At 60.3% G+C, this 137204-nt stretch overlaps 1 protein-coding gene across 1 annotated transcript; it reads right to left on the reverse strand.

Annotated features, from left to right (window-relative positions):
- Positions 1–22195: 22195 nt before the first annotated feature.
- LOC140906229 (microtubule-actin cross-linking factor 1, isoforms 6/7) lies at positions 22196–76944 on the reverse strand. The gene is made up of 23 exons (XM_073329790.2): positions 76852–76944; positions 75782–75937; positions 73273–73470; positions 72708–72836; positions 71703–71873; positions 71141–71296; positions 69833–70039; positions 69609–69728; positions 64984–65153; positions 59121–59280; positions 57856–58053; positions 56548–56673; positions 55778–55921; positions 54547–54735; positions 53449–53563; positions 50556–50725; positions 49141–49303; positions 48636–48790; positions 42333–42407; positions 39923–40040; positions 32810–32994; positions 23851–23971; positions 22196–23693 (listed from the first exon to the last, which is right to left on the reverse strand). The coding sequence occupies exons 1-23, from the start codon at positions 76942–76944 to the stop codon at positions 23668–23670; spliced, it is 3345 nt and encodes a 1114-aa protein (XP_073185891.2). The 3' UTR covers positions 22196–23667.
- Positions 76945–137204: the final 60260 nt, after the last annotated feature.

The following is a 137204-nucleotide window of genomic DNA, read 5'->3' on the forward strand; positions in this document are numbered from 1 at the left end:
CCTGACAGACACAGGCATGTTTTCTTCACTGTCACACTTCTCCCCCCAGCTAACAGGTAAGGTCCAGGGACACTCATCTTCCACTCTCCTCGCCTTCCCACCCTGCTGACTAGACACAGCCATCAGCTCACAAGGCTGCCTAGGCTCATCCAGACTTTCCTTACCCAGCACTCCCCACTTTCACGGAGTCCCTGGGCGATGCTCTGGAACTGCTCCCCATAAAGCCAGGCAGGACTCTGGGGAAGTCTCCTCTCTGTGAGCAGCCTGTCTGCAGGACACACAGCTCACCCGGCTTCCCCCTTCCTGGGTCTGATCTCGGAGCATTCAGCATCCTCTGCCCCTCCGTGCGCTTCCCACAGCGAGTCCGCCCAGGCGGGGTCCTGGGGAAGCCAGAGGGTCCTGCCCCCCAACTCTGCAGTCAGACGTGACTCTCAGCCAGCCAGTAAAACAGAAGGTTTATTAGATGACAGGACATGGATAACACAGAGCTTGTAGGTGCAAAGAATGGGACCCCTCAGCTGGATCCATTTTGGGGGGCAGTGAGCCAGACAATCCCGTCTGCCCTTCACTCCATGTCTCCAGCCAGCCCCAGACTGAAACTCTCTTCACCCCCTCCTCCCCTGGGCTTTGTCCCTTTCCTGGGCCAGGAGGTCACAGGATTCCTTTGTTCTCCAACCCTTTAGCTCTCACCTTGCAGGGGGGGAAGGGCCCAGGCCATCAGTTGCCAGGAAACAGGGTGTCGGCCATTCTCTGTGTCCAGACCCCTGCACACACCTGCCCTCTAGGGCTCTGCAATGATCATACACCCTTACCCCACCCCCTAGAGACTTAAGAACTGCCTAGGGGAAACTGAGGCACCCCCACACTATTCAGAGGAAACATTAAGAACAGTCCCACTTTGTCACACCAGGTGGGGGCCTGCAGAGGGGGACTTTTCAGGCCCTCTGCCAGTGCTGCTGTCTCTATCCTTGGCCCCACATGCAGGGAGCAGAGCTGCGAGCTCATCCCCTGCAACGGTGCAGGCGGAATGCACATCATGTGGGCTGCAAGCGATGCCGGGGGAGAGGCAGAGATGGACGGTCACTGACAGACGGGGGAACAAACCCACTGTCACCCCCCGGCTCCAAGAGACGATTCCAGAGCCAATCTGCTCCCCCAGCCCCTGCCCCGCATTCCCAGGCAGTGGCAGCCTAGGCCAGCTGGCTGATGGTCCAGGCTGTGCCAGTCTGAACACAACACCTCCAAGGTGGGGTTCCCCTCCCGCAGGGCCAGCACCTGCCCTTCGGAGGCTCTCTGGGGGCAGCTGGGGACTGAGCTAGGGCAGTGAGTTCTTCGGTTCACTATGGAGAGGCGCATGGTGCCTCCCAGTGAGCGGTGCCCATCCACAGCCAAGGTGTGCCCCGTCAGGCACCCAGCGTGAGCGCACCGCTGGGACGAGAATAATCAGGTGATGGAAAATGTGGAGGCTGTCAGGTGGGAGGTGCCCCACGCCCGCCCCCCCGGTAGACTCTGCCGTGTTCATGCCATGCTCCCCAGCCAAGGAGCTGCCCAGCCAGCTTGGCCTGGACGGAGGGGTCTTGCAGGGAAAGACAGAAAGACCCAAACGTGGGTAACTCGGCCGGGCAGTGACTTGGGCATGGCGGGTGTTACTTAGCTGTGGTTGTGACAGGCTCAGTAGGGAGAACAGGGTGTGACCAGCAAGGCAATGGCTCTGGCTGGGGGATCATCCCCCGGGGAAGGTGTGGGAGCCGCATTGCTGGGGATGTTTAACGCTAGCCTGTCAGCACCCTGGGCCAGAGTCTGTAGGGAAGGATCCGGCCCAGGCCTGCGGGGTGGGGGCAGTGCAGGTTCTCTGATGACTCTAGACACCCCGCCCTGCCCTGGGGGTCACACTGGTTGCTCCACTTCACCCTTTCCAGGGCACTTTGGAAAATATTGGGAACTTGCTCCCGTCAGCAGAGATTCCCCGGTGGCTCCCGTCTTTTCATCAAGGACACAAAGCCGCCTCCCTGGGGAGAAACCGCTCAGTGCCAACATTTAACCAGGGTAAATGGGATGAAACGGACAGCTACAGGCCAGTTAGCTGGGCATCAATCCTGGACACTGTGAGGCTGAGACGGGTGCAATCAGGGAATATAATGAAAGCAGGTTCTAGATTCCAGGGCCAGAACTGACCTCTGTGATCACCTGCTCTGACCTCCCCTACGACACAGGCAGATGACCCTGGAGCAGACCCTGGGGAAAACCAGCCCTTCTGGATTTGGCAAGGAAGGATTACTCTCACTGTTAAAAATTCACGCCTTATTTCCAGTCTGAACGTGTCTAGCTTCAATAGCTGTTTTTAAAGAAGGCTTATTGAGGGTGCAGGAACAAACCATCCCGCTGTGTAGAAAGAATAGCAAATATGGCAGGCGACCAGCTTGGCTTCACAGTGAAATCCTTACAAGAAGTGGAAACTTGGACAGATAACTAGGGAGGAGTCTAAAGATATTGCTCAAGCATGCAGGGGTGTAATCAGGAAGGCCGAGGCACAATTGGAGTTGCAGCTAGCAAAGGATGTGAAGGGGAACAAGAAGGGTTTCTACAGGTATGTTAGCAACAAGAAATAGATCAGGGAAAGTGTGGGACCCTTATTGAATGGGGAAGGCAACTTAGTGACAGAGGATGTGGAAAAAGCTGAAGTACTCAATGCTTTCTTTGCCTCAGTCTTCACAGACAAGGTCAGCTCCCAGACTGCTGCACTGGGCAGCACAGCATGGGGAGGAGGTTGTCATGGAGTCCCTGGGCGATGCTCTGGAACTGCTCCCCATGAAGCCAGTCAGGACTCTGGGGAAGTCTCCTTTCTGGGAGCAGCCTGTCTGCAGGGCTCACACGGCTTCCACCTTCCTGGGTCTGACCTCGGAGCATTCAGCCTCCTCAACCCCTACGTGCACTTCCCACAGAGAGTCCACTCAGGCGGGGTCCTGGGGAAGCCAAAGGGTCCTGCCCCCCAACTTCACAGTCAGATGTGACTCTCAGCCAGCCAGGAAAACAGAAGGTTTATTAGACGTCAGGAACATGGCCTAAAACAGAGCTTGTAGGTGCAGAGAACTGGATCCCTCAGCTGGGTCCATTTTGGGGGGCAGTGAGCCAGACAACCACGTCTGCCCTTCACTCCATGTCTCCAGCCAGCCCCAAACTGAAACTCCCTCCAGCCCCTCCTCCTCTGGGCTTTGTCCCTTTCCCGGGCCAGGAGGTCACCGGATCCCTTTGTTCTCCAACCCTTTAGCTCTCACCTTGCAGGGGGGAAGGGCCCAGGCCATCAGTTGCCAGGAAACAGGGTGTCGGCCATTCTCTGTGTCCAGACCCCTGCCCACACCTGCCCTCTAGGGCTCTGCAACGATCATACCCCCTTATCCCACCACCTAGATACTTAAGAACTGCATAGGGAAAACTGAGGCACCCCCACACTATTCAGAGGAAACATTAAGAACAGTCCCGCTTCGTCACATCTCTCCCCGCTTCAATACCGAACTGAGCGGGGTCACTTTAGCCGGTGACCTGGGGAAGTTCGAAGCCACCAATGTTCCCATAGATGCCCCAGCATCTCTCCCATTCCTTGGTGGGCGTTACACCAGACCCTTCCAGTTTCACGCCCTCCCTTAGGTTGGGGGTGGTCGATAGCACTCACAGGCTGCATGTGGGAAGGTTTATGCGGCCTGTGCCCTTTGGCCACCCCAAAACCCCAGGGGGTCAAACTGGGATCGAGTCTTCTCCCAGCGCTCCAGTCTGGAGGGCTGCAATTCGGGCTCTCTTGGTTAAGAGCCCCCATCTTGACCTGGGCCACATACTGGTCACTTACAGAACTAGCATGGAGACATCCCTTTCTCCACAACCTTGTCTCCCCAACAAGCTGGCCAAACACAGCCACTTGGTTATAGGACTGTTTAACTTTCTTAACAGCTTCCACTTCATCTGAGACCTTCTCAAAGCTCTCCTCACTGGATCCTTCAACAGGAAAGTCCGTGGATCCATTCACAACAGCAAATGTCTGGCTGTTAGGAACTGAAACTTTCTTGATTAAATCACTTTCCCACTCTTCAGTTGCAATAAACTGCTTGCAAAGACTCCATGAGGATTCCTTTCCCTGGGGCTTTTCTATGCAACAATTCACCCCTCACAGAAATTCTGCTCTTACCCTCTTCACCTAGGGGTTTGCTCTAGAGGAACACTTGTCCTGAGCAACAACAGACTCTTTCTGGGTCTCCCTTACATCCAGAATTACCTCTGGCCCATCCAGCGGATTCCTACACAATCCCCTTTCAGGCAAACTGACAGACTTCCGAGATAAAAGGTTAGAAGCATTCTCCTCCCCTTTGCCACGCACAAGTTCAGGAATCTTTTCCTTCTTGCTACCAGTTTCCACACCCTCAGTAGGTAACACAATCACACACCTTCATGCTCTCCTTGTGCCCTGGCTAGGATCTCACCCTGATTAGACAGAGTTGCTGCACCCTTTCCCAGCCACACACTAGCAACAGGCAAAATACAAGCACCAGAATTGTCTGGTCTCGGGGATTTTACATAGACCCTAACTGGATGCGACCTAGTTACAGGGCCATTCTCCCGAGCAGACACAAGCTTAGGACCCTTCCCTTCCTGGGCTTTAGCTGAATCCAGAACCAACTCTTGAGACAACTGCATGACCCTCAACCATCACAGGCTGAAAGACCCCTTCTGTCGCTCCACAGACAAAGAAGAGCCGGATCCTGTCCCAAAGAGACACAGTCACCCCCCCAGCAGGGTCTCTCAGCTGGTATCCTGGAGAACCCCAACAACCAGCTAGCCCCACCCCTCCTGGGTCTGCACAGGGATCTGGGCCATAGGGAGGGCGAGGGGCTTCATCCCTGGGACCTTCACCCAGCTCACCCAGCCCCTCAGTATCTGAGGCTGCACCACCCAGAGCCTGACAACAGTTCTCTCTGTCCCAGGGTCCCGCCACCCCAGGAATGTCTCCCCATTGACCGTCACCTTCCGCTCCCACTGGGGGTCCGAGGGGCCTGGCCCCAGGAAACTCCACACAGATATATAGGTTGGGACCAGGAGTGGGAGCCCATCCACCTCCCCACCCATCTGGCTGACGGAGTCTATGGCTTTGGAACCCAGCAAGGGAGCTAGACACCTGGGCTTTTCCGCAGGGTCTCCCTGGTTCAAATCTCCAGCCTGCTCAAAGGCAGTGGGGTGGAATCCACATCCCCCCCCTAGAATCATAGAATCATAGAATATCAGGGTTGGAAGGGACCCCAGAAGGTCATCTAGTCCAACCCCCTGCTCGAAGCAGGACCAATTCCCAGTTAAATCATCCCAGCCAGGGCTTTGTCAAGCCTGACCTTAAAAACCTCTAAGGAAGGAGATTCTACCACCTCCCTAGGTAACGCATTCCAGTGTTTCACCACCCTCCTGGTGAAAAAGTTTTTCCTAATATCCAATCTAAACCTCCCCCACTGCAACTTGAGACCATTACTCCTCATTCTGTCATCTGCTACCATTGAGAACAGTCTAGAGCCATCCTCTTTGGAACCCCCTTTCAGGTAGTTGAAAGCAGCTATCAAATCCCCCCTCATTCTTCTCTTCTGCACACTAAACAATCCCAGTTCCCTCAGCCTCTCCTCATAACTCATGTGTTCCAGACCCCTAATCATTTTTGTTGCCCTTCGCTGGACTCTCTCCAATTTATCCACATCCTTCTTGAAGTGTGGGGCCCAAAACTGGACACAGTACTCCAGATGAGGCCTCACCAATGTCGAATAGAGGGGAACGATCACGTCCCTCGATCTGCTCGCTATGCCCCTACTTATACATCCCAAAATGCCATTGGCCTTCTTGGCAACAAGGGCACACTGCTGACTCCTATCCAGCTTCTTGTCCACTGTCACCCCTAGGTCCTTTTCCGCAGAACTTCTGCCTAGCCATTCGGTCCCTAGTCTGTAGCTGTGCATTGGGTTCTTCCGTCCTAAGTGCAGGACCCTGCACTTATCCTTATTGAACCTCATCAGATTTCTTTTGGCCCAATCTTCCAATTGGTCTAGGTCCCTCTGTATCCTATCCCTGCCCTCCAGCGTATCTACCACTCCTCCCAGTTTAGTATCATCCGCAAATTTGCTGAGAGTGCAATCCACACCATCCTCCAGATCATTTATGCCCCTTAACCAGGGGCAGCAATTTAGTCTTGAGGTTCCCTGTGGAACTGGCCCCCCGGGGTCTATCCCCACTCACCCCGGGGAGGTCCCCTGGGCCTCTCCGCTCCCCCACCGCCAGTTCATGCTGCTGCTGCTTCTGCAGCTCTTTCTCGGGCTCTCGCTGTCTCTCACAGTCCTCTTGCTCCCTCGGACTCAGCTCCAATCCCGTCCGTCTCCGATCCCCCGATGGGGAACCCGATCGTGAAGACCCCCGTCTGGTCGGGGACAGGAGTCTTGGGGATGCCTGGCTCCCACTCCAGCTGCTCCCAGATCCTGCTATAGCCCCATTTGGGGTCAGGAATCTGTTCCTTCGAGCGGTCATCCTCCTCCAGCTGCACGATGAACTCTGCTTTGGTGAACTTTCCAACGCTCAACCCTCTCTTCCTGCACAGGGTTACAATGTCCTTCTTAAGGAGACGGTGACAGGCCATCACTCCACTCTTCCCAAGTTGTTGAGGACTCACAGGCCTGTGTGCTCTCAGCTCCCCACAGTTTCCAGGGAGAACCCCTAGTGTGCCAGCCCTTCTCGAGGTCACCACCTCTCTGCCAGGGTCGAGCTGCAGACTCCTTCACCCCTGGGACCGCTCGCTGCAATCCCCAGGGGAACCCTGTTACTGCAAAAGTCCTTCTCTCTCCCAGGGCCAAGCTGCAGGCTCCTCCGCCCCTGAGACTGCTCATCGCAGTCCCCAGGGGGACCCCATTACTGCACAGTCCTTCTCGCTGGTCACACACTCCCAGGGGTTAACCGCCCCCCGAAACCGCTCCTCTCTGAGCCTTCAGCACGCCTGTTCCTCATCAATCCCCCTTCGTTTTACTGCTCTCCAGTCACTTACTGCAGGAAGTGCCATCCACGGGGTGCAGTACATCCCACCGCTGCCACCAGTTGCAACGGAGTCCCCGGGCGATGCTCTGGACCTGCTCCCTACGAAGCCAGGCAGGACTCTGGGGAAGTCTCCTCTCTGGGGGCAGCCTGTCTGCAGGACACACAGCTCACACAGCTTCCACCTTCCTGGGTCTGCCCTCGGAGCATTCAGCATCCTCTGCCCCTCCGTGCACTTCCCCCAGCGAGTCCGCCCAGGCGGGGTCCTGGGGAAGCCAGAGGGTCCTGCCCCACAACTTCGCAGTCAGATGGGACTCTCAGCCAGCCAGTAAAACAGAAGGTTTACGAGATGACACGAACATGGTCTAAAACAGAGCTTGCAGGTGCAGAGAACAGGACCCCTCAGCTGGGTCCATTTTGTGGGGCAGTGAGTCAGACAACCATGCCTGCACTTCACTCCATGTCCCAGCCAGCCCCAAACTGAAACTCCCTCCAGCCCCTCCTCCTCTGGGCTTTGTCCGTTTCCCGGGCCAGGAGGTCACGGGATTCCTTTGTTCTCCAACCCTTTAGCTCTCACCTTGCAGGGGGGAAGGACCCAGGCCACCAGTTGCCAGGAGACAAAATGTCGGCCATTTATGTATCCTGGGCTCTTTGCTCTGCAACAATTACACTCCCTTGTCCCACCACCTAGAGACTTAAGAAATGCATAGGGGAAACTGAGGCACCCTACAGTATTCAGAGGAAAGATTAAGAACAGTCCTGCTTCATCACAGAGGTGAGCAGCCCTCAGTGGTGAACAAACAGGTTAAGGGCTATTTAGAAAAGCTAGGCATGCACAAATCCATGGGGCCGGATTCATTGCATCCAAGGGTGCTGAGGGAGTTGGTGGATGTGATTGCAGAGCTATTGGACATTATCTTTGAAAACTCATGGGGATCGGGGGAGGTCCCGTACGACTGGAAAAAGGCAACTGTAGTGCCCATCTTTAAAAAAGGGAAGAAGGAGGATCCGGGGAACTACAGGCCAGTCAGCCTCACCTCAGTCCCTGGAAAAATCATCAAGCAGGTCTGGAAGGAATCCATTTCAAAGCATTTGGAGGAGAGGAAGGGGATCAGGAACAGTCAACATGGATTCACCAAGGGCAAGTCATGCCTGACCAACCTGATTGCCTTCTATGACGAGATAACTGGCTCTGTGGATGAGGGGAAAGCAGTGGACCTGATATATCTGGACATTAGCAAAGCTTTTGACACGGTCTCCCACAGTATTCTTGCCAGCAAGTTAAAAAAGTGTGGATTGGATGAATGGACTATAAGGTGGATAGAAAGCTGACTAGATTGTCGGGCTCAACGGGTAGTGATCAATGGGCTCCATGTCTAGTTGGCAGCCGATATCAAGTGGAGTGCCCCAAGGGTCGGTCCTGGGGCTGGTTTTGCTCAATATCTTCATTAATTATCTGGAGAATGGCGTGGATTGCACCCTCAGCAAGTTCGTGGATGACACTAAACTGGGAGGAGAGGTAGATATGCTGGAGGGTAGGGATAGGATACAGAGGGACCTAGACAAATTGGAGGATTGGGCCAAAAGAAATCTGATGAGGTTCAACAAGGACAAGAGCAGAGTCCTGCACTTAGGATGGAAGAATCCCATGCACCGCTACAGACTAGGGACCGAATGGCTCGGCAGCAGTTCTGCTGAAAAGGACCTAGGGGTGACAGTGGACGAGAAGCTGGATAGGAGTCAACAGTGTGCCCTTGTTGCCAAGAAGGCCAATGGCATTTTGGGATGTATAAGTAGGGGCATTGCCAGCAGATCGAGGGACGTGATCGTTCCCCTCTATTAGACATTGGTGAGGCCTCATCTGGAGTATTGTGTCCAGTTTTGGGCCCCACACTACAAGAAGGTTGTGGAAAAATTGGAAAACATCCAGCGGAGGGCAACAAAAATGAGGAGGGGACTGGAACACATGACTCATGAGGAGAGGCTGAGGGAACGGGGATTGTTTAGTCTACGGAAGAGAAGAATGAGGGGGGATTTGATAGCTGCTTTCAACTACCTGAAAGGGGGGTCCAAAGAGAATGGCTCTAGACTGTTCTCAGTGGTAGCAGATGACAGGACGAGGAGTAATGGTCTCAAGTTGCAGTGGGGGAGGTTTAGGTTGGATATCAGGAAAAACTTTTTCACTAGGAAGGTGGTGAAGCACTGAAATGTGTTACCTAGGGAGGTGGTGGAATCTCCTTCCTTAGAGGTTTTTAGGGACCAGCTTGACAAAGCCCTGGCTGGGATGGTTTAGTTGGGGATTGGTCCTGCTTTGAGCAGGGGGTTGGACTAGATGACCTCCTGAGGTCCCTTCCGACCCTGATATTCTATGATTCTATGAAAGTCTGGATGAAGGAAATGTGCCTGTGTCTGTCAGGGGTATTGACTTGCCTATGGAGGGAGCTACCCTGATCTCCAAGCAGTTGTCTGTGACCAGCCTTGTGTGCTGGGACCAGGGGAATGAGATCCCAAGCTGTGTGTCTGGGAAAGGAGAAAGTGTGTCTGGCTCTTCTTTGTCTGTGGAGCGACAGAAGGGGCCTTTCAGCCTGTGATGGTTGAGGGTCGTGCAGTTGTCTCAGAGCTGGTTCTGGATTCAGCTAAAGCCCAGGAAGGGAACGGTCCTAAATTTGCATCTGCTCGGGAGAATGGCCCTGTAACGAAGTCACATCCAGTTAGTGTCTATGCAAAATCCCAGAGCCAGACAATTCTGGTGCTTGTATTTTGCCTGTTGCTAGTGTGTTGTTGGAAAGGGTGGAGCAACTCTGTCTAATCAGGGTGAGATCCTAGCCAGGGCACAAGGAGAGCATGAAGGTGTGTGATTGTGTTACCTACGGAGGGTGTGGAAACCTGTCGCAAGAAGGAAAAGATTCCTGAACTTGTGTGTGGCACAGGGAAGGAGAATGCTTCTGTTGCCGGCACCCAGTGCCGAGAGGCTGAACAACAGCTTGAGTGGTTCGTTACCCGGTGTGCTACACCCAATAATCACAACGGGGTGGAGAAGCAGAAAAGTTTATTTGCAGCTGCAAAAAGGTACAGGGAGAATAAAATCTCAAATCCTGCACAACAGAGCAGGAAGTTACACAGGCTTTTATACATCCTTTTTCCCAGCATACTTATCCAATAGCAAGCTGCTCCAAGTATCCATATAGCCAGCCAATCCAGTTCCCAGCATTGTTCTTCCATATCTCCCCTGTTTGGCCTTGCTTAGTTTCAGGCAGTCTGACTCTGCAGCATATTGTTGCAGATTCTCAGCATAACTGCTGTGTGTGCCTCCAGGCGGGGGGGCCAAGGACACTTGGGCCTAGCACACAGAGCTGCTGCGAGTGCCTCCAGGCAGGAGGGGGGGGCCAAGGACACAGGGGCCTAGTGCGAGGGGGCTTCATCGACACTCGTGGTCTTCCATCCCCTCGAGTTACCTAGTGGCCATGCCCCAGTGTTCCCAACACTTCTAACCTTTTATCTAGGAAGTCTGTAAGTTTGCCTGAAAGGGGATTGTGTAGGAATCCACCGGATGGGCCAGAGGTAATTCTGGATGTAAGGGAGACCCAGAAAGAGTCTGTTGTTGCTTAGGAAAGTGTTCCTCTAGAGCAACCCTAGGTAAAGAGGGTAAGGGCAGAATTTCTGTGGGGTTGAATTGTTGCATAAAGCAGCCCTAGGGAAAGGAATCCTCATGGAGTCTTTGCAAGCAGTTTACTGCAACTGAAGGGTGTGAAAGTGATTTAATCAAGAAAGTTTCAGTTCCTAACAGCCAGACATTTGCTGTTGTGAATGGATCCACTGACTTCCCTGTTGAAAGATCCAGTGAGGATAGCTTTGAGAAGGACTCAGATGGAGATAAAGCTGTTAAGAATGTTAAACAGTCCTCTAACCAAGTGGCTGTGTTTGGCCAGCTTGTTGGGGAGAAGACCCAATCCCAGTTTGACCCCCTGGGGTTTTGGGTTGGCAAAAGGCACAGGCTGCATAAACCTTGCCACATGCGGCCTGCGAGTGCTGTTGACCACCCCTAACCTAAGGGAGGGCGTGAAACTGGAAGGGCCTGGTGTAACTCCCACCAAGGAATGGGAGAGATGCTGGGGCATCCACGGGAACGTTGGTGGCTTCGAACCTCCCCAGGTCACTGGCTAAAGTGGCCCTGCTCAGTTTGATCTCGAAGAGGAGAGAAATGTGACGAAGTGGGACTGTTCTTAATGTTTCCTCTGAATAGTGTGGGGGTGCCCCAGTTTCCCCTAGGCAGATCTTAAGTATCTAGGTGGTGGGATAAGGGTGTATGATCGTTGCAGAGCCCTAGAGGGCAGGTGTGTGCAGGGGTCAGGACACAGAGAATGGCCGACACCCTGTTTTCTGGCAACTGATGGCCTGGGCCCTTCCTCCCTGCAAGGTGAGAGTTAAAGGGCTGGAGAACAAAGGACCATGTGCCTGGAGAACGGCTGATGTCGTGCAGGTATTTAAGAAAGGGACGCAAAGCGACCCGGGCAAACACAGACCCGTTAGTCTGCCCTTGGGAGCACACAAGGCTTTAGAATCAACGGGGGAGGAAAGCAGAATGAAATTCCTGCAGGTCCGTGGGAAAGAGGCCGTAATGCAGCTGGGCTTACCAAGGCAGCCCAGGCCGGACTCAGCTGTTCCCCTCGGAACAACTCCGTTCTTTGCTCAGGGAAGGAATACGGCAGACCGGATACACTGGGATTTCAGGGCAGCCTTTGGCACAGGAAAGCGAGTTACATTCGGGAAGATGGGGCTCAGTGGCAGCCCGGTACGGTGGGGAGGACCTGGCCGAAGGCTTGTGCTGCAAGATGAACTATCGCCCCGCAGGGAGGTGACCTGGGGAGCGTCTCCAGGATCGGCCTGGGGCCCAGTCTCCTTCAGCAGCAGGAGCGTGCGAATGAAATGGGCCGATGGGAAGCCGGGAGGCCTGGTCAATCCAGGGGAGGCTCGGAAGTTTCCAGGAAGCTCTGGCTGACCTGGCAGACTGGAGCGAGCAATGGGATGTAATTCAATAACCCAGAGCTACTCGGACTCGGCGTCCCTCCAAAGAGCCCTGGCCGTGGGAATTCAGGGTTTCATTTCCCAGAGTGCGAGCGATTCCTGCGTAAACAGCACGTTTCGATAGCCGTCGATTATTCGCACCGTAAAATGACTGGCCAAATATGATTATTTGATCCGCTACGATTGGCTAATAACATCCTTCAAAGCCTCGTGAGCGGCTAATCGCGGAGGTTGGCTAATATCTAAACGCTGGTTTACTACCACGTGCTGCCATGTTACAGAGCCGCTTGAGGCCCGGAGCCTCCGGCCAATCCCCAGGGCAGCGTTAGATCGCGGTACAGCCGCTCGCCTCGCCCTGGCGCTCTCGGTGTCTCCACGGCAGCGGGGCCCTCGGCCCTGTCAGTCGCCCGCTGCATCAGCCCAATAATGCCGCCCCGCGAGCGGCCCCGCGCCCGGGGACGTAGTCAGGGCAACACAGCGTCCGCCGTGCGTCGGCTGGCAGCCCCGCGCGGGGCTCACGGGGCAACCCCTCTCCTCTGCCCTGGGGCTGAGCCCTTGGCTGCCAGGGTGGGGAGCAGGGGGCCCCAGCTGTGGACCCCGCGCCAGGCTCACAGCCCCCAGGGCGGGGCCTCCAGCTGGCAGATCCCGGCACCTTCAGTCGGGGGAGACACTCCTGGTGCCATGAGCAGAAGGTGCCCAGGGCGGCCATGAGCCGCTGGCTGCTGTGATGGCTGCGGGGGCTGGTTGACCTAATTCTGTGGCGTAGCCAAGACCTGGGTGTGGCCGCGGAGCCGGGGGGTGGGGCCCATGCTCGGTGCAGCCGGGGGGGGGAGGGGGACCAGGGGGGGCCGTGCTGGGTGCAGCTGGGGGGGAGGGGGACTGGGGGGTCAGTGCTCAGTGCGGCTGTGGGAGTGGGGGGGGGACAGTGCTCAGTGCGGCTGTGGGAGTGGGGGGGGTGAGTGCTCGGTGCGGCTGTGGGAGTGGGGGGGCAGTGCTCAGTGCGGCTGGGGGGGAGGAGGACTGGGGGGACAGTGCTCGGTGCGGCTGTGGGAGTGTGGGGGGGACAGTGCTCAGTGCGGCTGTGGGAGTGGGGGGGGTCAGTGCTCGGTGTGGCTGTGGGAGTGGGGGGGGCCGTGCTCAGTGCGGCTGTGGGAGGGGGGGGCGTGCTCGGTGTGGCTGTGGGAGTGGGGGGGGCCGTGCTCGGTGCGGCTGTGGGAGTGGGGGGGGGCGTGCTCGGTGCGGCTGTGGGTGTGTGTGGGGGGTCAGTGCTCGGTGCGGCTGTGGGAGTGGGGGGGGTCAGTGCTCGGTGCGGCTGTGGGAGTGGGGGGGGTCAGTGCTCGGTGTGGCTGTGGGAGTGGGGGGGGCCGTGCTCGGTGCGGCTGTGGGAGTGGGGGGGTCAGTGCTCGGTGCGGCTGTGGGAGTGGGGGGGGGTCAGTGCTCGGTGCGGCTGTGGGAGTGGGGGGGGCCGTGCTCGGTGCGGCTGTGGGAGTGGGGGGGGGACAGTGCTCAGTGCGGCTGTGGGAGTGGGGGGGGTGAGTGCTCGGTGCGGCTGTGGGAGTGGGGGGGGGGTGAGTGCTCGGTGCGGCTGTGGGAGTGGGGGGGGGGTCAGTGCTCAGTGCGGCTGTGGGAGTGGGGGGGGTCAGTGCTCAGTGCGGCTGGGGGGGAGGAGGACTGGGGGGACAGTGCTCGGTGCGGCTGTGGGAGTGTGGGGGGGACAGTGCTCAGTGCGGCTGGGGGGGAGGAGGACTGGGGGGACAGTGCTCGGTGTGGCTGTGGGAGTGGGGGGGGCCGTGCTCAGTGCGGCTGTGGGAGTGGGGGGGGGGCGTGCTCAGTGCGGCTGTGGGAGGGGGGGGCGTGCTCGGTGCGGCTGTGGGAGTGGGGGGGTCAGTGCTCGGTGTGGCTGTGGGAGTGGGGGGGGCCGTGCTCGGTGCGGCTGTGGGAGTGGGGGGGGCCGTGCTCGGTGCGGCTGTGGGAGTGGGGGGGGGTGTGCTCGGTGCGGCTGTGGGAGTGGGGGGGGCCGTGCTCGGTGCGGCTGTGGGAGTGGGGGGGGTCAGTGCTCGGTGCGGCTGTGGGTGTGGGGGGGGTCAGTGCTCGGTGCGGCTGTGGGAGTGGGGGGGGTCAGTGCTCGGTGCGGCTGTGGGTGTGGGGGGGGTCAGTGCTCGGTGCGGCTGTGGGATTGGGGGGGGGTCAGTGCTCGGTGCGGCTGTGGGAGTGGGGGGGCGTGCTCGGTGCGGCTGTGGGAGTGGGGGGGGCGTGCTCGGTGCGGCTGTGGGAGTGGGGGGGGCCGTGCTCGGTGCGGCTGTGGGAGTGGGGGGGCGTGCTCGGTGCGGCTGTGGGAGTGGGGGGGTCAGTGCTCGTTGCGGCTGTGGGAGTGGGGGGGGCCGTGCTCGGTGCGGCTGTGGGAGTGGGGGGGGGACATGCTCGGTGCGGCTGTGGGAGTGGGGGGGGACGTGCTCGGTGCGGCTGTGGGAGTGGGGGGGGCTGTGCTCGGTGCGGCTGTGGGAGTGGGGGGGGACATGCTCGGTGCGGCTGTGGGAGTGGGGGGGGGTCAGTGCTCGGTGCGGCTGTGGGAGTGGGGGGGGCCGTGCTCGGTGCGGCTGTGGGTGTGGGGGGGTCAGTGCTCAGTGCGGCTGTGGGATTGGGGGGGGGTCAGTGCTCGGTGCGGCTGTGGGAGTGGGGGGGCGTGCTCGGTGCGGCTGTGGGATTGGGGGGGTCAGTGCTCGTTGCGGCTGTGGGAGTGGGGGGGGTCAGTGCTCGGTGCGGCTGTGGGAGTGGGGGGGGTCAGTGCTCGGTGCGGCTGTGGGAGTGGGGGGGGCGTGCTCGGTGCGGCTGTGGGAGTGGGGGGGGGCGTGCTCGGTGCGGCTGTGGGAGTGGGGGGGGCCGTGCTCGGTGCGGCTGTGGGAGTGGGGGGGGCTGTGCTCGGTGCGGCTGTGGGAGTGGGGGGGGACATGCTCGGTGCGGCTGTGGGAGTGGGGGGGGGGTCAGTGCTCGGTGCGGCTGTGGGAGTGGGGGGGGCCGTGCTCGGTGCGGCTGTGGGAGTGGGGGGGGTCAGTGCTCAGTGCGGCTGTGGGAGTGGGGGGGGTCAGTGCTCGGTGCGGCTGTGGGAGTGGGGGGGGCCGTGCTCGGTGCGGCTGTGGGAGTGGGGGGGGTCAGTGCTCGGTGCGGCTGTGGGATTGGGGGGGGTCAGTGCTCGGTGCGGCTGTGGGAGTGGGGGGGGGTCAGTGCTCGGTGCGGCTGTGGGAGTGGGGGGGGTCAGTGCTCGGTGCGGCTGTGGGAGTGGGGGGGGGACATGCTCGGTGCAGCCACTGGCTCTTGCTCCCCCACTCTGGGACTGGCAGAACCCCCCCGCCCCCATGCCGCTGTGACCTTCCCTGCCGCCGGGGGGTTTTCACCGGCCCCTGCAGCCCGGGGAGCGGGTCCAGCTCAGGGACCCCCCCGGCCCCGGCGCATCAGCCACCCGCGGGCCTGTCTGTACGTGCCGCCGCGGCCCAAGACCTGGCTCCTGAGCCCGCCAAGCCGGCCAGGCTGTGGCATGTCAGCGGCTGTGGACGGTTCTCACTCGCCCGCTCCACCCTGGGCAGGGGCCGGGGCCAGGCCCGGGCGGCAGACGGCACACGGGAGCTGCTCTGCAGGGTTTGCCGGGCTCGGCTTCCAGCTCGCTGGCCAAGGCCCCCCAGGGCTGCCGCCTGGCCCTGCCAGCTCTGCCGGGCCCTGGGCTGCAGACATTCACACCGCTCCTTAGCGGGCGCTTCGCAGGGCTCACAGCGAAGCCAGGCGACAAACATGCTTAGCAATGAAGCCGTCTCTGTGGGCATCGCACGGCCGGCCGGCACGGGGCTGCATCGCCGCTGGCCCAGGGAAGGGGGCAGGGGCTGGCACAGAGAAGGGGCTGGGGGTGTGTCACGGAGTGTGGGGGAGTCCAGGCCCTGCACCCCTCTTCCTGGGATCCACTGAGACTCTCAGCCAGCCAGTAAAACAGAAGGTTTATTGGACAACAGGAACACAGTCCACAACAGAGCTTGTGGGTACAACCAGGACCCCTCAATCACGTCCTTCTGGGGGAACAGGGAGCTTAGACCCCAGCCCTGGGGTTCCCTGCGTTCCTCCACCCAGCCCCAAACTGAAACTAAACCCCCCCAGCAGGTTCCCTGCTGCAGCCTCTGTTCACATTCCTGGGCAGAGGTGTTACCTCCCCGTCCCCCTCCTGGCTCAGGTGACAGGTTCTCAGGTCTCCCATCCCCAGGGCACATTCCCAGGTCAACGCTCCCCCCTCCCTGCTGAGTCACATCCTCACATCTCTCCCCCCTTCGAGACTGAACGGAGCGGGGTCACGCTGACCAGTGACCTGGGGAAGTTCGGGGCCCCCTCTCCGGGACAGCGCATCCGCTATCAGGTTGGCACTTCCCTTCACGTGGACCACGTCCATGTCGTAATCCTGCAGGAGCAGGCTCCATCTCAGGAGCTTGGCGTTGGCTCCTTTCATCTGGTGCAGCCAGGTCACGTTGGTCCCCTCGAGCAGGTCGGAGGGGCCCGACGCCAGGCGTTCCCCTTGGGAGGGGGTTCTCCCTATTTCCCCGCTGGGAGGCCCCCTGGTGACTCTCTCTCTGCATCGGGGGGGGCCTGTTCTTTTGGGACTCCTCCCGGCTACCCCCTGACCGACTGTTCACAAACTCGTCGGCCAGCTGCCCTGCATGCTGGGGGTTCTCGAGCTTTTTGTCCACCAACCACAGCCTCAGGTCGGAAGGGCACTGATCATACAGTTGCTCCGGTACGATTAGGTCCAGCAGGTCCTCTTTAGCTCGGGCCCCAGCTGTCCACTTGCGGGCATACCCCTGCATCCGGTTGACCAGTTGTAGGTAGGTGACCTCAGGCGTTTTACGCTGACTCCGGAACCTTCTCCGGTACATCTCGGGGGTCAGCCCAAACTCACGGAGCAGGGCCTGCTTGAACAGTTCATAGTCCCCTGCCTCTGCCCCTGTCATTCGGCTGTACACCTCCACGGCTTTGGGGTCCAGTAAGGGGGTGAGAAACTGGAGCCTGTCTGCAGGGTCAACCCTGTGCAGCTCACAGGCATTCTCAAAGGCCGTCAGGAAGCTATCCATGTCCTCCCCCTCCTTCCGCTGGGCCAGGAAGCACTTATCAAAGTTCCTTGCAGTCTTGGGTCCCCTCGCACTCACCGCAGCCGCAGCCGGGGCCCCACTGCTCCTCAGCCTGGCCAGCTCCAGTTCATGCTGTCTTTGTTTCTCCTTCTCCTGACGCTCCCTCTCCTTCTCCTCCTGCTCATGTTGACGTTGTTTCTCCTCATGTTGACGTTGTTTTTCATGATCCTCCAGCTCCCTCATTTTCATCTCCCTCTCCCATTCCAGCCGCCTCCGCTCCAGGGATGGGGAGCTCCGCCGGGAGGATCCCCTGCTGGGTGCCGGGGTCAGGGGGCCCTCGGTATTCGCTGGGCTTCCCCCAACCCCTCCCCCGGACATAGGTAGGAAGGGTCTCGGGATGTCCTCGGCAGCAGTCTGACCCCTCCCAGCCCGGTCAGGCCCCAGGGCAGCTTCCCTCAGGGACAGGGATCGGGTCATCCAAGCGATCCCTCTCCTCCAGCTGGGCAATCAGCTGTTCCTTGGTGGACCTCCCGATGCGCAGCCCCCTCTGCCTGCACAGCTCCACCAGGTCGCTCTTCAGGCGTTTAGCGTACATCTCCCTGCTGGCCACTCGCAGGCCGGGCAGCTTCCCACGGTTTCCAGGAACAGCCCCTCGTGTGCCAGTCCTTCTTGAGGTCACCGACTCTTTGCCAGGGTCGAGCTGCAGACTCCTCCGCCCCTGGGACCGCTCGCTGCAATCCCCTGGGGGACCCTGTTACTGCAAAAGTCCTTCTCTCTGGTCACACACTCCCAGGTGTTAACCGTCCCCTGAAACCGTCTCTCTCTGAATCTTCAGCACGCCTGGTCCCCGTCAATTCCCCTTCGTTTTACTGCTCCCCAGTCACTTACTGCAGGAAGCGCCGTTCACGGGGTGCAGTAGATCCCACCGCTGCCACCAGTTGTCACGGAGTGTGGGGGAGTCCAGGCCCTGCACCCCTCTTCCTGGGATCCACTGAGACTCTCAGCCAGCCAGTAAAACAGAAGGTTTATTGGACAACAGGAACAGTCCCAAACAGAGCTTGTGGGTACAACCAGGACCCCTCAATCACGTCCTTCTGGGGGAGCAGGGAGCTTAGACCCCAGCCCTGGGGTTCCCTGTGTTCCTCTCCCCAGCCCCAAACTGAAACTAAACCCCCCCAGCAGGTTCCCTGCTGCAGCCTCTGTTCACATTCCTGGGCAGAGGTGTTACCTCCCTCTCCCCCTCCTGGCTCAGGTGACAGGCTCTCAGGTCTCCCATCCCCAGGGCACATTCCCAGGTCAACACTCCCCCCTCCCTTTTAGTCACATCGTCACAGGGTGGCACAGGGAAGCAGCAGGGGCTGGCCCAGTGAAGCAGGTGGGCCTGGCACAAAGGGGGCAGGGGCTGGCAGAGGGAAGCGGCAGGGGTGGCACAACGGGGCGGGTCTGGCACAGGGAAGCGGCAGGGCTGGCACAAAGGGGGCAGGGGCTGGCACAAGGAAGGGGGCAGGGGTGGCACAGGGCAGGGGCTGGCACAGAGAAGGGGGCAGGGGTGGCACAGGGCAGAGGCTGGCACAGGGAAGGGGGCAGGGGTGGCACAACGGGGGCGGGGGCTGGCACAGAGAAGGGGGTGGGGGCACAGAGAAGCGGCAGAGGCTGGCACAGGGAAGGGGGCAGGGGTGGCACAGGGAAGGGGCTGGCACAGAGAAGGGGCAGAGGGGGCACAGGAAAGGGGGCAGGGGTGGCACAGAGAAGCGGCAGGGGCTGGCACAGGGAAGGGGGCAGGGGTGGCACAGAGAAGGGGGCAGGGGTGGCACAACAGGGGCGGGGGCTGGCACAGAGAAGGGGGTGGGGGCACAGAGAAGCGGCAGAGGCTGGCACAGAGAAGAGGGCAGGGGTGGCACAGAAGGGGCTGGGGCTGGCACAGAGAAGGGGCAGGGGGCACAGGAAAGGGGGCAGGGGTGGCACAAAGAAGGGGCTGGGGGTGGCACAGAGAAGGGGGCAGGGGTGGCACAGAGAAGGGGGCAGGGGTGGCACAGAGCATACAGAGGGCAAGGCGGAGAGTAAGAGCAGGGGCTGCAGTCTGGGCCTGGCACTGGACTGAGCAGGGAGCGGCAGGGTTGGCAGCTGGCACCAGGTGATTTAGGCAAGTGGCGAGGGGGGACCTGACCACGCTGGGTGAATGGGCAGCCGGGGGGTGGCAGAGCAAAGTCCTGCCCATTGCAGGGTGCTCGGACAGCTCACCCCCATGCTGGGCCTGGTGCTCAGGGCACCGGCTCCGGCGAGGGGCCAGGGCAGGTCTCAGTGCACAGCTGGGCGGGGCTGGGGAACGCCCTCGTGCCCTTCTGTACGTGGGTGGGAGGCTGCGTCCCGGGTGGGCCCCGCGGCTCAGAGAGGGCCCAGGGGGAGCAGAGGGGCGCAGAGACGGGCGAGGGGCTGACAAGACCCTGGCTGGGCCAGCCAGCGCCTGGGGCTGCACGGCTGGGAGAGGGGCTGTGATGGAGAGACACAGAATAACGGCGGGGGCGGGGGCCGCTCGGCACTGCCCAGCAGCGCGTGGTGCAAGGCGGGCTCAGTGCCTGGGGGCTGTGAAACGTGTGTTTACGCACCTGCCGTTGTGATGATCCCAAAGCACTGGTCGCACGGGCGGGACGCCCATCCTCAGGCACCGCCCGCGTGGCTGCCGCCCGCTCACGATCCCTCGCTGCCAGGGGCACAATGGGGCTGTGCCCGGGAGAACAGGCCGTTGCCAGAGCCCTGTGTTCCCCGTGCGGGGCGCGGCGGGGCTGTGTCGCGAGGGCCGGGATCTGGCTGGGGGGCCTGGTCTCTTGGGGGCCTGCTGCAGCAGCCGCCGGGCAGTCTGATGGCAAGGCTCACCCCGCCCGGGCGGGGATGGCGCTGCACCCGCAGGAGTGGCAGGCCCAGCCGCTGGCTCTAGCCCTGCCTGACGGGCAGGGGCACAGCCCGGGGGGAGCTGGGGTCCTGCCCCTGAGAGCCGCAGGCCCCCGGCCCAGTGGGGCGCGGCGGGAAGGCAGCCGCCGTTGGCTTGCTGTCCCACCTCCTGGCACCTGCCCTGGGCAACCGAGGGGCCTGATCCTGCCCACCTCCCTCCCTGCTGCACCAGACCCACAGAAGCCCCAGTGTCAACCTGCTCTCCTAGCACCCCCAGGTGCCCCATCCCCGGCACCCCCGAGGTCCGCCTGCCCCACCGCAGCTGGGCGCAGGGTGTGCTGCCCATCAGATGACGTTAGCGGCTACATGCCAAGTGGGTAACTCAATCATCTGCATGAGGTTTCACCGGGGGCAGAGCTTTTAAGGACCCCTGAAGGCTCTTTGGAGCCTTGGCTCCAGGCTGCCCTGACGCTGGGGTGGGCTTGGCTGCAGGCCACGTTGCCTCCAGACCGGGCTGCCCACAGGCCCCATCGAGCCCTGGGCCCTTGTCCCTGCTCTGTGCTGCCATGAGCAGGGCCGGGGCACCGACTGGCGCGGGGGTCAGGACGCCGGGGTTCCATGCCGCGCCGGTGGCCGCCGGCTGATGCCTGCCCTGGGCGGGGAGCCGTCAGCTCTGGTGAGAGCCGGGCGGCCGCAGGTGCCGGCTGGGCGGAGGGCAGCGACGCCCCTTTCGCAGGGACCGTGGCGATGTTTGTGTTGGCAACAGGGCAAGTAGGAGCCGCTGAGCACGTCTGCGCCCGCCCCGGGCGTGTCAGCCCTGCCCAGGGGCAGCAGCCGTGCCTCCTCTGGTGGGAGTGGCAGGGGTGAGCGTGGCACGCTGGCCAGGGCACAGGGCCCTGCGTGGCGCTCTCCGTGCCGAGCCCAGGGCTCCGGGGGGTGCGGTGCCCAAGGCCAGAGCTATCGCCGAGGGCTTCCCCGCCCGCCGTCATGCCCTGCGGGCTGGGGAAAAGCAGGAGGTGCAGGCCAGTTGGGAGCTCGGCTTGGGCCTGCAGCCCTGAGCGACGCGCAGCCCCTGCCCTCCCCACTTCCCCACAGGGGCCCGGAGCAGAGCTGGCCTGACCCGAGGCTGTTCCAGGGGCGCGTGTGCCCCCAACGGCCACCGAGACCCGGCCTCGGCAGCCCGCAGCCAGGCCCGGTCACACGCCTCGCGGGCGCAGCTGGACAAACGCGCCGGGGGCCGATCGCAAAACCGACTCTTTATTGTCCCTGGCTGCGGCCGCGGTTACATTCAGCGCTGGCAGGTCAGCGGGCGACGGAGAGCAGGCTCCGGGCATGGCGGGGGCGGGGCCCTGCTGCCAGGGGTCAGTCCTGCGGCAGGGGCGGGGGCCCGGGGCTGCGGGCCGTGGGCAGGACCCGCTGCGGGTGCAGCAGGGGGATTGGAGGGCGGCTGGTCGCCCTCGCTCCCCGGGGGGGCCTGCTGCTCACACCCAAGGGGGCCAGAGAGGGGTTAGCACCAGAAATGGGCCAGGCAGCTGGGCTGGGACTCCAGGTTCTGTCTGCACCAGCCCTGCAGCGGGCTCGGGGTTAGCGTCTGACCGGGGCGCAGGCTGCAGGGCTGGGCCTGTCACTGCGACCCCACACGGGGCGGGTGGGGGTCAGGCAGCAGCTTCAGCGACAGTGGGGACGCAGAGCCCAGCCTGCCAGCAGGGGGAGTGGAGGGGAGCGGGGCAGGAACGCTGGCTGGGGGGCTCCCAGCAGGGGGCGCTGGGGGGGGGCAGGGCAGGAACGCTGGGTGGGGGGGCTCCCAGCAGGGGGCGCTGGGGGGGCAGGAACGCTGGGTGGGGGGGCTCCCAGCAGGGGGCGCTGGGGGGGGCAGGGCAGGAACGCTGGCTGGGGGGCTCCCAGCAGGGGGCGCTGGGGGGGGGGCAGGGCAGGAACGCTGGGTGGGGGGGCTCCCAGCAGGGGGCGCTGGGGGGGCAGGAACGCTGGGTGGGGGGGCTCCCAGCAGGGGCTGTGGGGGGGCAGGGCAGGAACGCTGGGTGGGGGGGCTCCCAGCAGGAACGCTGGGTGGGGGGGCTCCCAGCAGGGGGCGCTGGGGGGCAGGAACGCTGGGTGGGGGGGCTCCCAGCAGGGGGCGGTGGGGGGGGCAGGAACGCTGGGTGGGGGGGCTCCCAGCAGGGGCGCTGGGGGGGCAGGAACGCTGGGTGGGGGGCTCCCAGCAGGGGGCTCTGGAGGGGCAGGGCAGGAACGCTGGGTGGGGGGCTCCCAGCAGGGGGTGCTGGGGCGGCAGGGCAGGAACGCTGGGTGGGGGGCTCCCAGCAAGGGGCGCTAGGGGGGCAGGGCAGGAACGCTGGGTGGGGGGGCTCCCAGCAGGGGGCAGGAACGCTGGGTGGGGGGGCTCCCAGCAGGGGCTGTGGGGGGGCAGGGCAGGAACGCTGGGTGGGGGGGCTCCCAGCAGGGGGCGGTGGGGGGGGGCAGGAACGCTGGGTGGGGGGGCTCCCAGCAGGGGGCGCTGGGGGGCAGGAACGCTGGGTGGGGGGGCTCCCAGCAGGGGGCGCAGGAACGCTGGGTGGGGGGGCTCCCAGCAGGGGGCGCTGGGGGGGCAGGAACCCTGGGTGGGGGGCTCCCAGCAGGGGGCTCTGGAGGGGCAGGGCAGGAACGCTGGGTGGGGGGGCTCCCAGCAGGGGGCGCTGGGGGGGCAGGAACGCTGGGTGGGGGGCTCCCAGCAGGGGGCTCTGGAGGGGCAGGGCAGGAACGCTGGGTGGGGGGGCTCCCAGCAGGGGGCGCTGGGGGGGCAGGAACGCTGGGTGGGGGGCTCCCAGCGACTGCAGTGGCAGGTTTACGAGTGCAGCACCGGAGCGGAAGATGCCCACGGTGACGGGCTGGTCCCTGCGCATGGTTTTACAGCCCCAGGGATGCTGGGGGCAGAGTCTTCAGGGCCGGGTGAGATCCCAGGCTCTGTCTCCAGGTGTAGGGGCTGGGGGTGCCTCTGCCGTCACCCTGAGCCGTCTCCCTGCTGCACCGGGGGAGCTGGCGAGTGCCCGGAGGGGGCGCAGGCTGGTGTGTTTCACGGGCGTGTTTGCGTATGTCCTGGGCCAGGCCAGCGGCACGACAGATGGACACAGCAGAGCCCTGCCCGCGGGTCCCTCTGGCTTCCTGCCCTGTGAGCCAGGGACGGGCAGAGCCCTCAGCAGAGCACGTGTGCACACGCCCCCCCCCCGAGGTACACCCCCCCTCGAGGTACACGCCCCCCCGAGGTACACCCCCCCACCCTGATGTACACACACACACGTGTGCACACCGCCAAGGTACACCCACCTGAGCTACACCCCACGCCCCCGCGGTTCAACCCCCAGCGGTGTACACACATGCACCCTGAGGTACACCCGCAGGTACACACACCCTGCAAGGTACACACACACGCACACACACAGCTCTCTGCTGAAGGGTTGGGCCAGGGTCTTCCATCCTCTCCAGCCTTGGAGCCACATCCCTGGCGTGGAAACGGCTCGGCTGGTGCAGCCATTGGGAAGGGCAGAAAATCCTGAGTGGGGCTCGGCTGTGCCGGGGAGGGCGTCTGCCCTGGTGCAGGGGGGCTGCTCCGACGGGCTCGCTCTCATGTGGGGGAGCCTTCGGGGGGCTCTGGAAGCAAAGCAGAGAGAGGGCCTGGTCCAAGAGCAGCTTTGGCAGCAGGGACAGGCCCACGGGCCGGGGGTGGGAGCCCGCCCGGGCCCTCCCGGTGCCCTGCCCAGGCTGCCGGAGTCTGCTTAGCTGCTGGAGTCTGCTTATGGGCTCTCACCTGGGGGCGCTGCCTCTGTGCTGGTCTGGGGTGCGGAGAAGCTCAGCTCAGCCCTGTCAGCCAGGAGGGAACTGCAGGAACGGGGGCACCGGTCTCCAGAGCGTGTCCGGCGCTGGACAGCCTGGGGCAGAGGAGAGGCAGTTACTCGAGGACACGGCTGGGAAGGAGCTCAGAGCAGGGCTGTGGCCAGACAGAGCCAGAGTTGGGGAATCCAGCCCTCGTGTGACCATAGAATCATAGAATATCAGGATTGGAAGGTGTGACAAAGTGGGACTGTTCTTAATGTTTCCTCTGAATAGTGTGGAGGTGCCTCAGTTTCCCCTATGCAGTTCTTAAGTATCTAGGGGGGTGGGATAAGGGTGTATGATCATTGCAGAGCCCTAGAGGGCCGGTGTGTGCAGGGGTCTGGACACAGAGAATGGCCAACACCCTGTTTCCTGGCAACTGATGGCCTGGGCCCTTCCCCCCTGCAAGGTGAGAGATAAAGGGTTCGAGAACAAAGGAATCCCCTGACCTCCGGTCCTGGGAAAGGGGAAAGCGAGAGCAGGAGGGGATGGAGGGAGTTTCAGTTTGGGGCTGGCTGGAGACATGGAGTGAAGGGCAGATGTGGTTGTCTGGCTCACTGCCCCCCAAAATGGACCCAACTGAGGGGTCTGGTTCTCTGCACCTTCAAGCTCTGTGTTAGACCATGTTCCTGTCGTCTAATAAATCTCTGTTTTCCTGGCTGGCTGAGAGTCCCGTCTGACTGCGGAGTTGGGGGGCAGGACCCTCTGGCTTCCCCAGGAGCCCTGCCGGGGCGGACTCGCTGTGGGAAGCGCACGGAGGGGCAGAGGATGCTGAATGCTCCGAGGTCAGACCCAGGAAGGTGGAAGCTGTGTGAGCTGTGTGTCCTGAAGACAGGCTGCTCACAGAAAGGAGACTTCCCCAGAGTCCTGCCTGGGGAGCAGTTCCAGAGCATCGCCCGGGGACTCCGTTGCAACTGGTCGCAGCGGTGGGATGTACTGCACCCCATGGATGGCGCTTCCTGCAGTAAGTGACAGGGGAGCAGTAAAACGAAGGGGGATTGACGGGGACCAGGTGTGCTGAAGGCTCAGAGAGGAGCGGTTTCGGGGGGCGGTTAACCCCTGGGAGTGTGTGACCAGCGAGAAGGACTGTGCAGTAATGGGGTCCCCCTGGGGACTGCGATGAGCAGTCCCAGGGGCGGAGGAGCCTGAGGCTTGTTCCTGGGAGAGAGAAGGACTTTTGCAGTAACAGGGTTCCCCTGGGGATTGCAGCGAGCGGTCCCAGGGGTGGAGGAGTCTGCGGCTCGACCCTGGCAAAGAGGTGGTGATCTTGAGAAGGGCTGGCAGATGAGGGGATCTCCCTGGAAACCGTGGGGAGCTGAGAGCACACAGGCCTGTGAGTCCACAAAAACTTGGGAAGAGTGGAGTGATGGCCTGTCACCGTCTCCTGAAGAAGGACACTGTAACCTTGTGCAGGAAGAGAGGGTTGAGCGTTGGAAAGTTCACCAAAGCACAGTTCATCGCGCAGCTGGAGGAGGATGCTGGAGGAGGATGACCGCTCTAAGGAACAGATTCCTGACCCCAAATGGGGCTATAGCAGGATCTGGGAGCAGCTGGAGTGGTAGCCAGGCATCCCCAAGACTCCTGTCCCCGACCAGACGGGGGTCTTCACGATCGGGTTCCCCATCGGGGGATCGGAGACGGACGGGATTGGAGCTGAGTCCGAGAGAGCAAGAGGACTGTGGGAGACAGCGAGAGCCCGAGAAAGAGCTGCAGAAGCAGCAGCAGCATGAACTGGCGTTGGGGGAGCGGAGAGGCCTAGGGGACCTCCCCGGGGTGAGTGGGGATAGACCCCGGGGGGCCAGTTCCGCAGGGAACCTCGAGACTAAATTGCTGCCCCTGGTTAAGGAGAGGGGGATGTGGATGCCCACTTCACTGCCTTTGAGCAGGCTGGAGATTTGAACCAAGGGGACCCTGCGGAAAAGCCCCGGTGTCTAGCTCCCTTGCTGGGTCCCAAGGCCATAGACTCTGTCAGCCAGATGGGTGGGGAGGTGGACAGGCTCCCACTCCTGACCCCAACCTATATGTCTGTGTGGAGTTTCCTGGGGCCAGGCCCCTCGGACCCCCAGTGGGAGCGGAAGGTGATGGTGTGACGAAGTGGGACTCTTCTTAAAGTTTCCTCTGAATAGTATGGGGGTGCCTCAGTTTCCCCTAGGCAGTTCTTAGGTATCTAGGTGGTGGGGTAGGGGTGTATGATCGTTGCAGAGCCCTAGAGGGCATGTGTGTGCAGGGGTCTGGACACAGAGAATGGCCGACACCCTGTTTCCTGGCAACTGATGGCCTGGGCCCTTCCCCCCTGCGAGGTGAGAGCTAAAGGGTTGGAGAACAAAGGAATCAGGTGACCACCTGGCCCGGGAAAGGAACAAAGCCCAGAGGAGGAGGGGCTGGAGGGAGTTTCAGTTTGGGGCTGGCTGGGACATGGAGTGAAGGGCAGACGGGGTTGTCTGGCTCACTGCCCCCCAAAATGGACCCAGCTGAGGGGTCCCGTTCTCTGCACCTGCAAGCTCTGTTTTAGACCATGTTCCTGTCGTCTAATAAACCTTCTGTTTTGCTGGCTGGCTGAGAGTCACGTCTGACTGCGAAGTTGGGGTGCAGGACCCTCTGGCTTCCCCAGGAGCCCCGCCTGAGCGGACTCACTGTGGGGAAGCGCACGGAGGGGCAGAGGATGCTGAATGCTCCGAGGTCAGACCCAGGAAGGTGGAAGCTGTGTGAGCTGTGTGTCCTGCAGACAGGCTGCTTACAGAAAGGCGACTGCCCCAGAGTCCTGAGTGGCTTCATGGGGAGCAGTTCCAGAGCATCGCCCAGGGACTCCGTGACAGATTGTCAATGGGGAGACGTTCCTGGGGTGGTGAGATCCTGGGACAGAGAGAACTGTTGTCAGGCCCTGGGTGGTGCAGCCTCAGATGCTGAGGGGCTGGGTGAGCTGGGTGAGGGTCCCAGGGACGAAGCCCCTCGCCCTGCCTATGGCCCAGATCCCTGTGCAGACCCAGGAGGAGTGGGGCTGGCTGGTCGTTGGGGTACCCCAGGACACCAGCTGCGAGACCCTGTTGTGGGGTGACTGTGTCTCTTTGGGACAGGATCCAGGCCCTGCTCCTGTAACGGCCAAGGGTTTGAATTTGAATCCAGGGAACCATTCGGCGGAGAGGGAAATGGTCACTGAAAATGCAGATGACCTGGCTGGCAGCAGGGAGGAGCTGCTAGGCTCAGGCTGGCTCTGATGCAGTGAGGAAAGCAGTGAGCTCGCTGCCTACCCCCACTGGGACAGCAAGGGCAGCGCTGAGCACAGGGGGAGCTGAGACCCCAGCTGAGTGGGGGGAGACACAGGCAGGGCAGGGGATCTGTGGGGAGTGGCAAGGTGCTGGGTAAGGAAAGTCTGGATGAGCCTAGGCAGCCTTGTGAGCTGATGGCTGTGTCTAGTCAGCAGGGTGGGAAGGCGAGGAGAGCGGAAGATGAGTGTCCCTGGACCTTACCTGTTAGCTGGGTGGAGAATTGGGACAGTGAAGGAAACGTGTCTGTGTCTGTCAGGGGTATTGACTTGCCTATGGAGGGAGCTACCCTGGTCTCCAAGCAGTTGTCTGTGACCAGCCTTGTGTGCTGGGACCAGGGGAATGAGATCCCAAGCTGGGTGTCTGGGAAAGGAGAAAGTGTGTCCGGCTCTTCTTTGTCTGTGGAGCAGACAGAAGGGGCCTTTCAGCCTGTGATGGTTGAGGGTTGTGCAGTTGTCTCAGAGCTGGTTCTGGATTCAGCTAACGCCCAGGAAGGGAAGGGTCCTAAGTTTGTGTCTGCTCGGGAGAATGGCCCTGTAACCAGGTCGCATCCAGTTAGTGTCTATGTAAAATCCCAGAGCCCAGACAATTGTGGTGCTTGTATTTTGCCTGTTGCTAGTGTGTGGGTGGGAAAGGGTGGAGCAACTCTGTCTAAATAGGGTGGGATCCTAGCCAGGGCACAAGGAGAGCAAGAAGATGATGTGATTGTGTTACTTACTGAGGGTGTGGAAACAGGTAGCAAGAAGGAAAAGATTCCTGAACTTGTGTGTGGCAAAGGGGAGGAGAATGATTCTGGCGCAAGTGCTAGAGGAGCCAACTAGGGGGGGGCGCTTTTCTTGACCTGCTGCTCACAAACCGGGTAGAATTAGTGGGGGAAGCAAAAGTGGACGGGAATCTGGGAGGCAGTGACCATGAGTTGGTTGAGTTCAGGATCCTGACACAGGGAACAAAGGTAAGCAGCAGGATATGGACCCTGGACTTCAGGAAAGCAGACTTCGACTCCCTCAGGGAACGGATGGCCAGGATCCCCTGGGGGACTAACTTGAAGGGAAAAGGAGTCCAGGAGAGCTGGCTGTATTTCAAGGAATCCCTGTTGAGGTTACAGGGACAAACCATCCCGATGAGTCGAAAGAATAGTAAATATGGCAGGCGACCAGCTTGGCTTAATGGTGAAATCCTAGCGGATCTTAAACATAAAAAAGAAGCTTACAAGAAGTGGAAGGTTGGACATATGACCAGGGAAGAGTATAAAAATATTGCTCGGGCATGTAGGAATGATATCAGGAGGGCCAAATCGCACCTGGAGCTGCAGCTAGCCAGAGATGTCAAGAGTAACAAGAAGGGTTTCTTCAGGTATGTTGGCAACAAGAAGAAAGCCAAGGAATGTGTGGGCCCCTTACTGAATGAGGGAGGCAACCTAGTGACAGAGGATGTGGAAAAAGCTAATGTACTCAATGCTTTTTTTGCCTCTGTTTTCACTAACAAGGTCAGCTCCCAGACTGCTGTGCTGGGCATCACAAAATGCGGAAGAGATGGCCAGCCCTCTGTGGAGATAGAGGCGGTTAGGGACTATTTAGAAAAGCTGGACGTGCACAAGTCCATGGGGCCGGACGAGTTGCATCCGAGAGTGCTGAAGGAATTGGCGGCTGTGATTGCAGAGCCACTGGCCATTATCTTTGAAAACTCGTGGCGAACCGGGGAAGTCCCGGATGACTGGAAAAAGGCTAATGTAGTGCCAATCTTTAAAAAAGGGAAGAAGGAAGATCCTGGGAACTACAGGCCAGTCAGCCTCACCTCAGTCCCTGGAAAAATCATGGAGCAGGTCCTCAAAGAATCAATCCTGAAGCACTTGCATGAGAGGAAAGTGATCAGGAACAGCCAGCATGGATTCACCAAGGGAAGGTCATGCCTGACTAATCTAATCACCTTTTATGATGAGATTACTGGTTCTGTGGATGAAGGGAAAGCAGTGGATGTATTGTTTCTTGACTTTAGCAAAGCTTTTGACACGGTCTCCCATAGTATTCTTGTCAGCAAGTTAAGGAAGTATGGGCTGGATGAATGCACTATAAGGTGGGTAGAAAGCTGGCTAAATTGTCGGGCTCAACGGGTAGTGATCAATGGCTCCATGTCTAGTTGGCAGCCGGTATCAAGTGGAGTGCCCCAAGGGTCGGTCCTGGGGCCGGTTTTATTCAATATCTTCATAAATGATCTGGAGGATGGTGTGGATTGCACTCTCAGCAAATTTGGGGATGATACTAAACTGGGAGTAGTGGTAGATACGCTGGAGGGGAGGGATAGGATACAGAAGGACCTAGACCAATTGGAAGATTGGGCCAAAAGGAATCTGATGAGGTTCAATAAGGATAAGTGCAGGGTCCTGCACGTAGGACGGAAGAACCCAATGCACAGCTACAGACTAGGGACCGAATGGCTAGGCAGCAGTTCTGCGGAAAAGGACCTAGGAGTGACAGTGGACGAGAAGCTGGATATGAGCCAGCAGTGTGCCCTTGTTGCCAAGAAGGCCAATGGCATTTTGGGATGTATAAGTAGGGGCATAGCGAGCAGATCGAGGGACGTGATCGTTCCCCTCTATTTGACATTGGTGAGGCCTCATCTGGAGTACTGTGTCCAGTTTTGGGCCCCACACTTCAAGAAGGATGTGGATAAATTGGAGAGAGTCCAGCGAAGGGCAACAAAAATGATTAGGGGACTGGAACACATGAGTTATGAGGAGAGGCTGAGGGAGCTGGGATTGTTTAGCCTGCAGAAGAGAAGAATGAGGGGGGATTTGATAGCTGCTTTCAACTCCCTGAAAGGGGGTTCCAAAGAGGATGGCTCTAGACTGTTCTCAATGGTAGCAGATGACAGAACGAGGAGTAATGGTCTCAAGTTGCAGTGTGGGAGGTTTAGATTGGATATTAGGAAAAACTTTTTCACTAAGAGGGTGGTGAAACACTGGAATGCGTTACCTAGGGAGGTGGTAGAATCTCCTTCCTTAGAGGTTTTTAAGGTCAGGCTTGACAAAGCCCTGGCTGGGATGATTTAACTGGGAATTGGTCCTGCTTTGAGCAGGGGGTTGGACTAGATGACCTTCTGGGGTCCCTTCCAACCCTGATATTCTATGATTCTATGATTCTATGATTCTGACCTTTTATCTCGGAAGTCTGTCAGTTTGCCTGAAAGGGGATTGTGTAGGAATCCGCCGGATGGGCCAGAGGTGATTCTGAATGTAAGGGAGACCCAGAAAGAGTCTGTTGTTGCTCAGGCAAATGTTCCTCTAGAGCAAGCACTGGGTAAAGAGGGTAAGAGCAGAATTTCTGTGGGGGGTGAATTGTTGCATAGAAAAGCCCCTCAGGAAAGGAATCCTCAGGGAGTCTTTGCAAGCAGTTTACTGCAACTGAAGGGTGTGAAAGTGATTCAAGAAAGTTTCAGTTCCTAACAGCCAGAAATTTGAATGGATCCACTGACTTTCCCGTTGAAGGATCCAGTGTGGATAGCTCTGAGAACGTCTCAGATGGAGTGAGAGCTGTTAAGAATGTTAAACAGTCCTGTAACCAAGTGGCTGTGTTTGGCCAGTTTGATGGGGAGACAAGGTTGTGGAGAAAGGGATGTCTCCATGCTAGTTCTGTAAGTGACCAGTATGTGGCCCGGGTCAAGATGGAGGCTCTTAACGAATAGAGCCCGAATTGCAGGCCTCCAGACTGGAGCGCTGGGAGAAGACCCAATCCCAGTTTGACCCCTGGGGTTTTGGGTTGGCAAAAGGGCACGTGCCACATAAACCTTCCCACATGTAGCCTGCGAGTGCTATCGACCACCCCCAACCTAAGGGAGGGCGTGAAACTGGAAGGGCCTGGTGTAATGCCCACCAAGGAATGGGAGAGATGCTGGGGCATCCATGGGAACGTTGGTGGCTTCGAACTTCCCCAGGTCACTGGCTAAAGTGACCGCTCTCAGTTCGGTATCGAAGGGGGGAGAGATGTGACGAAGTGGGACTGTTCTTAATGTTTCCTCTGAATAGTGTGGGGGTGCCTCAGTTTCCCCTATGCAGTTCTTAAGTATCTAGGTGGGGGGAGAAGGGAGCATGATCATTGCAGAGCCCTAGAGGGCAGGTGTGGGCAGCGGTCAGGACACAGAGAATGGCCGACACCCTGTTTCCTGGCAACTGATGGCCTGGGCCCTTCCCCCCTGCAAGGTGAGAGCTAAAGGGTTGGAGAACAAAGGAATCAGGTGACCACCTGGCCCAGGAAAGGAACAAAGCTTAGAGGAGGAGGGGCTGGAGGGAGTTTCAGTTTGGGGCTGTCTGGGACATGGAGTGAAGGGCAGATGTGGTTGTGTGGCTCACTGCCCCCCAAAATGGACCCAGCTGAGGGGTCCTGTTCTCTGTACCTACAAGCTCTGTTTTAGACCATGTTCCTGTCGTCTAATAAACCTTCTGTTTTACTGGCGGGCTGAGAGTCACGTCTGACTGCGGAGTTGGGGTGCAGGACCCTCTGGCTTCCCCAGGAGCCCGCCTGGGCGGACTCGCTGTGGGAAGCACACGGAGGGGCAGAGGAGGCTGAATGCTCCGAGGTCAGACCCAGGAAGGTGGAAGCTGTGTGAGCTGCGTGTCCTGCAGACAGGCTGCTCCCAGAGAGGAGACCTCCCCAGAGTCCTGACTGGCTTCATGGGGAGCCGTTCCAGAGCATCGCCCGGGGAGTCCGTGACAGAAGGGACCCCAGAAGGTCATCTAGTCCAACCCCCTGCTCAAAGCAGGACCAATTCCCAGTTAAATCATCCCAGCCAGGGCTTTGTCAAGCCTGACCTTAAAAACCTCTAAGGAAGGAGATTCTACCACCTCCCTAGGTAACGCATTCCAGTGTTTCACCGCCCTCCTAGTGAAAAAGTTTTTCCTAATATCCAACCTAAACCTCCCCCACTGCAACTTGAGACCATTACTCCTCGTTCTGTCATCTGCTACCATTGAGAACAGTCTAGAGCCATCCTCTTTGGAACCCCCTTTCAGGTAGTTGAAAGCAGCTATCAAATCCCCCCTCAGTCTTCTCTTCTGCAGGCTAAACAATCCCAGCTCCCTCAGCCTCTCCTCATACGTCATGTGTTCCAGACCCCTAATCATTTTTGTTGCCCTTCACTGGACTCTTTCCAATTTATCCACATCCTTCTTGTAGTGTGGGGCCCAAAACTGGACACAATACTCCAGATGAGGCCTCACCAATGTCGAATAGAGGGGGACGATCACGTCCCTCGATCTGCTCGCTATGCCCCTACTTATACATCCCAAAATGCCATTGGCCTTCTTGGCAACAAGGGCACACTGCTGACTCATATCCAGCTTCTCGTCCCCTGTCACCCCTAGGTCCTTTTCTTCAGAACTGCTGCCTAGCCATTCGGTCCCTAGTCTGTAGCGGTGCATTGGGTTCTTCCGTCCTAAGTGCAGGACCCTGCACTTATCCTTATTGAACCTCATCCGATTTCTTTTGGCCCAATCCTCTAATCCCAGGCTCCAGGGCCCCCACCCTCCCACCTGGGGGAGAGTCCCTGTGGGGCCCTGCCATGCCTTGCAGGGGGCACACGCTGCCATGGGCCCCCCTTCCCATCACTCCCTGGGCTCCCAGGCCCGGCGGTTCTTACCTTCCTGGCCAGGGGGCTGCTGGGGGCTGAGGCGCTGCTGTAGAGGCTGAGGCTGGAGTTGGAGCGGCTGGGGGACAGCACTTTGGAGGCGGGGGCTGACTGGCTGCTGGCACAGGCGGCTGTGGCCCCGAAGGCGTCTGGGGACAGGTATTTCTCATTGATCTTCAGGTTGGTCCGTCCCTTCACTGCACAGGGGTGACAGACACGGTGAGCGAGAGGTGCGGGCACGGGCAGTGGCTGCCCGCCCGCAGGGCCATGCTGAGCACCAGGCGTGGGTGCAAAGGGCCTGGCCAAACTGCAGCGTGCCAGGGAACCGGGCAGAGGTGCCTGTCAGGGAGTCACCAGGGCTAACAGCTGCCCTGGACCCTGGCTGGGTCTCCCAGTGGGGCAATCACGGCTGGGATGAACTGCAGCCCAGCGGATTATGCCCAGGGGACCAGCTGGGTGCGGTTTGGGCTGCAGATTCTATGAGACGTGAATTCTAGCAAGGTCGAGTGGGTAAAGCGGGGTTCTCTCCCCGGCTCTGGGAGGCGCGGGGGTTACAGCTGAGGGCCGGCACTCCTGGGTTCTCTCCCCGGCTCTGGGAGGGGTGGGGGTTACAGCTGGGGGCCGGGACTCCTGGGTTCTCTCCCCGGCTCTGGGAGGGGTGGGGGTTACAGCTGGGGGCTGGCACTCCTGGGTTCTCTCCCCGGCTCTGGGAGGCGCGGGGGTTACAGCTGGGGGCCGGCACTCCTGGGTTCTCTCCCCGGCTCTGGGAGGGGTGGGGGTTACAGCTGGGGGCCGGGACTCCTGGGTTCTCTCCCCGGCTCTGGGAGGGGTGGGGGTTACAGCTGGGGGCTGGCACTCCTGGGTTCTCTCCCCGGCTCTGGGAGGCGCGGGGGTTACAGCTGGGGGCTGGTACTCCTGGGTTCTCTCCCCGGCTCTGGGAGGCGCAGGGGTTACAGCTGGGGGCTGGCACTCCTGGGTTCTCTCCCCGGCTCTGGGAGGCGCGGGGGTTACAGCTGGGGGCCGGGACTCCTGGGTTCTCTCCCCGGCTCTGGGAGGTGCGGGGTTAAGGTTGGGGGCCGACACTCCTGGGTTCTCTCCCCGGCTCTGGGAGGCGTGGGGGTTAGGGCTGGGGGCCAGCACTCCTGGGTTCTCTCCCCGGCTCTGGGAGGCGCGGGGGTTATGGCTGGGGGCCGGGACTCCTGGGTTCTCTCCCCGGCTCTGGGAGGCGCGGGGTGTGACGAAGTGGGCCTGTTCTTAATGTTTCCTCCGAATAGTGTGGGGGTGCCTCAGTTTCCCCTATGCAGTTCTTAAGTATCTAGGGGGTGGGGTAAGGGTGTATGATCATTGCAGAGCCCTAGAGGGCAGGTGTGTGCAGGAGTCTGGACACAGAGAATGGCCGACACCCTGTTTCCTGGCAACTGATGGCCTGGGCCCTTCCCCCCCTGCAAGGTGAGAGCTAAAGGGTTGGAGAACAAAGGAATCAGGTGACCTCCTGGCCCAGGAAAGGAACAAAGCCCAGAGGAGGAGGGGCTGGAGGGAGTTTCAGTTTGGGGCTGGCTGGGACATGGAGTGAAGTGCAGACGTGGTTGTCTGGCTCACGGCCCCCCAAAATGGACCCAGCTGAGGGGTCCCGTTCTCTGCACCTGCAAGCTCTGTTTTAGACCATGTTCCTGTCGTCTAATAAACCTTCTGTTTTACTGGCTGGCTGAGAGTCACGTCTGACTGCGGAGTTGGGGGGCAGGACCCTCTGGCTTCCCCAGGAGCCCCGTCTGAGCGGACTCGCTGGGGGGAAGCACACGGAGGGGCAGAGGATGCTGAATGCTCCGAGGTCAGACCCAGGAAGGTGGAAGCTGTGTGAGCTGTGTGTCCTGAAGACAGGCTGCTCACAGAAAGGCGACTACCCCAGAGTCCTGACTGGCTTCATGGGGAGCAGTTCCAGAGCATCGCCCAGGGACTCCGTGACAACTGGTGGCAGCGGTGGGATGTACTGCACCCCGTGGATGGCGCTTCCTGCAGTAAGTGACTGGGGAGCAGTAACACGAAGGGGGATTGCCGAGGACCAGGCCTGCTGAAGGCTCGGAGAGGAGCGGTTTCGGGGGGCGGTTAACCCCTGGGAGTGTGTGACCAGCGAGAAGGACTGTGCAGTAACAGGGTTCCCCTGGGGATTGCAGCGAGCAGTCCAAGGGGTGGAGGAGTCTGCGGCTCGACCCTGGCAAAGAGGTGGTGACCTCGAGAAGGGCTGGCACACTAGGGGTTCTCCCTGGAAACCGTGGGGAGCTGAGAACACACGGGCCTGTGAGTCCACAACACCTTGCGAGGAGCGGAGTGATGGTCTGTCCCCGTCTCCTTAAGAAGGACATTGTAACCCTGTGCAAAAAGAGAGGGTTGAGCGTTGGAAAGTTCACCAAAGCACAGTTAATCGCGCAGCTGGAGGAGGATGACCGCTCTAAGGAACAGATTCCTGACCCCAAATGGGGCTATAGCAGGATCTGGGAGCAGCTGGAGTGGGAGCCAGGCATCCCCAAGACTCCTGTCCCCGACCAGATGAGGGTCTTCACAATCGGGTTCCCCATCGGGGGATCGGAGACGGACGGGATTGGAGCTGAGTCCGAGGGAGCAAGAGGACTGTGGGAGACAGCGAGAGCCCGAGAAAGAGCTGCAGAAGCAGCAGCAGCATGAACTGGCAGTGGTGGGGTGGAGAGGCCTAGGGGACCTCCCCGGGGTGAGTGGGGATAGACCCCGGGGGGCCAGTTCCGCAGGGAACCTCGAGACTAAATTGCTGCCCCTAGTTAAGGAGGGGGGGGATGTGGATGCCCACCTCACTGCCTTTGAGCAGGCTGGCGATTTGAACCAAGGGGACCCTGCGGAAAAGCCCCAGTGTCTAGCTCCCTTGCTGGGTCCCAAGGCCACAGACTCCATCAGCCAGATGGGTGGGGAGGTGGACAGGCTCCCACTCCTGATCCCAACCTATATGTCTGTGTGGAGTTTCCTGGGGCCAGGCCCCTCGGACTCCCAGTGGGAGCGGAAGGTGATGGTCAATGGGGAGACATTCCTGGGGTGGCGAGATCCTGGGACAGAGAGAACTGGTGTCAGACCCTGGGTGGTGCAGCCTCAGATGCTGAGGGGCTGTGTGAGCTGTGTGAGGGTCCCAGGGATGAAGCCCCTCGCCTTCCCTATGGTCCAGATCCCTGTGCAGACCCAGGAGGAGTGGGGCTGGCTGGTCGTTGGGGTGACCCAGGACACCAGCTGCGAGACCCTGTTGTGGGGTGACTGTGTCTCTTTGGGACAGGATCCAGGCCCTGTTCCTGTAACTGCCAAGGGTTTGAATTTGAATCCAGGGAACCAATCGGCGGAGAGGGAAATGGTCAGTGAAAATGCAGATGTCCTGGCTGGCAGCAGGGAGGAGCAGCTAGGCTCAGGATACCTGCCTGCCTGTAACCAGACCCCTGGGGCAGGGTGGGACAGAGAGATGCTCCCTGCCCCCTTGCACACAAGAGTGGGGACTCTCCCTGGCTCTGATGCAGTGAGGAAAGCAGGGAGCTCGCTGCCTACCCCCACTGGGACAGCCAGGGCAGCGCTGAGCACAGTGGGAGCTGAGACCCCAGCAGAGTGGGGGGAGACACAGGCAGGGCAGGGGATCTGTGGGGAGTGGCAAGGTGCTTGGTAAGGAAAGTTTGGATGAGCCTAGGCAGCCTTGTGATCTGATGGCTGTGTCCAGTCAGCAGGGTGGGAAGGCGAGGAGAGTGGAAGATGAGAGTCCCTGGACCTTACCTGTTAGCTGGGTGGAGAATTGGGACAGTGAAGGAAATGGGTCTCTGTCTGTCAGGGGTATTGACTTGCTTATGGAGGGAGCTACCCTGATTTCCAAGCAGTTGTCTGTGACCAGCCTTGTGTGCTGGGACAAAGGGAAAGAGATCCCAACCTGGGTGTCTGGTAAAGGAGAAAGTGTGTCCGGCTCTTCTTGGTCTGTGGAGCAGACAGAACGGGCCTTTCAGCCTGTGATGGTTGAGGGTCGTGCAGTTGTCTCAGAGTTGGTTCTGGATTCAGCTAAAGCCCAGGAAGGGAAGGGTCCTAAGTTTCTGTCTGCTCGGGAGAATGGCCCTGTAACTAGGTCGCATCCAGTTAGGGTCTATGTAAAATCCCAGAGACCAGACAATTCTGGTGCTTGTATTTTGCCTGTTGCTAGTGTGTTGTTGGGAAGGGTGGAGCAACTCTGTCTAATCAGGGTGAGATCCTAGCCAGGGCACAAGGAGAGCATGAAGGTGTGTGATTGTGTCACCTACTGAGGGTGTGGAAACCTGTAGCAAGAAGGAAAAGATTCCTGAACTTGTGTGTGGCAAAGGGAAGGAGAATGCTTCTGACCTTTTATCTAGGAAGTCTGTAAGTTTGCCTCAAAGGGGATTATGTAGGAATCCGCCTGATGGGCCAGAGGTGATTCTGGATGTAAGGGAGACCCAGAAAGAGTCTGTTGTTGCTCAGGAAAGTGTTCCCCTAGAGCAAGCCCTAGGTGAAGAGGGTAAGAGCAGAATTTCTGGGAGCGGTGAATTGTTGCATAGAGAAGCCCTAGGGAAAGGAATCCTCATGGAGTCTTTGCAAGCAGTTTACTGCAACTGAAGGGTGTGAAAATGATTTAATCAAGAAAGTTTCAGTTCCTAACAGCCAGAAATTTTCTGTTGTGAATGGATCCACTGACTTTCCTGTTGAAAGATCCAGTGTGGATAGCTTTGAGAAGGTCTCAGATGGAGTGAAAGCTGTTAAGAAAGGTACACCGTCCTCTAACCAAGTGGCTGTGTTTGGCCAGCTTGTTGGGAGACAAGGTTGTGGAGAAAGGGATGTCTCCATGCTAGTTCTGTAAGTGAACAGTATGTGGCCCAGGTCAAGATGGGGGCCCTTAACCAAGAGAGCCCGAATTGCAGCCCTCCAGACTGGAGCACTCGGAGAAAACCCAATCCCAGTTTGACCCCCTGGGGTTTTGGGGTGGCCAAAGGGCATGGGCCGCAGAAACCTTCCCACATGCAGCCTGCTAGTGCTATCGACCACCCCCGACCTAAGGGAGGGCGTGAAACTGGAAGGGCCTGGTGTAACTCCTACCAAGGAATAGGAGAGATGCTGGGGCATCCATGGGAACATTGGTGGCTTCGAACTTCCCCAGGTCACCGGGTAAAGTGACCCCGCTCAGTTCGATCTCGAAGGGGGGAGAGATGTGACGAAGTGGGCCTGTTCTTAATGTTTCCTCCGAATAGTGTGGGGGTGCCTCAGTTTCCCCTATGCAGTTCTTAAGTATCTAGGGGGTGGGGTAAGGGTGTATGATCATTGCAGAGCCCTAGAGGGCCAGTGTGTGCAGGGGTCTGGACACAGAGAATGGCCGACACCCTGTTTCCTGGCAACTGATGGCCTGGGCCCTTCCCCACTGCAAGGTGAGAGCTGAAGGGTTGGAGAACAAAGGAATCAGGTGACCACCTGGCCCGGGAAAGGAACAAAGCCCAGAGGAGGAGGGGCTGGAGGGAGTTTCAGTTTGGGGCTGGCTGGGACATGGAGTGAAGGGCAGACGTGGTTGTCTGGCTCACGGCCCCCCAAAATGGACCCAGCTGAGGGGTCCTGTTCTCTGCACCTGCAAGCTCTGTTTTAGACCATGTTCCTGTCGTCTAATAAACCTTCTGTTTTACTGGCTGGCTGAGAGTCATGTCTGACTGCGGAGTTGGGGTGCAGGACCCTCTGGCTTCCCCAGGAGCCCCGCCTGAGCGGACTCACTGGGGGGAAGCGCATGGAGGGGCAGAGGATGCTGAATGCTCCGAGGTCAGACCCAGGAAGGTGGAAGCTGTGTGAGCTGTGTGTCCTGAAGACAGGCTGCTCACAGAAAGGCGACTACCCCAGAGTCCTGACTGGCTTCATGGGGAGCAGTTCCAGAGCATCGCCCAGGGACTCCATGACACGGGGGTTACGGCTGGAGCCGGGACTCCTGGGTTCTCTCCCTGGATCTGGAAGGCGCGGGGGTTACGGCTGAGGGCCGGGACTCCTGGGTTCTCTCCCCGGCTCTGGGAGGGGTGGGGGTTACGGCTGGGGGCTGGCACTCCTGGGTTCTCTTCCCAGCTCTGAGAGGCGCAGGGGTTATGGCTGGGGGCCGGGACTCCTGGGTTCTCTCCCCGGCTCTGGGAGACGTGGGGGTTACAGCTGGGGGCCGGCACTCCTGGGTTCTCTCCTCAGCTCTGGGAGGCGCGGGGGTTACAGCTGGGGGCTGGCACTCCTGGGTTCTCTCACCGGCTCTGGGAGGCGCGGGGGTTACGGCTGGGGGCCGGGACTCCTGGGTTCTCTCCCTGGCTCTGGGAGGTGCGGGGGTTACGGCTGGGGGCCGGGACTCCTGGGTTCTCTCCCCGGCTCTGGGAGGCGCGGGGGTTACGGCTGGGGGCCGGGACTCCTGGGTTCTCTCCCTGGATCTGGGAGGCGCGGGGGTTACGGCTGGGGGCCGGGACTCCTGGGTTCTCTCCCCGGCTCTGGGAGGCGTGGGGGTTACGGCTTGGGTCCGGCACTCCTGGGTTTGATTCATAGTTTGGCCACAGACGTGCCAATTAACCTTGCAGAGCGGCAGCCGTCTCTCTTTCTGAGGCCCCTGAGCACAAAACGAGCTTGCACCAAGCCCGCTGCGTTTCTTGCTGCTGTGGCAGCCTGTGGCTCCGGGCCAGCGGGAAGGAAAATCTGTCTGTCCGAGAGGCACGGGGACGCTCCCGGCTTTGGGACACTCGACTTCCAGGGCTGCTATTTTGCTGGGACTCAGCCCTCCCACCCCTCGGCCTGCGGCAACCCCTGCTGGCTGGCACAGGCCGAGCACAGACACCGAGCCCCACACTTGCCCTCGCTCCAGGCTCCCCAGCTCTGGCCATTCTGGGGGCAGCTCAGTCTCACCCCACGGGGCGTGCGGGAGCTCAGGCCCAGCTACCTCTGCCCTGCTCAGCCAGTCAGTGAAGCCCCCGGGGCAGGGGACAGCCTGAGCCGTTTCCAGGCCACCAGCTGGCTGGCAACCGCACCCCCAGGCACAGGGCGAAGGGGTATTCCCCTCGCTGAGCCCCCAGGCCCCCCCGCTCTGCCCCACGTGCTGCAGGGAGCCCAGGCCCCACCCGCGCCGCCTACCTCGGCAAGGGTCGTTCTTCACCAGGAACTCATCGAGCGCGATCCAGCCTCCCCCCACTCTCACCATCAGGGTGCTACGCAGGATCCGCACCATGCGCAGCTGCTGCGACTCCCCGAACTGCGGAGGCAAAGCAGGGGGACAGCGTGAGGCGCCCCAGGCAGGGCTCGCATCGTCGCGCCCGAGCCCCCTCCCAGCCTGGCGCCAAGGCCTGGCCCGAGGGGAGCAGTAGGGTGACCAGACAGCAGGGTGACCAATCGGGTCGGGGGGGGGGGGGGTGGTAATCAGCCCCTATATGAGACAAAGCCCCGAATACTGGGACTGTCCCTGGTCACCCTAGTCATAGGACCTACAGCCCCTTGTGCTCCAGAGGCAGCCAGCCGGCCAGGGCACGGGCTGCTGCCAGGGCAGGGGTCTGCAGGGGCTGTGCTGGGCACGGCTAGGGTAATCCAGCGCCCACACAGGTTGGGACACCGATGAGGAGACAAATTACCATGGACCCTCTCCAAACCCCCAGCCCCCGGTGCTGGCACAGACCCCGTCTCTGGCTGCTGCCAGGCCAGACGCCTTCTCCAGCCAGGTACAGACGCTGGAATGAGGCTTCACCGCAGGAGCTGGTTCCCCCAGTGAGGGGGAGCCACGGCCTGGCTGTGCTGATGTGGGCGTGGGGCACGGCCTCTCCATACTGACTGGGGGGGGAGCCACAGCCTCGCTGTACTGATGGGGGAGGGAGGCCCCTCTGTACTGACCTGGGGGAACCTTGGCCCCTCTGTACTGATGGGGTGTGACGTTATTGACTGAACTGGGACCGTATAGAACATGGTTGCAACCAAGGTCCTGTAGTGGCACCAAATCTTGTACAAAGGGGGTCAAATGAGGTGTCTCAGACAAGGTGATGGTTTGCTGGTTAGGATTATGCTGTCTGTGTGTGTGTGTATCATTTTTGTAGTTGAAGTTATGAATATTGGCTCTATACTGTCTGTATTTCAAACTTCTGCTCTGCTTCTGGGTGACACCCCAGACAAGTTGGTGTCAGCTCTGCCTAGCCTGCTTGATGGCCCATTAAGGACCATCCGCTATACAACTGACCCATTGAGAGAAGGCAGACACGCCTTGGGACTCAGCCAGGTGTGCAGGGACCTGCCTGTGGACAGAACTCTGAGGTGTTTCCAGGCCATGGGATGGGCAGCTTGTCTTTGGGACACAGAAAGCAGAGACCACATGGCAAGAGACTGTAAAACGCTGCTGCAGCTCCTCCATCTGGTCTTCAATCCTGCTTCCTATCTCTGGAGGGACTTGGCTGCACTGAAGCTTTGAACCAAGGACTGAAAGACCCATCCCAGCTGAGGATCATAGAATCATAGAATATCAGGGTTGGAAGGGACCTCAGGAGGTATCTAGTCCAACCCCCTGCTCAAAGCAGGACCAATCCCCAATTTTCACCCCAGATCCCTAAATGGCCCCCTCAAGGATTGAACTCACAACCCTGGGTTTAGCAGGCCAATGCTCAAACCACTGAGCTATCCCTCCCCCCCAAAAGACTTGATTTTCTTGATGTTCTCCAGAGACTTGATTTGAACCTGCCGTTTATTCCCTCACTGCTGCAAGTCTGAACCGAGAACTTGGCCGTTCCTGTCTGTCATTGATTCCATTGAACCCATTCTAGCTCTCATCTCTATCATTTTCCTTTTATGAATAAACCTTTAGATTTTAGATTCGAAAGGATTGGCAACAGCGTGATTTGTGGGTAAGAGCTGATTTGTACATTGACCTGGGTCTGGGGCTTGGTCCTTTGGAATCGAGGGAACCTTTCTTCTTTTACTGGGGTATTGGTTTTCATAACCATCTGTCCCCATAACAAGGGGCACTGGTGGGGATACTGGGAAACTGGAGTGTCTAAGGGAATTGCTTGTGTGACTTGTGGTTAGCCAGTGGGGTGAGACCAAAGTCTTCTCTGTCTGGGTGGTTTGGTTTGCCTTGGTGTGCACAGAAACCGCAGCTTGGGGCTGTGACTGCCCTGCTCTCTGCTATTGGTCCTGAATTGATACTCTCAGTTGGGTCCTGCCAGAACCAGGAAAGTTACATGGGGGGGGCAGTGGCCCCTCTGTACTGATGGTGGGGAGGAGCCACAGCATCTCCGTACTGGCCTGGGGGAGCTGTGGTCTCTCTGTACTGACTGGGCACCTCACCAGGCTGCTGTCTGGGGCCCAAAGGGCAGGGAGGACTCAGCCCCAAGTCTCAGCTCTGGCCAAGCGGGGAACCTCTCCCAGCTCCCCAGCAGAGAGGGATCAGGGCTGAGGGAGACTCAGGATAAGCGCGGTGTCTCTGCTCGTGGACCCAGGTGTCCAAACGGGCAGGGACATGCCAGGCTGCAGCAGTCCCATCTCGCCGAGGGCAGGGGGTGGTACTTACCCGGTACCGATTGGCACTGATTTGCTCCACCTGGAAGCGCTTGGCACAGTTGCACTGGGCCACCTGCCGGTTTACCTGGAACACAGCACAAGGTCCTGGGCAGTGTGAGGCCTGTGACCGCCCAGCGCGGCTTCCAAAGGCTGGGACTCCATGAGCTGGCTGACAGCCTGGAGAGACCCCTCCCGCCCCCAGCATCTGCCCTTCCTCCCTCCATCATCTGCCCCACCTGGTGTGAGCCCTGGGCCCTGCACCGGTCTGCAAGCTGCCCAGCCCTGGTGTGGCCCTCACAGATGTCAGGGTGAAAGGGCAGGAACAGCTCCAGCCTGTGAGCCAGCCCCGATTCAACCCATCAGCCAGATGGAGCAAGACGGCTGTGGCTGGCACCCTCCCGCCCATGTACCTTGTGTCAGGGTGGGCTGGGATGGTGATATCACAGGGAGTGACCATGGCAAAAGGCACCTGCAGCCCCCCCATCCCCCCATTTCGGATTTTTTCCTCCCCCAGGCTCTGAGGGAGCCACAATTCATAGCTCCAGGCAAGGGAGGCCGTTAGAGTATCTCGCTCCTATGTAGCGCAGGCCAGCGACCCCTGGGCTGAGCCCCGCGGCTTGTGCTTGGCTAAAGCATGTTCCAACCAGGCTGGACTGGAGGCCTCCAGAGCGGGAGAGCCCACCCCGACACTTGGCAAACTGTTCCATGGCTAACCACCCCCCTGTTAAAAACCTGCCCCTCTTTGCCTGGCTGAATTGGTCCAGCTTCAGCTTCCAGCCGGTGCCTCTTTCTCAGGCCTTTTTCTGGTAAAGAGCCAGCTGCTGTCAGCACTCTCCTCTCCCCTTGCAGGCGGCGAGCACGGCACCTCCCCGCCGGTCTCTCAAGCCAGCGGAGGGAGTGCTTTGAGGCTCTCGCTGGCAGCCCTGGAGTTCTGTCTGTGGCTCTCCAGCGTTACAGCCTCCTGTTTCCAGTGCGGAGCCCAGGGCAGGACGCAGAATCCCAGTAAGGGCTCGGCAGTGCTGCACCCAGAGGTCGTCACCTTCCTGCTCCCCCTCTCTATTCCCCTGCGCACACATCCTGGGATCATATCACCCGGCTGGCCCCAGGGCTGCACCAGGAGCTGTGCCACAAGCCCTCAGTCCTTTGCCGGGTCACTGCACTGGAATCCAGCCCCCATGCAGTGCCACCTATGGCTTTGTTGCTAGATGTCTGACCTTGCATTTCACTGTGTCCAAACACGCCCTGTCCAAGTGAGCCCCCGTCCCAGGCGATCCAGCTCACCCTGTGACCAGGTCCCGGCATTATTTGCCCTCCGCCAATATCTGTCTTCTTCAGCGCTCAGCCAAGCGGTTGGCTGGAGTGATCATTCACCATTTGGGCCGTTCCTGCATGGCCACAAGGGTTTGATGGCCCAGGAGTCAAAAACAGAACAGACTTGATGAACCCAGGTAATAGGGGGTCTGCCTCTGTGCCACCTGCAGCCCTCAGGTGGTGGAATTTTATCCGAGCCACCCGGAGAATGATGTTGCTGGAATCTCTTGTGGCATTCTCGTGACATGTCCGAAAAGCATAAGACGCTGTCTGCGGACAATGGCCCCGGGAGTCTGTAGACCAGAGCGAGCATAAACATCTGCATTACAGGTGACGTCATCTCACTTTATGCCCAATATATAACGCTGGCATGTTGTGTGGAAAACCTCCAGCTTTGCCCAGTCTGAGCAGCACTGCGTCCACATTTGGCAGCCGGACAATGGTACGGAGAGGATATAGATCCTGAACCTGATTGTTGTGCTGGGATGATGCTAATTCCATATTTGTTGTAAATGACACTGCGATGCCAATCCGATGGGGAACCTCCATGTGAGAGTTGGAGGAACTGGTGAGTATAGAACCCAAACAGCAAAAGCTGGAGACTGCTTCGACAGTTTTGTTATGCAGAGATTGGAGTCGCGGGTGGACCTGGTCCCAGATTTTGAAGCTTTGTCTTTGACCATGGACCATGTCTTTGACCAAAACATGGAGGCCAATCTTAGCCGACTCCCCCTGAGTCCAACCTGTACCACATCGTGGTGTGGGGAGTGTAACATCTGAAGTAGGGGATCGCTGCTTGGAGCTACGCCATCAACAAGGAAGGCTTGTCCGAAATATCACCCTGGGCATTGCACGAGGTGGACAGTCCCGCGTGAGCCCTGGACAGGACGGCTAACACCGGCACCGAAGATGCAGGGCAGCAGCTGCCCCTCGCTATCTGAGGTGAGGAACGTCACTGAGAAAGACTCAACGGCTTGGGTCGCACAGCGTGAAGCCAGCGCTCGTAGCCCAGGGAAAGGGCCATGTTACCGCGCCTCCGGCTCATCCCAGCGGGACAAGGTATTTCCCGGGATAATCGTTTGCTCTTGCTTTCCAAATATCCCTGAATGACACACATCAGCGAGTCAGTCTGTTCTTCCAGATCACTGGCAGAGATGCCAGCCTGATTCCACCGCTAGGTTTCACCCACTCCCAATATCGTTAAACAACGTGAGACGCTCCCCAGCCCAGGCACGTGTCCCAGACAGGGCTCAGCCCAATCTCTCTCCGCGAACTCCAGCCTTTTAAAGGATGCAGTGATGGCACCTAAACTTGCCCATCAAAAAGACCCAGGTCGTGGCCCCCCTACACCCTGCCAATGCCCTGGGAGGAGGGTCAGCTCGCTCTGCCCTGCCCCGTGACTAAGCCCGCAGGCCCTGCACACGGCCCCAGGGCACAGGCTCTGCTGGCTGAGATGTCACTGGAGTTCCCTTCCTGAAGCCCTGGGCGAGTTCAAGAAGATGGGGAGACATGCCGGGTAATTACAGACCTATCAGGCTGACTTCAATCCCAGGCAAGAATACAGAGTGGTTGACATGGGACTCAATTAATAATGAGGTAAAGGTGGGTAATGTAATTAATGCCAATCGATGTGGCTTTATGGAAACTAGATCCTGTCAAACTAATGGTGTCTTTTTCTGATGCGATTCCGTGCTTGGCTGATAAAGGTGATCGTGTTGACTGAGAGATTGAGACTTCTGAAGGCGTTTGACTTGGTGCCGCCTGGCACTGATTGCTAAACTAGAATGACATAAAATGACCGTGGCCTGAAAACTGGCTAACTGCTTGGTCTCAAACTGTCACTGTAAATGGGGTGTTGTCACTGAGTGGGTGGGTTTCCAGGGGGTCCCCCAGTGATTGGTGATTGGTCCTACGTTCTTTAACACCTTTATCAATAACCAGAAGGAAACATAAAATCATCAAAGTGATCATCATCAGAAACCCAGAAGCCTGATCACCTCTGCAAATGACACAAGAATTGGGGGCATGGTAAATTCAGATTGAAATTCTGATTCAGAGTGACCTGGTGTGACGAAGTGGGACTGTTCTTAATGTTTCCTCTGAATAGTGTGGGGGTGCCTCAGTTTCCCATATGCAGTTCTTAAGTATCTAGGGGGTGGGGTAAGGGTGTATGATCGTTGCAGAGCCCTAGAGGGCAGGTGTGTGCAGGGGTCTGGACACAGAGAATGGCCGACACCTGTTTCCTGGCAACTGATGGCCTGGGCCCTTCCCCCCTGCAAGGTGAGAGCTAAAGGGTTGGAGAACAAAGGGATCAGGTGACCTCCTGGCCCAGGAAAGGGGAAAGCCCAGAGGAGGAGGGGCTGGAGGGAGTTTCAGTTTGGGGCTGGCTGGGACATGGAGTGAAGGGCAGACGGGGTTGTCTGGCTCACTGCCCCCCAAAATGGACCCAGCTGAGGGGTCCTGTTCTCTGCACCTACTAGCTCTGTGTTAGACCATGTTCCTGTCATCTAATAAACCTTCTGTTTTCCTGGCTGGCTGAGAGTCCCGTCTGACTGCAGAGTTGGGGGGCAGGACCCTCTGGCTTCCCCAGGAGCCCCGCCTGGGCGGACTCGCTGGGGGAAGCGCATGGAGGGGCAGAGGAGGCTGAATGCTCCGAGGTCAGACCCAGGAAGGTGGAAGCTGTCTGAGCTGTGTGCCCTGCAGACAGGCTGTTCACAGAAAGGAGACTTCCCCAGAGTCCTGACTGGCTTCATGGGGAGCAGTTCCAGAACATCGCCCAGGGACCCTGTGACACCTGGATCACCTGGTCAACTGGGTGCAAGCAAACCAGAGGGCTAAATGCAAATGCATATATGCAGGAACAGAGAACACAGGAGGGGGAACTTTACCCTGGGAAGCAAGGACTCTGAAAAAAATCTGAGGGCTGTGGTGGATAATCAGGTGAACATGAGCCCCAGTGCGATGCGGTGGCCAAAGGGCTAATGGGATCCTTGGGTGCATAAACGGGGGATTCTCGAGTAGGAGCAGAGAGGTTCTTGTATCTTTGTATTTGGCCCTGGTGTGACCACTGCTGGAGGTACAGTTCTAGCATCCACAATTCAAGGGTGTTGATAAATTGGGGAGGCTTCAGAGAAGACCCACAAGAATGATTAAAAGGATTGGAAAACCTGCCTTATATTGAAAGACTCAAAAAGTTCAATCAAAAATAGGAACGGCCATGTTGGGTCCATCTAGCCCAGTAACTTGTCATCCAACAGTAGCTGGAACCAGGTGCTTCAGAGGGAATGAACAGAGCAGGGTAATTTTGAGTGACCCATCCCCTGTCATCCAGTCCCAGCTTCTGTCATTCAGAGGTTTAGGGAAACCCAAAGCATGGAGTTGAATCCCTGACCATCTTGGCTAATAGCCATTGATGGACCTATCCTCCAGGAACTCATCTAATTATTTTTTGAACCCTGTTATTGTCATGGTCTTCACTACATCCTCTGGCAAGGAGTTCCCCAGAGTGACCGTGCATTGTGGGAAGAAATACTTCCTTTTGTTTGCGCTAAACCTGCTGCCTGTTAATGTCATTGGGTGACCCCTGGTTCTTGTGTTACATGAAGGGGTAAATCACACTTCCTTCTTCACTTTCTCCACCCCAGTTATGATTTTATAGACCTCTAGCATATCCCCCCCTTAATGGACACGGAGGGTCTGATCCAGTCTGGCAATTCCTACATGATCAAACAATGAGCTCCAATAAGGCAAGCAACATGCCCACCAGCAATCACCCATAACCACCAGCCCTTTGCTATCTTTGTCCCCTTCTCGGTATGGGTCAGAACCTGAGCTCCTTTCTCAGGGTCAGCAGCTACTGCAGCCAATGGGAGCTTTGCCTAAGGAGTGCACAGGGCTGCCAGGGCGTGGCCATGTCTGTGGCTGTCTCCCTCCCTCTCCATTGTTCTCTGCTGTTCTCCCCTTGACACAGTTCCCAAGGCCTTGTGCTGCAGAAAGCGCAACGTGCCAGTTAAAGCCAGACCCAGATCATCCTCCATCCCTGCACAGGTCCCCAGTCCCCTGGTCCTGCTGCTAACTCCTCTCCAGCCTGCCTGGACTGTCTCGGGGACAGATACTGGAGCACAGGAGCTGTCTCCTCATCCAGACAGACCCCAGCTCTCCAGCCTCCCCTTCTCAGCCTTTCACCAGCACTCTGCCCAGCCTGTTGGAGGCCGGGTACCCGGCGTAAACCCTGCTAATCGCTGGCAGAGGGAAGCAGAGAGAGTGTAGTGGGGAAAACCCACCTGGTGACCAATGCCTGGCCTGCAGGCACCGGCATTGCAGCCCCGTCCCGTCCCCACGGCTGCACTCTACCCGGGGTGAAGCGGAGGCCTTAGGAACTATATGGAAAACCAAATGTTTCCAGTGGGGTTTGCCCAGCACACAGGTGGCCTGTCTATTTGCTCACAACGAGCAGGGCCAGGGCGAGTGGAGCACGATCGGTGAGCGCCTACACAAGGAACGAAGATTTGATAACGGGTGTCACGGACTCCCAGGTCATGCCCACTCTTTACCCCGTGTGGTCCGTGGGGGGAGCCCCCTTCAGTGAGACAGCCCTTCTCAGGGGTCCACTCTGTCTCGGAGGTTCAGCCCCTCCACCTCCTGGAGCCGCACCTCTCGGAGCCTTCGCACCAGGGCTGGAAGCTGAAGCCAGACGAATGCGGGCAGGAAATGATGTGACGTTTCTCACAGGGAGGGCAGTGAAGCGGTGGGACAATGTACCAGGGCGGTGGTGGAGTGTTTAAATCTGGGTTGGGTGTTCTGTCTACAAGCTCTGCTCTAGGAGTTATCTGGGAGCATCTCTGGCCTGCATGACACAGGAGGCCAGCGCAGATGATGCCAGTGGTCCCCTCAGACTCCCACTCACTGCCCACTGCCCCCGCAGTAGCTGCGAACGCTCCTCTCCTGCAGCTCCTGGTGCCCTCCCAGTGCCTGAGCTGCCCAGCTCCGCACCCTGCCATACCTCGTCCTGGATCTGCTCAGCGTCAGCGACCCTCCGCAGCGGGTCGCGGCTGGGGTGCAGAGCACTGACGAACTCGTAGTAATCAATGAAGCCATCACTGTTCATATCAAAGATGCTGGCCACAGCGCTCATCTCCAGGATGTTAGTGGGGAATTCTGGGTCGGGGGAAGCGCGCTGTCAGAGAACCCTTCGGTGCCCCTGCAGTGGTTCCCCTGCAAGCCTGGCGGCTCCCCGGCTCTGATCTGGGTGTCCCTGGCCCCAATCCTTCCCAGAGGGAGAAATTCCCCAGTGTCGGGGCCCTGTCTCTCCCCCACCACCCCCACCAGCATCAGCCCTCACAGCCCTATAAAAACATCACTCCCCAGTGATGCCTTCTAGTCACTATGGAAGCCAGGTGATGTGGGGAGCATGCAGCTTGCATCAGCCAGGTCAGCCAGACCCAGGCTCCCCAGATCCCCCGGAGGGACCCCACCCCCCCACTTCCAGGGCCCGGGCCCCTGCTCACTGGAGGAGAGGACGCTCTGGACGAACTCCTCCTGGCTGATCCGCCCGTCCTGGTCCCGGTCGATGCCTCGGAAAACATCCAGGATGCGGGATTTCCTGTGGCTGATCCACTGCACGTACCGCTTCCTCCAGACGCCAAAGTCAAAGTGTGCGAACTCCTCCACCTCCGAGACAGGGACGCCAGGAATGACCCACGGGGGCAGCTCGGCCGGGCACGGGCCATAGGGGGGGAACGGAGCATCTGTGCCCCCAAGGCGGCTCGGCCGGGCATGGGCCATAGGGGGGGAACGGAGCATCTGTGCCCCCAAGGCAGCTCGGCCAGGCACGGGCCATAGGGGGGAAATGGAGCATCTGTGCCCCCAAGGCGGCTCGGCCAGGGACAGGCCATAGGGGGGGAACGGAGCATCTGTGCCCCCAAGGCGGCTCGGCCGGGCACGGGCCATAGGGGCGGAATGGAGCATCTGTGCCCCCAAGGCGGCTTGGCCAGGCACAGGCCATGGGGGGGAACGGAGCATCTGTGCCCCAAGGTGGCTCGGCCAGGCACGGGCCATGGGGGGGGAATGGAGCATCTGTGCCCCCAGGGCGGCTCGGCCGGGCACGGGCCATGTGGGGAGGAGGGAGGGAAACGGCACACCTGTGCCCCCAGGGCGGCTCGGCCGGGCACGGGCCATAGGGGGGGGAATGGAGCATCTGTGCCCCCAGGGCGGCTCGGCCGGGCACGGGCCATGTGGGGAGGAGGGAGGGAAACGGCACACCTGTGCCCCCAGGGTGGCTCGGCCAGGCACGGGCCATATGGGGAGGAGGGAGGGAAACGGCACACCTGTGCCCCCAGGGCGGCTCGGCCGGGCACGGGCCATAGGGGGGGGAATGGAGCATCTGTGCCCCCAGGGCGGCTCGGCCGGGCACGGGCCATGTGGGGAGGAGGGAGGGAAACGGCACACCTGTGCCCCCAGGGTGGCTCGGCCAGGCACGGGCCATATGGGGAGGAGGGAGGGAAACGGCACACCTGTGCCCCCAGGGCGGCTCGGCCGGGCACGGGCCATAGGGGGGGGAATGGAGCATCTGTGCCCCCAGGGCGGCTCGGCCGGGCACGGGCCATGTGGGGAGGAGGGAGGGAAACGGCACACCTGTGCCCCCAGGGCGGCTCGGCCGGGCACGGGCCATAGGGGGGGGAATGGAGCATCTGTGCCCCCAGGGTGGCTCGGCCAGGCACGGGCCATGGCTGGGGTTCTAGTTGCCCGAAGCAGAGTGTGGAGCTGTGGTGCATACCGCAGCCAGGCCTGGCTTCCATCCCATCAGCCAGCCTGCACCCCCCCCAGCCTGCCGCTCCCACGGCCCCTACCTCCCGCAGCCGCTGCAGGGCCCCCGGGCTGCACCGCCCCCCGTGAGACGAGGGCAGGAGCCCAACTCCCCTACCTCGCGCAGCCGCTGCAGGGCGCTCTGCAGCCGGTACTGCCGGTCCAAGGCCAGGAGCCAGAGCTGCTGCCAGCGGTGTAGGAGCTGCATCATGGGGGGGCTCGGGGGCTCCAGGTCGACGAGCGGCACCTGGGGAGCGGCGCGGGGGGGTTTCACAGCACTGCGTCGCCCTGCAACCAGCCGAGAGACGGGCCTCAGTACCCATGGGCTCAGTACCCATGGGGGCGATCGGGGGGGAGGGGGCAGTGAGGGGGGCTCCACGGGTCAGTGAGGGGGGATACCAGTGGCAGTGGGGGGAGACAGATTGAGGAGGGCGGTGAGGGGGGATCCAGGGGATAGCGAGGGGGGATCCAGGAGGTGGGGGGGCGGATTGCACTCCATATGTTTATGGAAATATGCTTATGAGTGTGAATATGAGGTAACTGGAATATGCTTCATGCAAAAGGTCTCTTGTAAGGTATCATTACAAAGCCTAAAACCTACTGAGTGTGGTCATCCTATTTCTATGTATGTATCATTCTCGTATCTGAAACTAGGAATATGAAGTATTACTCTGAGGTTCTATTGTAATTATGCAAAGTGTGGGCCATTAATGGTGGCTCCCCCTCACTAGGACAATTGGTTGTGAATGGGTTTATTTACCTGCAAGCCTTCCTGTGTACCTGACCTGGGTAATGAAGAATGAGGTCTTACAGTGACATGTGACCATGTCACCTGATACTGGAATCCATCTTAAATTTGGTACTTTTCCATTTAGAAAGAGGCGTGGGGACCCAGAGACAAAAGATTCCCACCTTGTGCCAAAGCTATAAAAGGGGGGTGGAACAGAACAAAGCAGGCTGCAGTCATGAGAACACCCCTGCTTTCCACCTAAGATGCCTGCTGGAGCTAACAAGGGCTGTACCAGGGAAAAGGATGGACCCAGACTAAGAAGGAGTCTAGTCTGTGAAAGAAGCTTATTGGAACATCTTGGAGGGTGAGATTTACCTGTATGCAGTTTCTTAAATGTATTAGGCTTAGACTTGCGTGTTTTGTTTTATTTTGCTCGGTAACTTACTTTCTTCTGTCTGTTATTACTTAAAACCACTTAAATCATACTTTTTATATTTAATAAAATAACTTTTTTTATTAATTAACCCAGAGTAAGTGATTAATACCTGGGGGAGCAAACAGCTGTGCATCTCTCTCTATCAGTGTTATCGAGGGTGGACAATTTATGAGTTTACCCTGTAGAAGCTTTATACAGAGTAAAACAGATTTATTTGGCCTTTGGATCCCATTGGGAGCTGGGTGTCTGGGTGCTGGAGACAAGTGACTTGCTGAGCAGTTTTCAGTTAAGTCTGCAGCTCTGGGGGCGTGGACCAGACCTGGGTCTGTGTTGTAGCAGGCTGGCGTGTCTGGCTCAACAAGGCAGAGGTCTGGAGTCCCAAGCTGGGAGGGAAAATGGGCTCAGAGGTAATCTCAGCACATCAGGTAACAGTCCCAATGGGATCTCTGTGACAGAACCCATCACCCATCATCATTTAGGGGTGAAGTGGGAGGAGGCAGATTGAGGGGGTGTGACGTTATTGACATAATCTGGGACCATATGGATCATTGTTGCAACTAAAGTCCTGTCGTGGAACCAAATCTTGTATAAAGGGGGTCAAATGAGGTGTCCCAGACAAGGTGATGGTTTGCTGGTTAGGATTATGCTGTCTGTGAGTGTGTATTATTTTTGTAGTTGAAGTTATGAATATTTGCTCTATACTGTCTGTAGTTCAAACTTCTGCTCTGCTTCTGGGTGACACCCCAGACAAGTTGGTTTCAGCTCTGCCCAGCCTGCTGGGTGGCCCATTAAGGACCATCCACTACACAACTGACCCATTGAGAGAAGGCAGACACGCCTTGGGACTCAGCCAGGTGTGCAGGGACCTGCCTGTGGACAGAACTCTGAGGTTTTTCCAGGCCATGGGATGGGCAGCTTGTCTTTGGGACACAGAAAGCAGAGACCACATGGCAAGAGACTGTAAAACGCTGCTGCAGCTCCTCCATCTGGTCTTCAATCCTGCTTCCTATCTCTGGAGGGACTTGGCTGCAGACTGAAGCTTTGAACCAAGGACTGAAAGACCCATCCCAGCTGGGGATGTTCTCCAGAGACTGGATTTGAACCTGCCGTTTATTCCCTCACTGCTACAAGCCTGAACCAAGAACTTGGCCATCACTGTCTGTCATTGATTCCATTGAACCCATTCTAGCTCTCATCTCTATCCTTTTCCTTTTCTGGATAAACCTTTAGATTTTAGATTCAAAAAGATTGGCAACAGCGTGATTTGTGGGTAAGATCTGATTTGTACATTGACCTGGGTCTGGGGCTTGGTCCTTTGGGATCGAGGGAACCTTTGTTCTTTTGCTGGGGTACTGGTTTTCATAACCATTCGTCCCCATAACGAGGGGCACTGGTGGGGATACTGGGAAACTGGAGTGTCTGAGGGAATTGCTTGCGTGACTTGTGGTTAGCCAGTGGGGTGAGACCGAAATCCTCTGTCTGGCTGGTTCGGTTTGCCATGGTGTGCACAGAAACCCCAGCCTGGGGCTGTGACTGCCCTGCTTGAAGCATTTTGTCCTGAATTGGCACTCTCCGTTGGGTCCCGCCAGAACCAGCCTCGTTACAGGGGGGCAGTGAGGGGGCTCCAGGGGGAAGTGAGGGGGAATCCAGGGGAGGAAATGTGAGGAGGCAGATTGAGGGGGCAGTGAAGCTCCATGGGGCAGTGGGAGGAGGCAGATTGAGGGGGCAGTGAAGCTCCATGGGGCAGTGGGAGGAGGCAGATTGAGGGGGCAGTGAAGGGAGCTCCAGGGGGCAGCGAGGGGGGATCCAGGAGCAGGCGTGGGAGCCAGCAGTGGGCGCCATTACCTGCAGCCAGCCTGCGGGTGCCCGGCGGCCCCAGCTCCGGGGCCAGCTTGCGCTTGCAGCTCTTGGTGACCTTCTCCACATCTGGCTGTTTGCGGTTCAGCTCCTCCATGAACTCCTGGGCAGGAGAGTTGGCCGTGAGCTGGAGCGGGGCCTGGGCTCCTCCCAGCGGGGCCCTCATGATGCGCACGCCCCACCCTTGGGGGCTGGCAGGCAGGGCCCCAGTACAAGCCAGGGCAGATCCCATGGGCCGGCTGGGCGGTGCTGTCTGTGGCCAGGCTGGTTGCTGCAGCAGGGCTCTCTCCCCCGTCCCCAGGATGCTCTGGATGGGCCACAGAGCGACCAGGCCTGGCCCCAAAGAGCTGACACGGGGCGTGTGGCAGTGGGGGCGAGAGACCTCACTCCCCATGGGGGTGGGGTTGGGGGGAGGGTCAGAGCCCCATGGGGCCAGGGCAATGTGGGGCGGGGGGGAGGGCGAAGCACGTCACTGCCCCATGGGGGTGGGGCAGGGGAGTCAGACCCTGGGACAGTAGGGGCAAGAAGCAGTGAGGTGCTTGGCTGGGCAGTTGATGGCAGAGGAGAGGGGCGGCCGGGGTGGCAGAGAAGGAGATGGCGGGGGGCGGGGGCAGAGGAGGTGTCAGGGAGTGACAGAGGGGGTGGCGGGGGGAATGGCAGAGGAGGGAGCGGCGGGGGGCAGAGGAGGTGTCAATGGGTGACAGAGGGGGCAGCAGGGGGAATGGCAGGGGGATGGCAGGGAGAATGGCAGAGGAGGGGATGGCAGGGGGGCGGCCGGGGGCAGATGAGGTGTCAGGGGGCAACAGAGGGGAATGGCAGAGGAGGGGGCAGCAGGGGGGCGAGGGCAGAGGAGGGGGCGGCAGACGGAGCAGCAGGGGGGCAGGGGCAGAGGAGGGGGCAGCAGAGGGAATGGCAGAGGAGGGGGCAGCAGGGGGGCGAGGGCAGAGGAGGGGGCGGCAGAGGGAGCAGCAGGGGGGCAGGGGCAGAGGAGGGGGCAGCAGGGGGAATGGCAGAGGAGGGGGCAGCAGGGGGGCGAGGGCAGAGGAGGGGGCGGCAGAGGGGCAGGTACTGGCCCGGCCCTGTTACCACGTGCTGGGAGCTGAGCTCCTCCAGCTGCTGGGCGTCGTCGGGCAGCGTCTCCTGGTCCCTCAGGCTCAGCGACTCCTCGGCAGCCGCGATCCAGTCGACGAGCTGGCCCATCTCCTCCCGCTCCGTGGCCAGCCTGGCCGTCTGGGCCTGGAGCCGCTCGCTCTGCTGCTGGACCCAGCTCAGCACCTGCACACACGGGCAGTGACCGGGGGCGGCATGGAGCAGAGACTGGGGGAGGCACCCCCTGGCCCAAACCGTGGGGAGCAATGAGGGCACAAACAGGCCCTGTGGGCACAGGGCACCAAGGGTACCGATTGGGGGCCCATGGGCTCAGGGCACCGAGGACAGAGACCGTGGGAAAAGGGCACGGAGGACACGGACTGAGGGGCACCAGGACACAGACTGGGGGGCCCACGGGCACCGAGGACACGGAGTGGAGCCCCGCGGGCACAGGGCGCCGCAGAGACAGACCAGGGCCCCATGGGCACAGGGTGGCAGGCTATGGCACTGTGTCCCCCTTAGGGTCTCTGTCACTTGTCTAGGCTGCGCTGTCTCCAGGGGTGATGTGGCCGCTTCATGTCCAGTGTTGTGGCAGGCTCGGGTGGGGAGGAGGGGGGGTCACCACTCACACAGGTTGCCCCCCCCCGCCCGCCAAGGGAGACGCAGCAGGAAGCCGGTGACTGACACCTGTCAGCCGCTCTGCCGGGGCGGCCCGTGGGTGTTCTCCCAGACAGACCCTGCTGGGTGCCCCGGCCAGCCGGGAGATGCCCCACCGGGCCTGGAACCCACGGACGGGGGAGGAGTGGGGCCCCGGCAGGGGCTGGGAGCGCAGGGTCTCGCAGGAGGGGCTGTGCGCTGCGGAGGGGGCAGGCGGGGTCTGTCCTGGTGTGTCTGGCGCTGGGCAGCGGGAGGAGGGCAGCCAGACCACCTGTGGCCGGAGCCTGGGGCACTGGTGCAGCCTGGGCACGCCGGGCGTGTGGGAACCCCCTTGGCTCCCAAGCCCCCAGGCCCTGCCCCAGGGCCCCTAAGGATGCAGGGCAGGCAGCGAGGAAGCCCCTGTTTGGGTCGGGAAGCTGAGGCCAGGGGAGGGGTGATGCAGGCGGCCGGCCCAGGCCCAGCGTGGCCGTGTGATGGGCTGGAGGAGCCCATGGGTCCCAGCCCCCCCAGGTCCTGGCGGGCGCCCTGAGGCTCTGCCTGCCCCGGCCCAACGGGGTCTGCCCACACCCACCTCCTGGAAGCGGCTCTTGGCCACGGTGATCCAGGACTTGATGGTGACGATGGAGTCGGGGTGGCAGGCGGACAGGATCTCCTCGCCCAGCGACGTGAGACACTCCAGCTCCAGCTGCTGGCATTGCAGCGTTTCCATCAGCTCCTGCTCCCGACGCAAGGGCAGCTCAGCTCCGCAGCACGCCCGAGAGCTGCCAGGCCGGGCTTGGGGGGCTTCCAGGCCGGGCGGGGGGGCTCCGGGCTGGGGGGGGCTGCCAGGCTGGACGGGGGGGCTGCCAAGCCGGGCGGGGGGGCTCCGGGCTGGGGGGGGCTGCCAGGCCGGGCGGGGGGGCTCCGGGCTGGGGGGGGCTGCCAGGCCGGGCGGGGGGGCTGCCGAGCCGGGCTGGGGGGGTCCATCGGGATGGAGAGACAGTACCAGTGTGGTGGCTGCAGAGACCCGGTCCTGAGGCCTGGGGGTGCAGAGGCTGCCTGGCAAGACAAGGGGTCAAAGCCCTCCCTGACTTCGGCCGGCAGGACGGGGCCAGGGCTGGGCCAAGGGGGGGCTCCTGCCTCGCCCTGCCCGGCCCGGGGCGTGGCCAGGAACGGACTGGGGCAGGCAGGGGGCAGGGCGAAGGCGGGGGGCAGGAGCCGACACTGGGCGGTGGGGGCCGGAGGCCCCGTGGCCCGTCTCCAGGCCGGAGTGCGAGGCAGGGGAGCTGGCTCCTGGGCCCTGCTCCAGGCCCTGCTGCACCCAGGAGAGGCGGGGCAGCAGCTGGGGTGGGGGGCACTCACTTGCAGCTGGTTCTGGCACTCGCGCATGGCCGCCTCCTCCTCCGGGAAGACGCCGTGCCGGAGGGTTTTCTCCGACTCAGCCAGGTGGGCCAGGAACGAGCGCCCCAGGGCGTGGAACTCCTCCGCCTGCACAGAGAGCGAGGGTGGGCAGGGACCGGACCAGCCTTGGGCTCAGAGACTGGTGCCCCCTCTCGCCCGGCTTGCCCCCCGCGTGGCCAGGTGGCCCTGTCCTGACTGGGGGGGCTGGGGGTTGGCTCAGCCTGACACTCTCCACAGACGCGCCGAAGGGCCGGGAGGCCCTGACGGTGCCGCACAGACCGGCCTGGTCTCCCTGGGAAGCTGATCCAGCGAGATGGGCGCCATCCCTGTGCGGACCCTGCGATTTCGGGCCAAGAGCAGCTCCTGGGGGTTCAGCTCAAACCGAGTGGACACAGGGAGGAGCTAACCCACAATGGCCTCTCCTGGACTGAAATCGGCACGTCCACACTCGTGCCACAGGCTCCAACCCTCCTAGCCAGAAAGTGGTGCTGCTTCCCTGCCTGGACAGGGTCTGATAGCCCCGGCCACGGCCCCCTGCCCTCCCTGCGAGTCTGGGCCCCTGGCCACGGCCCCCTGCCCTCTCTGATAGTCTGGGTCCCCGGCCATGGCCCCCTACCCTCCCTGATAGTCTGGGTCCCCGGCCACGGCCCCCTGCCCTCCCTGATAGTCTGGGTCCCCAGCCACAGCCCCCTGCCCTCCCTGCAAGTCTGGGCCCCCGGCCACGGCCTCCTGCCCTCCCTGCGAATCTGGGCCCCCGGCCACGGCCCCCTGCCCTCCCTGTGAGTCTGGGCCCCTGGCCATGGCTCCCTGCCCACCCTGATAGTCTGGGCCCCTGGCCATGGCCCCCTGCCCTCCCTGCGAGTCTGGGCCCCTGGCCACGGCCCCCTGCCCACCCTGATAGTCTGGGTCCCCGGCCACGGCCCCCTGCCCTCCCTGATAGTCTGGGCCCCCGGCCACGGCCCCCTGCCCTCCCTGCGAGTCTGGGCCCCCCGGCCACGGCCTCCTGCCCTCCCTGCGAGTCTGGGCCCCCGGCCACGGCCTCCTGCCCTCCCTACGAATCTGGGCCCCCGGCCATGGCCCCCTGCCCTCCCTGTGAGTCTGGGCCCCTGGCCACGGCCCCCTGCCCTCTCTGACAGTCTGGGCCCCTGGCCATGGCCCCCTGCCCTCCCTGCGAGTCTGGGCCCCCGGCCACGGCCCTCTGCCCTCCCTGCAAGTCTGGAATCCCAGCCCCACAGTCACTGCGCCTTGCCTCTCTCTCCCTCCTCTCACCTGCTGTAACGAAGCCTCCAGCCGGCCCTGCTTGGAGACGGAGAGTTTGCAGATCAGGTCCCAGCGGCCGCTCAGCTCCTCCATTTGCTTCTGCAGCCACTGGGAGTCGATGCTGCTGCTGCCCCGCGTCAGGTCCCTCACCGAGCGCTTCAGCATCTTAATGCAGCTGGCCCGCTTGCCCAGCTCCTTCTGGAAAACCTGGGGCGGGAGAGCAGGTGTGGGCCAGGGTCAGGCTGGGGTGGGACTGTGCAAGGTCAGTGTGAGAGCAGCTGCAGGGAGCCCTTGGCCCGCAGCTCTGCCTGTCCCTGGGGCCCCAGGCATGGAGCTGAGCGGGGCTCTCGCTGGGCCCTCTCTTTGCCTGGGGCATCCAGGCCCAGCTGGGAGCCTGCAGGGGACTGTCGCGGCGGAAAGGTGCCAGGGAGAGAGAGCGTCGGCATTTCTGGGCGAGCTCGGCGATGCTCTGGAACTGCTCCCTACGAAGCCAGGCAGGACGCTGGGGAAGTCTCCTCTCTGGGAGCAGCCTGTCTGCAGGACACACAGCTCCCCCGGCTTCCACCTTCCTGGGTCTGCCCTCGGAGCATTCAGCATCCTCTGCCCCTCTGTGTGCTTCCCACAGCAAGTCCGCCCCGGTGGGGTTCTGGGGAAGCCAGAGGGTCCTGCCCCCCAACTCCGCAGTCAGTCGGGACTCTCAGCCAGCCAGGAAAACAGAAGGTTTATTAGACGACAGGAACATGGTCTAACACAGAGCTTGTAGGTACAGAGAACAGGACCCCTCAGCCAGGTCCGTCTTGGGGGGCAGGGAACCCAGAGCCCCAAGTGGGCCTCCCTCCACTTCCCCAGCCAGCTCCAAACTGAAACTCTCCAGCCCCTCCTCTCATTTGTCTCTCTCCCGGGCCAGGAGGCCACCTGATCTCTCTGTTCTCCAACACCTTCAGATGGCACCTTTGCAGAGGAGGGGCCCAGGCCATCAGTTGCCAGGAGACAGGGTGTCGGCCATTCTCTGTGCAGACAGCATCACACTGGCCCTCTCGGGCTCTGCAACAATCACACCCCCTTATTCCCCCCACCTAGATACTGAAGAACTGCATAGGGGAAACTGAGGCACCCACACAGTATTCAGAGAAAACACTTAGAACATTCTCACTTCGTCACAGCTCCTGTCCCAGCGTGCATCATCCCTGCGTCCCGGGCGGGGACTGTGCATCCTGAAGAGTGGGGGCAGGGGGAGGCAGGATCAGGGGATGTGGCACCAGAGGAATACAGACCTTGTGCTTGTCCATGAGGTCGCTGACTAGGTCGCGATCCCCTCCAACCGGCACCTCCTCACACAGCTGCGGCTCGGCCTGGTACAGCCAGTCCAGCAGGGCTTGCAGGGCATCCGTGAACTTGCCCGAGAACAGCAGGCTCTCCTCCAGCTTGTGCTGCCTGAAAGAGAACGGGCGACAGGCAGCGACCATGCCACGTGCAGGCCTCGGGCAGGGAGATGGTCGCGCTGCCTTGGGAAGGATCTTCCCCCAGCCGGGAGAGTGTGTGTCGAGTGGGGGCCTTGCCCCAGCAGTGTGTGTGTGTGGAGTGGGGGCCCTGCCCCGCAGCGTGTGCATGACCTGGAGAGGGGAAAAGGTAAGAGTCAAAGGGAGGCATTTTTATGAATTTGCCGAGGTGCCAGTTCGATGTTAAAGAAGAAATCTACCAAACGAGCTTTGCAAACGCGCTGAGTGTCACAGCCGCTCCTGGGCTGGCCCCACAGGCGACCCCTGCTTCTCTGAGCCTAGGCAGCACTACCTAGGTTCACACTAGGTTCACGGAAACATAGACCCACGGGGTCAGAAGGGCCCGCAAGGGTCAGCTAGTCTAACGTCCGCCAGGATGCAGGATTGGTTGCTTCTAAACCAACCAAGACAGACACACGGCTCCAGCTTCCTTTTGAAACCTCCCGTGAAGGAGCTTCCACGACCTCCCCAGGCCTCTGCTCTGTCCCATTGTCTGTCCCATTGTCCCAGCCTGCCATCAATCCCAGGAAAGATCATGGAACAGTTAATTTAAGGCTCTATCTAAAGAACTGGAGGCTACAAATATACTTAGAATCATAAACCAGAGGGTTAGAAGGGCCCGCAAGGGTCATCTCGTCTTAACGCCCGCCATGATGCAGGATTTGTGTGTTTAAACCATCCAAGACAGTTCGCTCTCCAGCCTCCTTTTGAAACCTCCCATGAAGGAGCTTCCACGACCTCCCCAGGCCTCTGCTCTGTCCCATTGTCCTGCTGTTCTTACACTTCGGAAGTTGATCCTGAAATTTAATCTAAACCTGCTCTGCTGGAGTTTGACCCCATTGCCTCTTGTCCTGCCATCTGGGGCCAGAGAGAACAACTTTTCTCCCTCTTTATGGCAGCCTTTCAAGTATCTGAAGACCCAGATCATGCCCCCCTTAATCTTCTCTTCTCCAAACTAAACATACCCAGGTCCTTCAGCCTTTGCTCCTATGGCTGCATTCCACCCCTTCGATCATCCTTGTCGCTTGCCTCTGGATCCTTTCCAGTTTCTACATCCTTTCTAGACACTGGTGACCAAAACTGGACACCGCACTGCAGCCGAGGCCTGACCAGCAAGGAGTACTGTCACCTCCTGTTAACGCAACCTGAAATCGCATTTGCTTCTTTTGCAACAGCATCGCATTGCTGACTCATGTCCAGGGTGTGATCCACCACAACCCCCAGAGCCTTCTCAGCAGTGCTGCTGCCAAGCCAGTTATCCCCCATGTGACGTTGCCCTCCATATGCTTTATGAAAATATGCTTGGAGTGCGAATATAATGTAACTGGTATATGCTTCATGCAAAAGGTCTCTTGTAAGGGATCATTACAAAGCCTATAACCTACTGAGTGTGGTCATCCTATTTGTATAAATGTATCATTCTTGTATGTGAAACTAGAAATATGAAATATAACTCTTAGGTCCTATTGTAATTATGCAAAGTGTGGGCCATTAATGATGGTTCAGAATCTTGATGGCTCCCATTGACTAGGACAATTGGTTATAAATGGCTCTCTTTACTTGTAAGCCTTCCTGTGTTCACATGAGTCAGGCTAGAAAGAACAGAGGCTTGGGGGTCTCACAGGACATGTGACCATGTCACCTGGTACTGGAATCCATCTTAAATCTGGTGCTTTTCCATTTAGAAGGAAGGGTGGGGACTCAGAGAGACAAAGGATTCCCACCTTGTGCCAAAGCCATAAAAGGGGCCCAGACTAAGAAAGAGTCTACTCTGTGAAAGAAGCTTATTGGAACATCTCGGAGGGTGAGATTGACCTGTATTCAGTTTCTTAAATGTATTAGGCTTAGACTTGTGTGTTTTGTTTTATTTTGCTTGGTAACTTACTTTGTTCTGTTTATTACTTAAAACCACTTAAATCCTACTTTTTATACTTAATAAAATCACTTTTGTTTATTAATTAACCCAAGGTGATTAATACCTGGGGGAGCAAACAGCTGTGCATCTCTCTCTATCAGTGTTCGAGAGGGTGGACAATTTATGAGTTTATCCTGTATAAGCTTCATACAGAGTAAAATGGATTTATTTGGCCTTGGATCCCATTGGGATCTGGGTGTCTGGGTGCTGGAGAAAGGTGACCCGCTGAGCAGTTTTTGGTTAAAGTATGTAGCTTTGGGGGCGTGGACCAGACCTAGGTCTGTGTTGCAGCAGGCTGGCGTGTCTGGCTCAACAAGGCAGGGGTCTGGAGTCCCAAACTGGCAGGGAAAACGGGCTCAGAGATAATTCCAGCACGTCAGGTGACAGTCTCAAGGGTCTGTGACCGAACCTGTCACACACCCACAGTCTGTGTTTGTACATTTGGTTTTTCTTCCCTAAGTGAAGCACCTTCCATTTGTATTTGCTGAATGTCATTGTGTTGTCTGTAACCTCATTCTCGAATTTATCAAGATCCATTCGAATTTTAGCTCTACCCTCCAAAGTGTTGGCAACCCATCCCCCCGCTTCCCTCCCCCTTCGTCATCTGCAAACTAGATCAATGAGCTCTCTATTCCTATATCCAGGTCATTGATACAGATGTTAAACAACACTGGACCCAGAACAGATCCCTGTGGAACCCCACTTGAGACCTCCCTTCAATCTGACATCATCCCATTCATAGTTACTCTTTCTTTGTGGTTGTTTAACCAATTCTGTATCCACTTAAGGATAGTTCTGCCGAGCCCGCATTTCTCCATTTTACTTATCAGAATGTCACATGGGACTGTGTCAAGAGCCTGGCTGAAGTCCAGGCATATTACATCCACCGCATGGCCCCTATCCACCAAACCAGTTACCCTGTCAAAGAAGGAAATCAAGCTGGTTTGTTCTTGGTAAATCCATGCTGGCTGCTAAGGATCACCCCTCTATTCTCCAGGTACTTGCAATTTTTCAGGTCAACTTTTCACTTGAACAGCATTTCTCAAATCAGCACACCTGGCTAATCTGAACCACTCAGCAATGTATCAATGTACTCGCAACCACATCTGCCTGCCATCAACAGTTCAGAACCCGGGGTCTGCCCAGCCCTGCGGACAGCCTCTCCCTTTGTCCAGGCTCAAGGGACAAAGAGGCGTCGACGGAACCAAAGAAGCCGCAGCGTCTCTAGTGCAACCAATGCTCAGACTCGCCAAGTGGAAAGGTCTCCACCTTGTCGCAGGGGTAAGGGAAGAAGAAGTGGTCGGTCATTCCCAAGGCGGTATTCCTCTCTCTGGTCTTTAACAGGAACCAGGGCAGGTTAGTCGCTGAGCGTGCATTCTGCAGAGAGAGCACCTGGCACCGGAGTTTAGGTTCTAACATATGCTGTGCCAGCAGTTCTCAACCAGGGGTCTGGGGCCCTTGGGGGACCACGAGCAGGTTTCAGGGGGTCCGCCAAAATAAACCAGAGAGCAAGGCCAGTGTTAGACTCACTGGGGCCCAGGGCAGAAAGCTGAAGCCTGAGCCCTGCTGCCTGGGGCTGAAGCCGAAGCCCGAGAAACTTAGTTTCGTGGGGCCCCCTATGGCGTGGGGTCCTGGGCAATTGCCCTGCTTGCTACCCCCTAACGCCGGCCCTGGCTTTTAATCTACTGAAAAACAGTTGTTGTGGCACAGGTGGGCCACAGACATTTTACAGCATGTTGGGGGGCCTCCTAAAGAAGAAGTTTGAGAACCCCTGGGCTGTACACAGGCCCTGCTCCCTCCTTCGTTCCTCCAAGCCAACCGGCCTGAGATGTGAGCTCTGGCTTCTGATGTTACAGTCTTGTCCCTTCCGCAGCAATCCATTCCAATGGCAGGGCCCACGCTCTGAAACGGGCCAGAAAGACCAGGAGGGGGATCGTCGGCGTGTTGGATACTAAAGAATGGATGATAAATACTGCACCTGAGCTTGGAGATTTGCACTGCTCCTGGGCAGGATAGCTGAGTCTCTGACATGGCGTCATTTGTAAGGAGAGAGGAGCCAGGGGCTCTGAACCGCCAGGCCCAGAAGTGCCGGGGCTCTGAACTGGCACAAATTAAGCACTGGTCTCAACCACAGCCTATGACAATTGCTTGCGGGGCTGTACTAGTCTGTGCAGTACCTGTGTTCATGGGGAGGGGGGAGAAATGTGGGGCTGCCTTGGCAGTGGGGGGCGGGGGGAGGATGCAGCGCTGCCCATGGATCTGACCTGGCAGCGCACTAGCAGCTTGCAGAGGGAGGTGGGGTACAGGGCCGTACACACACCCAAGCCGCTGCCCAGAGCCGTGTGGACGGGGGGGCAGGCGCTGAGAGGCTGCAGGGCCGAGGGTTGGGACAGGTGTGGGGAAGGGGGTAGAGGATGGCACCTGGCCCAGGGAATGGGAGACTGTGCCGGGCAGAGGGGACACTGCTGGTACGAGGGGGGCAGGGTGGGTGTGTTGCGACAACAGGGCCGATAAAATGTCCCCCGTTGTGAAGAGAAATGTAGAGAGGACCCGCGGGTGTGATCCAAGGGCGCTACCAACAGCAGACGCAGAGCCAGGACTTAATGGCCCCAAGTCGGTGGGGGGTATTAGGGCTCATTGGTGGGCAAAGCACGAGGGGCTGAACCGTGCGGCTCCCTTTCCCTTTTCTGTGCTTCATAACAAGAGACACATGTGCCCTCCCTCTCGCCTCCCGTCCCCTCGTGCACCCAGCTCGGCCCCGCTCGCCTTCCCTGAGCTCAGCCCAGACGGACGGAGCAGCTGGAAAGGCGTTCATCCACAGGGGAGGCCACGGGCCTTGCTCTGGTTCTAGGAACGTCCACACTCAGCCCTTTGGGGGACACCCAATTGCCAGCACCTCCCAGACACGGGAGCTCCTGCTCTGTTCCCTTCCTCTCAGGTTACTTATTGCTCCCCACCCACCCCTTCCTATCCCATCTCCCTCTCTCAGCTGCTCACCAGCCCCTGAAAGCCACGGCACTGCCTCGGCACCATGCGATGACCTGCCCACCAGCCGCCCTGGCTAGGGAGGAAAGACCCAGCCAAATGACATTTCTGCCTGGTGGGAACCAGGGTCCAAGCACCAGGCTCTGTGGGCCACTCATGGCTGACCAGCCATCCCATGATCCTCAGACATCAACAAAAGCCGGATTCTCCCCTTTCTAGCCTCCCTCGCCTGCAGCTTGTGCCAGTCTGGCTGGCCGTGAGACACGTGAGCCGAGCGCACCAGGGCAGCATGAATTACCCTCCCCGTGGCAACACAGCGAGGTTGCTGTGGGAATAAGTGGCCCTGCTAGTTTGAGGGCGACTTGCAGGGTTCGATTCCGTTTGTTCTGCACAAATGTAAAGGCTGGTTTTCAGTTCCTGTGCTCAACGAACTTCCCCTCTGGGGTGTCTGCCAAGGAGCCACGAGCCCCCAGTCGCTGCAGAGCAGAACCCCGAACCTCTGCATCACCCGCCTCACGCTGCACACTGGAGACTGTACAACTCACTCTTTCGACCCTTGACGTTCATCCAACAGACCCCGGGGCGGGGGCGGTGGGGGCCAGGAGAAGAGGGGACCACAGGCACCAGCAGGGGTGGGGGATGGCAGGGTCTCAGGCCCTGCACAGGGACCCGGCCCCCCTGGGCCCTGGCCCAGCAGAGACCAGTGCCAGCAGGACGAGGGCAGAACGCCAGCCTCACCTCTCCACAGCCCGGCCACCCAGGGCGTCCCAGCGCTCCTTCAGCTCCCCCAGCAGCTCCTCCAGCGGCTGCAGGTCCTCGGCCAGCTGGGCCCTCTCCCGCAGCAAGCGCCCGCTGCGCAGCGTGGCCTCGCACACGGGGCGCTTGGACCGCAGCAGCTTCTGGAACTCCTGCAGCGCCGGGGAGGGCAGGTTAGTCCAGGGGAAAGGGCAGGGGCGAGAGACTAGGCCTGGTGGGTTGGCCCCTGGGGAGAGGGGGCTGGGGAGCAGGCAGATCAGCGCAGGGAGGGATGGGTAGGAGTCGGGTGGGGGCAGGAGAGGGTGGGTCAGCCCCAGGGAGATGGGGTCTCTGACGAAGTGGGAATGTTCTTAGTGTTTTCTCTGAACACTGTGTGGGTGCCTCAGTTTCCCCTATGCAGTTCTTCAGTATCTAAGTGGGGGGAATAAGGGGGTGTGATTCTTGCAGAGCCCGAGGGGGCCAGTGTGATGGTGTCTGCACAGAGAATGGCCGACACCCTGTCTCCTGGCGACTGATGGCCTGGGCCCCTATGCAGTTCTTAAGTATCTAGGGGGTGGGGTAAGGGTGTATGATCATTGCAGAGTCCTAGAGGGCAGGTGTGGGCAGGGGTCTGGACACAGAGGATGGCCGACGCCCTGTTTCCTGGCAACTGATGGCCTGGGCCCTCACCCCCCCCCCCCCGCCCCAGAAGGTGAGAGCTAAAGGGTTGGAGAACAAAGGGATCCGGTGACCACCTGGCCCAGGAAAGGGACAAAGCCCAGAGGAGGAGGGGCTGGAGGGTTTTTCAGTTTGGGGCTGGCTGGGACATGGAGTGAAGGGCAGACGGGGTTGTCTGGCTCACTGCCCCCCAAAATGGACCCAGCTGAGGGGTCCTGTTCTCTGCACCTACAAGCTCTGTTTTAGACCATGTTCCTGTTGTCTAATAAACCTTCTGTCTTCCTGGCGGGCTGAGAGTCCCATCTGACTGCGGAGTTGGGGGGCAGGACCCTCTGGCTTCCCCAGGACCCCGCCTGAGCGGACTCGCTGTGGGAAGCGCACGGAGGGGCAGAGGATGCTGAATGCTCCGAGGTCAGGCCCAGGAAGGTGGTAGCTGTGTGAGCTGTGTGTCCTGAAGACAGGCTGCTCCCAGAAAGGCGACTGCCCCAGAGTCCTGACTGGCTTCATGGGGAGCAGTTCCAGAGCATCGCCCAGGGACTCCATGATACCCCTCCCCTGCAAAGGTGCTGACTGAAGGGGCTGGAGAACAGAGAGATCAGGTGGCCTCCTGACTCAGGAAGGAGACAAAGGAGAGGAGGGGCTGGAGAGTTTCAGTTTGGAGCTGGCTGGGGAAATGGAGGGAGGCCCAGATGGGGCTCTGGCCTCCCTGTCCCCCAGGATGGACCTGACTGAGGGGTCCTGTTCTCTGCACCTACAAGCTCTGTGTTAGACCATGTTCCTGTCGTCTAATAAACCTTCTGTTTTACTGGCTGGCTGAGAGTCCCGTCTGACTGCGGAGTTGGGGGGCAGGACCCTCTGGCTTCCCCAGGACCCTGCCTGGGTGGACTCGCTGTGGGAAGCGCACGGAGGGGCAGAGGAGGCTGAATGCTCCGGGGTCAGACCCAGGAAGGTGGAAGCTGTGTGAGCTGTGTGTCCTGCAGACAGGCTGCTCCCCGAGAGGAGACCTCCCCAGCATCCTGCCTGGCTTCGTAGGGAGCAGTTCCAGAGCATCGCCCGGGGACTCCGTGACAACACTGTCGGGGCTGTGGGGGGATTCAGGGCCGGGAAGCAGGCAGGACAGCCCAGGAGAGATGGGTAGGGGCTGTGTTGGGAAATGGGGCTGGGGAACAAGTGGGTCAGTGCAGGACAAATGGGTAGGGATGGGGGGAGGGATAGCTCTGTGGTTTCAGCATTGGTCTGCTAAACCCAGGGTTGTGAGTTCAATCCTTGAGGAGGCCATTTAAGGATCTGGGGCAAAAATTGGGGATTGGTCCAGTTTGAGCAGGGGGTTGGACTAGATACCTCCTGAGGTCCCTTCCAACCCTGATCTTCTATGATTCTATGAGTTGAGGGTGGGTCGGCCCAGGGGAGACTGGCAGGGGCTGAGCGGAGATGAGGCCAGGAAGCAGGTGGGTTGGCCCAGGGGAGTCTCCTGCACCCCAGGAGCAGCTTCCCCAGGGCGACTCCTCCCTAGGCTATGTCCCCTACCTCCCAGCCCCCGCGAACAACCCCCAGCATGCCCAGCCCCTCACCCAAGACCTCCTTGGGCTGAGTGGGGCCTGGGAGTGCAGCTGGTCAAAGGGAACGCTACCAGCGGGTCACACAGGGGCCCCAGGCCATCGGTTTTCTCCCCGAGGAGTGGGGCACGTGAGACATGATGTGTGAAGAAGTGGGAATTTTCTGCAGTAGGGGTATGGCTGAGAGGCTGTGGGGGGTGATGGCTCCTAGTCCTGGGGACCCCCTGTACCCAAGGGGGGTTCTGCAGTAGGCGTATGGCTGAGAGGCCTGGCGTGACTGACCAGGGATTTCCCCAGTTGTGCCGAAGGGTGACGATGCCCGGGGGATGCAGAGCAGGAGTCCGGAGGTGCTGGGTCAATGCCCCGTTGAAGGGAGCGAAGCCCAGCCCCGTGGAGGATCCAAGAGGCAACGGGAGCTCTGAGGGCTGAACCCCGACACCTCCCAGGGCAGACGGGAACTGTGACCTCAGCCAGGGGCTGCAGGAGGGGATCCGAACTGGCTTTGGGGAGACCAAGGATCTCTCACCTGGCACTGACAAGGACCTGGGGAGGAGGCCAAAACTGGGCAACTTTTCCGGGTGGAGCACTGGCTTGGCCAGGCTGGAATATGTCTGAACCCAGGTATCGCAGTGCTAACCTAAGGCCATCCCGAGGCCGCCTGACAAATATGGCTCTGGCCTGAGCCAGCCGCTGCATGCTGCAGCAAGTACTGGCTGGGAGCAGAGAACTGTCTGTAATATTTGTATGAACCCCACACGTGCCTCAGTTTCCCTCTGTAGTTTGCATTGTCCCAGGGGGGAGGTATGAGGCATAGATTTTTAAGGGCAATTAACCTTTGGCCCAGTTTCCCCAGGCTGGGGGTGCATTCCCCGTCACTGACAATGTCAGATCCCGCCTAGCTGGGTGTCCAAAGGCCCAGGGATTCTTTGGGGAGGCTCTGGGGCCTGTGCTAGGCAGGAGGTCAGATGAGGTGGCTGCAGCAATCCCTTCTGGACTGGGAATCTGTCTCCGGGGTGAGTCTGCTTCTGGGCCAGCGCAGCGACCTGAGCTGGAGTCACCGTGCTCTGGGGCCTTAAGGGACTGGCTCAAACTGGCCCAGGTCAACAAGGGCTGCAGAGAGACAAGGCAGGCTCCAAAGACCCAGGAGCTGGGGTACGAACGCGGCCCTGCCTGGAGAACACAGGACGGGGATGTGATGGGCAGGGGATATGGGGCTGGCTTCTGCAGCAGGCCGGCTGCTCTCTCCAGGGACTGACAAGGAGTCAGAGAGAGACGGAGCCACTCCAGCTCGGCTGGCTGATTGCTCCGGCTCGGCAGAAGGACGATGCTTTTACCTTCAGTTCTCTGTGCTGAGCTAGGGCCGGCCCCGGCTGTGTCCCCGCTGACTAACGAACCCTGCGCTGTTTGGAACTGCAGCTGGGTGTCACTGCAAACTGGCTGGTGCACCCGTCCCTGCACGTCTCTCCCAGGGTCTGGCTCAGGGCAGAGCTCCCGGCATGACGCAGGAGCACTGGAGCCTAGTGGCTCAGGACGGAGGCGGTGGGACCTGGAGGCCTGCCCTGGAGGAAGAGTGGGACCCCTTGGCGCCCCGAAAGGGCATCGCACAGAGCCCGTGTGAGGATGTGACGCAGCAGGGAGAGGGGAGCGTTGACCTGGGAATGTGCCCTGGGGATGGGAGACCTGAGAGCCTGTCACCTGAGCCAGGAGGGGGAGGGGGAGGTAACACCTCTGCCCAGGAATGTGAAGACAGGCTGCAGAAGGGAACCTGCTGGGGGGGTTTATAGTTTCAGTTTGGGGCTGGGTGGAGGAACGCAGGGAACCCCAGGGCTGGGGTCTAAGCTCCCTGCTCCCCCAGAAGGACGTGATTGAGGGGTCCTGGTTGTACCCACAAGCTCTGTTGTGGACTGTGTTCCTGTTGTCCAATAAACCTTCGGTTTTACTGGCTGGCTGAGAGTCTCAGTGGATCCCAGGAAGAGGGGTGCAGGGCCTGGACTCCCCCACACTCCGTGACAGCCCGTGGACGCACCGCGTTCTCGGGAGTTTGGCAGCAGAGGGCAAAGGCTGCAGGCCCTTGATCGGGCACTTGACCCCCGCATCCGGCCAAAGGCTCAACAGCTCCCCTGGGCCTAGCACCTCCCACCTCTGCTGTCTCCCAGTTCCGCCCAGCCCTGGGGATGCAGCAGCCTGGCCCTGCTGAGAGCAGAGAGATGGGCATAGGGACCTCGTGGTCCGCACAGGGAAAGCCCAGGGCACCCCCAGGAGAGCCCTATGGAGCACCACCCTTGGGGGCATCTCAGAGTCCGGGGAATCTGCAAGCCGCCGTGTGCTGGCGTGACAGCCCGGGCCAGAACACATGTCCCAGGGAGCTGGGGGAGGGGAGCCACGGCACCGCACCTTGTGCTCAGCCAGCTGGCACTTGATCTCCTCCTGGCTCATGGCGGCGTTGCTGGGGATCTCGAGAGTCGGCTCCACCTCATCCATCCAGTCCAGGAGCAGCTGCCGGGACTCGCTGAACTGAAAACGAGCGAGAGGGTGTGTCAGCGGGAACGCCGGAGACCAGCCCCACCTGGCGACAGGGCCCGCTCCCCGCCATCCCCTCGGGGCGCCCCGCACGGTACCTGCTTGGCACGCTTGCGAGCGTCCTCCAGCACGGCACCCCGCTCGCCAGTGCACCGCAGCACCTTGGCCACCCGCTCCTTGGCCGTCAGCACCAGGCTCTGGATCACAGCACAGTCCTGCTTCCTGCTCACGTCCTTCAGGCGAGAGGCCACCGCCTCCAGGCTGGACAGCTGCTCCCCACGGGCGGTCACCTCCTTCAGCAGCGCCTGCCAAGCAAGCCAGAGCTATCCGGGACTGGCGCAGCAGGCCCTGGGGGAGGCCACCCGCGGCCAAGGGGCAGCAGCCCGGTTCAGCAGGGGGCTTTCCGAGCAGGCTCCAGGCACCAAAAGAGCTGTGGTGCTGGGAGCAGGGGGATCCCCCGCACTGCTGCGGGGAGGGAAGACACGCTGCAATGGGGTGTGGTGACAAAAGGGTGAAAGTGATCAATTAACCTCGGAGGGGTGGGGGTTAGGCCGAAGCTGGGCCTGGGTCTCCAGGGGCTGCTCCAGGAGGGGCCAGCACGGAGACCCAGGTGATCACAGCCCGCTGCCAGCCTGAGTCCTGGGTAGAGGGAGGGTGGGACAGGTCCCAGGACCTGGGGACCGGCTGGGACGGCCTGAAGCGGGGGGCGAGCCAGCAAAGGAGAAGGCTCCAGGTGAGCTGAGGAGTCGGTTGTCTTGCTGTGTTCTGTGGCTTTTGAGCCCTGTGAAGGGCTGGGTTCTGTTACCTGGCTTGGCTGGAGGGCCAGGGCACAGCTCTTGCAATGCCACATATCGACGCTGGGGGCGGGTATTGCGGCCACTTTGTCAGGCACCCACCCCTGTACTGCCAGCATCCCCCCGGGGAGCCCCCCGCCTGCCCCAGTGCCCTGGCCTCCCGCGACCTGTGGGGGCTGCACCAGAGCACTGTTCCCAGCAGAGCCTGGCATGGACGCAGTGCCTGGCGGGGACCCACGGGCCATGCCCTGGGACAGAAGAGGCCGTGCTGGGAGCCTGGCCCTGGCTGCAGGCTGTGGAAGCTCACGCCGGGCACCGCCGGCTGAGATCAGGTCCTTGCAGCCACGCACCAGACCGGCCAGGCTGCTCCAGGGGCCCCGCGACCCGGGCTGGGCCTCGCGAGCCCCCGGGTCAGCAAGGATGCGGGGCCCCGTGTGCCAAGCCCCACAGGCGAGCTGCAATGCAGGCTCTTTAGGGGACAGGCGCCCGTGGCGGGGATTTCACGGCAGCAAGGCCTGCCAGGGCCCTGAGCAGAGGCGGGGGGGTCTGTCTGGGGCTTTGCATCACAGCCCTGCCAGCTGTGGGGAAAGCCGCTGGGCCAGTCATACTCACCTGGTGCTCCTGGACCTGCCTGAGGACCGTCTCCAGCAGGAAGCTGGGCGGCTCCGGGGCACTCAGGCTCTCCTCCGTCTGCCCCAGCCACTGCAGCAGCTCCTGCGCCGTGGTGTGGAACTCGGTGCTGAGAGTCAGCCCCTCCGCCAGCCGCTCCTGCGGGAGAGGAGCCATGGTTAGAGACGCGCCAGGCCCGCCCGCCGGGGGAGCCGGCAACCGCCCGCAGGGCTGGGGCGAGCTGGTCCCCGGGCCTGCCAGGGAACCGACCGGCTGTGCCTGCCACAGGCTAAACCGCACTCCTTCCAGGTGGGGGGGACCCCCCGGCCCCCCCTTCCAGCTGGGGGGACCCCCTCCTATTCCAGCCGGAGAACCGACCTGCTGTGGCCGCTACAGCCTAAACTGCTGCGCCCCTTTCAGGTGGGGGAGACAGACAGACAGTCCCAGCCCCCAGGACCCACACACACACTCCCAGCCCCAGGACGGATACACACACACACTCACACGGACACACACACACACTCCCAGCCCCAGGACGGATACACACACACACACACACACACACCTTCCTCTCCTGGACCTGGCTGTGGACGCTCTCCCATCTCTGCTCCAGGATGCGCAGGCTGTGCTCGGTGCTGCATGCCCGGGGCCGGCTGCAGGAGGCCAGCAGGTGCTGCAGCCGGTCCCTCACGCGGTTATACGCCTGCTGCTTGGACTCCAGCTCTTTGGCCAGCTCCTGCAGAGGCACGGCAGAGGGGCAGCGCTGGGCCTGGCTCTCCCGGCAGCACCGTGCAGCCGGGGGCTCGGAGCTGGGCCGGGGCCGCCCCTCGCGCCACGCGGGTGCATGGGACCGTTCTCCTCTAGGCAGGGAGCCAAGGGCCCAAGGGGACGCCCGGGGGCCACAGGCCTGGCAGCTTGGCAAGGAAAGGCGCAGTGTGTGGGTTCAGCCCCAGGGCCACCGCTCTGGCATGGGCGGGGGAGCTGGGGCAGATGCGGCTGGGGGGGAGGGTTGCCAACTTTCTACTTGCACTAAACCGAACACCCTTGCCCCACCCCTCCCCTGAGGCCCCGCCTGTGCCCCGCCCCTTCTCCAAAGCCCTGCCCCTGCTCACTCCACACCCCCGCTTGCTCTCCCCTCCTCCCTCATTTTCACTGGACTGGCTCAGGGGGCTTGGGTGCGGGAGGAGGTGAGGGCTCCAGCTGGGGGTGCAGGCTCTGATATGGGGCTGGGGATAAGAGATTTGGGGTGTAGGAGTGGGCTCCGGGCTGGGATCAAGGGGTATGGAGGGCGGGAGGGGGATCAGGGGTGGGGCAGGTCAGCGGACAGTCAACTGCGGTGCTGACCGGAGCTGCCAGGATCCCTTTTCAACCGGGTGTTCTGGTCGAAAACTGGACACATGGTCACCCTACCCAGGGGAGCTGGGGCAGACGTGGCTCGGGGGGAGCAGGGGCAGACGTGCTCTGGAGGGTGGGGCAGATGTGGCTCGGGGGGAGCTGGGGCAGACGTGGCAAAGGAGGGCGGGACAGACGTTCTCCGGGGGCTGTCCAGGGTCTGGCAGGAAGTGCTCACCAGGTGTGCTGCCAGCTTCTCCTTGGTGGTTTCGGGGTGGTCCCAGACGGGCTTGGAGAAGAAGAGCCGCAGCTCCACGTGCTCCAGCCACTGCAGCAGGTCCATGATCTCCAGCGTCACGTCCTGCGCCTGTGGGCGGCCTGGGCACTAAGTGAGCGGGTGCCCCCCGCCGAGCCGGGCCTTGGATGCCAACAGGGCATGGAACTGCGTGGGACCCAGACCCGCAGCCACCAGCAGAGCACAGGCCAGCCGGCTCCCCCCGCAGCCCCGCGCCCCAGCGCGCCGCGAGGTCCTGGCACAGGCCAGCCGGCTCCCCCCCGAGAAACATTCCCAGTGAAATGAATACACAGTGTGGGGGGCCTGGCCACGGGAGCTGCCCAGGGCACAGGCAGGAGAGAGGCTGGCCCCAGGAGCTGCCCAGGGCACGGGGGGCGCTGTTGGCGGGACCCGCGGGCACGGCCGCGTGGAGCTCCCCTGGCACGTCGCGGCTGTGGCGGAGCCATGGGCCTGGTGAGCGCCCCGTGTCCCGGCCAGCGCCGTTGCAGGGGGCGGGGGCTCCACGTACCTGGCTGAGGTTGTTCTCCAGCTCCAGCTGCCGGCTCTCGGTCTCACTCCGCACGAAGTCCCAGCGCTGGTTGAGCTGCTGGAGGCTGCTCTGCAGCGCGTCCGTGCTGTCCCCAAGGCTGGAGAGCAGCAGCCCCTGGCCAGCCTCGTTCACAGACTGGACAGTCCGGGCGTGGGACAGGACGTCGTTTCTCAGCACCTGCGGGGAGGCGCAGTCCGGGCGTGGGCCGTCCCCCTCCCCCCAGCTGTGCCTCTGCCCCGGGGAGGGGCGGCCAGGCTCCTTCTCTGCCTCTGACCCCCCCACCCCCGAGTCCATGCTAGCTGTGCCACTGAAACCCGCCCCCGGAGCAGCTACAAACGTCTGCCCCGCTGCAGTGGGCCCCAGCGCTGCGGGCGCTGCCCTGTCTCTGGGCCTGTCAATGCTGATCAGTAGGGCCCTAATCTGGACCGAAATCTGATCTCTCCCCATTGTGACGAAGCAGGACTCTTCTTAATGGTTCCTCTGAATAGTGTGGGGGGGCCTCAGTTTCCCCTAGGCAGTTCTTAAGTATCTAGGGGGTGGGGTAAGGGTGTATGATCATTGCAGAGCCCTAGAGGGCAGGTGTGTGCAGGGGTCTGGACACAGAGAATGGCCAACACCCTGTTTCCTGGCAACTGATGGCCTGGCCCTTCCCCCCTGCAAGGTGAGAGCTAAAGGGTTGGAGAACAAAGGAATCAGGTGACCACCTGGCCCGGGAAAGGAACAAAGCCCAGAGGAGGAGGGGCTGGAGGGAGTTTCAGTTTGGGGCTGGCTGGGACATGGAGTGAAGGGCAGACGGGGTTGTCTGGCTCACTGCCCCCCAAAATGGACCCAGCTGAGGGGTCCTGTTCTCTGCACCTGCAAGCTCTGTTTTAGACCATGTTCCTGTTGTCTAATAAACCCTCTGTTTTCCTGGCTGGCTGAGAGTCACGTCTGACTGAGGAGTTGGGGAGCAGGACCCTCTGGCTTCCCCAGGACCCCGCCTGGGCGGACTCGCTGTGGGAAGCGCACGGAGGGGCAGACGAGGCTGAATGCTCCGAGGTCAGACTCAGGAAGGGGGAAGCCGGGTGAGCTGTGTGTCCTGCAGACAGGCTGCTCACAGAGAGGAGACTTCCCCAGGGTCCTGCCTGGCTTCGTGGGGAGCAGTTCCAGAGCATCGCCCAGGGACTCCGTGACACGTGACGAAGGGGGGATTTTCGTAGTGTTTTGCATGAGTACAGTATGTGCCTCAGTTTCCTCTGTGTGCTGCGTGTGTAATGAGGAGGTGGGAAAGGGGTTTGTGGCTGCAGAGGGCCAGGTGTGACCTCACCCAGCAGCTGGGACCCTGGACAAGGGCCTGGTGTGTGTGACAGAACAGGGAGGGGGAGGATTGACCTGGGGACGTGGCAGGGACTTTCACTGGGGATGGGAGACTTCCCTTGAGGGATGGTACCTGAGCCTGTCACCTGAGCCAGGAGGGGGGTTGGGGCCAGGTGACACCTTCTCCTCGGGAACTGGACAAAGGCTGGAGGAGGAGCTGCGGGGAGGCTGGGGGAGACGGCTGGAGGGGTTTCCAGTTTTGGGGGAGTTGGCTGGGGAAGAGGAGGGAGCCCCAAGGCTGGGGTCTAATCTCCCTGCCCCCCAGAAGGGCCTGACTAAGGGTCCTGTTTATGCCTGCAAGCTCTGCTCTGGACTGTGCTCCTGTCGTCTCTAATAAACCTTCTGCTCTACTGGCTGGCTGAGAGTCATGGGGAATCGCAGGAAGTGGGGGTGCAGGGCCCGGACTCCCCCTCACACCATGACACCTGGACTCGGGACTCGTGGAACTTAGCAGCCAGTGACCTGGAGGCCCAGCCTAGCTTGGGAACCAGCCGGTTCTGGCCCGTGGGAGGACAAAGGACGGAGGGAGAGGGCCCAGGAGATCTGTTTGCCCAGGAATGAAGACAAAGGATGGAGGAGGGGCAATCGGGGAAGGTGATATCGGGTGACCGGTCAGGGTCATGGCTGGACAGGAGACAAAGAGGGGTCTGAACCCAGCTGAACTGGGACAGAACCAGATGGACAGTGCTGGGGCTTTCTATGCTTGAGAGCCCTGAGAACTTCCTGTGCTGGGTTCAGACGTTCAATAAATCTCCTGTTTTACCCTAGCTGAGAGTCACTGCAGGCTCGAGATGGGGGGGCATTGCTCCCTCTGGGGGTGGAGGCCCTGGGGATCCAGAGTGAGGGGACTCCCTGAGGGCGCTCATGGAGAGAGACAGACGTGCAGAAAGCTCAGAGGTGTGGTCCCAGGGCCAAAGGGCCTAACCCCGAGAGAGAGTGCACCCTCGAAAAGGGCTGTCGCACGAAAGGGAGTTCCTCCCAGGGGCCGTATGGAGCCATTGGGTGTATTCAAGTCATCAAGGCCTGCTGAAATTCACCCTGGGGTTCTTAAGGAACTAGCTGAAGGGATCTCAGAACCATTAGCAATTAGCTGTGAACTCAGAAGACAGAGCCGTTCTCTGCTGCTCCTTACCTTGTGCTTGGCCAGCTCGATCTCACAGCTCTGCAGATCCAGGCTCACCGGGGTCCGGCCCTGGAGCTGCTCTGCCGTGTGGGAAATCCACTGCACCAGCTCCTCCAGCTGGTTCTGGAACTGCCCCAAGCCCAGGAGCGCCGCTTCCAGCTGGTGCTGGGAACGGGAGGGAAAAATGGATCCATCAGACCCAGCCTCCCTGGAGCTGTGGCCCCCAGCCCCCCAAGTCAGCTAGGGCAGTAGCATCTAGGGGCGCCAGCTCCATGACTGAACGAGTAGAACCTGTTTGTGCCTGGAGTGCTCCGAGCTCTGAAATCACATGACTAGCACCCACGGACCCCGGTCCCACCTCCCTGGGCCTGGCAGCTGGGTGACCAGCACCCACGGACCCCGGTCCCACCTCCCTGGGCCTGGCAGCTGGGTGACCAGCACCCACGGACCCCGGTCCCACCTCCCTGGGCCTGGCAGCTGGGTGACCAGCACCCACGGACCCCGGTCCCACCTCCCTGGGCCTGGCAGCTGGGTGACCAGCACCCACGGACCCCGGTCCCACCTCCCTGGGCCTGGCAGCTGGGTGACCAGCACCCACGGACCCCGGTCCCACCTCCCTGGGCCTGGCAGCTGGGTGACCAGCACCCACGGACCCCGGTCCCACCTCCCTGGGCCTGGCAGCTGGGTGACCAGCACCCACGGACCCCGGTCCCACCTCCCTGGGCCTGGCAGCTGGGTGACCAGCACCCACGGACCCCGGTCCCACCTCCCTGGGCCTGGCAGCTGGGTGACCAGCACCCACGGACCCCGGCCCCACCTCCCTGGGCCTGGCAGCTGGGTGACCAGCACCCACGGACCTCGGTCCCACCTCCCTGGGCCTGGCAGCTGGGTGACCAGCACCCACGGACCCCGGTCCCACCTCCCTGGGCCTGGCAGCTGGGTGACCAGCACCCACGGACCCCGGTCCCACCTCCCTGGGCCTGGCAGCTGGGTGACCAGCACCCACGGACCCCGGCCCCACCATGGGCCCAGCAGCTGGTGAGTGACGTTTATGACTCGGGGAGCCTGGAAAGCCCTACCTGGCGGCTGACAATCTCCTCCTCCAGGCGATCCCAGCGCTGCCGGAAGTCACTAAGCAAAGCTGGGGGGCCTCTGTCCTCAGCCCCCCCCATGGTGCCGCAGGCTCTCCACATCCACCTTGCACTGGTACAGCTCCCTCTTGAACTCCTGGTGGGATGGGAGCAGCAGGCTTGAGGGCACCTCCGAGCACCTCCCAGCACAGCAGCCCCATGGCCCCCTGGCTTGGCACCCACCCAGCTCTGCTCTGCAGTGGGACCCTGCTGCTCCCCCAGTGCAGGCGTTCCCCCTCCCCACCTCCCCAAGGGTGTGTGGGCCTGGCCAGGTCCAGGCAGCTGCCCCACACAGGGGCAGGGGTACCAGCCCTGCACCAGCCTGGTACCAACCTCCCCAGGCCTACATGGGACCCAGGGCCTCCCTTTCCACCTGTCCAGGGCACCAGGTGCAGCCTGGACCCTGGGCCCCGCCCCCTGGGAAAGCAATCCCACTGCACACCACCCGGCGCAGTTCCCCACACCCTGCCCCACCTGGCTGAGCAGCCCCGCCCAGGTCTCTAGGGTGCCGGGGAGCAGGAGGGCCTCACTGGGCAAGGGCTCCGCCCCGCCCAGGTGCCCAGTGCTGGATCCCCTGTGACCGGTGAGGGGCAGAGCAGGTGGCCGCCAGCCATGCCAGCAGATCCAGGCCCACCCCAGCGGTTTGCGAAGGGCAAAGACCCGGAGCATTTCCCACCTTCAGCTCCGCCAGCTGCTGCCTCAGCACCTCCAGGTCCCCCCCAGCCAGGAACTCCTCCGCCATGCGCAGCTCCGCCGCGGCCAGCCACTCACAGAGCCTCTGGGAGGGAGGCAGGGAAAGGGGGTGAGGGAGGGGAATGAGGGGGGGCACAGCCACGCACGCACGGTCGGTCCCTGAGCTGCCCGAGCACATGAAGAGCGCCTGCTGCAATTCCTCCAACAGGGAACAGCTGGGGCGAGCCGGGTCAGAGCCGCGGCTCCGGCCTTGCCATGGGCATGGAGCAGGGACCGGCAGCGTCTGCATGGCCAACGGGGCAGCTCCCGAGACAGCCGGCTCTGCTCGCTCCACAGCTCTGGGGGGGCCTGTCCAGGTGGGGTGATAACCTGGCCCCAGCCAGCCAGGCTCCCAGCTCCCCGGGGCGCAGCCAGCCAGGCTCCCGGCTCCCCGGGGCGCAGCCCCCACCCCAGCCAGCTCCCCCCGGCCCAGCCAGCCAGGCTCCCGGCTCCCCGGGGCGCAGCCCCCACCCCAGCCAGCTCCCCCCGCCCCAGCCACCCAGGCTCCCGGCTCCCCGGGGCGCAGCCCCCACCCCAGCCAGCTCCCCCCGGCCCAGCCAGCCAGGCTCCCGGCTCCCCGGGGCGCAGCCCCCACCCCAGCCAGCTCCCCCCGGCCCAGCCAGCCAGGCTCCCGGCTCCCCGGGGCGCAGCCCCCACCCCAGCCAGCTCCCCCCGGCCCAGCCAGCCAGGCTCCCGGCTCCCCGGGGCGCAGCCCCCACCCCAGCCAGCTCCCCCCGGCCCAGCCAGCCAGGCTCCCGGCTCCCCGGGGCGCAGCCCCCACCCCAGCCAGCTCCCCCCGCCCCAGCCACCCAGGCTCCCGGCTCCCCGGGGCGCAGCCCCCACCCCAGCCAGCTCCCCCCGGCCCAGCCAGCCAGGCTCCCGGCTCCCCGGGGCGCAGCCCCCACCCCAGCCAGCTCCCCCCGGCCCAGCCAGCCAGGCTCCCGGCTCCCCGGGGCGCAGCCCCCACCCCAGCCAGCTCCCCCCGGCCCAGCCAGCCAGGCTCCCGGCTCCCCGGGGCGCAGCCCCCACCCCAGCCAGCTCCCCCCGGCCCAGCCAGCCAGGCTCCCGGCTCCCCGGGGCTGTGCGTCTCTGGGGGCAGGGTGGGGGTGGGGCCAGAGCTGTGTGTGTCGGGGGGGCGGGGTGGGCCTGGGGGTGTGCGTGTCTGGGGGCCAGGGTGGGGGGGGCTGTGCGTTGGGGGGCGGGGTGGGGCTGTGCGTGTCTGGGGGCAGGGTGGGGGCCAGTGCTGTGCGTGTCTGGGGGCCAGGGTGGGGCTGTGCGTTGGGGGGCAGGGTGGGGGCGGGGCTGTGCATGTCTGGGGGGCAGGGTGGGGCTGTGCGTTGGGGGGCAGGGTGGGGCCGGTGCGTGTCTGGGGGCAGGGTGGGGCCGGGGCTGTGCGTGTCTGGGGGGCAGGGTGGGGCTGTGCGTTGGGGGGCAGGGTGGGGCCGGGGCTGTGCGTGTCTGGGGGGCAGGGTGGGGCTGTGCGTGTCTGGGGGCAGGGTGGGGCCGGGGCTGTGCGTGTCTGGGGGGCAGGGTGGGGCTGTGCGTGTCTGGGGGTCAGGGTGGGGGGGGCTGTGCCTTGGGGGGCGGGGTGGGGCTGTGCGTGTCTGGGGGGCAGGGTGGGGCCGGGGCTGTGCGTTGGGGGGCAGGGTGGGGCCGGGGCTGTGCGTGTCTGGGGGGCAGGGTGGGGCTCTGCGTTGGGGGGCAGGGTGGGGCCGGGGCTGTGCGTGTCTGGGGGGCAGGGTGGGGCTCTGCGTTGGGGGGCAGGGTGGGGCCGGGGCTGTGCGTGTCTGGGGGCAGGGTGGGGCCGGGGCTGTGCGTGTCTGGGGGCAGGAGGCGCCCGTGGGGGGCCGAGGGCAGGGTCTGCACACACCTGCATGGCCTCCTGGTAGCGCAGCGAGGCCTGGAGCTGCTCCTGCCGCGCCGTCCACGCCCTGCTCAGGCCGTTCCAGGACGCGTAGAGCTGCAGCGGGGGAGCGGCACCGAGATCAGCCTGGCCCTGCCCCATGGGAGCCCCCCGACCGCCTCCCGGAGGCCCCCGACTGCCCCACGGAACCCCCACCGATCACCATACGGGGACCCCCCTGACCGCCCCACAGAGCCCCCACCGATCACCATACGGGGACCCCCCCGACCGCCCCACAGATCCCCCACCGATCACCATACGGGGACCCCCCTGACCGCCCCACAGAGACCCCACCGATCACCATACGGGGACCCCCCTGACCGCCTCAGGAGGACCCCCCCAACCGCCCCACAGAGACCAAACCGATCACCATACGGGGACCCCCCCAACCGCCCCACAGAGACCCCACCGATCACCATTCGGGGACCCCCCCGCCCGCCCCAGGAGGACCCCCCCGCCCGCCCCACAGAGACCCCACCAATCACCATACGGGGACCCCCCCGACTGCCCCAGGGGGACCCCCCCAACCGCCCCATAGAGCCCTGCCCACTCTGTTCCATGGGGATCCAGGCCACAGAGAGGCCCAGGAAGTCTACCCCACAGAGCCCCATCCATTCCCCCCACAGGCCCCTGGGGAGCCCTGCCCATTTGACCCCACAACGGCCCCACACACGTCACACCCCCTCACATCGTCCAGGCTCTTGGTGACGTCTGGCTTCTCCGGGTGGCCGCAGGACGACATCAGCTCCACGCCCAGGGTGCCAAGCGTGTCCAGGTCGTTCTGCAGCGCGTCGATCTCCTCCCGCAGCGCCTGCGGGGCAGGGGCAGGGGCAGGGGCTGGGTGCCCGGCCTCAGGCACATGCCCGGGGCGCCAGGCACCGCTCTCCGGGCCCACGCCGGGGCCCTGCCCCAGGGACTGAGCCTGGCGCGCTCAGCTCCTGCCTGCTGCCCCTGGGTGCTGAGGGCGCCCTGCCAGCCCCGGGCGCCACGGGGCACTGCACCCCCCACCCTCTCAAGCCCCTGGCCCTGGGCCGCTCGCTGGTACCTGCATGGTGTGGAGCTGCGCCCGGACGGCTTCGGGGTCGGAGCAGGGCTCCTCCAAGTCCAGCACCAGCTGCTGGGTGTCTGTGAGGGTGACGGCCAGCTCGGCGAGCCCCTGCCAGAACCGCTCGGCCAGCGCCAAGAGGCCCCGGAGCCAGCGCCCCCGCTCCTCGCCCTGCCCGCGAAGCCACCGCCACTGGCTCAGCAGCTGCTCCGTGCGCTCCCGGATCACTGCGGGGCAGGAGACAGGCATGAGGGGCTGGAGAAAGCCCTGTCCAACCCCCAGCCCCCCCAGGGGCACTGACCTCCCGTCCCCAGGGGTCCCGCAGCGATGCTGCCCCCCAGTGCCACCCCAGCCCCCCCAGGGCACTGACCTCCCGTCCCCAGGGTCCCGGAGCGATGCTGCCCCCCAGTGCCTCCCCAGCCCCCCCAGGGGCACTGACCTCCCGTCCCCAGGGGTCCCGCAGCGATGCTGCCCCCCAGTGCCTCCCCAGCCCCTGGGGCACTGACCTCCCGTCCCCAGGGTCCCACAGCGATACTGCCCCCCAGTGCCTCCCCATCCCCAGGGGCACTGACCCCCCGTCCCCAGGGTCCCACAGCGATGCTGCCCCCCAGTGCCTCCCCAGCCCCCCCAGGGGCACTGACCCCCCGTCCCCAGGGTCCCACAGCGATGCTGCCCCCCAGTGCCTCCCCAGCCCCTGGGGCACTGACCTCCCGTCCCCAGGGTCCCACAGCGATACTGCCCCCCAGTGCCTCCCCATCCCCAGGGGCACTGACCCCCCGTCCCCAGGGTCCCACAGCGATGCTGCCCCCCAGTGCCTCCCCAGCCCCCCCAGGGGCACTGACCCCCCGTCCCCAGGGTCCCGCAGCGATGCTGCCCCCCAGTGCCTCCCCAGCCCCCCCAGGGGCACTGACCCCCCGTCCCCAGGGTCCCGCAGCGATGCTGCCCCCCAGTGCCTCCCCAGCCCCTGGGGCACTGACCTCCCGTCCCCAGGGTCCCACAGCGATGCTGCCCCCCAGTGCCTCCCCATCCCCAGGGGCACTGACCCCCCGTCCCCAGGGTCCCACAGCGATGCTGCCCCCCAGTGCCTCCCCATCCCCAGGGGCACTGACCTCCCGTCCCCAGGGTCCCGGAGCGATGCTGCCCCCCAGTGCCTCCCCAGCCCCAGGGGCACTGACCTCCCGTCCCCAGGGTCCCGGAGCGATGCTGTCCCCCAGTGCCTCCCCAGCCCCAGGGGCACTGACCTCCCGTCCCCAGGGTCCCGGAGCGATGCTGCCCCCCAGTGCCACCCCAGCCCCAGGGGCACTGACCTCCCGTCCCCAGGGTCCCGGAGCGATGCTGCCCCCCAGTGCCTCCCCATCCCCAGGGGCACTGACCCCCCGTCCCCAGGGTCCCACAGCGATGCTGCCCCCCAGTGCCTCCCCAGCCCCCCCAGGGGCACTGACCTCCCGTCCCCAGGGTCCCGCAGCGATGCTGCCCCCCAGTGCCTCCCCAGCCCCTGGGGCACTGACCTCCCGTCCCCAGGGTCCCGCAGCGATGCTGCCCCCCAGTGCCTCCCCATCCCCAGGGGCACTGACCCCCCGTCCCCAGGGTCCCACAGCGATGCTGCCCCCCAGTGCCTCCCCAGCCCCCCCAGGGGCACTGACCCCCCGTCCCCAGGGTCCCACAGCGATGCTGCCCCCCAGTGCCTCCCCAGCCCCTGGGGCACTGACCTCCCGTCCCCAGGGTCCCGGAGCGATGCTGTCCCCCAGTGCCTCCCCAGCCCCAGGGGCACTGACCTCCCGTCCCCAGGGTCCCGGAGCGATGCTGCCCCCCAGTGCCACCCCAGCCCCAGGGGCACTGACCTCCCGTCCCCAGGGTCCCGGAGCGATGCTGCCCCCCAGTGCCTCCCCATCCCCAGGAGCACTGACCCCCCGTCCCCAGGGTCCCACAGCGATGCTGCCCCCCAGTGCCTCCCCAGCCCCCCCAGGGGCACTGACCTCCCGTCCCCAGGGTCCCGCAGCGATGCTGCCCCCCAGTGCCTCCCCAGCCCCTGGGGCACTGACCTCCCGTCCCCAGGGTCCCACAGCGATGCTGCCCCCCAGTGCCTCCCCATCCCCAGGGGCACTGACCCCCCGTCCCCAGGGTCCCACAGCGATGCTGCCCCCCAGTGCCTCCCCAGTCCCCCCAGGGGCACTGACCTCCCGTCCCCAGGGTCCCACAGCGATGCTGCCCCCCAGTGCCTCCCCAGCCCCCCCCAGGGCACTGACCTCCCGTCCCCAGGGTCCCGCAGCGATGCTGCCCCCCACTGCCCCCCAATGCCACCCCAGCCCCAGGGCCACCAACAGTGCCACCTGCCACCTCCCAGCCCCTGGAGCACTGACCTGCCATCCCCAAGGACCCTGCAGAACCACAGACCCCCATCCCAGGGGTGCCCCCCAGTAATTCCTCCATCCCCAGGCCCAGTAGTGTCACCTGCCACCCGCCAGCCCCAGCCCCCACCCCACTCCAGGGCCTTGCTCCCTGGCTCCCCAGTTCCGGGCTCATGCAGCTTTCACTGTGCAAAGGGGCTGGTGTGTGGGGTGGGAGCAGCGCTCCGCTCTGCCCAGGGAGCCTGGCCCCCTCTGTCTTCACCGCACAGGCAGCAGGCTCGGCCCCGGGGTCTCTCGGGGTCGGGAGCTGCGGGGTCGGGAGCTGTGCCCATGGGGCGGCCCCGGGCAGAGCCTCGCGGGGCTGCAGGCACCAGTACCTTTCGCCGCAGCGTCGGCGGGAGCTGTCTGCATGCTGGCCAGCAGCTCGGCCCCCTGGCTGCGCACGGTCTCCAGTGCCACCCCCAGCTTCTCCAGCTCGCCCAGTGCCAGGCTGTTCTCGCAGATCTGCTCCCGCAGGTGGGCTGCGTCGCCCCGGACGGCAGGGGGGTTCTGCACACGGCCCTGGAGCCGCTCCAGGCTCTCCAGCAGAACGTCCATGCGCTCCGTGAGCTGTGGGAGACAACGCGGGGCCCACCGGGGGTTTCTTGGGGGCCCAAGGGAAGGGCCCCCAAAGCTCCGGCTGCCTGGTGGGGATGGGGATGGGGATGGGCGTGGGGCAGGCTGAGACCTGGGGTGCGGCTGGAGCACAGGCCAGACCAGCTCCCCCGAGCAGGGTCCCACCCGGGCTGGGCAGCACCCAGGGACCCATCGGTCCTTCAGGCACTCCTAGGTCTCCTGCCCCTGGCAGGCCAGGGCCCTTCCTGGGCACCGAGCAAAGGCTCTGGCCAGCCCATTTCTCGCCACCCACAGTGTGTGGGGTGGGGACACCGGGCTGGCTGAGCCCCTGGAGACGCTGGGCGAGGTGCCCACTGGCCAGCCCCGGGCACATGGGGGCCACATGCTGGGCCCACCGGGCCCACGGGGCTGGTTGGAGGCGGGAATCCGGGGCACGATGGGCCGGGGGCTCTGTCACGGAGCTTCCCTGTGTACCTGGCTGTAGCGCGGGATGGCGTCTTCCAGCACCGTGGCTGCCTGGCGCACGCACTCCCGGATGCTGCCGTACCGCTCCTCTGCTGCCTGGCACCGCTGCTGGAACGGGGCTCCCTGCTCCGGGCTCAGCTCCGCCAGCTGGGCGCAGACACGCTGCAGCTTCCCCATCAGGGGCCGGTGCTCAGCAAGGGCCTCCCGGAGACTCTGCGGGGACGGGCGCGAGGCAGGGAGAGGGGTAAACACCCAGCGTGAGGGCAGAGGAGGCTGAACACCTGGGGCGAGGGGGGTAAACATCCGGGGCGTGGGCACGGGGGGAGGGAATACCCAGCGTGAGGGTGGCAGGGAAACCCACAGAGCACGTGTGGGAGCGCGGGGAGCTCTGCTCTCTCCAGCTGCCCCCTGTGCCTCCCCAGACGTTATTTGTTTGGCCCCCCTTTGCCCACCTCGCTCCCCCATGTCCCGTCGATGCTCCGGTCCACCTCTGCCCACCGCCTCCCCTGGCCCCAGCCTGGCCTGATTCCCCTGTGGGCTGCCAAGCTCCCCGGTCACTGGCAGCCCAGAGAGCTGGGTCCAGGCTGCCCAGTGGATGGCACCGCCTGGGCCCTCAGCGCAGGGCAGTGCGGCGTGGAGGAGGGCCCATGCCCCGAGCTCCCGGTGACAGACCCTGCACGCTGCTGGAGCCGCTGGGTGCTTGGCACCTGGAGGATCGGGGCCCTGCCCTCATCCATTTAGGGTTGCCAACTTTCTGATCACAAAAAACCGAACTCCCTTGCCCCGCCCCCTTCCCTGAGACTCCGCCCCCTGCTCATTCCATCCCCACTCCCTCTGTCGCTCACTTTCCCCCACCCTCGCTCACTCGCTCATTTTCACCGGGCTGGGGCAGGGGGCTGGGGCGCGGGAGGGGGTGAGGGCTCCAGCTGAGGGGTGGGGTTTGGGGTGCAGGAAGGGCTCCAGGCTGGGTGGTGGAGCCGAGGGGTTCAGAATATGGGAGGGGGCTCCAGGCTGAGGGTTGGGGTGGAGGTGGAGGTACGGGCTCTGGGCTGGGGGGGAGGGTTCCAGGGTGGGGCCAGAAATGAGGGGTTCAGGGTGCGGGAGGGGACTCTGGGCTGGGGCAGGGGTTGGGGCGCGGGAGGGGGTTCAGGGAGCAGGCTCCGGGAGGAAGTCAGGGTGCGGGAGGAGACTCTGGGCTGGGGCAGGGGTTGGGGCGCGGGAGGGGGTTCAGGGAGCAGGCTCCGGGAGGAAGTCAGGGTGCGGGAGGAGACTCTGGGCTGGGGCAGGGGTTGGGGCGCGGGAGGGGGTTCAGGGAGCAGGCTCCGGGAGGAAGTCAGGGTGCGGGAGGAGACTCTGGGCTGGGGCAGGGGTTGGGGCGCGGGAGGGGGTTCAGGGAGCAGGCTCCGGGAGGAAGTCAGGGTGCGGGAGGAGACTCTGGGCTGGGGCAGGGGTTGGGGCGCGGGAGGGGGTTCAGGGAGCAGGCTCCGGGAGGAAGTCAGGGTGCGGGAGGAGACTCTGGGCTGGGGCAGGGGTTGGGGCGCGGGAGGGGGTTCAGGGAGCAGGCTCCGGGAGGAAGTCAGGGTGCGGGAGGAGACTCTGGGCTGGGGCAGGGGTTGGGGCGCAGGAGGGGGTTCAGGGCGCAGGCTCTGGGAGGAAGTCAGGGTGCGGGAGGGGACTCTGGGCTGGGGCAGGGATTGGGGCGCGGGAGGGGGTTCAGGGCGCAGGCTCTGGCCAGTGCTCACCTCGGGCAGCTCCCCAGAAGTGGCCATGCGTCCGCCCCGAAGCGGAGGTGGGGCCAGGCAGCTCTGCACTTTACGGGCTGCCTCTGCCCACCGGCACCGCCCCTGCAGTTCCCACTGGCTGCGGTTCCTGGCCAATGGAAGCCGCGGAGCTGGCGCTTGGGGCGGGGGCCGTGCACGGAGCCCCCCTGGCGTCGCCTCGGAGCTGAGGGACATATCACCGCTTCTGGGGAGCTGCACGGAGCCGGGCAGGGAGCCTGCCTTGGACCCACAGCCCCCCCACTGGACTTTTAACGGCCCGGTCAGGACTGGGCTACCTTTTCGACTGGGCGATCCGGCTGAGAACCGGACACCTGGCAACCCTACTCCCCTTCCACAGGGCCCCTCCCGGTCCCGGGGCCCCCTGCCCCGCAGCCTCGCTCGCCCTCCAGCCCGGCTCACCTGCAGCAGGTCCTGCTGCTCCTTGAAGGCTTCCCAGCTGATGGCGTCAGGGGAGAGCCGCACGGCCACCCGCTGCGTCTCCTCCAGCCAGGGCGTGAGCTCGTCGTGGGCCTCGGCGAACTGGGCGAGCAGGGCCTGGGCGCGCTCCAGCTGCACTGAGCACGCTGCGCTCTCCAGGAAGAGCCGCTCAGCCTGCTCCCGGAGGGACTGCGCTGGCGGCTGGGGCAGAGACAGCTCACAGGGGGGCGCACAGGGCCGGGGACATGGGCCTTCTCCCCGAGGGCACTGGCTCTGCCCCGGCCCAGCCGCGGGCTGTGGGCCTTTTCCCCGTCACCCGCTGGCTGCTTCGGGGACCGCAGCATGTCAGGTACCCGAGGGGACGCCCTGGGATGCCCATCGCCCAGGCCTGGCGGCGCAGGGCAGACCGGGGGCGCAGACCCACGGGCCCTGGCCGGAAGCCGTGCCGGTTCTCACCTGTGGGGGCTGGCGTGAGGGCAGGGGCCAGGCGCGGAGCAGCAGGTCGGAGATCCCCAGCAGGCGCTCAGCCAGGCCACGGTGGTGCAGAATCTCGGCCGAGAGGAGCTGAGAGAGAGAGAGGCCTGAGCACGAAGCCTGCTGCTGCCCTTGCCCACGGGGGACACAGGCAGGTGAGGGTCCAGCTGCCTCTGCCCCGCCCCAGCCCCCCGCGCAGCCTCTGTAACAACACAGCGGCCCCCGCTATAGGCTGCCAACTCACCCGCTAGGACCACGCTCACTTCCCCACCCCTCCAGGCCCCAGGGGGTTCCCTCGGCGGACAGCCAGGCCAAACCCAGCTCTCTGTGGCCGCTCACGTGCGAGGAAAGCAGGTCCTACCCCGGCCGGCCGGCAGTGCTCAGGAGCTGCTCGGGCTGCGCGCCTCGCAGGCCTGAACATCCCGAACTGCTCATGAGACAGACGCCTGCACTCAGTCGGCGTCTCTGTGCGTCTGTGTACACGCTAGCGTGGCTCAGTCCGTGCGAATCGGTGCGTGCCGTGCATGGCGGTCGGCGCATGTACGTGGCTCAGTCTGCGTGAATCGGTGCGTGCCGTGCGTGGCGGTCTGCACGTGTACGTGGCTCAGTCCGTGCGAATCGGTGCGTGCCGTGCATGGCGGTCGGTGCGTGTACGTGGCTCAGTCCGTGCGAATCGGTGCGTGCCGTGTGTGGCGGTCGGTGCATGTAAGTGTCTCAGTCCATGTGAATCGGTGCGTGCTGTGCGTGGCGGTCTGCGCGTGTACGTGGCTCAGTCCGTGCGAATCGGTGCGTGCCGTGCGTGGCGGTCAGCGCGTGTAAGTGGCTCAGTCCGTGCGAATCGGTGCGTGCCGTGCGTGGCGGTCGGTGCGTGTACGTGGCTCAGTCCGTGCGAATCGGTGCGTGCCGTGCGTGGCGGTCGGTGCATGTACGTGGCTCAGTCCGTGCGAATCGGTGCGTGCCGTGCGTGGCGGTCAGCGTGTGTACGTGGCTCAGTCCGTGCGAATCGGTGCGTGCCGTGCGTGGTGGTCGGCGCGTGTAAGCGGCTCAGTCCGTGCGAATCGGTGCGTGCCGTGCGTGGCGGTCGGCGCGTGTGTCTCAGTCCGTGAGTGTACATGTGGCCACGTGCCTGGCTCAGTCCGAGTGTCCAGGGGCATCCAGCGGCGTGGGGGGAATCCAGCGGCCTGAAGTCCCGGCGCTGGCTGGGGCAGGTGGAAGGCCTGGTGCCCTTGGCTGCTGCCCTGGGCGTCCGTGTGAACGGGAGCACGGGGCTGGGCGCTGGGCCGGCGTCCCTACCTGCTGAGCGGAGCGCTGCGAGCAGATGGCCTGGGCGTCCAGCCGGACCTGCCTGAGCTCCTCCAGCCGCTGGCTGAGCCTGGCCAGGTGGGCGTGTTCAGCCCCCAGCACCTGCTCAAACTGAGAGAGAGACGCCCGGTCACACGCCTCCGGGTGTGTTTGTGGGAGGGGGAGGGGGAGAGGAGCGTGCGCGAGGTGCTGCGGGGGGAGGGGAGCGTGCGCGAGGTGCTGCAGGGCGGGAGTGGTGACGCGCGAGGTGCTGCCTGGCGGGGGGGAGTGGGGCGTGCGCAAGGTGCTGCAGGGTGGGAGTGGTGACGCGCGAGGTGCTGCCTGGCGGGGGGAGTGGGGCGTGTGCAAGGTGCTGCAGGGCAGGAGTGGTGACGCGCGAGGTGCTGCGGGGGGAGTGGGGCGTGCGCAAGGTGCTGCAGGGTGGGAGTGGTGACGCGCGAGGTGCTGCGGGGGGAGTGGGGCGTGCGCAAGGTGCTGCAGGGTGGGAGTGGTGACGCGCGAGGTGCTGCGGGGGGAGTGGGGCGTGTGCAAGGTGCTGCAGGGCGGGAGTGGTGACGCGCGAGGTGCTGCGGGGGGAGTGGGGCGTGTGCGAGGTGCTGCAGGGCGGGAGTGGTGACGCGCGAGGTGCTGCCTGGCGGGGGGGGAGGGGAGCGTGCGCAAGGTGCTGCAGGGCGGGAGTGGTGACGCGCGAGGTGCTGCCTGGCGGGGGGAGGGGAGCGTGCGCAAGGTGCTGCAGGGCGGGAGTGGTGACGCGCGAGGTGCTGCCTGGCGGGGGGAGTGGGGCGTGTGCAAGGTGCTGCAGGGCAGGAGTGGTGACGCGCGAGGTGCTGCGGGGGGAGTGGGGCGTGCGCAAGGTGCTGCAGGGCGGGAGTGGTGACGCGCGAGGTGCTGCGGGGGGAGTGGGGCGTGCGCAAGGTGCTGCAGGGCGGGAGTGGTGATGCGCGAGGTGCTGCGGGGGGAGTGGGGCGTGTGCGAGGTGCTGCAGGGCGGGAGTGGTGACGCGCGAGGTGCTGCCTGGCGGGGGGGAGTGGGGCGTGCGCAAGGTGCTGCAGGGCGGGAGTGGTGACGCGCGAGGTGCTGCCTGGCGGGGGGGAGTGGGGCGTGCGCAAGGTGCTGCAGGGCGGGAGTGGTGACGCGCGAGGTGCTGCGGGGGGAGTGGGGCGTGCGCGAGGTGCTGCAGGGCGGGAGTGGTGACGCGCGAGGTGCTGCCTGGCGGGGGGGGAGGGGAGCGTGCGCAAGGTGCTGCAGGGCGGGAGTGGTGACGCGCGAGGTGCTGCCTGGCGGGGGGAGGGGAGCGTGCGCAAGGTGCTGCAGGGCGGGAGTGGTGACGCGCGAGGTGCTGCCTGGCGGGGGGAGTGGGGCGTGTGCAAGGTGCTGCAGGGCAGGAGTGGTGACGCGCGAGGTGCTGCGGGGGGAGTGGGGCGTGTGCAAGGTGCTGCAGGGCAGGAGTGGTGACGCGCGAGGTGCTGCGGGGGGAGTGGGGCGTGCGCAAGGTGCTGCAGGGCGGGAGTGGTGATGCGCGAGGTGCTGCGGGGGGAGTGGGGCGTGTGCGAGGTGCTGCAGGGCGGGAGTGGTGACGCGCGAGGTGCTGCCTGGCGGGGGGGGAGGGGAGCGTGCGCAAGGTGCTGCAGGGCGGGAGTGGTGACGCGCGAGGTGCTGCCTGGCGGGGGGGAGTGGGGCGTGCGCAAGGTGCTGCAGGGCGGGAGTGGTGACGCGCGAGGTGCTGCCTGGCGGGGGGGAGTGGGGCGTGTGCGAGGTGCTGCAGGGCGGGAGTGGTGACGCGCGAGGTGCTGCCTGGCGGGGGGGGAGGGGAGCGTGCGCAAGGTGCTGCAGGGCGGGAGTGGTGACGCGCGAGGTGCTGCCTGGCGGGGGGAGGGGAGCGTGCGCAAGGTGCTGCAGGGCGGGAGTGGTGACGCGCGAGGTGCTGCCTGGCCGGGGGGAGTGGGGCGTGCGCAAGGTGCTGCAGGGCGGGAGTGGTGACGCGCGAGGTGCTGCGGGGGGAGTGGGGCGTGCGCAAGGTGCTGCAGGGCGGGAGTGGCGCGTTCCCAAGTACCCACCCTGGGGAGACAGGGGCCTGGGTACGATTTGGAAGCTGGCGGGGCGATTCGCCTGGCTGGAACGTTCCCACACTGGCCCGCGTGTGCCCACGAGAGGCGTGAGGCGAGATCAGGGACGGGGGTGGAGTCTCAGCCCTGGAGGGATCCTGAACCCTTCCCTCACCTTTGCCCCCAGTACCTTTTCTCCGTCACTGGCACTGACCCGGTGCGGCCTGTCACCGGGCTGGCTGTCCCCAGAGGCCAGCTCCTTCTCCATTCGACCCAGCCAGAGAGCCAGGTCCTCCTGGGCAGCGTCTACACGGGACGAGGCCTCCAGGGCCTGCGCCAGCCGCTGCCGGATATCGCCGCTGCTCTGCCCCATGATCAGATACCTCATCCTCAGGGACTCCATCTTCTCCTGGGCCACCTGGGCTTCCTCCCCTGCCGAGGGATTCGGAAGTCAGGCAGGAGCACAGACCCTCTGATCTGACCTCCTCCGCCGCTCGGGAGAGCCCCCTCGTCCCTGCCCTGAGCCCACAGCGCCTGGCTGAGCTAGAGCAGAGCTTCTGAAAGATCCAGGCTGGGTTCCCATGCGCCAGGTGACGGAGAATCCACCAGGGCCCTGGGCGGGCTCGTCCCATCACTGCTAACCACGGCCCCTTAGCTCTAGGCTGCATTTCTCTCGCTTCAGATTCGACAAACCTTTGTCGGCTAGCTCAGAGAGTGGTGGCCTCCTCCCCGGGCGTGACCTGCATCCCAGGTACTGCCCCCAGTCTTTCCTCTCCGGTCGGTCGTAAACAGCTATTGTTCTCAAGCCCATCTCCCCAAGCCATCCAGCTGACCTGTCCCCAGCATTACTGACCACTTCTGTGCCACCTGCAGATGTCACCAGCAAAGAGTTTATCTTTTCTTCCAGGGGACTGATAAAGACTCTGAACCACCCTGGGCTGAGAACAGGTCCCGGTGGGACCCCACTAGAAACAGCCCCAGTGGATGACGTCTCTCCTTATGTACAATTATTATTTTTTGCACTCTGTCAATTAACTAATTTGTAATTCAACTAATATGGGACATAAGAACATAAGACCGGCCATACTGGGTCAGAGTAGTGGTCCATCTAGCCCACTTCTGACAGTGGCCAATGCCAGGTGCTTCAGAGGGAATGAACAGAACAAGGTAATTATCAAGTGATCCATCCCGTCGTCCAGTCCCAGCTTCTGGCAGTCAGAGGTTTAGGGACACCCAGAGCATGGGGTTGTGTCCCTGCCCATCTTGGCTACTAGCCATTCATGGCCCTATCCTCCAAGAACTCATCTAGTTCTTTTTTGAACCCAGTTATACTTTGGGCCTTCACAACATCCCCTGGCAAGGAGTTCCACAGGTTGACTGTACGTTGTGTGAAGAAATACGTCCTTTGGTTTGTTTTAAACCTGCTGCCTATTCTTTTCATTGGGTGACCCCTGGTTCTTGTGTTATTAGAAGGAGTAAATAACACTTCCTTATTTACTTTCTCCACACCCGTCATGATTGTATAGACCTCTATCATATCCCCCCTTAGTTGTCTCTTTTCCAAGGGGAAAAGTCCCAGTCTTATTTCTCTCTCCTCATACGGAAGCCATTCCAGACCCCGAATCATTTTTGTTGCCCTTTTCTGAACCTTTTCCAATTCCAATATATCTTTTTTGAGATAGGGCGACCACATCTGCACACAGTATTCAAGATGTGGGCGTACCATGGGTTTATATAGAAGCAATGTGATATTTTCTGCCTTATTCTCGATCCCTTTCCTAATGATTCCCAACATTCTCTTAGCGTTTTTGGCTGCCGCTGCACATTGAGTGGATGTTTTCAGAGAACTCTCCATAGTGACTGAAAGATCTCTTTCTTGAGTGGTAACATCTAATTTAGACCCCATCAATTTATACGTATAGGTGGGATTATGTTTTCCAATGTGCATTACTTCGTGTTTATCAACATTGAATTTCATCTGCCATTTTGTTGCCAGTTTTGTGAGATCCCTTACTCTTCGCAGTAAGCTTTGGACTTAAGTATTCTAAGTAATTTTATATCGTCTGCAAATTTTGCCACCTCACTGTTTACCCCTTTTTCCAGATCATTTATGAATATGTTGAATAGAACTGGTCCCAGTACAGACCCCTGGGGGACACCACAATTTACCTCTCTCCATTCTGAAAACTGACCATTTATTCCTACCCTTTGTTTCCTATCTTTTAACCAGTTACCAATCCATGAGAGGGCCTTCCCTCTTATCCCATGACAGCTTACTTTGCTTAAGAGCCTTTGGTGAGGGACCTTGTGTGACGAAGTGGGCCTGTTCTTAATCTTTCCTCCGAATATTGTGGGGGTGCCTCAGTTTCCCCTTTGCAGTTCTTAAGTATCTAGGGGGTGGGGTAAGGGTGTATGATCATTGCAGAGCCCTAGAGGGCAGGTGTGTGCAGGGGTCTGGACACAGTGAATGGCCAACACCCTGTTTCCTGGCAACTGATGGCCTGGGCCCTTCCCCCCCTGCAAGGTGAAAGCTGAAGGGTTGGAGAACAAAGGAATCAGGTGTCCACCTGGCCCAGGAAAGGAACAAAGCCCAGAGGAGGAGGGGCTGGAGGGAGTTTCAGTTTGGGGCTGGCTGGGACATGGAGTGAAGTGCAGACGTGGTTGTCTGGCTCACGGCCCCCCAAAATGGACCCAGCCGAGAGGTCCCGTTCTCTGCACCTGCAAGCTCTGTTTTAGACCATGTTCCTGTCGTCTAATAAACCTTCTGTTTTACTGGCTGGCTGAGAGTCACGTCTGACTGCGAAGTTGGGGTGCCGGACCCTCTGGCTTCCCCAGGAGCCCCGCCTGAGCGGACTCGCTGGGGGAAGCGCACGGAGGGGCAGACGAGGCTGAATGCTCCGAGGTCAGACCCAGGAAGGTGGAAGCCGGGTAAGCTGTGTGTCCTGAAGACAGGCTGCTCACAGAAAGGCGACTGCCCCAGAGTCCTGACTGGCTTCATGGGGAGCAGTTCCAGAGCATCGCCCAGGGACTCCGTGACACCTTGTCAAAGGCTTTCTGAAAACCTAAGTACACTATATCCACTGGATCCCCCTTGTCCATATGCTTGTCGACCCTCTCAGAGAATTCGAATGGATTGGTGCCACCTTCATGTTATACAGTGCTAATGTGTTTGGACAGTGCTAATGTGTCCAGCATGACTAAGTCACCCGTCTTACAGAAGGTTCAGCACATTACATCAACCAGGCACCACACTGGGGTTAAGGAGACCTGGGTTCTTGTCCTGGCTGTGCCCCTGGTTTTCTGGGTGACCTTGTCTCTTTCCCTCTCTGTGCCTCAGTTTGCTCACCTGTACCTTTAGGGTAATGATAAGAATAACCTTGAGCAGATCACTGCGGACTACGTGGCTCTGGGAAGAAGGATAAAGGAGTTTGAGGCGCAAGTGGTGTTCTTGACCATCCTCCCCGTGGAAGGAAAAGGCCTGGGTAGAGACCGTCGAATGGTGGAAGTCAACGAATGGCTATGCAGGTGGTGTCGGAGAGAAGGCTTTGGATTCTTTGACCATGGGATGGTGTTCCAAGAAGGAGGAGTGCTAGGCAGAGACGGGCTCCACCTAACGAAGAGAGGGAAGAGCATCTTCGCAAGCAGGCTGGCTAACCTAGTGAGGAGGGCTTTAAACTAGGTTCACCGGGGGAGGGAGACCAGAGCCCTGAGGTAAGTGGGGACGTGGGAGACCGGAAGGAAGCACAAGCAGGAGAGCGCGAAAGGGGAGGGCTCCTGCTTCATACTAAGAAAGCAGGACAAACAGCAAATTATCTCAAGGGCCTATACACAAATGCAAGAAGCCTGGGAAACAAGCAGGGAGAACTGGAAGTCCTGGCACAGTCAAGGAATTATGACGTGATTGGAATAACAGAGACTTGATGGGATAACTCACATGACTGGAGCACTGTCATGGATGGATATAAACTGTTCAGGAAGGACAGGCAGGGCAGAAAAGGTGGGGGAGTAGCACTGTATGTAAGGGAGCAGTATAACTGCTCAGAGCTCCGCTATGAAACTGCAGAAAAACCTGAGAGTCTCTGGATTAAGTTTAGAAGCTTAGAAGCAAGGCTGATGTCGTGGTGGGAGTCTGCTATAGACCACCGGACCAGGGGGATGAGGTGGACGAGGCTTTCTTCTGGCAACTCACGGAAGTTACTAGATCGCAGGCCCTGGTTCTCATGGGAGACTTCAATCACCCTGATATCTGCTGGGAGAGCAATACAGCGGTGCACAGACAATCCAGGAAGTTTTTGGAAAGTGTAGGGGACAATTTCCTGGTGCAAGTGCTGGAGGAACCAACTAGGGGCAGAGCTCTTCTTGACCTGCTGCTCACAAACCGGGAAGAATTAGTAGGGGAAGCTAAAGTGGATGGGAACCTGGAGGCAGTGACCATGAGATGGTCGAGTTCAGGATTCTGACACAGGGAAGAAAGGAGAGCAGCAGAATACGGACCCTGGACTTCGGAAAAGCAGACTTTGACTCCCTCAGGGAACTGATGGCCAGGATCCCCTGGGAGAATAACATGAGGGGGAAAGGAGTCCAGGAGAGCTGGCTGTATTTAAAGAATCCTTATTGAGATTACAGGGACAAACCATCCCGATGTGTAAAAAGAATAGTAACTATGGCAGGCGACCAGCTTGGCTTCACAGTGAAATCCTTGCTGATCTTAAACTCAAAAAAGAAGCTTACAAGAAGTGGAAGATTGGACAAATGACCAGAGAAGAGTATAAAAATATTGCTCAGGCATGCAGGAGTGAAATCAGGAAGGCCAAATCACACCTGGAGGTGCAGCTAGCAAGAGATGTTAAGAGTAACAAGAAGGGTTTCTTCAGGTATGTTGGCAACAAGAAGAAAGTCAAGGAAAGTGTGGGCCCCTTACTGAATGAGGGAGGCAACCTAGTGACAGAGGATGTGGAAAAAGCTAATGTACTCAATGCTTTTTTTGCCTCTATCTTCACGAACAAGGTCAGCTCCCAGACTGCTGCACTGGGTAGCACAGCATGGAGGGGAGGTGACCAGCCCTCTGTGGAGAAAGAAGTGGTTAGGGACTATTTAGAAAAGCTGGACGTGCACAAGTCCATGGGGCCGGACGAGTTGCATCCGAGAGTGCTAAAGGAGTTGGCGGCTGTGATTGCAGAGCCATTGGCCATTATCTTTGAAAACTCATGGCGATCAGGGGAGGTCCCGGACGACTGGAAAAAGGCTAATGTAGTGCCCATCTTTAAAAAAGAGAAGAAGGAGGATCCGGGGAACTACAGACCAGTCAGCCTCACCTCAGTCCCTGGAAAAATCATGGAGCAGGTCCTCAAGGAATCAATTCTGAAGCACTTAGAGGAGAGGAAAGTGATCAGGAACAGTCAGCATGGATTCACCAAAGGCAAGTCATGCCTGACTAATCTAATTGCCTTCTATGACGAGATAACTGGCTCTGTGGATGAGGGGAAAGCAGTGGGCGTGTTGTTCCTTGACTTTAGCAAAGCTTTTGACACGGTCTCCCACAGTATTCTTGCCAGCAAGTTAAAGAAGTATGGGCTGGATGAATGGACGATAAGGTGGAGAGAAAGCTGGCTAGATTGTCGGGCTCAACAGGTAGTGATCAATGGCTCCATGTCTAGTTGGCAGCCGGTATCAAGTGGAGTGCCCCAAGGGTCGGTCCTCGGGCCGGTTTTGTTCAATATCTTCATTAATGATCTGGAGGATGGCGTGGATTGCACCCTCAGCAAGTTTGCAGATGACACTAAACTGGGAGGAGTGGTAGATACGCTGGAGGGTAGGGATAGGATACAGAGGGACCTAGACAAATTGGAGGATTGGGCCAAAAGAAATCTGATGAGGTTCAACAAGGACAAGTGCAGAGTCCTGCACTTAGGACGGAAGATTCCCATGCACTGCTACAGACGAGGGACTGAATGGCGAGGCAGAGTTCTGCAGAAAAGGACCTAGGGGTTACAGTGGATGAGAAGCTGGATATGAGTCAACAGTGTGCCCTTGTTGCCAAGAAGGCCAATGGCATTTTGGGATGTATAAGTAGGGGCATAGCCAGCAGATCGAGGGACGTGATCGTTCCCCTTATTCGACATTGGGGAGGCCTCATCTGGAGTACTGTGTCCAGTTTTGGGCCCCACACTACAAGAAGGATGTGGAAAAATTGGAAAGAGTCCAGCGGAGGGCAACAAAAATGATTAGGGGACTGGAACACATGACTTATGAGGAGAGGCTGAGGGAACTGGGATTGTTTAATCTGCGGAAGAGAAGAATGAGGGGGGATTTGATAGCTGCTTTCAACTACCTGAAGGGGGTTCCAAAGAGGATTGATCTAGACTATTCTCAGTGATAGCAGATGACAGGACAAGGAGTAATGGTCTCAAGTTGCAGTGGGGGAGGTTTAGGTTGGATATTAGGAAACACTATTTCACTAGGAGGGTGGTGAAGCACTGGAATGCGTTACCTAGGGAGGTGGTGGAATCTTCTTCTTTGAGGTGTTTAAGGTCAGGATTGACAAAGCCCTGACTGGGATGATTTAGTTGGGGTTTGGTCCTGCTTTGAGCAGGGGGTTGGACTAGATGACCTCCTGAGGTCCCTTCCAGCCCTGATATTCTATGATTCTATGATAACGACCTGCTCTGTGAAACACTCAGAGCCCTGATGAAGGGGCTAGAGCAGAGGCAGGTATCTTAGAGTCTTGCCCACATGCTCAGGGTTTAGCTGATCGCCATATTTGGGGTCAGGAAGGAATTTTCCTCCAGGGCAGATTGGAAGAGGCCCTCGGGGTTTTTCGCCTATGATCACAGTGTCCCTTCTGACCTTAGTATCTATGAATCTATTATTACTGACAATCACAGTCGAAATCACGGAGAACTGGTATTTCTTATGCATCCATCTTCTAAGTCTCTCTGGATCCTTTCAGCCTTGCCATGACCTGCCCAGCTCAAGGTCAGGCTAATCAGGTCACTTCTGCTTTCAAAATACAGGCACTGCCTTAGCTTTCTCCAGCGCACTGGGAAGTCCCCAGTTCTTCAAGATTTACTAGAAATCAGCATTAGTGGGTCAGTGAGCACCTCTGCCAAGCGGATGATACCCCTGGGGCAGAGTTATACAGGGTGAGTAGCTGCTATTTACCATCCGTCCTAGTTACAGCTGGGAGACACTATTCCCTGGTCACTGTAAGATGTGAATACCTCCCCCTGCGTCTTTCTGAACGGAACAGAAATAGTTATTGAATACGTCTGCCTCTTCTGCATCATGCCTGCAGCATTGCCCTCCTTGCCTGGGATCAGACCTAGACCATTGCTGGGATTTCATTCCTTCCTGCTACACACATGGCCCAAGACTTTTCACTGATACCGTTAGCTTCTATTGTCAATTATCTGCCTTTCCTAACTGCTGATTTGTCCTCGCAGCTGTCAGCTTCGCAGCTTTTCCTTGCATTTGATACTAAATCACCTAAACGAACACAGAAATAATTGTTACTGCTTCTTTAAATACTTCCTGAGATTCAGTTTTGCTCAGAATTGTTTTACGCTTTGGAAGCTTGTCCGTTTCCAAGGGCCCATTCTGTGTATTACTGGTCCAGATCGGGATCCCCTGCACCTAGACAAGGCTCAGTCTTTCCTGTGATCAATTAATCTTTGTCACGGTGAGGTCTCCTGTGTCTGTCTAGACACAAAGGTCCCAAGTGGCTGCCAGATCTCTAGCCTGGAAAGTTGGCACCTAGAATTGTTAGATATTTAAGTGAGCCCCAGAGGGGCTGATTCGAGCGAACGCTCAGGGAGGAACAGGCTGAGAACAGCACATGGGGAGGAGAGGTTCAGGGTGAGCAGTGGGACAGGAATGGGGCAAGGGGAGCACCAGAGGCGAGTCAATCCAGACGAGATTGTGGAGCACACAGGGAAGGAAGGGACAGGGGTGGCCTGTGGTGGAGGAGTGAATTGGGGTGAGCAGTTTCGGAAAAGCAAATTTCAGCACACTCCCAAGCAGGAACGGATTGTAGAGAGCGCGCCGGGGAGGAGGGGGTGAGAGGGTGAGCCCCCGGGTAGGAGCCCCCAGCAGTTTGGTTGGAGGATCCAAGCACGTCCCACTGGGAAATGGGGGGCGGTAGGATCCAAGCGCCCCCTGGTGGGGAATGGGAGGTTGGTTGGGGGATCCGAGCACCCCTGCTGGTACATGGGGGGGCAACAGGATCTGAGCGCCCCCTGGTGGGGAATGTGGGGAGAGAGGAGCCGAGCAACCACTGCTGGAGAATGGGGGGTTGGCTGTGGGATCCATGCGCCCCCCCACTGGAGAATGGGGGGGCAGTAGGATCCGAGCGCCCCCTGGTGGGGAATGTGGGGATGGGGGATCCGAACACCCCTGCTGGTACATGGGGACAGTAGGATCTGAGCGCCCCATGGTGGGGAATGAGGGGCAGTAGAATCCGAGCGCCCCCTGGTGGGGAATGTGGGAAAGGGCGATCTGAATGCCCCCTGCTGGTACATGGGGGGCAGTAGGATCCAAGCGCCCCCTGGTGGAGAATGTGTGGAGGGGGGATCCAAGCACCCCTGCTGGTACATGGGGGGCAGTAGGATCTGAGTTGCCCTGCTGGAGAATGGGGGGGCAATAGGATCTGAGCCCCCCCGGTGGGGAATGTGGGAAAGGGGGATCCGAGCACCCCCTAGTGTGGAATGGGGGGCAGTAGTATCCAAGCACCCCCTGCTGGAGAATGGGGGGAAAATAGGATCTGAGCGCCCCACGGTGGGGAATGTGGGAAAGGGGGATCTGAGTGCCCCCTGCTGGTACACGGGGGGCAGTCGGATCCGAGCGCTCCCTGATGGGGAATGTGTGAAGGGGGGATCCAAGCACCCCTGCTGGTACATAGGGGGCAGTAGGATCTGAGTGGCCCTGCTAGAGAATGGGGGGGGCAATAGGATCTGAGCCCCCCCAGTGGGGAATGTGGGAAAGGGGGATCTGAGCACCCCCCGGTGGGGAATGGGGGGCAGTAGGATCCGAGCGTCCCCTGGTGGGGAAAGTGGGAAAGGGGGATTCGAGCACTCCCCGGTGGGGAATGTGGAAAAGGGGGAGACGAGTGCCCCTGGTGGGGAATTGGGGGGCAGTAGGATCCAAGCACCCCCTGCTGGAGAATGGGGGGCAGTAGGATCCGAGCACCCCCTGGGTGGGGAATGTGGCAAAGGGGGATCCGAGCACCCCGAGTGGGGAATGGAGGGCAGTAGGATCCGAGCGCCCCCCAGTGGGGAATGGGGGGTAGGGATTCACCACTCCGCAGTCTGGGCCTGGGGGCTGCAGTTCCCAATTCTCAGCAGCCAGCTGCTCTGCCACTTGCCTGTCACCAGCTCCAGCACCTGCTGCCCCCACTCCAGGGCTTGCTCCAGGTCGCCCAGCCTGGAGCGAATCTCCTCGCAGAGCCCCTGAGGGAAAGCGACAGGTGAGACTCACCAGGACTGCTCAGCCCAGCCCCACAGCCTGGCCCCTGCACTGCCCCCCACGTGCCCACTGCCCCTACCCTCGGTGCCCACCCCCCAACTCCTCCCCCTCATGCGCAGGGACGGCTGGGGGGCTCTGGCGTTGGGGGCTGCTCCTGCCCTGGTACCTGTCCCTCCGCTCGGCCATGCTGCAGGGCCGGCTACAGGTCCCAGCCAGGCCAGCCCGGTACACCCACCCTCCTGCCCTCACCTGGCTTTGCTGGTGGGCAGCCTGCAGGTGGCTCACGCAGCCGTTGGCGTGCCAGAGCTGGGCCAGGCACCTCTCCGTCGCACTCAGCCACTCCTGGAAGGAATCCACAGACTCCTGGAAGCGCTGAGCAGCCGGCAGGATCCGCTCCAGGCAGCTGTGTCTGTGGGGAAAGGAGGCTAGGGAGAGCCAGGCGGGGGGCAGCGCCATGTGTCCCCCAGCAATGGGGGAAGGGCTGAAGGTCCCCAGGGTGCCCAAAGAGCTACTGCCCCACTGGTGTTTCGCCCAGGGGAGCCCCTGGTGCCAGGAGGCTCCAGGTTAGAGCATCTTTGCTTTGCTCAATGGGCTCCTCTCCCCCATTTCCCAGTGACCCTTCTGCCCTTCTCCTCAAGCACCCCCTGCTTCCCCTACCCCCTTTGCTCCGCCAGCCTCCAGGGGCCACCTGTCCCTTCCACGCTGCGCCCCTCCCACCCTGTGCTGCCTGACCCCCCCAAGCTCCCCAGGGCCTGTGCCCCTGCCCCATAGAGAGGCATGAGCGATGCTCCTCTGGTTCCCAGACATACCCTGGCCCAGGCAGTACAGCCCCAGAGGGCGACATGACACCCTGCATGTCTCTGCAGCAGAGCTGACCCACACTGGGAGCCGCAGGTGGGGGGCCCAGCCCAGCTCAGAGCTCTCCCCCAGGCAGCCCTGACTTGGTGGACACAGGATCCCAGGAAGTGCCTGGCAGAGCAGCCCAGCAGCTAGCCAGGCCAGGCTCTGAGAGAGGAGACCCCATTGGGATGGTCCCTCCTAGCCAGACAGCAAGGGGCTGGCACTTGCCAGGGGCAGGCAGGACTAGTGCCCTGTTTGTAGCCCTCACTGTTACAGCCATTGGGCTCTTTCTCCAGGTAAGCACCTGGTCCTCTGCTAAAACCTGCTCCTGGCCTCATTGCTACCTAGTGGCAGGGAGTTCCCCAGGACACACGATACGGCAGGAGACTTCAAGGAAGGAGACATGAGCAGCTCCATAAATAAAGTGCCCCAGGCTCCGTGTTCTACTGAGGCCTGGGGCAGTGAGTAATGGCCAACACCTACCCATCTGCCCCATGGGGGCTGGGGCAGGCAAGGGACAGAAAGCTCCTCTGATTGGTCCCTTCATCCTATAGCAGGGGAGCTCGAGTCACGGCAGGGGCCCTGGAGCCAAGCCCCGCCCCAGTTCCACTTCCAGTTCCAGCCCTGCTCGTGCATGCTCATGGGCAACTCACGTCCTCACTCTGTGCCTCAGTTTCCCTCTGTACCATGGTGACCGGGAACCGCTCAGGAATGGCTATCAGGCGTTAGGGGGCCCTTGGGGACAGTGTGCAGGATGCAGCTGGGATCCACCCCGCAGCAGGGAGGTCAGAGGCTGTGGACCCCCTGCAGCTCCCTCACCACTTGCCTCACGGCTGCAGTGGTCTGGTCTGCCTAGGACGGCCTGAGCCTCACCTGGGCACGCTTTGTGTCCTGATGCAAACAGCAGCACGCTCAGCCAGAAAGCACGAAGGCCCTTTCACCCCCGACACACAGGCCCTGCACCCCAGACTGCACCGCACCACGGGGTGCCCTGGCCCGGGGCGGGGAGGGGGGTATAAGGCCCTCAGAGCACCGGGAAGGGTCTGGCCAGGCCAGCGCACCCAGCGCCATGCAGTGGGGCAGACGCAGGTTACACTGAACAAGGGGACCTGTATGAAACCTCGTGGGCTGCTGTGTCCACGTGGCTGAGCCACTGCCAGGCAAGCTGTTCCACGGTGTCCCCTCCGGCCTGTGCCACGGATCCCGAGGCAGGCGCATCCCCTGTGTCCATCCCCCCGCCCGGGCTGGCAGGCTGTGTGAAGCTGACAGGCCCGCAGGAAGATTGACAGTTTGGGCTCCTCCCTTCCCTGCCCCACTCCACCGCCTGTTCGTGTGCCCCCACCCCAAATGTCCATGAGCCTCTCCCCATGGAACACCCTCCCCCACCCGGCCACAAAGCCCTTCCGCCCTCGCCCTCGCAAGGCCAGAGGCCTTCGCAGAAAGTCACCTCCCCGCATTCCTTCTAAGTTACTTGAAAACACTGTCCTCTCCGGCTGGCTGTTCGGAAGGCTCCTGTCCCAGTAGCACCCCCCACCACCACATAGATTCATAGATATTTAGGTCAGAAGGGACCATTATGATCATCTAGTCTGACCTCCTGCACAATGCAGGCCACAGAATTTCACCCACCACTCCTAAAAAAGACCTCACACCTATATCTGTGCTATTGAAGTCCTCAAATTGTAGTTCGAAGACCTCAAGGAGCAGAGAATCCTCCAGCAAGTGACCCGTGCCCCATGCTACAGAGGAAGGCGAAAAACCTCCAGGGCCTCTTTCAATCTGCCCTGGAGGAAAATTCCTTCCCGACCCCAAATATGGCGATCAGCTAAACCCTGAGCATATGGGCAAGATTCATCAGCCAGATACTACAGAAAATTCTTTCCCGGGTAACTTGGATCTTACCCCATCTAAAAACCCATCACAGGCCATTGGGCCTATTTACCATAAATATTTAATTACCAAAACCATGTTATCCCATCATACCATCTCCTCCATAAACTTATCGAGTTTAATCTTAAAGCAAGATAGATCTTTTGCCCCCACTACTTCCCTCGGAAGGCTATTCCAAAACTTCACTCCTCTGATGGTTAGAAACCTTCGTCTAATTTCTAATCTAAATTTCCTAGTGGCCAGTTTATATCCATTTGTTCTTGTGTCCACATTGGTACTGAGTTTAAATAATTCCTCTCCCTCTCTGGTATTTATCCCTCTGATATATTTATAGAGAGCAATCATATCTCCCCTCAACCTTCTTTTAGTTAGGCTAAACAAGCCAAGCTCCCTGAGTCTCCTTTCATAAGACAAGTTTTCCATTCCTCGGATCATCCTAGTAGCCCTTCTCTGTACCTGTTCCAGTTTGAATTCATCCTTCTTAAACATGGGAGACCAGAACTGCACACAGTATTCCAGGTGAGGTCTCACCAGTGCCTTATATAACGGTACTAAAACCTCCTTATCCCTACTGGAAATACCTCTCCTGATGCATCCCAAGACGACATTAGCTTTTTTCACAGCCATATCACATTGGCAGCTCATAGTCAACCTATGATCAACCAATACTCCAAGGTCCTTTTCCTCCTCCGTTACTTCTAGTTGATGCGTCCCTAGCTTATAACTAAAATTCTTGTTATTAATCCCTAAATGCATGACCTTACACTTCTCACTATTAAATTTCATCCTATTCCTATTACTCCAGTTTACAAGGTCATCCAGATCCTCCTGTAGGGTATCCCTGTCCTTCTCTAAATTAGCAATACCTCCCAGCTTTGTATCATCTGCAAACTTTATTAGCACACTCCCACTTTTTGTGCCCAGGTCAGTAATAAAAAGATTAAATAAGATTGGTCCCAAAACTGATCCTTGAGGAACTCCACTGGTAACCTCCCTCCAACTTGACAGTTCACCTTTCAGTAGGACCCGTTGTAGTCTCCCCTTTAACCAATTCCCTATCCACCTTTCAATTTTCCTATTGATGCCCATCTTATCCAATTTAACTAATAATTCCCCATGTGGCACAGTATCAAACGCCTTACTAAAATCTAAATAAATTAGATCCACTGCGTTTCCTTTATCTAAAAAATCTGTTACTCTCTCAAAGAAGGAAATCAGGTTGGTTTGGCACGATCTACCTTTTGTAAAACCATGTTGTATTTTGTCCCATTTACCATTGACTTCAATGTCCTTAACTACCTTCTCCTTCAAAATTTTTTCCAAGACCTTGCATACTACAGATGTCAAACTAACAGGCCTATAATTACTTGGATCACTTTTTTTCCCTTTCTTAAAAATAGGAACTATGTTAGCAATTCTCCAATCATATGGTACAACCCCTGAATTTACAGATAAAGATGGTTAAAGAAAACTTTGTTTTACGGCATTCTGTCTGGCAAGAAATCACTTATCAATGGATGTGGGTGTGAAATCCCTACTTCTTTATTGTTTGCCTTTACGGTCCCCACTTCTCTATGAAGCCGTAGCTTACGAAAGCTCATGCTCTAATAAATTGGTTAGTCTCTAAGGTGCCACAAGTCCTCCTTTTCTTTTTGCGAATACAGACTAACACGGCTGCTCCTCTGAAACCAACACTTCCCTATTGTTTATCTGCATGGTTTCTGTCTGGTTCATTGATTGTTTCTGTCTGTTGCATAATTAGTTTTACAAGATTTAAATCAACAAAGGTGGTGGGGTATGACTGGGTAAAAAATGATTTCACAATGCATTAAGATTGGTCAAAGAATTAGTTTGTAATATCTTAGTAAAATCATTGGTTAAGGCACAGCTAAGCGGGACTCAAGTTTCTATATAAACTGAGGTCCAAGAAGGAGACCAGCTGGGAAGGAAAGAGAAAGGAAAAAGGAAAAGAAGAAGGAAAGACCTGAAAAGAAGAAAAGGAGGACTTGTGGCACCTTAGAGACTAACCAATTTATTTGAGCATGAGCTTTCGTGAGCTACAGCTCACTTCATCGGACCGAAACCTGAAAAGAAGAACTCACGACCATGACGTGCAGCAGCCAGAACCCAGACGAGACCAACCTTGCCTGGCCAACAGGGAAAGGCCTCGCCTGCCAGATCAGGATTGGTGAGCAGAGCATTGTATACTTAGCGTGTGTATTTTGCTTGATGAGTGTTAATAAATAGAGGACAAGGATATTACTGTGTAAGGCTCTTTCACTGGGAAAAAGATCCTGCAAACCCACAAAAGAGTACGCCCTGAGCCCTAAGAACTGGGTAAGGGTTGGTGCCTTTCACCCAGAGCCTGAGGTACTGGGTAAAAGTGGGTGCCCCAAGGTGTGTGGGTAACACATTTGGTGGAGAGAATGCAAGCTGGCTAAGGTTGTTTGGACTGAACTGATAGGGCCTCTGTCCCGGCGTCCCCGGGCGATGCTCTGGAACTGCTCCCTACGAAGCCAGGCAGGACTCTGGGGAAGTCTCATTTCTGTGAGCAGCCTGTCTGCAGGACACACAGCTCACACAGCTTCCACCTTCCTGGGTCTGACCTCGGAGCATTCAGCATCCTCTGCCGCTCCGTGCACTTCCCACAGCGAGTCCGCTCAGGCGGGGTCTTGGGGAAGCCAGAGGGTCCTGCCCCGCAACTCTGCAGTCAGACGTGACTCTCAGCCAGCCAGTAAAACAGAAGGTTTATTAGACGACAGGAACATGGTCTAACACAGAGCTTGTAGGTGCAGAGAACAGGACCCCTCAGCTGGATCCATTTTGGGGGCAGTGAGCCAGACAACCCCGTCTGCCCTTCACTCCATGTCTCCAGCCAGCCCCAAACTGAAACTCCCTCCAGCCCCTCCTCCTCTGGGCTTTGTCCCTTTCCAGGGCCAGGAGGTCACCTGATCCCTTTGTTCTCCAACCCTTTAGCTCTCACCTTGCAGGGGGGAAGGGCCAGGCCACCAGTTGCCAGGAAACAGGGTGTCGGCCATTCACTGTGTCCAGACCCCTGCACACACCTGCCCTCTAGGGCTCTGCAATGATCATACCCCCTTACCCCACCCCCTAGATACTTAAGAACTGCATAGAGGAAACTGAGGCACCCCCACACTATTCAGAGGAAACATTAAGAACAGTCCTACTTCGTCACATCCTCACACAGTGAATAACAGTTGATAATAGCAGCCGAATCCCTGTGCCATTTTGTCACAAAGGGTCGCTCCCTGCTTGACAGAATGACCCCTCTGAAGCATCAGGAGGGAACAAAGCAAAGGGACCAGGAGGGCCAGGGATTAATTAAGGAACCCACCCCCCTTGCTAAATGGGTAGCCAGCAGAGTCCATGCCCGGGGGGAGAAGATTCCTTCCAGAGGAGGGACGCCCTGGAGTCCGCATGTAAGGGGTTTGAGGAATTCTGTGAGTGCATGAAACGCAAGCTAAAGAAGAAGGTTAGCAAAGCAGCAGCAGCATGGGCATTGTGGAAAGCTGTCACTAATCTCTCCAGCCTGGGAGCACTCCGGGACAGACAACTGGAGGGTTATGAATTGGGGTTGGACACAGTTAAGGCGAATCTGGCTCAGTAGAAGGCATCCGAGGGCACCGATGCAGCGTCAGCATTGCAGACTGTAATACAGGAGAGTGAGCAGCTGAGACTGGACGTAGAAAACCTGAACGGGGAGGGATCTACATTGCAGATGAAGCTGGGGGGTGCTCAGGCAGCTGTCAGAACGGTGTTACGAGAAAATAAGGATCAGGCCCAGGCAGGCAGTGACCACACCGTCTGCAGGCAGCGACCAGAGAAACCAGAAACCGTGGTGCAGCCCAGAGGAACACAGTAGCAGCAGTAAGGGGAGGTGTGAGTGTGGGCACCGGGGATACAGGCACCTGGAATGACACTTGGAGTGGGGATAGTTGGATGGATCCCGAACAGAGAGATCCTCGCTGGTCAGACCCTCCCTGATGCCTTTCCTGAAGGGCCCTATGCCCCCGTGCAAAGGGAATTGCAGGATTTGAAGATAAAGGCTCAGCAATTCAATCCTGTGGCTCCAGTTCCCACGAGGGCAGTAACAAGAACAAAACCTGTCCCAAATGACCCACAGCAACAAAGGGAAACAAGGCAAAATATTACAGAGATTTCTGATTTTACCCCAGACCAGGCACAGACCTGCTGCTCAGTTATTGGGACCCCTAGAAAGGGACGCGTGTCTGGACTGGACGGTGAAGGTGTTGGCACGAACTGGGTGGAGGCCGGCAGATTAAGAGGTCCTAGCCCAGGCCTGTACTAACGCTTCTGACTGGGCAGTAATTCGCAGTGCTGAGGAGTGGTTAGGTGCGAGCAGTGTTCTTGCTACCGGTTGTGCCAACGGTATTTGGGAACTCCCCCCCACCCCCCGAGTTCAATGTATTAGCTTTTAAGACAGAATTGTTAGACCGTTTGAACTAAAAAATGAAGGTGACTTTAGGGCCCATAGATCCAGCTAGGGGACAGGTACCCCAAGTTAAAACAGGACATTTTTCAAGAAGCTGTAGTTTTTCGAGACACGCAGGGACAAGCGGGAAAAGGAAATAAGGACAGGAGAATGGAGCCTGTACAGGTGATAACTTGTGACAACAACAGGCCCCCAGATCTCCAAGGGGAGCTGGGGGAAATGGGCCAGATGCACTATGGCATGTTAGAGGAAGAGGACGGGGAGGTGCCAGGAACAGCAGAGGAGCAAGAGGAAGAAATGGATCTGGATGTGGGTATCAGATGCAGACTAGAGGATGTCTGGCTGAAGGTGGAAAAGATACACGGAGAGAGGAGGCATGGAGGAAGCTCATGATGGCCGGGGAACCAAAAGAGAAATGGGATGGGAAGCCCACAAGTGAGTTACTGCAGAGGGCTGCCCAGTTACAGAGGCAAGAGGAATTGACTGGCGGGGCTCCTGTAACTCCCAGAACGGACCCCAAACCATTGGCACCACCCCAATAGGGGTCCCCACCTCCCTGGACTCCCCCTGAGGTAGTGGCCCAGCTAGAGTATGACAAATGGGGGTGTCCCATTGTAGGGGCAATAATGGGGAGATTAGGGGAACAAACATGCCCCACTATGTTAACTGACACCGGTGCATCAGTAGGTGTGCTTGGAGAGCAGTGGCTTCCTGGGGACACTGTGGAAACAGAAAATTCAACACAACTAGTATCATACACAGGGGAGACAATGAAAGCATTTATCACGAGACCAATCCTGACCCATGTAGGGAATTGGGAGTTAAGGGCAATATGTGTTCAGAAGCAGAATCAAACTGGGAATGGGGGTAAGGAGGATGGAATATTGAGAATGCCTTATCTTAATGAGGGGAGACTCCTCGTGGATTTAGTTTACAGGTTCCTATGGACAAATAGTGAAGGGCTAGCAGAAACATCCACCCCTCCATTAATGCTGTACATAGCTGTGTGGCTGTAAAGGCCCCGGAAGGAGGGAAAGCAGAAGAAGGGGACCCATGAATGGACAAAAATTTCCTGGGGTATGGGCTAAAAATAAATTGAAATGTGGGAAAATTGATGCTGAGGTTTTAATCCAAGGGCCTAACCCCCCTCCACAGCGTCAAAGCAAGTATCCTCAGGAAGCAGCAGACGGGATAAAATCTACCACTGAAAGTTTGTTAGAACAGGGTGTTCTTGGGCACATGGCGAGTACTAACACTGCCCAGTTGGCCTGTACCGAAAGGGGAGGGGAGACCTGGAGAAGGTCAGTGGGTTTTAGAGCATTAAACACAGTAACCCTGCCACTGCTCCGGTCATGGCCAAGTACCAAGAGGTAATCACTGCAGCAGCAGCAGGGAGATAGTGGTTCTCAGTAACAGATTTAGCAAATGCCTCCTCTGCCATTCCCTCACGCCCTGAGTCCCAGTACAAATTTGAGTTAACTTACAGGGGACAACACAAGGGTCCCCCAGGGTTTTCATAACACACCTGCAATTTGTCCCTCCCATGTGGTTAAGATGTGGGAAAAATTGACAGCTGAAGCCCAAAAGGGGTAATTTCCTATGGGGTGCCCTCCATAAGGCTTTATGGAAATATGCTTATGAATGTATATATGACATAACTAGAATATGTTTTATGCTACATATGCCATGTAACATATCTCTGTAGAGGTTATGATCTACTGACTCTATTCATCCTATTTGTATGCATGTATCATTTTTGTATTCAAAGTTATGAATATTGGCTGTGTACTTGCTTGATTTTTAAGTAGCCTTTGTAAAGCATTTGGTCAGCTTCTTGAGAAAGGAATGTGCAAGTTAAGTGCCCAGTCAAGAAGCATTTAATGAACAATGGATGTTGGAAGGTCCCAATCCACATAAGAAGTCTTCCTGGAGACATTCAAGATAGCATGTGGGCAATGGCTGCTGCCTGTAAAAACTGAGTCATGCATGGACATGTGACTTGCCCAAGTGACTTCAAAACTCCATCTTGGAGCTGGACTTTGCATAGGAGAGAGGAGGGGGTCTCCACCCACAAGAGTCTATTTAAGTCCGTGGGAGACCCCTCAATTCTGTCTTCAGCTGGCTTAAGAGATCACCTCTCCACCCAAAAGGATACCTGAAAGAAACTGGAACAAAGGACAGTAACCACAGGGGGTGTGAGTGATTGCTGGACTCAGACTAGAAGGAGACTAGTCTGTAAAAGGAAGCTTACTGGAATTCCTCTAAGGGTGAGGTTTTATCAGTATACTTTCCACAGTATGCATCTGATGAAGTGAGCTGTAGCTCACGAAAGCTTATGCTCAAATAAATTGGTTAGTCCCTAAGGTGCCACAAGTACTCCTTTTCTTCTATCAGTATTCAGTTTTCTTAGACATAGACTTGCATGTTCTATTTTATTTTGCTTAGTAATTCACTTTGTTCTGTCTGTCACTACTTGGAACCACTTGAATCTTACTTTCTGTATTTAATAAAATCACTTTTTACTTATTAATTAACCCAGAGTATGTATTAATACCTGAGGGGGCGGGGGGGGAACAGCTGTGCATATCTCTCTATCAGTGTTATAGAGGGTGGACAATCTATGAGTTTACCCTGTATAAGCTTTATACAGGGTAAAATGGATTTATTTGGGGTTTGGACCCCATTGGGAGTTGGGCATCTGAGTGTTAAAGACAGGAACGCTTCTTAAGTCACTTTCAGTTGAGTCTGCAGCTTTGGGGCCCGTGGTTCAGACCCTGGGTCTGTGCTGGAGCAGACGGGCGTGTCTGGCTCAGCGAGAGAGGGTGCTGGAGTCCCAGGCTGGCAGGGAAAGCAGGGCAGAGATAGTCTTGGCACGTCAGTTGGCAACCCCAAGGGGGTTTCTGTGATCCAACCCGTCACACAAGGGTCCCAGGCGGTTTTCATAAAGCAGCCACAATTTGTCCCTCCCATGTGGTTAAGATGTGGGAAAAATTGACAGCTGAAGCCCAAAAGGGGTAATTTCATATGCTGATGCTATCCGGGTGCATGGGGACCACAGGGAGGAAGGAGGTTGGTAGGATCACTGAGCAGATGTTACAGATCATCCAAGATATTGGATTCCAGGCTAGCAGAGCCGAGGCCCAGCTGTTACAGCAAGAGGTAAAACAACTTAGGAGGGGTCATATTGGGAAAGGAAGGACGAACCCCAGATGCACAACGGGGGGAACTGATTGGAAAACTTCCCGCCCTCACTGATATGGCATCCTTAAGAGCCCTTTCGGGAACTGAACCTCTCGAGACATGTTACTGAAATGTCGCCCACTGGGTTTTCTCCTAAAGAAAGGGCAGCAGTGGGAGTGGGGGTCTGATCAGGCAAAGGCATCACTGACCCTGAAACAGGATTTGGCCCAGGCCAGACCCCACATATCCAAAGGTGGGAGAACCATTCCCCCTGCAACTGCCCAGTACTGCTGTGGTGCAGGGAGCAGCACGGTTACAGCAGCAAAGCACCGGGAAATTACAAGTCGTGGCCTATGGGTCCAAAACCCTGAATTACACTGAGCACAATGTTACCCCTGTGAGAAAGAGAAAGAGTGCTGGGCCTTAGTGTGAGCCTGGCAGCATTGGGAGTATATAACTGGAGGATCCAAAGTCATAGTACAGACAGAACATTCCCCATTGAAAGACATAATATCAGGAACGGCACAGGAGGGGCAGGTATCTAATCCTAGGTTGGCACAATGGCCTCTGGCCCTTGTATATCGAGGGGTAACTTTAGAAAAGGGAAAGGTTCTATCATCTGGCCTTGCAGTGCAAGGGCAGGAGCATGAGTGTCCCCTGCCAGAGGGGCCAGTGAAATCAGGACTCACCCTACAGAATGCTCAGGAGAAAAACGCACAAATCTGGTTCGTGGCTGGGTCGAGCTGTTTTGGTGCTGGAGGATCTAAGACCGGATGTGGAGCGGTAAAGGTAAATACCAGCCAGGAACGAAAGGGACCCGTGAAGCCACACACATCACAGAAGTGGTGGCGGTACCAGGTGGAGGATCAGGAAGCCTCCCTGGAAATATTTACCGATTCGGACGGGGTGTGCAGAGCCGTAGTGGTGTGGCTACCCATCCGGGCAGGCAGGGGTGCTGTACAGGAGATGGAAAGCCAGTCGCTCATGAACAATACTGGGAGCAAGGAGTAATAAAGGGGCGAACGCGAGACACTTACATAACACATTTCCACATCAGAAACCAGGGACTGTGGAATAACAAGGCGGATGCTTTAGCCAAACAAGAGGCCCTGTTAACACAAAGTGAGGAAGAGGAGGTAATCAGTGTAGTAACCAGAGCACGAAAACAGGTGACAAGCCCAGAGACGCTGGAGCTGAAAGCCCTAAAGAAGGGGATGAAGAAACTGAACAATTCCTGAAGCAAGGAACAATCTGTGGAAAATGGTAAGTACACAAAGATCCCGATGGGGTGGCGTGGGTCACCGAGCATGACTCGGACCTTGGGGAACAGCCTAAAAGGTGGTTAGTGCCTAAGAAAGTCAGGATTGAACTGGTTCAACATGAGCACGAGCAAGGGGCATTCTGGGACAAAACTCTACAAAGGGTCAAAGATACAGGGTGGTGGCCCAGCATAAGTGAAGATGTAAAGCAGCAGTGTAATCACTGTTTGCAATGTGCAGACCCTCAGGTACAAAAGGGTCCCATTGCTCACCAAAGGATTGAGGGTCTGTGGGCCCGGTTACAGATAGACAAGATTGGACCCCTACCAGTCACACCGTGAAATACCAAGTATGTTTGGTCGTGTAGATCCCTTTACAAAATGGATAGAAGCCATCCCAGCAAAGACTAACCCAGCTTTGACTGCAGCCTGGCAATCGTTTAAGGTGGTGTTTATCCGGTGGGGGCTGCCCAAGGAAATCGATTCGGACCAAGGCCCACACTTCATTGGGAAACTCTGCAGGAACTGTGTAAGATACTTGGTGTGACGAAGTGGGACTGTTCTTAATGTTTCCTCTGAATAGTGTGGGGGTGCCTCAGTTTCCCCTAGGCAGTTCTTAAGTCTCTAGGGGGCGGGGTAAGGGTGTATGATCATTGCAGAGCCCTAGAGGGCAGGTGTGTGCAGGGGTCTGGACACAGAGAATGGCCAACACCCTGTTTCTTGGCAACTGATGGCCTGGGCCCTTCCCCCCTGCAAGGTGAGAGCTAAAGGGTTGGAGAACAAAGGAATCCAGTGACCTCCTGGCCCGGGAAAGGGACAAAGCCCAGAGGAGGAGGGGCTGGAGGGAGTTTCAGTTTGGGGCTGGCTGGGGACATGGAGTGAAGGGCAGACATGGTTATCTGGCTCACTGCCCCCAAAATGGACCCAGCTGAGGGGTCCAGTTCTCTGCACCTACAAGCTCTGTGTTAGACCATGTTCCTGTCGTTTAATAAACCTCTGTTTTACTGGCTGGCTGACAGTCACGTCTGACTGCGAAGTTGGGGTGCAGGACCCTCTGGCTTCCCCAGGAGCCCCTCCTGAGCGGACTCGCTGTGGGAAGCGCACGGAGGGGCAGAGGATGCTGAATGCTCCGAGGTCAGACCCAGGAACGTGGAAGCTGTGTGAGCTGTGTGTCCTGCAGACAGGCTGCTCCCAGAAAGGAGACTTCCCCAGAGTCCCGACTGGCTTCATGGGGAGCAGTTCCAGAGCATCGCCCAGGGACTCCGTGACACTTGGCATTAAGCAAAGGTTCCACATTGTGGGACACCCCCAATCCTCAGGACCAGTGGAACGAACTCACCGCACTCTAAAGGAGGCTCTAAGAAAAATGGTGAAAGAAAATGGAAAAGATTGGGATGAAAAAGTGCCTATGATTCTAATGGCCTTAAGGTCAGTCCCAGCAAGTCACGGTTATACTCCCTTTGTAGCAATGACGGGAAGGGACATGAGAACACTCCAACAGTGGGGGCTAGCTGTAGATATTCCAGGTGGTTGGCTACTCAAAGTGCTAAATGACCAGTGGATCCAGTCCCTTTTAGCAAATACTCACCAGCAACCACACACCACACAACAAAAACACTAACCCAGGAACCTATCCTTGCAACAAAGCCTGATGCCAACTCTGTCCACATATTTGTCCACAAATACAAACAGATGGACATCGTACCAAAAGGACTGAAGGTAAAAAATCCATTACAATCTACATACCACACAGACTGTGCTGACAGCTTGTGCCGCACGCTCTCAAAGAAACTGCAGAACCACCTGATCAACATCCTCTACAGCAAACAGGGAAAGGTTAAGAAGGAGCTCTCAAAACTGGATACTCTCATAAAAACCAACCTTCCACACAAACTTCCTCGTGGTTGGACTTTACAAAAACTAGACAAGCCATTTACAATGCACACTTTGCTTCTCTACAAAAGAAAAAGGACACTAAACTATCTAAACTACTGCATGCCACAAGAAGCCCCAACAGTGGTTCCCTTAACCCACCCAGCAATATTGTTAATTTATCCAACTATACTCTTAGCCCAGCAGAAGAATCTGTCCTATCTCGGGGCCTCTCCTTCTGCCCCTCCACCCCCACGAACATGATACAGTTCTGTGGTGACCTAGAATCCTATTTTCGACGTCTGCGACTCAAGGAATATTTCCAACACACCTCTGAACAACATACTAACCCCACAGAGACCTTCCTCCCAAGAATACAAAAAGAAGGATTCTCGGTGGACTCCTCCTGAAGTTCGAAACAACAGACTGAAATTCTACATAGAGTGCTTCCGCCGACGTGCACGGGCTGAAATTGTGGAAAAGCAGCATCACTTGCCCCATAACCTCAGCCGTGCAGAACACAATGCCATCCACAGCCTCAGAAACAACTCTGACATCATAATCAAAAAGGCTGACAAAGGAGGTGCTGTCATCATCATGAATAGGTCGGAATATGAACAAGAGGCTGCTCGGCAGCTCTCCAACACCACTTTCTACAAGCCATTACCCTCTGATCCCACTGAGGGTTACCAAAAGAAACTACAGCATTTGCTCAAGAAACTCCCTGAAAAAGCACAAGAACAAATCTGCACAGACACACCCCCGCAACCCCGACCTGGGGTATTCTATCTGCTACCCAAGATCCATAAACCTGGAAATCCTGGGTGCCCCATCATCTCAGGCGTTGGCACCCTGACAGCAGGATTGTCTGTCTATGTGGACTCCCTCCTCAGGCCCTACGCTACCAGCACTCCCAGCTATCTTCGAGACACCACTGACTTCCTGAGGAAACTACAATCCATCGGTGATCTTCCTGAAAACACCATCCTGGCCACTATGGATGTAGAAGCCCTCTACACCAACATTCCACACAAAGATGGACTACAAGCCGTCAGGAACAGCATCCCCGATAATGTCACGGCTAACCTGGTGGCTGAACTTTGTGACTTTGTCCTTACCCATAACTATTTCACATTTGGGGACAATGTATACCTTCAGATCAGCGGCACTGCTATGGGTACCCGCATGGCCCCACAGTATGCCAACATTTTTATGGCTGACTTAGAACAACGCTTCCTCAGCTCTCGTCCCCTAAAGCCCCTACTCTACTTGCTCTATATTGATGACATCTTCATCATCTGGACCCATGGAAAAGAAGCCCTTGAGGAATTCCACCATGATTTCAACAATTTCCATCCCACCATCAACCTCAGCCTGGACCAGTCCACACAAGAGATCCACTTCCTGGATAATGAGCGATGGTCACATAAACACCACACTATATCGGAAACCTACCGACCGCTATTCCTACCTACATGCCTCCAGCTTTCACCCAGACCACACCACACGATCCATCGTCTACAGCCAAGCTCTACGATACAACCGCATTTGCTCCAACCCCTCAGACAGAGACAAACACCTACAAGATCTCTATCAAGCATTCTTACAACTACGATACCCACCTGCTGAAGTGAAGAAACAGATTGACAGAGCCAGAAGAGTTCCCAGAAGTCACCTACTACAGGACAGACCCAACAAAGAAAATAACAGAACGCCACTAGCCATCACCTTCAGCCCCCAACTAAAACCTCTCCAACGCATCATCAAGGATCTACAACCTATCCTGAAGGACGACCCATCACTCTCACAGATCTTGGGAGACAGGCCAGTCCTTGCCTACAGACAGCCCCCCAACCTGAAGCAAATACTCACCAGCAACCACACACCACACAACAGAACCACTAACCCAGGAACCTATCCTTGCCACAAAGCCCGTTGCCAACTGTGTCCACATATCTATTCAGGGGACACCATCACAGGGCCTAATCACAGCAGCCACACTATCAGAGGCTCGTTCACCTGCACATCCACCAATGTGATCTATGCCATCATGTGCCAGCAATGCCCCTCTGCCATGTACATTGGCCAAACTGGACAGTCTCTACGTAAAAGAATAAATGGGGACAAATCTGACATCAGGAATCATAACATTCAAAAACCGGTAGAACACTTCAGCCGCTCTGGCCACTCAGTAACAGACTTAAAGGTGGCAACTTTGCAACAGAAAAGCTTCAAAAACAGACTCCAACGAGAAACTGCTGAGCTTGAATTAATATGCAAACTAGATACCATTAACTTGGGTTTGAATAGAGACTGGGAGTGACTGGGTCATTACACATATTGAATCTATTTCCCCATGTGAATTATTGTGACAAAGTTCCTCCTCTACCTTGGTGGGTCTTGTGCTTATTGGCGGATTTGCTTGCCTTGGAGCTTCACGGCAGCCCTCAGCTTGGCCATTTTTCTGAACCCACAGTCCAGGTCGACTCCTCCTGTGTCTGACCAGGAGTTGGGAGGTTTGGAGGGAACCCGGGCCCGCTCTCTACTCCGGGTTCCAGCCCAGGGCCCTGTGGAATGCAGCTGTCTAGAGTGCCTCCTGGAACAGCTGTGTGACAGCTACAACTCCCTGGGCTACTTCCCCATGGCCTCCTCCCAACACCTTCTTTATCCTCACCATAGGACCTACTTAGCCTGGGGCTAATATATCTGCCTTCTATTACTCTCCTGTAGCCATCTGGCCCAGCCCTGTCACAGTATCCTCACACCTTCTTGTCAACTGTCTAAATGGGCCATCTTGATTATCACTACAAAAGTTTTTTTCTCCTGCTGATAATAGCTCGTCTTAACTAATTAGCCTCTCACAGTTGGTATGGTAACTTCCCCCTTCTCTGTATGTATATATATTTATCTTCTTACTCTATGTTCCATTCTATGCATCCGATGAAGTGAGCTGTAGCCCACGAAAGCTTATGCTCTAATAAATTTGTTAGTCTCTAAGGTGCCACAAGTCCTCCTGTTCTTATTGTGAAAAAGGCCAGCCCAACAGTATACCAGGTAGAAATCCGGTCAAAGAAGCTAAACAAGCCAAAGTTAAAATGGTTCTATTTGTCACAGCTTAAACCATGGAAAGGGGATTTCAAGCAGAAACCTCTAATTAGCCCCACCAAGGGGGGTCAGAAAAACGTTTATTTTGTCTTTTGGAGTTCCAAGGAAAGGCTGGAACCAGCAGAAGAACACCAGTGACCTGGGCACCATGATAAAGAAGCTGCTGGCCTCCCACTGGCCTCCACAGAGCCTCGCTGCACAGATCGCAGCTCTGCTAACTCACCTGGCGTTTGCCTTCTCGATCAGTTTTCCCCACTTCTCCTGCAGGTCTGAGAGGCCCACGCTTGCCTCCTGTCCATTTGTCCTGGCAGCTTGCTCACGAGGCAGCTGTCTGTCCTGCAGGACACACTCCACTCGGGGTCTCCGCTCCTCCAGAAGCCGTTTCAGGAGCTGTTAAGGAATCAGGGCACGGGGTGATGGCAGCGCTGTCCTCATGGAGAACCCAAGGGAATTTCCCCCAGTCTAGGCACGTCGTGACCCTCAGCTTCAGGACAGTGATCCGAGCACCTTGCACAGCACCATGCACCCAGGGGACCAACCCACTACACCCCCCCACCCCAGCAGGGCCAGCCGCAAGCAGCAGTCAATTATCTCCAGCCCCGGGGGTGGGGGGTGGCAGACAGACCCCCTCCAGACTGCAGGCAAGGCAGGGGCAGTGAGCAGGAGGCCAGGCAAGCATGTCCTGTGGGTGATGCTTGCCCCAGGTCCCAGGGCCGAGAGGCTGCTCAGCATCTGTCAGGCATTAGCCCCAGCAGGAGCAGCTGCCGAGGCCTGCCATGGAGCCAGAGCGCGGCCAGAGCAGGGCTCACTCCTGATGCGCTGCCTGGCACTGGCCACGGGCTGTACGCTGTGCCTCCTTGTCATGCCCTGCCTAGCGAGACGTCACCCCCCAGGGAGCAGGCCACACCCTGAGTGCAGGCGTGGCCATGCTCTGCCACACACAGCAGGGATGCCTTGTCCTGGCAGCTCCCCCCAGGACCCAGCAAGCACAGCCAACCTCTCCCCAGAGCCCCCCCTTCCCCGGCACCTACAGCCCATGGTGGTGGCTGCGGTGGAAACCGCGGGGAGGGAGGGAGGGACCCCAAGGGCTCGCTCACCTTCTGCTCCTGCAGCTGGGCTTTCACCACCTTCACTTCAGAAGAAGGGGGCTTCTGGTTGCCAACCAGGTCCTCCATGTCAGCCACCCAGATCAGCAGCGTCTCCAGCGTGTCCTGGGCCTGCTCCACGCTCAGGGAGCCCTCCGGAAGCACGATGGCCTGCAGGGCACCCTGGGGGGAGAGGACGATGCACCCGTGAGGACCTGGGATCCCCTTCCCCCGCGAGATCAGAGGGGCACAAGACCCAGCTGGCAAAGCAGCAGCCAGAGCTCCCTGCGACTCCTCAGGGCAGAGGGGCTGCCGGCTGGTTATCATGGACACGCCACCCCAGGGGTCTGCAATCATGACAGGACGCAGCCGAGCACCCCATGGGCAGCACCAACGACCCCGGTTAACAGCCCAGTCCCAATCCTGGGCACCCCGTCACTTTCGGCAGCATCCTACCCCGCTGCCCCACGGTAACCGCAGTGCCAGGCCCACGTGGGGCCAGCCCTCCCCTCGCCCCCCTCGGGGACTGGCCCTTATCGTTGCCCATCCTTGGGGCAGCTGTTACCTTGCTGCTGAGCACGTCCCACTGCTCCTGCGAGCTGTCCCGGTCGGCAGGCAGGGCCCCTTTGCTCTGGAGCTGGTGGAGAGTCAGTCACAAAACAGCTGCTTTACACCCCCTGGACCAGGCGCCAGGGACTCCGACCCTCCGCTCCCAGCCAGCTGGGAGAGCAAGGCAGAGACCTCCCGCACCACGCTGCTGCCTCTGCTGAGAGAGCCGTCGGCTTCAAGGGCAAAGCGGGGGCGCAAGGCTGTCTCCCCCTTCCAGCTTCTCGCTGGTAGCCGCAGCCACGGCCCAGCCCCGTCTGGGTGTGGGGATGAGCTGAGCACCCTGAGGGCGCAGAGGATGCTCCACAGCCCAGCTGGAGCTGGGTGCCACTTCCCTGGGAGCTCTCCCTACAGGCTGCGCCCAGGGGACGCAACAAAATGATTAGGGGACTGGAACACATGAGTTATGAGGAGAGGCTGAGGGAACTGGGATTGTTTAGTCTGCAGAAGAGAAGAATGAGGGGGGATTTGATAGCTGCTTTCAACTACCTGAAAGGGGGTTCCAAAGAGGATGGCTCTAGACTGTTCTCAATGGTAGCAGATGACAGAACGAGGAGTAATGGTCTCAAGTTGCAGTGGGGGAGGTTTAGATTGGATATTAGGAAAAACTTTTTCACTAAGAGGGTGGTGAAACACTGGAATGCGTTACCTAGGGAGGTGGTAGAATCTCCTTCCTTAGAGGTTTTTAAGGTCAGGCTTGACAAAGCCCTGGCTGGGATGATTTAACTGGGAATTGGTCCTGCTTTGAGCAGGGGGTTGGACTAGATGACCTTCTGGGGTCCCTTCCAACCCTGATATTCTATGATTCTATGATTGTATGATTCTATGACGCTCTCAGACCATTTGGCCAGGGGCCACGGCACGGCGTGGGCACGAGGCAGGTGGGGTTTGCTGGCCCGCCCCAGTGAAATGCAGGAGCAAGGAGCCAGTGAGGCACGGACAGAAACCAGGGTGCCACAAGCCCGTCCCCAGCTACGGTGCAGGGGGCTTGGGGGCTGGGCCTGAGACGGGCTGGAGCCAGGATACATGTAACCCCCTGAGCCCTGGGGGTGACGATGTCTCCTGTGAAAGGAATAAGACAGTTCACTGGGAACACGGTCCCTGCTCCACACCCAGACCACGGCACAAGCCACAAGAAACAGCCCAGCCAGCCCAGCCCCCATAACGCACCCACCTGGCGCTGGAACCCCCCCAGCCCGGCCCCACAACACACCGGCCTGGCCCCCGTAACGCACCCATCCAGCACTGGAACCTCCCCAGCCTGGCCCCCCCCAAAGCATCCGCCCGGCCTGGGACCCCGTAACGCACCTGCCCAGCACTGGAACCCACCCGGCCCAGCACCCCCAAAGCATCCCCCCAGCCCGAGCCCCCTAATGCACCCGTCCGGCCCAGCCAGCCCGGCCCCCCGCAAAGCACCCACCCAGCCCAGCCCCCAGTAACGCACCCACCCAGCCGGGCCAGCCCGGTCCCAGGCATCTGCCAGGCCTGGCCCCCAGTGCACCCACCTGGCCCTGGAAATCACCCAGACCAGCACCCCCAAAGCACCCACCCAGCTCAGCCCCCCACTGCACCCACCCGGCACTGGAACCCCCCCAGCCCGGCCCCCCAAAGCATCCACCAGGCCCAGGCCCCTAACACGCCCGCCTGGCCCCAGGGCCCGCCTGGCCCATCACGCCTAGTCACGGTAGCGTGTGACTTTTCCACTGGGGAGCCTGGGTACACCTGGCCCACGGCCCTGCCCCGGGGCCCACTCCCCTGAAAGCTGCACCCACGCTGGACCCCTGGCCCCACTTGGCCTCCTCCCTCGAGGCCTGCAGGTGGAGGGGGACGGGCAGAGGCAGAGGGAGGGCAGGGCCTCGGGGGGAGAGGACGGTGGCAGTGGGGCGGAGCATGGCGGGGGGTCGCCTGGGCACCCTTTGGGAGTCAACGCGCTCTGCTCCCTGCCCGGCTCCAGGGAGAGCGGCCGAACGTGTGGGGGGAAGGCGTGGGGAGAGGACAGTCCTCCCTCCCCCGCGGGTCACGTGGGGCGGGGAGAGCGCAGTGGGTGCAGACCGGGGGGCGGGTCTCTGGGCAGGGGAAACACAAGAGGCAGTCACATGTCCGGCCCTTGAGACTGTGCCCCTGGGGAAGCACCAGTCTCTATCCAGCCCCCCAACGCACCCGCCCCACACCAGAGCCTGCCCGGCCCCCTAACTCAAGACACTTGGGACCAGAGCGCGCCTGGCCCTCCTAACGCACCCGCCCAGCACCAGAGCAGGCCGGGCATGGTCCCCTAATGAACCTCCCAGCGCCACAGCCTGGCCCTCCTAGCGCCCCTGCCCGACGGCCCAGCCCATCTCACACACCTGCCCGGCACCGCAGCCCGGCCTGGCCTGGTGCCCCTGAGTCGCACCCTCCCGTACCCCAGCCCAGCCCTCAGAGCAGAACCTGCCCAGAGCCAGCCAGGCCTGGCTGTCGGAGACGCTCCGACATGGGCCTGCCGCCGGAGGTCGCTGGGACACCCCGGGACACCTGCCCCCACCCGCCAAAGACTCTGGCCCTGTGCAGGCCGTGGGGCCATGGGGTGTCACCAGAGCCCGCAGCGCGCTCCCCTCACATTGGTGTGCTCCCCACCCCGCCCCAGAGGATAAAGGCCAGGACTCCTGGCCTGCCGGGGGAACCCCACAAACAAACAGCTCCAGGGCAGCGAGCCCCCTGCAGAGCCCTGTGTGCAGCCTGGGGGCCGATGCGGCATCCCTGGCCTGGCTGCTGGCCGCCGAGGGGTCCGAGAGGCTGGCACAGGTTATTAACCTCCGTCCGCTCCCCGGCGCACTCCGTCAGCACTTTCACCGTCCTGGTGACGACGGGCTCCCCGCCCGGGTATTCGGTCACTTCTACAATCTCCGTCACGATGGTCTCCGTCACCTCGGTCACCTCGGTCACCTCCCTGGTGCTGACGGGCTTCCAGGCCCAGCTGCTGCCCGAGTTCCTGTGGGGGGCACCTCTCGGGGGGGTCCAGGCTGCCCCAGCTGCTTCCAGCTGGGCTTTGAGGGGGTTGCAGCCCTTGCTCCCGTTCTGCACCTTGGGCAGGGGGCTGCTCGCCTGGCTCTTAGCCGGGCCTGGGCTCAGGCTCCAGCCGTTCTCGATCACCACCGGGTTCAGGGGAGACTTGTCGGGGGCCCCAGCTCTGGCGTCACAGTTGTTCCTCCCCGCCGGGTGCTCGGGGCCAAGCCCCACGTCCTTCAGGAACTCCTCCGGCGCCTGGCTCTTGTCTCCCAGGCAGCTGGGCCTGCCCGGCGCGTTCCCCATGGCCAGAGGGTGGCCCCAAGCAGGCGGGCCGGCCCGTCAGCCCTGCTGCTCAGAGCCAGCCTAGAACAAACGAGGGGCAGCCACATTACTGGCGTGGGACAGACACCGGCAGGCCACTCGGGACACAGGTCAGCAGGCCCCTGGGGACCTGCAGGCCCCAGGTCCCCCCGGGAGCGTGGGCCGTTCCCACCCGCTCTGGGAACCCGCCCAGGAGCCGCCTGCCGCTGCCCACACAAGATGCGCAGCCTCCCCCGAGGGATGGCGCGGAGGCTGCCTGGTGCAAGAGGGGCCTGGGCTGAGGCCCATCCTGCCATCCCGGGCACCAGCCCCCGACCCGGGGGTTTCAGCCCTTCCAGCTGGTCTCTTCGTCTCCTGACCGGCTGCCCAAATTCCTGCCCTGGGGGCAGTGCAGCTCCCAGAGCCCAGATCTGAGCACAGGGCTGCGAAGGGCTGAGCTCCGGGTGCGAGGAAGGGACAAGGCACCTGCAGCCGCCAGCCAGGAGAGAGGCTGCAGCCCTAAGGGGCCCGGGGCAGAGCAGGGCTGGGCTCGGGATGGGGACTGGAGCGGGGAGCAGGGCGAGGAGACGGGCTTAGGGAGAGGGGACACAGGGCACAGAGGGACCTTGCTGCCCCAGGCCACCTCTGGGCTGGCAGGACATTCTCGGGACCTGTGTGGCGGGTGATGTCGGTGCTTAGGGCTAACAGGAATGTAGATGAAGGGGAATGAGGGAGGCAGCACAGGGCACCAGTCAGACGGGCAGCTGCTTCCAACCGGCATTGCTTTGTACCATTGGATTAACTCCTGGCCAAGCTGGAGCTGGGAGAAAAGAGCCATCTGTCTGCAGCGCCCTGACAAAGGGAGCACCGGGGGGTCTGAAAGGGGCGAGCTGCTACAGACCGTGGGGCTGGTGAACCATCAGTCACTGAAACACCCACACTGCAGACAGGAGTCAGACAGACAGCCCCATTCCGCTTTCAGCCAGCCACAGCCCATAAATCCCAGCATCACCCGGACACGGCCCCACCATCCCTGTGCAACCCCCCAGCCTCGCCATCTGCACCGTGCATCCATCACTCGGACACCAAGGCTCAACGTCCCGCAGAGACGGATCGCCTGACCCCCACCCCCACCCACCGCCACCACGGAGCACCTGCCACCAGACACCAGCTTGCTGCTAAAAACACCCCCACCTTCCCCAGCAGTCACCCCATGGGCCACAACACACACACATGCCGGCAGAGTCCCTACCCTCTGCCAGGAATCAGTACACCCTGCAACACACACACAAGTCCCTACACCCTGGAACATACACACACACACACACACACACAGACAGGAGTCCCTACACCCTGCAACACACACACACGAGTCCCTACACCCTGCAACACACACACACACACACACACGAGTCCCTACACCCTGCAACACACACACACACACACACACAGGAGTCCCTACACCCTGCAACACACACACACACACACACACACACACACAGGAGTCCCTACACCCTGGAACATACACACACACACACACAGGAGTCCCTACACCCTGCAACACACACACACACACACACACACACACACAGGAGTCCCTACACCCTGGAACATACACACACACACACACACACACACGAGTCCCTACACCCTGCAACACACACACACGAGTCCCTACACCCTGCAACACACACACACACACACACACACACACACACACACGAGTCCCTACACCCTGCAACACACACACACACACACACACACAGGAGTCCCTACACCCTGCAACACACACACACACACACACACAGGAGTCCCTACACCCTGCAACACACACACACACACACACACACACACAGGAGTCCCTACACCCTGGAACATACACACACGAGTCCCTACACCCTGCAACACACACACACACACACACGAGTCCCTACACCCTGCAACACACACACACACACACACAGGAGTCCCTACACCCTGCAACACACACACACACACACACACACACAGGAGTCCCTACACCCTGCAACACACACACACACACACACACACACAGGAGTCCCTAACTCCTGCAACACACATCCCTGCGAGTGGGAGCCCACATATCCTACTCTTGTGGCCCTATAATAAGTAAGTAACTTACACGGGAGCCCCCAAACCCTGCAACCAACAACCCCCTGGAGTCCATCAGCACCCTGCTCTAGACCCCTACCCATGGACAGCATGCCCCCATGGGAGTCGTACAGGAGCCACCGGCACCCTGCGACCGCCACACACTGACCCGTGCCCTGACCCACACACGCACAGGAACTACCTGCCCGACCCTAGTCACCTCCCAAAGGAGCCGCCCACCCACCAGCCCCGGACCCAGGTGTCTCAGCCAGCCACGCCCTGCCGCCCCAGCAGGAGCCACCAGGCAGGTGAGCTGTGTCCGGGGGCAGAGGAGGGAGGTTCTGTCTCAGTGGTTAGAGCAGGTGGCTTGGGACCCAGGACGCCTGGGTTCTGTGTCTCTCGCCCGGCTTGGGTCAGTCATTCCTGGCGCTGGCCACAGGTTCTCCAGCCGGGGGGAGGAGAATGACACTTACCCCTCGGTGACGTGCCCTGAGCTCCGCGGGCCAAAGGCTGGTCCAGGGAGAGTGTAAAACTGCTCGTTCCAGACAGACCCACGCCAGGGTGTGACAGACGCATGGGCAGCCTCTGGCCTGGGACAGGCCCGAAGGGCTGGAGGAGCAGCAGCAACAAGCCGGCGAGTCAGCCGCGGCTCCCGCTGCAGCCTCTGGTTGCCCGGGCGCCCGCCAGGGGCTCCCGCGGCCCGTGAGGCTGGCAGTGCCGGGCCCGCGGCGCAGGGCGGAAGCGTGCCCACCGACGCCGGCAGAGACTTTGGCTGAAGTTACAGAGGCAGCGACGTCGTCTGGGCTGCCTGAACGGGCCTCATGCAAACCTGGTGGTGCCGGGGGGGCCTTTGGTGCCACTTCCAAGGCACTGGGCTGGCTGCTGCGTCCCACGCCGGCCACGTTCCGCAAGTGGGGTCTTCTCGGCCAGGCTCGGCGCAGGCTGCTGAGAAGGGCCAAGCGGGCCCCTGAGGCCAGCCCAGCTCGGCTCCTCGCTTCACCCGCTTGCTGGTGGCTTGGAGCGGTCACGCTGCAGCCACCGGGCTCGCCAGGGGGACGGGGACGGGGACGGGAGAGGCGCTGGCCAGGACAGGCTGCTGGGAAACCAACTTTCCCGAGCCTCCACCTTCCCTCTGCCCAGGGCAGGAATCCCTGGTGCCAGGCGCCAGTCCGGCAGGTCAGGCCCCAGCACCCGCCCTGTGCCGGGGCAGGTAGCAAGGTGCCGGCGGGCCGGAGGAGAGGGTGGCCTCTCTTTGCAGCAGGGAAGACCCACCCTCACCCCTCGCCACCTCCCCTCCCCCTCTGACCCCTCTGCACACTCGCACTAATACAATAAGCCTGCTCCGTTAACTCTTTGCTCACTAATTCACAACTGGCCCTGTTACCGGGGAAACCCTCCGGGGACTCTCAGCCATCCTCGGAGGGGGAGGGGGGCAGGGCTTCCCACTCACAACCCATGGTGGAGCAGCAGCTTTCCCATAGGATTGCTGCAGGGATCCCCCGGGCACCTGCCCCCAGTGCAGCCGGTGCCAGCCCCCCAGCTCCAGCCCCCCAGCTCCAGCCCTGGGCCCAGATGCATGCGGGGGGGGGGGGCACTTGTGGGGCTGAGGCTTGGCCGGGACCCAGCTCACACCAACGGGGCACGGGTGTCTCCTCCCTCCCCACAGTCCCCTGGGCCGCAGTGGCACAGAGCCTGGAGGGGGCTGCCCGTGCTACCGGGAACAGATACGGGGTCTTCACCAGGGCACAGGGCCTGTCCGGCTTCCTTCTGCTCCCCCTGGGGAGTCCTGCCCAGCAGCTCCAATGACAGGAGCCACGGCCTCCGGCGGGGCGCCCACAGAGCCCTTGGCCTGCTCAGCACCATGGGAAGGGAGCCCCCCAATTGCTGGGGCTGGGGCTCACTTGCCAGGCGGCTTCTGGCTCCCTGCAGAGGGAACGTCCCAGCTGCAGGCCTGGATGGCTAACAGGATTACAGGGGCGCCATCAGCGCCTGCCTCGTCCCTGGCTGCCCCCAGCCCCCCTCGCTCCCCCTGGGCTCTGGCCGTCTGCCAGTCACAGATGGGCACAGCGCCCTCCCCCAGGGCTGGCATGCCGTGCACTTTCTGGTGTGCCCGGCACAGAGCCGGGGCCTGGAGCAGGCGGCCGAGCTCTGCAGCCAAAGCCTTCCTGAGAGCTGCGGACCCTGGCAGGGGCTCGGGAGTTGGGGCCGGATGCTGCTCCTCCCCCTGCAGAGATGCCAACGCGTGGCCTTGGGGGCAGGCCCCTCCTAAGTCTCAGCCGCCGGCCAGACCTGCCATCCGGGAGCTGCTGCCCTCAGGGCCAGGACCAGCGCCCTGAGCGGGGCAGTACAGGGAGCAGGATCCTCACTGCTCTGGGGTGGGAGCCCACAACCCCACTGGCTTTTGTGCTGCGCACGCCACACCCCACTGCAAACCCCGCCCTGATTTGCTGGCCCCCCACGCCCCATGGGCGCAGCCGTGCAGCCCTGGTGCCCTCGCTGGGGGGAGAAGAGCGGCCGGTGCGTTGGGCCTCGCGGCGTGGAAGGCGAGCATGGGGGGCGGAGGGGCGTGCTGACCCCGCCGCCGAAGAGGGAGCCCCCACAGCAGACTCTGCCGGGATGAGCAGGGAGTGAGGGGCCGGGAGTGCCTAGCCCCAGTCACATGGGCGCCTGGCTGCCCTTCGGACAGGCTGCTCCCAGGGAGCCCAGAGCAGATGGACGGGACTCATTCAAGCCTCTCCACCGGGCTTTCTCCTGAAAGACAAGTGGGCCGAAGGCCGAGCCGGGGGCTTTTGTCTGCCCGGCTGCTGGAGGCACTGGGGGGAAATTAGCATATTCTCAGGCACCCCTTGCGGCGGGCGGATGCCTGAGCTCTCTCTGACCAGCTCTGTCCCTTCCCGCAGCTCGGCAGCCCGGCTGCGGCCCTGCTCTGAGCACCCTCCCAGGGGCTTAGAGCCGAGTGCCAGACAGAGCCAGCGGGCAGGACCCCTCTGTGCCTGGCCCCCAATTCCCAGTCTCTGTGGGTGCTCCTCCTCCAGCCCCTGGGTTTACCCACCCAACGCCCCCTGCCCCCGCCAGCCGTACTGCCCCCCGCGCCTCCCGCCTCGGCCTCCATGCCTCTTTCACCCTGCCAGCCCCCACTCAACCCCTTTGCTCCTTCCCCGGGGCCCACAGGGGCTCGGGCTGAACGCCACGCAGGCTGCGGGATGCTCCTCGACCTCCATGGGCCTGGGGGCTCTCACAGTACAGGTGGGCGCTCCCACCCAGGCGGGGCTCTCCTGCCTGATAACAGCAGGCCTTTGCTCTCCTTCCCCTGGAGGGTTATTCCCAAGGCTAGGCAGGGCATGCCCCGCGGCTCCGTCCCCCCATAGGGCAGGGGGGAGTCGAGCTGAGCGCAGGGGGCTGGGATCTGCGGCCTCGGATCCTGGGCGTTGGGTGGGTTTTGCCACGGGCTTTGTCTGTGCAGGGGCTGGGATGAATGGCCCTTTCAATTTGTGCTGTCATGGATGCAGCGGGAGCCGTGTGAGGCCAGGCCCGGAACAAAAGGCGCTGGGGAGGGATTCCATTCACCCCGCTGCCTGGCGGGGAGGGGCTGGGGGGCAGCTCTGGGCAGCTGGGCACTCCCCGCTGCGCTCCCTGCACACAGCGGACCTGCAGCCTGCCCAGAGGACGGGGGCGAGGGGCCAGCGCCGTGCGGGACACGTTAACTCCCTGCCCACCACGCTGCGCGGCTGGGCCGGACACAGGCACCTGGGGGGCTGTGAGCACACTGGGGCACAGCCTGAGCAGGGACCCACAGGCAGGGGGGAGTGGAGGGGAGGCTGGTCAGGGACACGTGATTCTGGGCGGGGGAGCTGGGCAGGGTCACCCGGGGCCATGGGCTGGGCAGGGACACACGGGTCTGGGTGGGGAGGGGGCTGAGCAGGGACACGCAGGTCTGTGGGGGGTGGACCTTGGCAAGGTCACACGTGTCCGGGGTGGGGGGAGGTGAACAGGGACACACGGATCCAGAAGGGCAGCTGGGCAGGGACACATGGATCTGGGGGAGGGGCCTGGGCAGGGACACATGGGTCTGGGGCAGACTGGAGGGCTGGGGAGGGACACATGGGTCTGGGGGAGGGGCCTGGGTAGGGACACATGGGTCTGGGGCGGACTGGAGGGCTGGGGAGGGACACATGGGTCTGGGGGAGGGGCCTGGGCAGGGACACATGGGTCTGGGGCAGACTGAAGGGCTGGGGAGGGACACATGGGTCTGGGGGGCTGGGCAGAGACACATGGGTCCAGGGGGCTGGGCAGGGACACATGGGTCTGGGGGAGGGGCCTGGGCAGGGACACATGGGTCTGGGGCAGACTGGAGGGCTGGGGAGGGACACATGGGTCTGGGGGGCTGGGCAGGGACCCATGGGTCCAGGTGTGTGTGGCGGGGCCTCGGCCGGTGCAGGGCCCCAGGGTGAGGGGCCCCTTGCACAGGGCTGCCTAGGGCAGGTAGCGTAGGGCCTGGAATGGGGCTGTGCCCCTCACCCACCCACCCAGCGTGTGAAGGCAGGTGGTGCTGGGCAGGGACCTGGGCTGGGGCCCGGGGTCCGGGGTCCGGGGCCCAGGGCCCGGGGCCAGTGCCGGGCAGGCTGAGCCCCTGGGGCAGGGAGGCCAAGGCACCGGCTGGATACTGGGCAGCCATAGGGGAACCCGGCAGGTGGAGATCCGGTAGGAGCCCTGTGGCCCCCGCACACCAGCCAGCCAGGCATAGGGCACCCAGCCCACTGCCAGGGGCTCCAGGCAGGGGGCTGCAGTGCCCAGCCCCAGCTCGCCCCGGCTCTCACCTCTGGGCTGGGCTCTCCGTCGGGCAGGGCCGGGAGCCTCTTCTCCATGGCGTCCAGCCAGCGACGCAGGGCGAGCAGCTGCTCCCGCACTTCCAGCCTCCAAGCCTGCCACTCGCTCCTCTTCCAGTCCCTGGGCGCAAGGACAGGGCACAAGGAGAGCTATGGGGAGCAGTGCCACACGGTGCCCTGGCTGGGAGCAATCTGGGGCCCCCACCCCCATCCCCCTGGGGCTCCCTAGGAACTGGCCCCTCCCCACCCCCTGGGGCCCCCACCCCCACAGAATCACAGAATATCAGGGTTGGAAGGGACTCAGGAGGTATCTAGTCCAACCCCCTGCTCAAAGCAGGACCCATCCCCAACTAAATCATCCCAGCCAGGGCTTTGCAAGCCTGACCTTAAAAACCTCTAAGGAAGGAGATTCCACCACCTCCCTAGGGAACCCATTCCAGTGCTTCACCACCTTCCTAGTGAAAAAGTTTTTCCTAATATCCAACCTAAACCTCCCCCACGGCAACTTGAGACTATTACTCCTCGTTCTGTCATCCATCCTCTTTGGAACCCCCTCTCAGGTAGTTGAAAGCAGCTATCAAATCCCCCCTCATTCTTCTCTTCTGCAGGCTAAACAATCCCAGCTCCCTCAGCCTCTCCTCATAACTCATGTGTTCTAGACCCCTAATCATTTTTGTTGCCCTTCGCTGGACTCTCTCCAATTTGTCCACATCCTTCTTGTAGTGGGGCGGGGGGGCCAAAACTGGACGCAATACTCCAGATGTGGCCTTACCAGTGCCGAGTAGAGGGGAATGATCCCTTCCCTAGATCTGCTGGCAACGGTCCTACTAATGCAGCCCAATACAATGCCCGGAGCCAGCCCCTCCCCACTCCCAGGGCCCCCACCTCCATCCCCCTGGGGCTCCCTAGGGACTGGCCCCACTCTGCCACAAACTCCCAGTTTAGGGTGGAATGATATTGCCAATGTAACAAAAGGTCCAACTGATTCAGATCATGAGGGCCATGGGGCTCAGCTCATGGGTCTCCAAGAGCCCCCACCTGGGGTTCTTGCCTGCCCCCATCTCCCTGAATGCTGCTGCTTCCTGGTGGGGGAGATGAGGCAGCATCACTGGGGGGGGGTGCCATGTCCCCAGGGTGCCCTGCTGGTGGTGGTGGGGGGCAGTGTCATGGGGCGGCGGTGCATTAAGCACAGGTGAAGACGCAGGAACCAGACACAGGCTGGGACCAGGCCAGCCAGGGTGCCTCCTCGCCCTGGCCGCCCACCTGGGGACAGGCTGGCACGGCCTTAGTCTGGCGCGAGGGGCAGCCTGACCCTCCATTGATCACATCCCGGGGGCAGGCTGGCACGGCCTTCGTCTGGCGCGAGGGGCAGCCTGACCCTCCATTGATCACATCCCGGGGGCAGGCTGGCACTGCCGTGGCCACTGCCAAACAGGCGCCGCATGGCTCAGCGACTCCAGTGCCCAGACATGTTCGGGGGCACCCACTGCAGCAGGTCCCCTCGCTTCACCTTGGCTGCCCACTCCCTACTGTTAGTGGCCCCACCTCCCGCCGTGGGGCCCCAGCTCCCGCCCCGGGGCCCAGCCACATGGCCTCTGCTGAGCTCTGCATTCTGCCCCATGTGTGACTGCAGACAGACAGACCTGCCCACAGCAGCGCAGACCCCAGCATCCCGCCTTCCCAAGCCACCCAGCCCTGCGGGAGCCCACAGGAAAGCCAGCCTCCCAGCAGACAGGGCTCACCCCGTGGTCTGTGGGCTCTGAGACTGCAGCACCCCGGCCCTGCCAGAGCCCCGGCTGGGCTGGCTCCGGCGCCCACGTGCCCTCAGCTGTGTGTGTCCAGGGGCTTGCCAGGGGTCCCTTGCAGCTGGAACATGTGTCTGGGCAATTCCCCAGTTACCCCAGCGCGAGGCAGACGTGCAGGGAACATCCCGGCCCTAAACCCCACCCAGCGCGTCTCAGCGCCGGGCTCACAGGGCTCCTGCGACGGCACTAACCGGCCGTAGGGTCCCGGCGACCCAGCGTGCCGGCCCGAGCAGAAGCAGCCGCACGGCTACTCTGAGCGCCCTGCTGCGAGCCCCAGCCCGTGGACTCAGGCTAAGACTGGCGGCCCTGGGTTTTTGCAACGTAGCCATACCTTGGAGCGGGGTGGGGGGGGTCCTCAACCTTTTTCTCCCTGAGGCCCCCCCTCAACTTGCTATAAAAACGCCAGGGCCTGGCGGGGGGTGGGGGGAAAGGAGCAAGGGCCTCCAGGCCTGGGAGGACCTTTGGGCATAGGCATAGTTTTACTTCTATTTGTGGGGGAGGCAAAGGCTGGCGGGGCTCAAGCCAGCTCCGCACAGGGGGGTCCAGGGAGGGAGCGCCACCTCCACCCCCTGACTCACTCAGGGGGCCTCCCATCCAGTCTGGGCTGTGGGGGGGCACAACCAAAAAATATAACTCAAAGCGGGGACGCAGAGAGGGGGTAGTTCAGGGGGCAGGGAGGGGGCAGCTAGGGGCTGTGTGCGGGCGGGGGTGTAGCTCAGGGGGCAATGAGGGGGTAGCTAGGGGCTGTGTGTGGGCGGGGGTGTAGCTCAGGGTGCAGGGACGGGGTAGTTAGGGGATGTGTGTGGGCGGGAGGGGCTACCAGCTGCAGCAGGGGGTGTGCTGGGGCTCCTGGCTTCAGCCCCCCACTGCTCCTGGCTTGGGGGCGGAGGTTTGCCAGCTTTAGCCCCACGCCACTCCTGGCTGGGGCAGGGGTTAGGGGGCTGCTGGCTGCAGCCCTGGAGCTTGGGGGAACCAGGTTTCAGCCATGGGGCTCCACGGCCCCTGAAAGGGCTCACGGACCCCCAGGGGGCTGCGGACCCCCGGTTGAGAACACCGCCTTAGAGCAGCTGCTGGTGAGATGGTCATTTAACCCCTTCCACAGCCAGAAGGGGCCACATCCAAAGGCAACCGCAGGAGCCTCATTGCTGACTCCCGCGGCTCCAGGTTTGAGTTGACCTGGAACGTATACCTGGGTGCAGGTCCCAGGGCTCTGGGCTCCCCAATCACTCTCTTCCCTGCTGGCACCTTGTGTCGCCGTTTACAGCTTTGCGGCGGGCGTGGGAAGGGCTCCCACAGCAGATCCCCGGTCGCTGTCACCCAGGGCAGGAGTCTTGCATGGCCATTTGGCCCAGGTCGTAGTGACCCCAGGGAGTGCTGGGCAGGGCAGAATGCCCCCCTCCCACCCATGAAATCTGCCTTTTCTGAAGCAGCCTGGCAGAGAGACCACTGCAAGGAGGAACAGTAACCCAGCCCTCTGCTGTGCCAACCCATGGACCTAGACAGGGCTCACGTCTGCCACCTGGCAGTGCTGGAGGCCTGTGCTTGCCTCTCCCCAGTCTGTCCATCAGGGATCCATACCTCTCCAGCCCCTCTGTGCCTGGCGTTGGGGTCTCCGGGCTCTTTCCAGAGAGACTGGTGTCGTCCACAGCAAAAAGCTTCTGCAAAGATACCGCCAGGAAAGGGACACGGTTACAGCTCTTCTCCAGCCAGGTCTGCACCTTAGGGCTTGGAACAGGGTGAAAACCCAGAGGCCGGCACGCACTGCTGACTGGGCTGTGCCAGCTGGGTAGGGAGGAGAGAGCAGGCCAGGGACATGCACAGACTGGGCTGATGCTGCAAAGCCCAATGAGGACAGAGAACTGCCCTAAATGGGGACCAGCCCAGAGCTGGGGTACAATCCCACGCCCGCCCCGCTCATTCCTGCAGCTGCAACGTCACTCAGCAGGATCCCCCCAACGCCTCCCACCGACTAGAGGCTACACATGTCACTGCTCTTCTCCCGGCTCTCTGCAGGCTCCCACTGAATCCACTCCCCAAGCCTCACCCCGTCCTACCAGCCGTCTCTCCAATCTCCTCCTCCCCACGGCTCACCCCAACCCCGTCCTACCAGCCGTCTCTCCAATCTCCTCCTCCCCACGGCTCACCCCAACCCCGTCCTACCAGCCGTCTCTCCAATCTCCTCCTCCCCACGGCTCACCCCAACCCCGTCCTACCAGCCGTCTCTCCAATCTCCTCCTCCCCACGGCTCACCCAAACCCCGTCCTACCAGCCGTCTCTCCTCTCTCCAATCTCCTCCTCCCCATGGCTCACCCAAACCCCATCCTACCAGCCATCTCTCCAATCGACTCCTCCCCGCAGCTCACCCGAAATCTCCTCCTCCCCACGGCTCACCCAAACCCCGTCCTACCAGCCGTCTCTCCAACCGGCTCGTCCCTACGGCTCACCCCAACCCCGTCCTACCAGCCGTCTCTCCAATCAACTCCCCACAGCTCACCCCAACCCCATCCTACCAGCCGTCTCTCCAACCGGCTCGTCCCTACGGCTCACCCAAACCCCGTCCTACCAGCCGTCTCTCCAATCTCCTCCTCCCCACGGCTCACCCCAACCCCGTCCTACCAGCCGTCTCTCCAACCGGCTCGTCCCTACGGCTCACCCCAACCCCGTCCTACCAGCCGTCTCTCCAATCTCCTCCTCCCTACGGCTCACCCCAACTCCCTCCTACCAGCCGTCTCTCCAACCGGCTCGTCCCTACGGCTCACCCCAACCCCGTCCTACCAGCCGTCTCTCCAATCAACTCCCCACAGCTCACCCCAACCCCATCCTACCAGCCGTCTCTCCAACTGACTCGTCCCTGTGGCTCACCCCAACCCAGTCCTACCAGCCGTCTCTCCACCTGACTCATCCCTACGGCTCACCCCAACCCCGTCCTACCAGCCGTCTCTCCAACTGACTCCCCACAGCTCACCCGAACCCCTTCCTACCAGTTATCTCTCCAATCTCCTCCTCCCCAAGGCTTACCCAAACCCCATCCTGCCAGCCGTCTCTCAAATCTACTCCTCCCAGCAGTTCACCCAAACCCCGTCCTACCCAGATGTCTCTCCTGTGTTGCACTCCGTATGCTTTATGAAAATACGCTTATGATGTGAATATGATGCAACTAGAATATGCTTCATGCAAAAGATCTCTTGTAAGTTATCATTACAAAGCCTATAATCTACTGAGTGTGGTCATCCCATTTGTTTGCAGGTGTTATTTCTAGGTCTGGAGTCAGGAAAATAAGACATAAACTTGTATCACTGATGTAAACACATTAAGTGGAAGCCGTTAAGGGTGCTTCAGAATCAATGACCTGTCAATGGCTCTGTTTACCTGCAAGCCTTCCTGTGTAGGTGTGGGCCATCCCAGGGAGAATGGAGGCTGGCGTCTCACAGGACATGTGACCATGTTACCTGATACTGGAATCCATCTTAAATGTGGGACTTTTCCATTTAGAGGGAGGGGTGGGGACCCAGAGACAAAAGATTCCCACCTTGTGCCAAAGCTATAAAAGGGGGTGGAACAGAACAAAGTGTTGTGGCCAGTCATGAGAAAACCCCTAGTTAACACCTGAGACGTCTACTGGAACTAACAAGGGCTGTACCAGGGGAAAGGATTGGGCCCAGACTAGGAAGGTTTCTAGTCTGTGAAAGAAGCTTATTGGAACATCTCTGAGGGTGAGATATTACCTGTATTCAGTTTCTTAATATATTAGCCTTAGACTTGTGTGTTTTTGCTTTATTTTGCTTGGTGACTTACTTTGGTCTGTCTGTTATTACTTGAAACCACTTAAATCCTATGTTTTATACTTCATAAATCAGTTTTGTTTATTAGTAAACACAGAGTAAGGGATTAATACCCAGGGGAGCAAACAGCTGTGCATATCTCTCTATCAGTGTTCGAGAGGGTGGACAATTTATGAGTTTACCCTGTATAAGCTTTATACAGAGTAAAACGGATTTATTTGGGGTTTGGATCCCATTCGGAGCTGCGTGTCTGGGTGCTGAAGACAGGAGTACTTTCTGAGTGTGTAATGTGACACAAATATGTGGACGATGATCAGGCAATGGCCTGACAGATCTCTTGGATTGGCACCTGCACCAGGAAGGCTGCCCATGATGCCTGTATCCTAGTCAAGTGACCCATCACAATCACCGCCGGGGGCACCTTTGCCAGCTCATAGCAGTGGTGGATGCAGGCCGTGATCCAGGATGAAATCCTCTGTGCAGACACTGGGCGACCTTTCGTCCTGCCTGCCACTGCCATGAACAACTGCGTTGACTTATGGAATAGCTTCGTTCTATCTATGTAGAAGGCCAGCGCTCTCCTGATGTCCAGGGTGTGTAGTCTGAGTTCTTCGTCAGACTCATGGAGCTTCAGACAGAAGACCGGTAAGTAAATGTCCTGGCCAGTATGAAACTGGGAAATGACCTTGGGCAGAAACACCGGATGCAGGACAACCTTGTCCTTGTAGAAGACCATATAGGCTGGCTCAGAGGTGAGCACCCTGATCTCGGATATCCTGCAGGCCGACATTCTGGCAACCAGGAATTAAACCTTCCAGGAGAGAAGCAGGAGGGAGCAGGAAGCTAGAGGCTCAAAGGGAGTCCCCATGAGCCTTGATAACACAAGATTCAGGTCCCGGGGGTGGGGGACCAGGTCCCAGACGTGCGGATAGAAGCGCTCCAGATCCTTCAAGAGCTGCGCCATCATAGGATAGGCAAAGAGAGACCTGCCTTGGAACAGAGGATACAATGCCGAAATGGCAGCCAGGTGGACCTTGATCGAAGAGAGGGACAACGCTTGGAGTTTGAGGTGCAGCAGATAATCCAACTTGTCCTGCAGTGAGGCTTGCTCAGCCCTGAGACACCGCTCCAAAGCCCAGCACTCGAACCTTTGTCATTTAGCCAGGTGGGTTGCCCTGGTGGAGGGTTTCCTGCGACCCAGCAAGACCTGTTTGACGTGGGTGGAGCTTCCCCCCCGTCCACGCTTAGCCACACAATAGCCAAGCTGTCAAGTGCAGCACTGCCAGGTTCGGGTGTGGCGGATTGCAGTGGTTCTAGGACAGCAGATCTGGCCAAAGAAGCGGTGGAAGAGGGGTGGCTGCTGAAAGGCTCAGCAACGTGCCGAACTGGTGCTGACGGGCTACGCGAGGGCTACCAGGATAACCATTGCTCTGTCCTGCTTGACTTTCACGAGGACCCCATGAATGAATGGCACTGGTGGGAAGGCAAACATCAGTGCCCCCGACCATGGAATGAGGAAGGCGTCCGAAAGGGAACCTCTTATCCAGACCCCAAATCAAACAGAACCCATGACACTTTCTGTTCTGCTGGGACGTGAACAGGTCCACCTGGGGAGTCCCCCACGATGGAAGATGATGCTGTCCACCTCTGAGACGAGACGGTCCTGCTGAGGGGTAGGTGGGTAGGTGCCGGGCAGGTGGGCAGGTGCCGGGCAGGTGGGCAGTGTTCAGATGAATGTTGTGCCGCACACAGAAGTCCCAGAGTCTGAGCACCTCCTGACAAAGGGCCAAAGACCTTGCACTTCCCTGCCTATTGATCTAATACATCGTGGCGGTGTTGTCCGTCAGGACCTGCACCCCTTTGCCTCCCAGGAGGGGCAAGAAGGCCTGGCCGGCCAGGGGAACCGCCCTGAGCTCCCTCATGTTGGTGTGGAGGGCGAGGTTGTCCCACAGCCAGTGGCCTGGGTGATCAGCATGCCCAGGTGGGCTCCCCAGACCAAATATGAAGCGTCGGAGACCAGGGTCAGCAAAAAGGTGGGGGCCGCGAAGGGAACTCCCTCTAGCACTGACGTGGGGTCCAACCACCAATACGGGGTGACAGGACGTGGTTCGGCACCCTGACCACTGGGTCCAGCCCGTCTCCATTGGGACTATAGACCGAGGCCAGCCACGCTTGCAGAGGCGGTAGATGGAGCTGCGAATGGGTGACCACGTACGTGCACGCGGCCATGTGGCCCATCAGACGTGGACCCTAGTGAGTGGGTGGCTCTTCAAATGGGAGATCAGGTCTGACATCGCCTGAAAACGCACCTGCAGAAGGAAGGCCCTGGGTCGCGTGGAGCCAAGGGCTACCCCGAAGAATATTCTATGCACTGGACTGGCGTTAACACGCCTTTGTTATGCTCATTAATGGGTCCAGATTGCGGAGGGTGGAACTCACCAGATCGAGGCTCCTCTGCACCTGCTCCCGAGACCTGCCCTTGGTGAGCCAGTCGCCGAGATACGGGAAAATCTGGTCCCCTCGGCGTCTCAGGTACGTGGCCACCGGCGCCATGCATTCGGTGACACCCTGGGGGCTGAGGACAGGCCAAGGGGCAGCGCCGTGAATTGAAAATGGCGCCTGCCCACCATGAAGCGGAGGAAACACTCTGACCGGGGAATATGGAAATGTAGAAATAAGTCAAGCTGCGTACCAGTCTCCTGGATCCAGGGAAGGGACGGTGGAGGCCAGTGAAACTTCAGTTTCTTGAGAGTCTTCTTGAGGCTCCGCAGGTCCAGGATGGGTCTGACGCCCCCTTTTGCTTTTGGGATTAGGAAGTACCGGGAGTAGAACCCCTTCCCTTTCATGTCCTGAGGGATCTCCTCCACTGTCTCAGGCAAGAAGGTTCTCGACCTCCTGAATGAGGAGTTGCTTGTGAGAAGGGTCCCTGAAGAGGGACGGGGAAGGGGGGTGGGGTGGGAGGGAGGGGAGGCTGTAAACTGCAAGGGATAGCCCTGAGATATTATGTCCAGCACCCAGCGGTCCGAGGTGACCTGTGACCAGGCTGCATGGCGGGGTGAAGGCAGGTGACGGGAAAAGGAACTGCGGATCTGGTGAATTGGCTGGGGTGTCGCTCTCGAGCGCGCCATCAAAACGAGCGCGTCTGGCCTCCAGACTGTTTCGCCGGGCCAGGCTGCACCGGTGAGCGGGAGGCAGAAGGGCGGCGCTGGCTGAACCCAGTGTCTCTGTCCCTTCTCCCAGCAGACCCCACACGAGGCTGCCGTGACCTTGGCAGTGGAGGCAGCCAGAACTGCGGCGTGTGCCGACTGCGGCGTGTGCCTGCCCAGCGAGCGAAGGGTGCCTCGGGTGTCTTTCAGCCCATGCAGCCTCGCGTCCGTCTGGTCAAATAACAGACCGTTCCCTTCGAATGCGAGGTCTTGGACGGAGGTCTGCATCTCCTGGGAGAGTCCGGCGGTTTGAAGCCAGGAGCTGCGCCTCATCCCCACCGCGGACGCTACCGAGTCCGGAGCATCCCAGGCCATCTGCCGAGTCCGGTGCATCCCAGGCCATCTGGAAGGAGCACCAGGCCACCACGGTGTATCCAACTCCTGGGCCAA

The sequence above is a fragment of the Lepidochelys kempii genome, chromosome 2, assembly GCF_965140285.1.
Source record: "Lepidochelys kempii isolate rLepKem1 chromosome 2, rLepKem1.hap1, whole genome shotgun sequence".
Classification (NCBI taxonomy): domain Eukaryota; kingdom Metazoa; phylum Chordata; order Testudines; family Cheloniidae; genus Lepidochelys; species Lepidochelys kempii.

Coding starts and splice junctions, on each gene's coding strand:
- LOC140906229 (XM_073329790.2), bottom strand. CDS start 76,944: ATGGGGGGGGCTGAGGACAGAGGCCCCCCAGCTTTGCTTAGTGACTTC. Junction 40,041..42,332: donor TCAGTGCCAATCGGTACCGG/GTAAGTACCACC, acceptor TTGCCTCCGCAG/TTCGGGGAGTCGCAGCAGCT. Junction 23,694..23,850: donor CACAGAGGCAGCGCCCCCAG/GTGAGAGCCCAT, acceptor CTTTGCTTCCAG/AGCCCCCCGAAGGCTCCCCC.